The sequence below is a fragment of the Daphnia pulicaria genome, chromosome 6, assembly GCF_021234035.1.
Source record: "Daphnia pulicaria isolate SC F1-1A chromosome 6, SC_F0-13Bv2, whole genome shotgun sequence".
Taxonomy (NCBI): domain Eukaryota; kingdom Metazoa; phylum Arthropoda; class Branchiopoda; order Diplostraca; family Daphniidae; genus Daphnia; species Daphnia pulicaria.
In genome coordinates, this window is record NC_060918.1 from 15346728 (window position 1) to 15448424 (window position 101697).

Here is a 101697-nt window from a genome sequence, read left to right on the forward strand (position 1 = left end):
AAAAAAATAACAGAGAGTGTGGTTTTCATGGCGAATGCTCTTTAAAGAAACAAAAACTATCCCTAGTGGCACACGATGGCCTGTGGATATCCACCCATGGTCTTAGTTTGCGCCCAAATGATGTACTTTGGATGTGTTTTGGACATCTTAATTACCGTTCCATGCCAAGTCTCGAGGTTATCTGTGGCTGATCTAAAGTACATCCTGTGGTCATCCATAGGATGTCCTATGTATATCATATTACGATAATCACGCAAAGATTAAAGATTTTCATGTACACATATGCTTATATACATGGTACACTATTAGAGATGTACTCACATCATCACCATAGTCTTTCATCATACGTGTCTTATTTTATTTTTGATGAAATACTTTTGACTGACTCTGGGTTTGAACCATCGTCGTTAAGATTACTAGTCGAGTACTCTAACCACTAGACCATAGACAAATAGAAATTTATATTATGAAAACCTATAGGCTGCTTAGTGTTTGCGACCTCTGTGTGTTAACGAGACTCGCTGTGACACGCTGGGCGTTGATAATGATGTTCGGTGATGAGGGAAAAAAAAATAAAAAAATAAAAAATAAAAAAAAATAAAATAAAAAAATAATTAAAAAATTATAATAAAAACGATGACCTAACGGATGTCTCCTGGAGGTAACAAGGACAAAAAAAGGACATCTTTAGGCTATCATTGCTAGACATCCTATGGCTGTCTTGTCTCCATCAGAAATTTTCAATTTGGATGTAGATATGGCTGGGATGTACAGACGTGCCATGGACGTCCAAGGGAGGAAAAGTGCCACTAGGGTATAGTAATGATAGTTTGAATTGTAATTAAACACATATGTAAAGGTTGACCCAACACAATCATTGTGTCACCAATGCGAAGAGACTTAATAACTAAATAGGCGAATTTACTCACAATGTTAAGGCACAAATGATGAAGACAAACATGAACGATTTTGGTTTAACCCGTGTATTTTTACAAGTAAGACAGAACAATAGGCCTAATATAAATCAGACAAGAATAAACGATAGCGACAATTTACTTGAGTACAAATGGTAGGCGGCGGTCGAGCGTCAGGCTAGTTGATGAACTAGTAAAGGGTCGATACTAGTTTAAAGAAGATTTGACAACACTTAAATGGAATTTGAATTTAATACAAACAGTACGAAAAAGAGGAGCGAATGCCTCGGTAATATACGGGTAAAATGAGAGAGAGAAGTGCGGTACAGAATAGCTTTTACATCGGGTTTATATACTCATGCCGGCTGCATTTTTAACACGCAAGGCATAGAGAAAACAGATTTAGACAAGTTTAAAAGGTATAAAATCCTGCCCGACCTTGTCAAAAAGAGGCAAAACTAAGTTCAGACGAGACAGACAAAGTTTATACAACGACTATTTCTAGAGTTCCGAGAAGGGTAAAACGAGCCACAAAATATAATAAATGATAAAGATAAAGGGATAAGAGAAAAACATGAAGTAAAATGTAATGGAGTAAAAGATAAAAGTTAAGGGAATAAGAGAAAAATGTTATTAAAGTTGAATGCGCTCTTGTCGCCCGGTTGAGTCTTGCTTTTGCGTTTCTTGATAAATCGCTTCTGGTGGAATAAGCACGGCTGGCGCTGACATCTAGTAGTCAGAGTTGGCGATTGTTTTGCAGCAGAAAAAGGGAACAGATACGGGAGTGAGCCGAGCGTTCTGTTACATATAGCAGTAAGCAAACGCACAAAAAACGAAGCAGCAACTAGCAGAGGTATTCATCGTATGCAAGTAAGAAACACTACATGGAAAGTGTTTGTAAACTACACGTACGATTCACAGTTGTAGATATCAGCCAGGGCATCATGAGCATCGTTACAGCCATAATAGGTTGTGTTGAATATTCCATGGTGTTTTGGAAGCACCACTGTGGACTCAAACTCCAATAGCTTGTTTCTGAAGTCGAGTTTGTCTGAGTTTGTTTAATAAAACAGGATGTAAGACACTGCATGTGTAATAATTATATAATTGTCATGTTAGCATTGTATTATACTTACGGATAGCATTGCACACAATTATCTTAAAGTGAAGTATGTAGGACTTACAACTGGATGGAAGACACTGAATAAATGACAAACATTTTAAGACTTTGTATTGCACTCAAAACACAATTTTGCCAAACTGTACAAATTACTTGAAACAGAACGAATCAACGGAAAGTTCTGCAAACATGCCGTTTGCATGGAGTGATATGCACCATATAAGATGAAAGCACTAGAGTAACTAAGATTCGATTTTCCACAAGGTCACCAGAAGTTTATGATTATTCTTGTTTATTTTACTACTCTCGAACGAAACTTGGTGTGAGATGATGTTAAGAAAAGACTTTTTAAAAACTGTTCCAAAATATTGAAAAATGGGGAAAATTTCATCAATCATATCTTGCGTTTTTTGAAATCCATAAGTTATGAACCAACATGACGATTTTTTTCGTGACTTATATGAAATGTTTGAATTTTAACAAAAAATATATGAACGCACGGAGCCTTGAATCTTTGCTATCGAAATTGAAAAGATGACTTGCTGACCACTAGACAGAGAATGCCATATGCTTCTTGAATATTTTAAATACATTTTGCCGTTGTTAGGAATTGTGAATGCAAATACGAAATCTGAAAACCAATTAATACTAGCAGAAGACATAATACTTCATTCCTTGATGGAGTTACGATTTTACAAGTCTGAATCCTAATTATGACATCTATTAAGTAGAAAAGTTCCCTAAACCCTTGCCAGGCTCACACGATTGTTAACAAAATGTCCCAAGATCACAAGATTACTGCAGATGCATCTCCTGCCTCTCTGTACCAGCTGAATCCGGAATTCCAGACATACAATTTAAATGTATTTAGATTTAATCCTCGTAAAATTCTGATCTCATTTCCAAAAACAAACTAGTTTTTAACAGATTAAAACTAAATTTTTTAATTTATTAAATGATTTATATTGATGACGGTTAGCTATGCTATTAACTCTAGCAACATCACTGTTTTTTTCGAAACGTCTATTTATATTTAATTATTTATTTATAAATTTATCCCTGAGGGATTTAGTTTACTAAATTACCGAAGGTTTAGGGGCTCTTAACGCAGCACAAGTTGCAGTAGTCTGCTGAGAGAGGCACCCCGAAAGTCTTTATGGGGAGTTTTCTCGACCAATCAGAATCGAGGAAATCCGAAAAACACGATTTAGGGTATATTTAAGGTTTAGTTTTTAACTATAAGGCATGAAAAAGTTAGGTATAGAGCTTACTAGACGTTCCTGAAACTAATAAAAGAAACTATGTGATTCTTTTAACCTTTTCGATGCATTTAAAAAGTGAAGTATTGGTATTGGTAATTTTTAAGGTGCACGACTGCGATCCAGGATTTCGCAGTCATGGCTCTCTGAACAGAGGGCCTCACGCACCGGCAGGTTTGGTTCCATTATTTGCTGGGGTGGTCAGTGCGCCATGTAGTGGTGTTCTCACGGCCTGTACACTTCTCACTTAAGATTTTGGGGAAGGTGGTGGGAGGCATCTGGCGCCTCGTTTGACTTCTTTCAATTTTCGATCTTCATTTCCTTATTCACCTCGTTTGTTCAGCTCCCCTGCCTTCCTGTCCGTTGAGGCCCGTCCGTGACAGTGTATCCATGGTTTTTAGTGAGGCTGCTGTGATTGTTGTATAATTCTCTAATGATTGATTCCAATGGATACCGGAATGTTTGTTTTTGTTTGGACAGGATAAATTCAGGTTGAGTGTCTAAGGTTTAGATTTAGAATTAAATTTCCTAGTTCGATATGTAAACTTTTGATTTCGTGTGCTCATTCCAGGCGTATTGGTGGTGGAACAGTGGCTTCAACTGGCGTATTTCTCCCCAAGGTTTGATGTTGCGGGTCGTTTTCGATGATTCTAGCCGTGTGGTTTGATTACAGTGAATATTTTTCATCGTATTCCACCTTCTAATGATTTCTTGTGATTTCGAGTAGTTCCACAGGTGGGGAGGAGGTATGATAATAGACGATGAGATAGGAAAGTGGAGACTTCTGTATCTTCTTTTGGATTATTGACCCCTTCTAGATCTGTGGTATGGAGTTCTAACCGTGAGTATATGGGTTGAGAGACCTTTCACTAATTATACCATGTCGATGATTGAAGTGACAGACAGGAATTTGGCCAGCGTGTATCTTGAATTGTAGGGATGGGTTGAGGTTCGAGTTAAGGCCTAGTAGATTGTTTACGTTGAACTCCAGGTTGTTGTCACTGAACAAGTACCTCAGCTTATTTCGATGAGGTTCGTTTGCCTGGCAATCCACTAGTATTACATGTTTGGCATTTTCAATCTCTTCGCACCCTTTACGATAGCTTGGGTCCGCCCCCTGGTCAATTCTATTTGAGGAGGCATTTAGGTAGTTATGTCCCGATCTTAGTCTTTGCAGGCAAACCGTGACACATCTCTCCTTGTGATAGAGCCATCTGACTAATCCTGTGGTCTTCCTCGATTGGATACAGGGATTGTGGCAGTTCTTCAGATTAAGTAGGACCTTCTCCTTCCAGTCCGTCTTGACGATGGAATTTTTTTCTGATGGCGACAGGTAGATCTTGATCCGTGTACCTGTTGGGGATGAGCATTCCCGTGTAGCCAGTCTATCGGCCTCCTCATTTCCCCTTATTCCTACATGGCTGGGGATCCATAGTATGGTAGTGGGGGTTCCACTTGATTTAAGGCTAGTCATTGTCTCCCTTACTCCGTGGAGTGACTCAAGGTTCCCTGGTGCTGACGAGGCAATCGAGCTTACCACAGATTTCAGCTTATGACTTTTGCTTATGATTTGAGCTTAACTTTCTGAGTCACAGTAGATGGCCACTGCCGGCACGTGTTCGTCCAGTTTAAAAGTGTAGTCTAGAGCCTGGTAGATGGCTTGCAGCTCTGCTGTGAAGATACTGGCGTGCTCCGTGAGAGTCCAAGCTCTGGATACCTTTAGTGATGGGATGTGTATAGCGCATGTGGTACGGTTTGTTGTCTGCTGTTTAGCTCCGTCAGTGAAGATACGTAGCGTTCCTTCCGGGATCTGGTTATTCAGGGAACTGAATAGTTCCGCCACCGCTCTGTGATCTGCTACTGCTGATTTTTTCGAAAGGGGGAACCAGAGGGTTCTGCAGGGTGGCGGTCTGGATGGAGGGGGGTCGCTGTACGTGGAGAACTGTGCTGGCGTTCCCTCGAACGTGGCTATGCCCAGCTGGTCGATGTACCTCATTTCGTGTATCAGCGCAGGAGAGCTCCTTTTCGGGTAGTCTTTTTTGGTGGAGTATAGCAGTTTTGCGGTCTCGTACATTGGGGCTTGATGCTTAGCTGTATCAGGTACTTCCTTGCCAGCCAAGATCTCCTGAGAGAGGTAGGGACCGTGTCCGTGTCGGCGTATAGAATCTCCTTTGGTTTGAGACATTAGCCCCCAGTATGATCCTGAGTATAGATCGTGGCATCCTGTCTATGGAATCCAGGTTGTTCTTGCTGGAATGTCCGTAGGCAATCAGGCCATAATCGATCCTACTTTGATCTAGGCTTTTAAAGAGGCGTATTAGAATTGGTACTGTCGGCCCCGACTTTGTTTTGGCTAGGACTTTGAACAGATTTTTTACCGGCATGCAGCTCTTTATGAACTGTTTGATGTGTGGCACCCATAGCAGCTTGTAGTCTAATAGGACTACCAGTAATTTGGCCTTGGTCTTCGGTTGGATCCTGTGGCCGTATAGGAACAGGAGCGGGTCATCCCCTGGTTTACAGGCTCGAGTGAACATGATTGCTCCAGACTTGTCTGGGGCGAACTTGAATTTCCATTTCCTCCCCCAGCGGACTACATCGTCAATCACCTGTTGTAATGTAGTCTCCGCACTGATCGGTAGTTTAGTCCTGGTATATATGAGGATGTCGTCTGCGAAAAGTAGAGTCTTTGTCCTGGCCCAGTGGTTGGGAAAATCGGACATCATGATGTTGAACAGGATCGGGCTAATCACTGCCCCTTGAGGTACCCCGTTTTCAACACGTTTGGCCAGGGAGAGATGGTTGCCTATTCTAACGCACATAGATCGGTCTGACAGGAAATTTTTCGTCCATCCTAGAATCAATCCTGATATTCCTAGTCTTGCCATTTTGTAGAGCAACCCCTGTGTCCACACAGTGTCATACGCTTTGGATATATCCAAGTACACCGCTACCGTTGAGTGTCCCACGCTGAATCCCTGTTTGATGTCTGTCTCCAGTCTCATTATGTGATCCATTTTGCTGCATCCTTTTCTAAACCCGGCTTGATCTTTATGGACTTTCATTTTAGTTTCCAGGAACCAGTGAAGCCTGTTTACTATGATCCTCTCCATGGCCTTACAAAGACAAGAAGTCAGCGCCACCGGTCTATAAGAGTTTGGATCATCCTCTTGTTTCCCTGGCTTGAGTAGAGGCACTATGATTGATTCCTTCCACTGGGAGGGGACGAACGCCGAGGTGAGTAGTGTGTTCATTAGGTGTTTTAAAGCTATTTTGTTGGGCCCTGATAGGTTCCTCAGCATTCCGTTATGGATGAGGTCCATTCCTACTGCATTGCTCTTGGATGTTGGTAGACATTTCTCTATTTCTTCCATCGTAATCGGATCGTTCAACACACATGGGGTGTTCGGCGTTAAGCTGCTAGTGATCACGTCTTCATAGTACCGGTTTGTTTGTAAATTCGAAGGGTGGGCCGTGCTGAATTGATCCAGGAAAACTCTAGCTTTGTATCTGACATCCGTAATGGTCTGGCCATCCAGGATTATTGTTCTGCCGTTCGGGGTTGGCCACCGAGCCCTAACCTTGCATGGCTTTCACGAAGGACCACATCTTCGTTTGGTCCTTAGTTCCTAATTCTGAGACGAGATGAGCCCATGCCTGTCTTTTAGCTGCCATTATGACTTTCTTCTTCCGGGCTTCCGCCCTGCTCCATTCGATTCTTGCCGCCATGGATAAGGGGGAATTCCTCAAAGCTCTAAAAAGTTTCCGGGCATTCTTCACAGCGTCGGCGCGTCGGTCGTCCCACCAGGGTCTTCTAGGTTCCTCCTGGAGGCTACGTTCGGGATTGGATTTCTTAAAATGCTTCTGGTTTGCTCTCCCTAATCCTCTTGTAAAAGACTCCACTGCCACTTCTGGGTCCACTATTTGAAGAAACTCCTCCTCAGCCAGATAGGACTCCAGGGGCCCACTTCTTGTCGTTTAGGATCCAGGTCGTAGGTCGGCCACTAGAGCGGACTGGTTGAGCGTTAAGGTTTATCAATATCGGGATATGGTCACTTCCTAGGTGGGGTCCCTTTTTTATTGTTGAGTTTGCGGCGAGTAGAGGAGACGTGAAGACTAGATCGATCGTAGATTCCTTCCCTGTTGCTGGGTCTACTCATGTGCCGAAATCTGGTGGGGTGATAAGGCAGGCGTTCTGTTGTTGTAGTAGGGCATCCATTATCGAGCGACCTGCCTTATTCGCCCTGGCGTTTGATTCCCAGGCGCCGTGGTGGCTATTGAAATCCCCTCCTGTGACGAACATGTTACTAGAGTTGATGAGATTTACTATTTCGTCCGTGTCACAGTCTCCTTTTGGCACATATGCTGAGATGAAATTACAGGGCGTATTATTAGAACAAATAACTTGGACTCCGATTGCTTCAACGGAGTTTGTTTCTTTTAGGTTCAGGGGTAAGAACTGTAGGGATTTATGAATCAAGATGGCCACACCTCCTCCTATTCTATTTAGGCGGTTCTTCTTGGCGATGTGGTAAGCTTTAAACTTAACATTGAATGCGTCTGTCCAGTGGGTCTCGCTGAGCAGCACAATTTCTGGGTTGGTGGAAGAAATAAAGTTTCGAAATACTTCTAACTTAGATTTAGATAATCCTCTGGCATTCCATTGAATGCATCTCAGTCCTTCTGTGGTGTTGATTCTCAGGTGACTTAACATGCTGGGGATCGGTATGCTCAATGTCTAACGGCTCGAATAGGTCCGTAGGCGGCTCATGAGAGATCCAAGACGGCTCTTTTGCAGTTGAAATCATTCCAGTCGGAATTCGGGGGGAGCTTTCTAGGGAATCGGTCGGTTCTGCCCCCAAGATCATATTGCCTAATAGCGTTTCTATTCTGTTAAAACCTGCGGCTTGATCTGTGGCCAATTTTGCTTGTTGCCTCTCGATAGTATTGAACCTCTCCCCAAAGTCGGCAATCTTTTATTTGGTCTCCGTCAGGTCCGTCGATAGTGCCGATAGCTTTCCATCCATCTTGGGGATCGTGGAATCCCTCATCACCTTCACCTCTTCCTGGAGTAGCTTTAGCTGTTCTCTTAGTGCTGCCATCTCTTGCCATTCTGAGCCGGCTGTGGCTGCGCCGTAGTGGCTCTTCTCGCTAGGCCCATTGCTATGTTATGGAATCTGCCTTTCGCTTCCTCTTTGAAATACCTTCTAGATATGCCATCCTAATGATTTTGTTTCATTTCCTTGTAGGCTGGGCACTCGTTGTCTAAGGATGAGTGCGAGTCCCCATTACAGTTGATGCAGTGAAACGAGCACCTTTGGTCGGCCTGATGTTGTCTGCTGCACGTCTTTCACGCCTCTGAGCTGGCCCCACATCTAGCTGTTGTATGCCCTAGTCTGCCGCACTTGTTGCATCGGTAAGGGTTTGGAATAGAGACTTGTACCCTATAGCTCATGGCCGCTATCTTAACTCTCTCTGGTAGCTGGGACTCGAAGGTGAGAATCACGGTTTCTGAGGCGATCTCGGGGCGATTTTTCATCGGTAAGCGCTTTACATTCGTGACGCCCTGGTCTCTTAGGGCCTCTAGTAGTTCTAGCTCTCCATCTGCGATTGGCAGATGGATTGGCCCAAATATGACTCCATTCTTGTTGTTGGCTGAACTGTTTGGGAGGGAGCAGATGACAGGGCGATTCGCGATACTATCTAAGCTTAGCAGTTTTTTCTGTTGGTCCAGGTCGATAGGGGTGACTGACAGATCCCCGCCTCTAAGTACTATCGCATCTCTGGGGTTGCCTACGGTTCTCCCTATCTCTTCTTGGATAAATTTCCTTGAGGAAGTAGGCACATCCTTGAAGCTTAATTATTACGGGAGTGAAACGTGTCTCAAGGTTGCGTAGTCTTTTCGGGGGTGGATGGGGGTCTGTTGACATTTTCCTTTCTCTTGGGTGAAAAGGCGCTAGGGTGGAGAGAGTACCTTGATGTGGTCTTGCGCGCGCTTGGTTATTTATTATATTAGCACCAGCCCAACTAGTCGAAACCTAGGAATAATGTGACAGCAGATGGCTCTACATTAGGTGAATGGGTAAATGTAACCACACGAAAATAGAATGACAGTTGCACACTTCTGTGTAAAGCAATCTATGGTGAGACATGGTAAGAAAATATAGTAAAAAGTGGATGAGAGATAGAAACTGTTAATCATTAACTAAACTAAACCTAAATCCTAAAAACTTGAAGTCAATCCTTCGCCTAATAGGGAGCCAGTTTAGGTACTGAAGGTGACGCGTCACATTCCCTCGACGACGAACGCGAAGAGTGAGCCTTGCAGCATAGTTAAGGATCATCTAACGATCAAGCAGAGCAGAAGGTAGACCAGAAAAGGTGCTGTGCAATGGTCGAGACGAGAGAGAACGAAGGCATGGACGAGGAGATGGGAAGTCGATGTATCGAGGTAGCGACGTATTTTACCGATGCGATAAAGGTGAAAGTACTTACTGTGGCAAACATTCCTTATATGAGAAGAGAGGGACAGGTGGGAGTGGATGGTGACACCAAAACGTACAAAGAATCTCGTAAACTGAAGATGAAACTGAAACATCCAAAGGTCCTGGCGTGGAGTCCGAATTGAGAAACGGTAGTGGCATACGTGTGAAAAACGTCTCTGATATTAGGATAACCACAAAACCAACAAATACCCCCTGAAGTGAAAATACTCCCTCCCCTCCCTCAGATGACACCTCCAAGCCCATCGTAGCGTCGCTGGCCATAAAATAAAAAAAATAAAATTAATTTCGATCTTCTTAAATAGAGAAGATGGAATACCCTTAAAGCATATGAAAACTCCCAAAATTTACCAAATCATCCATGATCTTAAATCACAACTGTGTCTCTTTGAAAAAGGAGTCGTGTCAACTTGCTGTCGTGTTACTTTTCTTTGCTGGATCTCAGAGAGCTTGCATTTTCTTTACTTTATTATACTTACAGTACCCACCAAACGATTAACACCCCCCTCTTTTTGCGTGTATTCTTATGCTGGCTACGTGTATAATTGCAACTCGAATAACTTTTGAACGGATAGAGATAGATTTTTTTTCTTTTTTTCCTGAGCAGGAGAAAAGACGATCTACAAATCATACACACTTGACATTTTTCGTAGGACTTACCCCCACGCCTCTATAGCCTCGGTCACCAATTTAATACACCCACTTTTCCCCATAAGCGCAATGTTAAAACTGGCATTTTAAGAAATTAGACAAAATACTTATGAAATTTACAAAGATTTTTTTGCACCAAAGATGCATCATCATATGGTTGATAAAAATAAAATATTTCCATAATTTTGTAAATTTTTCCTAAACACCTTCCCTATCCTCGATGTTTTTTTCTTTAAAAACAGGTTCCCTCTCGCCACTTTAGCATGGGTCGATAGAACGACTCCCACATTTGATAGTGGTTCTGGCGAAAACTCTTATCATTCTGAAAGCTCGCATGAATTTGAAGATTTACAAGTCGAATCAAGTAACGAGGAAAGTGATACCAACACTAACGCAGATCCTTTAGCATCGACATTCATTGACCCATTTTGTTCGAGTCCACTATATGCAGACAACAATGTCTCCATATTGCTTGTTGTCATTATGATCCCTTCTTTCAAAACAACAACAGGATTAACCCGTCAAAGTTTGCAAAAACTACTGGATTTAATTCTCTTACTTATTATGCCTCACTGCAGCTGTGACAGCAGCTGTGACTGCAACCTTCCAAAAACATCATATTTTTTTGAAAAAGTTATTAAACTAGTTCAACTAATTCCGTAATATTTCTATCCGTATTGTTCGGAGCCCTTAACTAAGAGTGAAACAAAAACTTTCTTTTATTATTATTATTATTATTATTATATTTGTATTTGTATAGCGCACTTTCAATATTATAGATCAAATGACGCTTGGGTTTTGGGTACAGAATCACAGATAGTCAAATTAAAAGTTATGCATTGAGCGCGACATCGAGTAAATGTTTTCTGAGTCTAAATTTAAAAGTTCTGAGATCGGTGGAAATCTTGATGTTCTGGGGAAATCCGTTCCAGAGAACCGGTGCAGCATGAGGGAATGCACGAGAACCGTACGTTGTTCTAGCAGGGGGTTGAACTAGCCTACCCGATGTAGATGAACGGAGGTTTCTGGTCGGTATGGAACGTTCGATGCGTCGAGAGAGATAGGCAGGGGCCAGACCATTCAGGCAACGGAAAGTAAGGACACACAGCTTGAAATGGACTCGTAATTTAATAGGCAACCAGCGTAGGCGATGATCGGCTTAGCATGGTTGAATTTGCGGGCGCCGATTACCAGTTTAGCAGCAGCATTCTGTAGTCGTTGAAGACGAGCGATCAGCTTCTCTGGTAGATTGACGAGCAGGGAGTTGGCATAGTCGACATGCGATAAAACCAATGCATTCACGAGGCATTTCGCAGCTGAGGTGGTCAGGAACTTCCAAATTTTGCCAATCGTCCATAGTTGGAAGAAGCCGATCTTGCACACCCGACCAATTTGGGCAACCATGGAGAGGGAGCTATCAAAAATAACACCCAGGTTTTTAACTGAGTCGGACGGCGGGATGACGGTGTCACCGAGGGCGAGAGGAATAGGCGCTATCTTGGTCGCAGCGTGAGGAGAAGATGTGTAGAGAAGAAGGTTCTTACTTAAGTTTACTAGGCTTTACTTTATTCCTTGTGAACCAGTCAGTCATGGACGAAGCACAGCAGTTGGCCAGGACAGTAAGAGCATTCACTTGGCCAAGAAAGTCAGTCAGAATTGGAAAGCTTAGGTACTCTTGAGTATCGTCGGAGAACTGATGCATCTTCACACCAAAGGGAGTAGCCAACGTTCGTACCGGATTCACATAGGTGGTAAATAGGACTGGGCCAAACACTGAACCTTGCGGCACCCCCGTCGTAAGCACTACGTCAGGCGAGAAATTACCGTTGATCGCTACACACTGTTTTCTTCCGCTGAGGTAGGAACGAAACTAATTGAGAGCCATCCCACGAATACCGAAAGATACAGAGAGACGATGGACTAATGTCGCATGATCAATTGTGTCGTAAGCGGCACTGAGGTCAAGCAACAAAAGAGCGTTTCCACATCCACCGTCGATAGCTCGGAGATGGTCATCAAAAACCGACAGGAGGGCCGTCTCGGTCGAATGGTGTGCTCTATAGGCGGATTGGCAAGGAGAGATAAGGTCGAATGCAGCGATGTGGTCGTTGAGTTGGGAGAGGACAAGCCGCTCCAACTTCTTAGACAGGAACGATAAGCCAGAAACGGGTCGGTAGTTGGCTAAAACGTCACGATCGAGAGAGTCGTCCTTCAACAAAGGAGTTATCAAGCCCCGCTTCATGGTATCTGGGAATTGGCCGGATGAAATAGAAAGATTAGCAATTTTGGCAATCGAAGGAGCTAGGGCACTAAGCACTTTCTTCAGAGTCGATGTTGGAATCGGGTCGAGGGGACACGATTTTTCTGGGGACACGCGGATAATGTCGCACACCATAGCAGTAGTCACCGGCAAGAAACGCATTTGCCATTGCAAGAGCTGAAGAGCGTCATTTTTTTTACAATAAGGTGCTATTACCTGCATTTTTCAGGAAAGAAGGAACAAATTAGAATGTTTTTGGAAGATTACGAACTTGGAGAGAAATTTTTGAAACTAAAGGATGCAGAAAGAACTCATAACAAAATTAGGGACATTAACCGTAATGGAGTGCTACTGCTAGGTCGCTCTCTCTCTCATTTTTAACACTGATGGCGCTTCCGTTTTCAATTCTACTACAACGTCCGTGTGCTGGTCATGACCGTGTCTTATTGCGGAATCTAGACCATATCTGAGATAAAGTAATTTTGATTAATTTTTTATGGATTGGGCAAGGGAAACCAACCAAAATAGGTTGGTTTCAAAATTTGCGCATTAGTGTTGCAGAACCAAAGTTGGCTGTTCAATAGCAAGACAGGTTTTCTGTCCATATTGTGGAACTGCCTCAAAGTTGCTTGCACGAACCAATTAACAGAAAAAAGAATGCCACCTCTCACCGAGGGTTGTAAAATATTTCCTCTTTCCTGCAAAGTGCCGACACTAAGTAAAATTTCTCTCTTGTGTTTCGAATTGAAGACTACACAGACTTGAAGGAAAAATGTTTAATACCAATAAATTTAAAGGAAACTATTTTGTGTACAGACAAGTCTATTCAATATAACAACCAGCAAAATTGATGCCATACTCAAAGGAATGGTGGACGAACTTAAAAGACTTTCCTCACGTGGATTTCAATGGCTTTTAAATGGTGAATTGATCAAATATCTACTGTTGATCTCATTTGTGGACGTTTGATAGCAACGCCCGAGCTCCAATTCAGACATTTATCCAGTTTAATAGGCGTTACGGCTATCCATGGAGTTTGTATCCTGAAAAAGTCGTTAAATCAATATCAGAGAAATGAATAGTTAATACTTATTTCTACAAAAGAGATAGCATCCCTCTACGAACGATGTGATAACCATAAAAGATGCTAGTCTTGCAAAATTATCATCAAAGCCCATTTTTGGTGTGAAATTGTCTTCCATTCTGAACGAACTCTCATTTTTTGACATCATTACTGCATTCGTTGGGGATTCTCTCCAATGTATTGATGAAGGAGTAATGAAGCAGCTTGCCGATCTCAGGTTTTCTTCATCAAACTAAAAAAAAAACTATATTACATCGGAAAACCATCCTATATTTAACTGATGGATGGTATTTAACTGCTCATTGTTGAAACGAGTTTTCTTGAAAAGGTAGGGATGGCGGAATTTTCTTTTCTATTATGGCCCATTGGTATCGAAGGACATTCTTCCTGTCCAATTCTATGACAACTTTCTTATACTTTCTGAGACTGTATATGCTCTGAGCCAAAAAGAAATTTTTTTGGTACGATAGTTTTTTTTTTAAAAAGCTATCGGTTGGCTGCTTCGGTTGGAAGGGGGCAAGGTGATCCAAATTTATTACTACGTAGTGTTCGGAAAAAATATTACCACAATAGATGGAGGGGGTACAAAAACACCAAAAAAGCAACTAATTTATGAGCAGCCCCTTTCATGAAAATATTATAGGTCCAAAAGAATCGAATGAAAAAATTTAGATGAAGCCAGTTGAAAACTGTCTTACGACTATCCCTTCGGCGAGCTGATAAGTTTGCTTTTCTATCTTAATTTTATCATTCGATTCTGTTAGAACTATAATATTTTCATGAAAGGGCCAGCACCATTTCAAAAGGCCCCATTGGAACACGTAGCTATAGTAGTGTATTACTTACAAATCGTGGCCCAGTTAGGACAACTATTAGGAAGCCCCAGGAGACAGGCCCGATTGGTGCCGGGAAAATGCCAATTGCTCCAACTGTTTACGCTAATACATTCGAGAGGTTCCAGTTTCGATACCGGGTGTGGACATTAATTCTTTTCCCGCCCTCTCTGGGGGGGGGGGGGGTGGGCGAACGATGTTCCACCCGCCCAATCTCACCTGGAGTACCATTTATTCCATCCACGATAGATAAGATGGATAACGAGGTGGTTGAAGAGATGGATGCAACCGAGATGGTTTCGATTTCAAATCCAGAGGAAGACACTTCTTTTTCTGGTGGGAGTATTCAGCCAGGACAGCGCCCACTTGATAGCCAGGAGGCTAGTCATGTGAGTGAGACTCAGGAGTCCTTGGGCGTCCCCCTCGGCACTCCATCAACCCCCATAGAAGATAAAACTCTCAAAGCAATGGAGGCCGTTAGAAGAAAAAAAGCCCATGATAACAAGACCCAACCCTCTAAACCCAAATTTAAATATTAATCATGACTAACATCGCGACATATAATATCAACAGAATATCGTCACCTGACAAACTTCAAATAATACTCAATTTCTTTTTACGTCATAAACTTGATATTATATGTTTGCAAGAAGTAGTATTTCACTCTAGCACCGTATTTACTAAACATTACCAGATGTACATAAATCTCGGTCCTAGACAACATGGGACAGCCATCCTAGTACGACACGGGCTGAGCGCCAAAAACATTTTGTTTGAACCGGAGGGGAGGCTGATAGCCATGGAAGTAAAGGGTCTTGCTTTCGTGTGTATTTACGCCCCATCTGGTGACCAAAATAAAAGTTATAGAGATTCTTTCCTCCGGCAAACTATTCCGGCTTATGTTGCCCAGTATAAGGCACCAGCAATTATATTGGGAGATGTTAATGCCGTTGACGACATCGATGACCGTAAAAGTAGCAACACAACACCACCTAAAATTAAACTAGCTTTACTAGAACCCCCCCAAGATTTAGTAAAAGCCCTTTCATTAACAGATGTCTGGAGGGAAATTCGGAAAAATGAACCTTGCTGGACGTACAATTGTGCGACTTGCCAGGCTAGATTAGACCGAATTTATTGCCATCATCACGTACAATTTTCTGATATCCTTATGCACGACTTACCATTCGGGGATCACAGACCAATCGTAGGGTATATAAACAGCACCACCCCACCTAGTGAAGTGAGAAACAAGTAAAAGAAATTATAAAAACTTAACACATCAATTCTTAAGGAAGAAAATATATATTAACTTGGTGCATGTCTTAATTGAAGAAATGTCCCAACACCCATCCCGCATTGAAAACGTAGACCATTGGTGGGAGATTATTTTCAAACCTAGCCTCAGGCGATTATCAATTAACTATTGTAAAAAGAGAATCTGTGATCAGAGAGTCAAAAGGAAATTACTCCAACATCAACTAAAAGAAACCGTGAACAATGTAAATTTCAATCATGCGCGTTATATGGAGTTGAAACGTGAGTTTCTAGCCAGGGAGCGAGAAGCATTGAGGGGATTTGCAATACGTTCACGCGTTCAAAGTATAGCCGAAGAAGAGCCATCTACCTTTCATATGAACAAGTCAACGAGCAATTTTCAGAATTCTCGGATCACTCAGCTCAAAACTAATGATAACTGTAAAATTACCCAACCTGAGCAGATTAACCAAGAAATAATTGAATAATTTAGTAGAATTTTTCAGAACCAGCCCTCCCCCAATACCCAATTAGCTGGAAAATTTCTAGAAGGGATTAGAGGTGCACTTACCCGTACAAAACCCACTAAAAACGATTCGGGTGTATCAGTTGTAGCTCAGTCGTTAAACGCTCAAGCGTTGAATCGAGGAGTACTAGGTTCGATCCCGGAGAGTGACAACTTTCTTGTAGATCCGTTCACAGTAGATGAAATTAACAACGCCCTTAAGGCAACTAAAAAGAACAAGGCCCCGGGTACAGATGGCATTCCTTTTGAGTTTTATATAAAATTTTGGGATGTTATTGGTGTTCATTTTCTGGAAATGATGAATTGCGTCCTCGACAAAAGAAAACTCCAGCCGTCGCAGGGAAGGGCAGCTATAAGATTAGTCCCAAAAATCCCAACACCGAGTAAAATCACCGATTACCGACCAATCTCTTTGTTAAATACCGATTACAAGTTAATCGCGTCAGTATTGGCTTTTCGTCTGAGAAAATCTCTTCAAAACTCTCTAGACTCACATCAAAAAGGTGGTGTACCCGGCCGCTATATCTTTGACAGCTTGTGTTTAATCCGAGATGTCATTGATAATACAGGTCGTAAATCAAAAGAGGTATCTTCTCTCAAACCGGCCGCCATTATCGCGTACGATTTAGAGAAAGCATATGACCTTGTCAATCGAGACGTTCTGTGGGAAGTAATGACAGCCATGGGCTATCCCCCCCTCTTTGTTGATTGGTTGAAAACGCTGTACAGTATAACTGAACTATGCCCATTGAACGGTAATGACATAGTCGGTACTGTGGACAATGCACAATCCGTGCGACAGGGGTGCCCTCTGTCAGTCCATCTGTTTGCCCTCTATATTGAACCGCTTTTAGTTTGCTTGTCTAGGGGTATTGACGGAATTGAACACTACGGAAAACGCATCAAAGTTCGTGCATATGTAGATGATCTAGTAGTTTTTGTCTCATCAATGAAAGATGTACGTCGTGCATGCGAGATTATTCTAGAATTTTGTGCCTGGACAAATGCACGTATTAACAAGGGGAAGACAAAATTACTTGGTCTAGGCACTTGGACCTTAAATCAATGTCCACAGGCTGTAGTAGCGCAGACGGTAGCGACGTCGGCTGGGATTCCTGAGGTTAGGAGTTCGATCCCACGTAGAAGCAATTTCAATCAAACTCATCCTAAACTTACTTGGCCACATGATTGGATAACTCAAGTAGACAACTTGAAAATTCTTGGAATTACTTTTTCTTCTGAAATAAAAACAAAAGTAAGAGACAATTGGCAAAGACAGTTCAACATCATACAAAATATTCTTATCACAAACACACACCGTCATTTCACTTTTTATGGTCGCGTCCTATTAATCAAACATCATGTCTTATCACAACTTGTTCATATAGCTCATGTACTCCCTTGCAACAAAACCCAAGCCCTTCTCCTCCAACAAAAATGCAACAAATTTCTTTGGGCACAACGAAGAGAGCACCCACCCCTAAATGTTTTGATCCGCCCCCGACTCCAAGGTGGACTTGGAGTCACCTTACTTTTTCAATTCTTCCAATCCCTTTTCACCCGTCAAATCTTTAAATCTTTAATCCATCCCGAGGCTATTGAGAGAGCTGCAGCCGTTTATTGGTTGGGTCCACACCTCAAGAATCTCCTTCAACAAATCATCCAGCCCAGATTTAATGCAACCCATTCATCACATCCATACTTCACCACCGCACTTTCAACCATCACCGATCTACTTAAAGCTGGCATCTTCACATCGTCAACCGTATCCAATCACCGTGCCACTTACAATCACCTGATCGCTAACCTTGGGCAACCAGGGAGAACCGAAGTTGCGAAACCGGACCTCGACTGGGCTTCCATCTGGCGTTGGGTGGCTAAAATGAAAGGAAGAAACGCTGAACTGGTCTGGGATTTCAACCATAATCAGCTCCCTACCAAAATGCGCCTCACAAGCCTCAGACTTTCTAGAAATGACCAATGTCCTCTATGCAATGGCGGCCAAGAAACTGACGACCATCTTATGTTACTATGTTCTGAGAAAGTTCACATAAGTTTATGGCTCCGAATTCAACTAACGAAACTTGGATGTCAAAAACCACTCAAATCAACAATAAATGGAGACATTGGAAATGGCCCCAATAAAGAGAAAATATTGGCACTCATCCAATCCTACATCATCACCGTCTGGACCGCCCGCAGCCAAAACCTCACCCCAGCCATCAATGAAATACAGTCTCTCTGGTCAAGCCTCCTTCATTCAAAAAATTCTCCCCAGATGTCACCTTCTAATCCATAAATATTCCCTCTCAAAATTCTCAACAGATTTCTTCTTATCTTTATACAAAATTGTTCTCTCATTACAATTAATATTTCTTGGATCCCCCCCAGATGTCGTATTGTTAAATTTCACGTTTTTCACCAAAATCATTTGTCCTCTCTCATTTCCGTCTAAAAATGTTTCTTTTTCTTTGTTATGTTTCTCCTTGGCCACAGCAAGTCACTTATGTCACAAATCTCGTAAATGCCCCAAGTATCTGTAAAGCAATTTAAATTTTAATCGTGACAATAAATCGTTTAAATATAAAAAAAAACAAAAAACGGAAGGCTGGTGGTTCGATCCCACCCAGGGGCGCATGGTGATTGAAATCTCTTGCTCTATTTTAAACTCTTCTTCTCATGACTTTATACCGGACTAAAGCTTGCATTGTAGAGTGCACACTCACGATATGGCTTCTTTAGCTGATGACTGTTGAATCTACTGAACATTTGCAGCGTAGGGTGCACACGCATCATGTTCATTCTCTCTGTGGAGCTACTGTTCCAGGTTCAGGTGTAATCTATCATAGATTCCCCTCTGCTGGTGTTTATGGACTTCTTCCCCATCCAGCGCAAGTCATTTCCCACATTCCTAAAACCAAAGGGCATTGTCGATTGGCTAAAGAAGAAAGTATCTTAAGGGTTATAGCACCTGCACAACAAAAGCAGTCGCCATTGATCTTCCCCTGTCTGTTGACTTCTTCCGGATACAGCATTGCGAATATTTTCAGATTGTCAGATTGTAGATTTCATTCACAAAGAATATGGCCTTTGCATAAATTCCAAATATGCATCTGATTGATAGTCTTTCTAAAAAATACTTCCCTGTTTCCACCCAGGATCGAACTGAGGATCTTCAGCGTGTTAGGCCGACGTGATAACCACTACACTATGGAAACTTCATGCCAACTTTGAATTTTTCTGAAATGACTACAAAATACTAACGATGTTCTCCCAAAATCTAAATTAAATCTACAATATTTGCAAATATGTAACGCCCAACGGGGGGGCTCGAACCCCCGACCCTGAGATTAAGAGTCTCATGCTCTACCGACTGAGCTAGCCAAGCTTGAATTTGTGCTCTATTCCAATGTCGTCAACCAAGTTTTATTGGAGACATTTTGTCCTGTCCGCTAGCCGTGAACGAACGTTTATTATGATTGTTTGGTTTTGTGGTTAGTTCACAGTTGCCTAATACTTCTAATCGTCTAGATGAGATACACTACTATTACTCATTTTTTTTTTTACTTTTCTTCGGATATTATTTGTTCCCATAGCTTTTCTGATGCTTCCACCTAGGAACAAACTGAGGATCTTCAGCTTGCGAAGACGATGTGATAACCTCTCCCGTACGAAACTTTTAGCTTAAATTTTAACTGTTAGCTAATAACAGCTCGCGCGGTGCTAGGCTAAAAAATCAAACCAGCTATGATGCTTGCAATAACCTCGAAATTTTTTACCTCAACATAATTCCCCTTTTTTTTAGCAGAAATCAGCTTTTTTTTCAAACTAGTGCGTTTTCTTATTTTGCTTGAAAAAATTAACCTGAAAACCAGCTTGAATTTTTCTCCCTAAATATATTTCCTAACTGTAAGCTAATTCCAGTATGGAAGTTTTGATCTAGGGTTTCGCTCCACTTTTTTTAGCAGAAATCAGCTTTTATTTTCCTAGCTAGGACGTTTTATGATCTGGCTTGAAATAATTGACCTTAAAATCAGCTCGAATTTTTCCCCCCTAATATATTCCCTTTTATATTTTCTAGGGTTTCGCTTTTGAATTTGATCGCGAAATAAATCGTGATATAAAAAACGCTGCATATGGGGTAGTCCTAAACACAAAATAGGCCTACAGATTTTTCTATGTATAACCTACGCATAGTATAATAGCTTAATAGGTATGGGCAATAGGTAAAATGTTGAAAATATATAATTTTTAATTCTTTATTTTTATATAAGTTTTTACTTGATTCTATTTGATTAGTTTTATAATTTGAAGTCTAAGTGAAGAATTATCGACATAGCTATAATAGGATCAAATATTTATAGAACAAGAAACATCAGCAGCTGCCAGATCCGGACAACCAGCGACCATAGGTAAATAAGCGCAGCAAATAATTCTAAAACAGTAACTGGATGGTTGACCAGGCTAATAAAGGAAGCGCGCTCGGAAAATCCCTTTTTCGTCAATTGGTATGGTAGCGAGAAAATTTCAAGCTACCTTCAATCTAAGATTTCTAGCTAGAAAAAACAGCTAAAACTACCCTAAAATTCCAAATGTGGAATTTAAATATTTTAGTCTGAATATTTCTAGCTAAATACTCCTAACTTCGTAGCTATTTCTAGTGCGGAACTAGCTAAAAGTTTCGTACGGGCTACACTATGGCATACCGGAAGTCAACTGCAAGATTTTATTCGTGTTGGCCTTAGTAAAAATGTAATGTTTGCTTTCCTTATGGGTGTCGTTAGCCAATCAGCATGCCTCTGTGGCGCAATTGGCTAGCGCGTTCGGCTGCTATCATAGATTCCCTTCTGGTGTTTATGGACTTCTTCCCTCTGCCAGTGCAGCGAGCCAGTGCAGCGAGCAAGTGCAGAAAAGAGTTTCAATGCCACATAACTAAGGGAAAAGGTATATATGATGTGGTCAGGATGGCCGAGCGGTCTAAGGCGCCAGACTCAAGGACATATTCCTTACTTCAATAAGAGGAGTTAAAGTATTCTGGTCTTCAATGAAGGCGTGGGTTCAAATCCCACTCCTGACAAACTTATGGTTTTCTGAATTCACATGATCATCGCATTGCAACATAATTAGAGAGGTTGCTTTGATATAGTGATAGAGAATGCTTAATGTACCAAGATACAAGGTCACCAAGTGGTAATACTTGTCGATTTTCTGTAATTTAAAAAGATGTGACAATACAATACGAAAATGATGACGCTTAATCACATCAGGCGTTGGTGATTTAGTGGTTAGCATAGTTGCCTTCCAAGCAATTGACCCGAGTTCAATTCTCGGCTATTGCAATTTAGCTATTATTGATAGTTCTTAGCAGACTAGTCAACCTACGGAATTGAAGTCAATTTTCAACAATGATACTTTTTAGGTAAAAATATGGATGTTCATTTCTTTTTCGTTCACACATGAATAATTGACATGATAACTCCTTATAAGTCATATCTTGCATTGGCGTTGAAGAAAAATCAAAAATACTGCTTTGACGAGCTGGCAAACACCACTTCAATGAATTTCAATTTGATATATTTACTGTTTCGCTTATTCAAAGCGATTTATTCTTACAGGATATGTAAATAGATGCCCAATACACCATTTAAAGTTAATTGAATCAATGAATTTATAAAAACATCCATGATGTTTATGAAATAGAAACAAGAAGAAATTCTTCCAGGCACAGCACAGCACAGCACAGCACAGCTGCACAAAAATGTATTGTTTGCTTTCCTAATGGGTGTCGTTAGCTAATTAACATGCCTCTGTGGCGCAATTGGCTAGCGCGTTCGGCTGTGACTAGACGTGTCTAACTGAGCTCCCAAGTGTGACATCTTGCTGTGAGTCAAAAAACTATTTGTTCTTTTTTTTGTTTCTCTTTTGCTGTTTTGTTGCTTGTGTGTCCTGTTTCCCTTGTTGTTTGTTGAGCGCCATTAAGGTTTTGTTCCCTCTTTTTGCATTTTTTCCCCCGTCCTTTTGCCCCTGTTATTGTGGGTAAAATGGGATCGGAATCCCCAGACGTCTGGCCACGTACTGCCGAAATCTCTTTTGGTAATACTGAAGTGACCAGGCATGAGTGTTACGAATGTTTCGAACACGATAGTAATGAATCTGATAGCATCTTTGATGCAGTTTCTCGCCTACCAGGACGAGCTATTTGCGTTTTCCGAATTGGGTTCAAGACCGTCAATGACCATATTGAATTCTTGAATAAATTTAGTGCTAAAGAATCAGTAGTCATTAGTGGCAAGGAGGTCAAAATTAGAGTGAGAGATAGGTGAGTTAACCTTGTACGCGTTAGAATTCAACATTTCAAATTTGATGATGACCTTAGCCTGCTAAACAAGAGATTGCGTGAGTATGGAGTGATTTCTCGGATTTTTTGGGACACGTATCAGGATAGGTCGCTCCCAAGGTGGAACGGGATAAAGACTGGAATTGTCAACGTGGATATGGAAATCCACAAGGGCATTCCGTCTTATATCACCTTTCTAAGCTACAAGGATCCACTTATGGTGTCTTATGCAGGGCAAATGCAGACATGCCGCATGTGTGATTCTCCCACCCATATTTTAGCTAATTGCCCCAAGCAACCCCGTAGTTTAACCACTCCCAGCACCATTTCAAAAGGCCCCATTGGAACACGTAGCTATAGTAGTGTACTTACAAATCGTGGGCCAGTTAGGACAACTGTTAGGAAGCCCCAGGAGACAGACCCGATTGATGGCGGGAAAATGCCAATTGCTCCAACTGTTGACGCTGATTCATTCCCTGAGTTAGCCCAGAGGCCAACGACGTCGACTGTTGTCGTTCTTGATGGAGCTCCAGAAGATCCAATTTCGAAACCCGATGGAACTGAATCTTCTTCTGACACCGATTCTGACGCTGAAGACACCAACTGTGTAGGTTCGTCTATTGCGTCCAAATCGGTCAAGAAAAAGAAAATTAAACATACGAGAGAATTCCGTGACCAACAAAAACAATCAAAAAAGAGGAGTCGTACTGCCTCTTCCTCTGGCTCGGGCGAGGTAGCTGAGGGAATTGTATCTGGTGTAGCTCAGTTGGTTGAACTCGGGTCTCCGACTCGAGAGGTTCCAGTTTCGATACCGGGTGTGGACAATAATTCTATTCCCGCCCTCTCTGGGGGCAACGATGATCCACCCGCTCCAATCTCACCTGAAGTACCATCTACTCCATCCACGATAGATAAGATGGATAACGAGGTGGTTGAAAAGATGGATGCAACCGAGGTGGTTTCGATTTCAAATCCTGATGAAGACATATCTTTTTCTGGTGGGAGTATTCAGCCAGGACAGCGCCCACTTGATAGCCAGGAGGCTAGTCATGTGAGTGAGACTCAGGAGTCCTTGGGCGTCCCCCTCGGCACTCCATCAACCCCCATAGAAGATAAAACTCTCAAAGCAATGGAGGCCGTTAGAAGGAAAAAAGCCCATGATAACAAAACCCAACCCTCTAAACCCAAATTTAAATATTAATCATGACTAACATCGCGACATATAATATCAACAGAATATCGTCACCTGACAAACTTCAAATAATACTCAATTTCTTTTTACATCATAAACTTGATATTATATGTTTGCAAGAAGTAGTATTTCACTCTAGCACTGTATTTACTAAACATTACCAGATGCACACAAATCTCGGTCCTAGACAACATGGGACAGCCATCCTAGTACGACACGGGCTGAGCGCCAAAAACATTTTGTTTGAACCGGAGCGGAGGCTGATAGCCATGGAAGTAAAGGGTCTTACTTTCGTGTGTATTTACGCCCCATCTGGTGACCAAAATAAAAGTTATAGAGATTCTTTCCTCCGGCAAACTATTCCGGCTTATGTTGCCCAGTATAAGGCACCAGCAATTATATTGGGAGATTTTAATGCCGTTGACGAGATCGATGACCGTAAAAGTAGCAAGACAACACCACCTAAAATTAGACTAGCTTTACTAGAACCCCTCCGAGATTTAGTAAAAGCACTTTCATTAACAGATGTCTGGAGAGAAATTCGGAAAAATGAACCTTGTTTGACGTAAAATTGTGCGGCTAGCCAGGCTAGATTAGACCGAATTTATTGACACCATCACGTAAAATTTTCCGATATCCATTTGCACGACTTACCACTCGGGGATCACAGACCAATCGTAGGGTATATAAACAGCACCACCCCTCCTAGTGTAGTGAGAAACAAGTCAAGGAATTTATGGAAACTTAACTCATCAATTCTTGAGAAAGAAGAATATATAAGCTTGGTGCATGTCTTTATTGAAGAAATGTCTCAACATCCATCCCGTATTGAAAACGTAGAGCATTGGTGGGAGGTTATTTTCAAACCTAGCCTCAGGCGATTATCAATGAACTATTGAAAAAAGAGAATCTGTGATCAGAGAGTCAAAAGGAAATTACTCCAACATCAACTAAAAGAAACCGTGAACAATGTAAATTTCAATCATGCGCGTTATATGGAGTTGAAACGTGAGTTTCTAGCCTGGGAGCGAGAAGCATTGAGGGGATTTGCAATACGTTCACGCGTTCAAAGTATAGCCGAAGAAGAGCCATCTACCTTTCATATGAACAAGTCAACGAGCAATTTCCAGAAGTCTCTGATCACTCAGCTCAAAACTAATGATAACTGTAAAATTACCCAACCTGTGCAGATTAACCAAGAAATAATTGAACACTTTAGTAGAATTTTTCAGAACCAGCCCTCCCCCAATACCCAATTAGCTGGAAAATTTCTAGAAGGGATTAGAGGTGCACTTACCCGTACAAAACCCACTAAAAACGATTCGGGTGTATCAGTGGTAGCTCAGTCGTTAAACGCTCAAGCGTTGAATCGAGGAGTACTAGGTTCGATCCCGGAGAGTGACAACTTTCTTGTAGATCCGTTCACAGTAGATGAAGTTAACAACGCCTTTAAGGCAACTAAAAAGAACAAGGCCCCGGGTACAGATGGCATTCCTTTTGAGTTTTATATAAAATTTTCGGATGTTATCGGTGTTCATTTTCTGGAAATGATGAATTGCGTCCTCGACAAAAGAAAACTCCTGCCGTCGCAGGGAAGGGCAGCTATAAGATTAGTCCCAAAAATCCCAACACCGAGTAAAATCACCGATTACCGACCAATCTCTTTGTTAAATACCGATTACAAGTTAATCGCGTCAGTATTGGCTTTTCGTCTGAGAAAATCTCTTCAAAACTCTCTAGACTCACATCAAAAAGGTGGTGTACCCGGCCGCTATATCTTTGACAGCTTGTGTTTAATTCGAGATGTCATTGATAATACAGGTCGTAAATCAAAAGAGGTATCGTCTCTCAAACCGGCCGCCATTATCGCGTATCGATTTAGAGAAAGCATATGACCTTGTCAATCGAGACGTTCTGTGGGAAGTGATGACAGCCATGGGCTATCCCCCCCCCCCTGTTTGTTGATTGGTTGAAAACGCTGTACAGTATAACTGAACTATGCCCATTGAACGGTAATGACATAGTCGGTACTGTGGACAATGCACAATCCGTGCGACAGGGGTGCCCTCTGTCAGTCCATCTGTTTGCCCTCTATATAGAACCGCTTTTAGTTTGCTTGTCTAGGGGTATTGACGGAATTGAACACTACGGAAAACGCATCAAAGTTCGTGCATATGTAGATGATCTAGTAGTTTTTGTCTCATCAATGAAAGATGTACGTCGTGCATGCGAGATTATTCTAGAATTTTGTGCCTGGACAAATGCACGTATTAACAAGGGGAAGACAAAATTACTTGGTCTATGCACTTGGACCTAAAATCAATATCTATAGGCCGTAGTAGCGCAGACGGTAGCGGCGTCGGCTGGGATTCCTGAGGTTAGGAGTTCGATCCCACGTAGAAGCATTTTCAATCAATCTCATCCTTGACGTACTTGGCCACTTGATTGGATAACTCAAGTAGACAATTTGAAAATTCTTGGAATTACTTTTTCTTCTGAAATAAAAACAAAAGTAAGAGACAATTGGCAAAGACAGTTCAACATCATACAAAATATTCTTATCACAAACACACACCGTCATTTCACTTTTTATGGTCGCGTCCTATTAATCAAACATCATGTCTTATCACAACTTGTTCATATAGCTCATGTACTCCCTTGCAACAAAACCCAAGCCCTTCTCCTCCAACAAAAATGCAACAAATTTCTTTGGGCACAACGAAGAGAGCACCCACCCCTAAATGTTTTGATCCGCCCCCGACTCCAAGGTGGACTTGGAGTCACCTTACTTTTTCAATTCTTCCAATCCCTTTTCACCCGTCAAATCTTTAAATCTTTAATCCATCCCGAGGCTATTGAGAGAGCTGCAGCCGTTTATTGGTTGGGTCCACACCTCAAGAATCTCCTTCAACAAATCATCCAGCCCAGATTTAATGCAACCCATTCATCACATCCATACTTCACCACCGCACTTTCAACCATCACCGATCTACTTAAAGCTGGCATCTTCACATCGTCATCCGTATCCAATCACCGCGCCACCTACAATCACCTGATCGCTAACCTTGGGCAACCAGGGAGAACCGAGGTTGCGAAACCGGACCTTGACTGGGCTTCCATCTGGCGTTGGGTGGCCAAAATGAAAGGAAGAAACGCTGAACTGGTCTGGGATTTCAACCATAATCATCTCCCTACCAAAATGCGCCTCACAAGCCTCAGACTGTCTAGAAATGACCAATGTCCTCTATGCAATAGCGGCCAAGAAACTGACGACCATCTTATGTTACTCTCTTCTGAGAAAGTCCACATCAGTTTATGGCTTCGAATTCAACTAACGAAACTTTGATGTCAAAAACCACTCAAATCAACAATAAATGGAGACATTGGAAATATCCCCAGATGTCACCTTCTAATCCATAAATATTCCCTCTAAAAATTCTCAACAGATTTCTTTATACAACATTGTTCTCTCATTACAATTATTATTTCTTTGACCCCCCCCCAGATGTCGTATTGTTAAATTTCACAATTTTTACCAAAATCATTTGTCCTCTTTCATTTCCGTCTCGAAATGTTTTTTTCTTTGTAATGTTTCTCCTTAGCCACAGCAAGTCACTTATGTCACAAATCTCGTAAATGCCCCAAGTATCTGTAAAGCAATTTAAATTTTAATTGTGACAATAAATCGTTTAAATATTTAAAAAAAAACGGAAGGCTGGTGGTTCGATCCCACCCAGGGGCGCATGGTGATTGAAATCTCTTGCTCTATTTTAAACTCTTCTTCTCATGACTTTATACCCGACTAAAGCTTTGAATCTACTGAACATTTGCAGCGTAGGGTGCACACGCATCATGTTCATTCTCTCTGTGGAGCTACTGTTCTAGGTTCAGGTGTAATCTATCATAGATTCCCCTCTGCTGGTGTTTATGGACTTCTTCCCTATCCAGCACAAGTCATTTTCCACATTCCTAAAACAAAAGGGCATTGTCGATTGGCTAAAGAAGAAAGTCTCTTAAGGGTTATAGCACCTGCACAACAAAAGCAGTCGCCATTGATCTTCCCCTGTCTGTTGACTTCTTCCGGATACAGCATTGCGAATATTTTCAGATTGTCAGATTGTAGATTTCATTCACAAAGAATATGGCCTTTGCATAAATTCCAAATATGCATCTGATTGATAGTCTTTCTAAAAAATACTTCCCTGTTTCCACCCAGGATCGAACTGAGGACCTTCAGCGTGTTAGGCCGACGTGTTATCCACTACCCTATGGAATCTTCATCCGAACATTGATTTTTTCTGAAATGACTACAAAATACTAACAATGGTATTTCAACATCAAAATTTAATCTAAAATATTTGCAAATATGTAACGGGGGGCTCGAACCCCCGACCCTGAGATTAAGAGTCTCATGCTCTACCGACTGAGCTAGCCAGGCTTGAATTTTTTCTTTATTCCAATGTCATCAACCAAGTTTTATTGAAGACATTTTGTCCTGTCCGCTAGCCGTGAACGAACTTTTATGATGACTGTTTGGTTGTTTGTGGGTAGTTCACAAACACGTGGGTAGTTCACACGCCGCTGAGCCAATTGTCGAAATCACTTCCTCGTTCCATTCAACAATTGGCTCAGCGGCTTCCTTTGATTTAGAAGATTTTGTGGCTTTTTCTATATTTTTATAAGTGAAAAAGCTTACAATAACTTGTAGTTTCATGACTGCACTTTTGATGGTGTCAGCTACACTTGGACTTAGCGTCATGTCTGTACCATCGCTGTGATGACGCAATCTTTGATGAGGCAACAACCAGATTTTCATCAACACCAGATGTCTATAGCATCTCCGTGATGACGCAATCTTCAAGCAAGGTAGGGAATCGACTGACTGGGCAGATTTCCCACTATAAAGTTTATTATGGGCACATGATCAACCTGCTTTTAAGCTACAGAAAAGCGGCTAGAAAAAGAGTCCGACTTTATGCTAGACCAAAGTTCCCCGGATTTGACCGGGGCTCAAGTTACTCGTATTTTTACCTAAAGAATAACATTTTTGTAAAGTATTGAAGATTTGTGAAGTATTGGCCAAATTGGTTGTAAAAGGAGGCAAAAATCTTCCATTATCTAAAGGCGACCCGAAATCGGACGACAAATGGTCGACGACACATGCGGTATGAAATCTAAATATGCTACTTTTTCTGTTGAAGTGTGTAAAAGATTGCATGCCACTTGTCCATTTTTGAATTTGTATTGGCCCGTTTCCCAGAGGCTGAACGGAAGAAGAAGTTCTTTATAACACCCTTACCCACTAATTACGAGACATAAAGTGGAAAGCTATCGCATTGGAGAAAACAGCAGTTGATGAAAACAACAGTAGATGATTAAAATATTCTATATGCTTTTTTCCTATTCGTAACCATTTCATAATCAAACGAATATAAACATAATTAAACATTATCAAGAAATCCAAATGCAATATGTCTGTAAATCGAAAATCATTTTGAATATATTTATTGCAAATCACCAATTAAATGAATAAATGACACGCTGCGAAGTTTACTTGTATGATGTATGAGTGATTGATGAATATTGATGCAGTACACAAAACTATGAATGGGAACTTGACACTTGATAAATCTAATGGAATAATGAGAGGGTGATAATACAATGAGAGTGAACGAAAGTGAACGAACAAAAGGGGGGTTAAAACACTTGACATTTGACACTTGTTTCGCACAGAGTGGTTATCGAGTTGTTGTTTCTGAGACAGATGTTGGTTTTAATATGATTTTGCTCTGAATGGAAAATAATTAGGTCGACGGATCGTCGCTAGTAGCGCCACTCGACTCGGCTCCACTTCTCCCGCTCAGAGGTCCAGTGTCTTTCTAAGGCGCACCTTCCGGCCGGCTCTCGTAACGACGGGATTTTCTACACTCCCCCTTTCTGGACGTCTTGAGGGACGTCTTGCAATAATTCCGGTTGATTTTCTTCCGGTTGTGGGGGCTCAATAATGTTCTCGTGTTGTGGGATCGCGTCGGCAGATGACGCCGACGGATGAATCTCCTCTGCTTCGGCAAATGACACGGACGGATGAATCTCCTCCTCTTCGGCGTCATTCTGAACAATCGGTGGAAGCTCCTTCTCCCATGGATTGTTTTCGTTGATTTCCAGCGCACAAAGCCGTTGCACAGGTCGGCGCAATTGGCCGGAAGCAGTTCGAAGAAGAACTTGTCGGACGACACCGTCAGATGACGGAATGGTCTCCTTGATGACTCCAATGTCCCATTGCTGACGCTTCTTATTGTTTTCTTGAATCAGGACAACTTCTCCTATGCGAATAGGTTCAACTCGATGCTGGTGCTTAAAGTGAAGAGCTCGTTCTTGCAGACATTCCGTGTGCCATCTTTTCTTGAAATCAGCTGTGAGCTTCCCATAGTATTCAACTCGCTCAACCAACTCTCTTCGAGTTGCATTAGTTTCCGTGGCGGATTGAGGGATGGGAGGTAGAGTCGTCAATCGCCGTCCAGCAAAAAAATGACTGGGACACAATGACTGCGCTTCTTCATGGTCGTTGTAGACATAAGTGAGAGGGCGCGAATTCACTACAGCTTCGATTTTACAAAGTGTAGTTCGGAGCTCCTCTTCGGTTAAATGGGCCGTTCCGGTTCTTGATTAGGGCTTGTTTTGTAGTTTTCACCATTCGCTCCCAGAAGCCACCCCACCAGGGCGCGCCTTCTGGGATAAATTTCCACGTGATTCCGCGGTTGGCAAGATCGATCAAGATTTCTGGTTCGGCTCCTTTCCAAATTTCGGCCAAATCCTTGTTGGCTCGGTGAAATGTCTTCGCATTGTCTGAATAGACTATTTGACAAATCCCAAATCTGGATACGAAACGGTCGAACGCCATCAGGAAACCGACGGCTGTCAGCGTTTGAACCAACTCCAAATGAAGAGCGCGGGTCACTGCGCATGTGAAGAGACAAATCCAAGATTTTGCGTTAGATCTACGTAAGTAAACTGGCACAGCTAAATCGACGCCGGTGACGTCGAACGGTTGCGACATCGTGCATCGATCGACTTGCAAAGGTCCAGTCGGCTGGTCATACGGCTTTCTGTTGACTCGATTGCATGTCAAACATCTTGCCAAAATCTTCTTCGCCACTTGCCTGCCCTTTAGAATCCAGCTCGTTTGGCGTAGTTCTGTCAACGTATCTCGAACACCAGCATGCAAAAGACGCCGATGCACATCACGAACAAGCAGGGTGATGAAATGCGGCTCCCTCTTTTCATTCGGGAGTCGATTCGGTAGAATAGGAACCTCAGGCTGTTCCGGAAGCGATCTAGAAAGCTTAGTTCGATACTTCAATGTAATGAGTCCATTTTTATTAAGATAAGGATGAAAATTCGATAGCTTTGAGTCACGATGAACGAATTTGTTCTTGCCGAGCCGCTTAAATTCCGCAACAAACGCTTGTTGCTGCAGATGCCTCATCCAGTAGAACCTGGCTCATTGCATTTCTTCTGATGTAATCAATCCTTGTCGAAGAGCGTTTTGTCGGTCTAGTCGATCGGCAATCACATTACCATAAGCTCTAAGGATATATCCAGTGTACCTTAAGAGAGTTGTCAACGTTCCGTATCTGGTTTCGTCGAACAAAGCTGCAGGCACGGCAACATTAGTTAAAACGATCGTTGACTTCTTCTTCTCCTTGTTGATTTCGTCGCAGTTTGAATCGGGATCTTCCTTTACAGATGGCCACTCCGAACTTGATTTTGACAACCAAGACGGCCCAGTCCACCAAACATTCCTTGGGTCGGCTAAGATTGACGGTTGGACTCCTCTTGAACATAAATCTGCTGGATTATTATCACTGCCGGGCACAAAACACTATTCTGCTGGATTCGATCGCTCTTGTATGAGCCGCACTCGATTCGAGACGTACTGCTGCCATCTACTTGGATCGCCTTTAATCCAGGCGAGAGAAGCTTGCGAGTCCGTCCAGTAGAATGTTTCGATTTGTTCAATTTCCAATGCGACTTTGATGGCAGAGGCCACCTTCACTGCAACATGACCTCCTAAAAGCTCCAATCTCGGCAAAGTAATTTGTTTTACTGGTGCAACGCGTACCTTGCTGAGTACGATGGAAATGATAACGTTTCCATCTTCGTCTTCACTTCGCAGATATCCAACCGCTCCATAAGCCTTGGTGCTGGAGTCGCAGAACAAATGTAGCTGTTGATTGGCGATCTTGTTGGGCAATCCGTGATGATACCATCTTGGAATCTTGATTGTTGACAGCAAATTGAGTTGATCGACCCAACTCCAGAACTCCTTTTTCACTGGATCGGTCACCTCTTCTTCCCAGCTTAGCTTCAACTTCCATAAATTCTGCATCAGAATGCGGATTGTGATTATCACGGGGGATATTAATCCAAGAATATCATAGACTCTGGCAGCAATTGATAAGATGGTTCTTAGGCATGATAGATGACAAACAGTAGCGAAATATTCAATTAAAGTTGCTGTTGAGAAGGTAAGACAGTCGCTTGCCCGATGCCAGCCTGTTCCGAGAACCTTCATCTGGTCGTTGTTGAATTCCATGGTCTCTTCTACTCGTTCGTCTTGATTCAGTTTAGCCAAACTCTCTTGTAGTTCAGCATCATTGGTTCGCCAGCGACGGAGGGGCATTCCGGCCTTCGCGGCTATCTCGGTGGCTTCTTCTGCGATTTTCAGACCCATGACGCAATTTTCGGTGCCAATTATGACGTCATCTACGAGGCAGTTCCACTTGAGCATTCTCACAACTTCCGGGTGTTCACTATCCTGTAAGGATAGATGATGTTGGATGACTGCAGCAAGATGGAACGGGCTGCTTGTCACTCCAAACACGGCTCGTTTCCAGTGAAAAATATTAAATTTTAATAAATTTGCTGTAGGATCCTCCACCCAAATAAATCGCAAGACATCGCGATCGCCTTCATCCACTTCAATTTGTAAGAATGCCTTCTCAATATCGGCAACGAGTGCCACTCGCCGACTGCGGAATCTGATGACAATATCCTGCATGGGTGGGACTAGATTTGGCCCCGAATTTAGTTGATCGTTTAGAAATGGGCTCCCGAAGGAAGCGTTGAACACTTGACGAATCTTTGTGCTGACCTTATCCATCCAAATAACAGCGTGATGAGGGACGTAATGGAGAATTCTATTCCAACTTTTCGGGTCTTCTTCACGAACTTCTTCGATGAATCCTCTTTTGAGATGATCCAAAATGAGCTCGTGATAGCTTTTTAGAGTTTCCGAAGATCGTTTCAGTCGTTGGATGAGACTCTGCGCTTGCTGTATAGCCGGACCTACATTTGAAGGCAGCTCCTCTTGATGCTCTTTCCATGGTAATTTGACACAGTAGCGATCTCCTCGTTTGGTGACTGTCGATTTGAAGTGCATCTTGACCGGATCTGCTTCCAGCTGAGCCTGCGCGTCGTCTTCTTGTTCATGAACGCCATCCAAATCAAATAGACGACTAAGCATTGTTTCTGGTCTCTCACTTTCTTCTTCTTGTGCTCGGATGAGAAGAGCGATCGTTTGGTCTTGTTGCTCATCGGAGGTGCACACAGCTCCATGTACAAACCAACCGAATATAGATTCAACGGCCATCAGATCTTGTGTGAGTCGAATTTGCGCACCGGTTATTACTCTATAATAGTGCTCTTCCAATGAGCAGATAAATTTCTCCTTTCCATGTGGCTCCCCCTTGGATTGGGAAGGATCTTCTGCCAGATTCAGATGTCTGGCCTTCATGCTCTCTGTCCAGGGCCCATTCGGAACGAAGGGGATGGGATCACATATGCGATTTGTTTCAAGACAGCTAAGAATGATGTACGGCTGGCCTCCAATCTCGCTTCTCAATCCAACATTCACGAGCGGTAGATTTCTAGTAGACGATCGACCTACAAATCCACTAATTTTCAGCCGTTCTTGGTCGATTTTGCTAAGTCCGAGCGCCGTGCTGGCCTTAGATGTGATGTATGAACGGTGACTTCCAGCATCCAGCAAGCACCGAAAATTTTCTGATCCTTTAGGTCCTGTCAGAGCTAACGTGATTGTTTTCAAAAAAATGTCTTTGGCCGCACTGCTGGAATGAGCGCTTGTAGTCTCGCCTACTTTCTTCGCCGATTTTGCGTGTGGGACATCGCAGATGAATACATGATGAGATCCACTGCAATTTGCGCATGATCGCTTTGAATCACATTCCGAGTGTCGATGACCTTTTTTCGTGCAGATAAAACACCTGCCCTTTTTCTTCATGGCTTCCTTCCTTTCCTTTACCCCAAGATGGCATTTGTAACTCCGATGGGTTGTGGCGAAACAGAACATGCAAGGTGGAGCAGTGCTGTTGGATCCAGTGTCTGCTCTTGATTCCGTTTGTCGCTGGCTTCCAGTAGTGGGAGCGGATGTGGTTGGCCGGTCTTGATTGTGTCGTTGGTGCTCTGCCCTACTAGCACAGAGATATCCATAGGATATACCATGGATGTCAGAGCCGATCCAGTTGGATGTCCCAGTTGGACGTCCTATGGATGTTTAAAGGATATACTAATGTCCTCTCCTGTGGACGTCCAACTTGGGATATCCATGGACGTCCCAAAAACGGACGTCTTTGGTATCAGTTAAAAATTTGGGAAAAATTAAAAATCTAACTTTTTCGGGGATCGAACCCGGGACTTCTGAATGACATGCCAGTGTTGTGCATCCATGCTATACTTGTTCTTGTTGAATTGAAACAAAGTGGATATTGGAGCTCGCCTACTAGCACACAATGTCCCTAGGACGTTCTATGGATATACTGTGAACGAAAACCGTCCGTCCGTTTAGCGTCAGCTACGGATATCCTATGGATGGAATGTTTGGATCAAGAAAACATTGTCCATACTGGGATGTTCTATGGATGCCCATCGGTACCAATCTGGGATGTGAAATTAATCGTTCGTTTCAGATCCTTATTCTGATATCCATACGATGTCCAATACTCATCACGAATGTACGGCTGACTTCACATCCGAGATTGGTACCAGATGGACATTCATAGGACATCCCAGTATGACCATCCGCGACCAACCGTTATCTGGATCAAAATATACCATCCATAGGATATCCGTAGCTAACGCTAAACGGACAAACGGAAAATGGACCGTCGGATATCCAATGGACGTCCTATGGACAATGTGTGCTAGTAGGGTGGTCTAGTTGTTGTCTGTTGAGCCGGCTCAACACTATTCGTCAACTTTTTACATCTATCCCGAGCGGCAAATTCGTCACGGATGGACGTTAACATGGCCTCGAGATCGGTGGCACTTCTTTTCTTCTCTCGGTTCCAGATGAGAATCAATTCGTCGGGCAGCTTGTGGAGCATTATCGTGACGATTAATCCTCCGAATGCCTTGATATTTTCGCTGAGTGTTTCGAGAGAACGAACATGAGTGTTCACCTCGGTGTATAATCGTTCCAATGAGGCGGTGTCCGTTGCTTGCTTGGTATTTTGCAAATTGTACAGACGACTCATATGAGCTTGCACTGCAATATCCTTGTTACCAAACAATTCTTTTAAAGTTTTGACGGCCTTCGGGTAAGAGTCGTCGGTCACTTCGAAACCTTCCACAGCACGCAGCGCCTTTCCAGTAAGATATTCGCGCAGGTAGGAATACTTCTGCACGTCCGAAAGATCAGAATTCTGATCAAAGTTGATTTTGAAGATGTCCCAAAAACTTCTCCATTTAAAAACGTCTCCATCAAATTGCTTTATCTTCAGGTCCGGTAGCTTGACCCTTTTTGTTGTAGTCGGAATGCTCCTTGACGCCGCTGCTGCTCTACTCGTTGACTCAAGCTTTTCCGTGAGCTCCGTTTCGACTCGAATCCAGGCGTCCCGCATTTCTTCGCGTTCATCCATCTCTTTGTCGAGAATCGACAGGCTTGCAGCATCTCCGTTTGTGTCGGCCACCAGTTTCTGAATTTCTGTGTAGGCCTTTTCCATCGTCTCCCATTTTTGCTTGATATGTGCGTGTAGAGTCTTGAGTCGCACTTCCGATGTGTCTTCATCTGCTAACGCAGTGTCGATTTCTCGAATCTTCGTGACAAAATGCCGCTTGTCTTGAGCCTTTTATCTTGGAAGAGTGTCCATGTCCCTTGAAGTTGATTGCGTTTGAGCACAATTGAAATTGGACCAGGCTTGCGCGAAACCCGTATCTTCGGTTGGACCAGGCCTTTCACCGGACCAGAATTGATCAAACGGACCAGGAATTACTCCGGACCAGAAATGTTCAATAGGACCAGGCTCGAAACCGGACCGGCGTTGAAATCGGACCAAATAAGTATCGGACCGTCGTTGAAAATTTTTATCTGAAAATAGCTTGAAGAAGAATTAATACAAAATATGTTTGTTGAAAATGCTTTACTCTTCGTCAAATTCTTGTCCCAGAATTTTCAAAACTTCTTCTTCAGTTTGCTCTTGAATTGGCTCTGGAATTGGCTCTGGGTCGGCCTCTTTCTCTTTAATGATCTCAATCTTCTCAATTTTTTCTTCTTCGGGATTGAAAGCCTTCGGTAAAATTACAACTTGGCGTTGATCTTCAGCTTGTAAGGGAGCAACTTCCAGAATTAAAACTCTTCGCCTCGGCTCTTGATTTTCTTGTGGCGACCGGCGAGAATTGCTGACTCGGCCTCCAGTGGCCCGTCGCAAACGCGACTCGGGACTGTTTCGCTTGCGAGGCAGTTTCAAGCAGTTCAATTGCACACAAGTGTTCAACACAAATGAATGGGACCGGGAAAAAAATTAGAAAGAGATAATGAGTAGGGGAATCGACAGCCCAGTGACCAATGTTACAAAAGAAAATTATTTTGGAAAACTCAAATCAAATTGTTCGCTTCTAATCTGTGATAAACTCAATACTAAATTAAATTCAAGTGATACTATCAAAATTCAATCAAAGATGGAATGGATTCCGTTGGATAAAGTTTCAACCAGCGTGACTTAAATATTTAATGGCGTCTAGAGTGGTTTTAAATTAATCAAAGGAAAAATGAAAAATTATCTCCGGTTCGAATGACCATATTGCAAATCACCAATTAAATGAATAAATGACACAATGGGAAGTTTACTTGTATGATGTATGAGTGATTGATGAATATTGATGCAGTACACAAAACATCTAACTGTCACCGAAAAATCGTACCGAAAAATCAATATAAAGGAATCCTTCAAAAGTTTTTTGGAAATCCTTTGAAAAAACAATAAATTATCTATCGAATGTCAATTAAAAAAAAATAATCGTAATCCAAATTTAAAAAACAAATATGGTTTATAAATTGACTGAAAGTCTATGAGAAGTCGGGGCAAAATCACAAAAATTATGAAATATAATTGAAAAGTAAATCATTGGAAAAACAAGGTCTGATTCGGTTCTGTTACTCAGGAATTGAGGATTGTCTGGATTTGTATATTTTACATATTTTGGTAAAAGGATGTTTTACAGACTATAGGAACCGATCTTTTTTCATCTCTGTAAAACAGATTTTTTATTTTAAATTATATTACAAACCTGTTCCAGATCTTTTATGATCCTGTTAAATTGAACCCTGGTTTGATTCTGTATCTCAGCTTTGTCACAAGGATATTCACGCTGTAAAAATATATGCTGTTTTGTCTCTGTATCCTCACATTGGCACAGTTTTTTTGTTTTCATCTGGTAAAATTGAATGCTGGTTTGGCTCAATTCCAAGTCTAGAACATGTTTCTTTTTACTCTTTTTCCCACGATGATGTAACTTTAATTTTTTCCAGATAAAAAAGTTCTGAAGCAGGTCTGGGACAAGTTTGTGATACGGCCGAAATCTCTTTCTCAAAGGAAATAAGTTTGCAGGATGCCTGCTCTTCAGGAAATCAGGAAAACGTCGTGGATTTCGAATCTCATCCTTAACATTTTTTATGCTACGATTTTGACAACCAAAAATTTTCCCAATGGAGTTTTACATCTGAAGAGGTTGGTCAAGAAATCATTTATCTTCAGTCATGGATAAGCTCAAGTGGAAAGTGTATTTTCAATTAACGAAACCCTTCTCTCACCAAAAAAGAGTCCCTTGTATGAGCCACGAATTAGGAATTTGTCTTTTTTAGTCTAGCTTGCATTGCAGCTGGCGTCTGTGTTGCCCAGTTTAGTTTTTTCTGACATCCAAAAAGGGACGCAACGCAAGTTTAGTTTGAACTTATTCGATTTTTTTTTGAGCAATTCTTGTCATTAAAGGCAACTTACATTTTTATCAATATGAAGTTGTATTGCCATTTTATTTGTGAATTGTTTCTTTATGGAAAAGGATTCAACCTATTGCATGAGATGTTTGGCTCCATTAGCAGAATTTTTCTGTATTGATTTCGGGAATAAGTTGCACGTTGAGCACATTGAGAGTGCGATGAATTTCGTTTTGTAACGTTAGTCGATATCCTCAACTCATTCAGTGTATGTCTCAATCTATTATTTTAAAATGGCTGAGTTATGCGATCATTGAAAGACTTGCTATCGAGCTTCAGCTGACGAATCAATTGACGTATGGGGAGTTGAAATTGAACATCGAAAGATCAACGATTCAGACGATTGTTGACGGCAAGAGAACCTACATAACAGAACTCGTATGCGATCGCTGGCGAGCAGCAACAAATGGTAGGACTATGAGATTCGTCAACCACCACTGCAGGTGCCCAACAAATTTCAGCAGCAGCATAAAAGGAACGCTTGGACTTGGAGTGACCGGTGGCCAAGGGGAAAATAGGAATGGACCAGCCAGATCAAGTAAAGGAATGGAAGATAAGAATTGACGGCCGAATGATCTTGATTTCTACAAGTGTAAGGTTGTTCATCGACTTGAAGATTATAGCTTTTTTAAAGATCTCCAAATTTTTGAAAGAATGAGCTTCTCCCATTGACGTGGACCGTGCTTCAGCTTTATTTGGAGTGCGCCATGGCGCTCTGAATTGTACTTCAAAGAAGGCCTGCGCATTCCATGGATCTAAACTGACCCACATCGACTCCTACACAAGGAAAGCGGCTTCGAATAAATAATTGTCTGGCGACATGCAGCCCGTTCGAAACAACGACAGATCGCATTCAAAATGCTTGGATTGGACGAGTGTACGGCCCACGGAGAATTAGTGCCGGTGAATATCTTTTTTAGAGAGAGCAGAGACTCAACATTTTGTATAGCGCTCATCCACCGCCTTCAACTCGCTGTCCGGTGACATACCTTGATCGTGGAGGTTGTTGGTGTCTCCAAAACATTAGAACTCGGAGTAATATTTTTGAGATTAAACTGAAGACTGCCTCCGGTGAAATTATGACACTTCATGGGTCTAAAATTTGGTCGATCGCCAAGCCAGTAGCAGTATCAACTGGGTGAAACTGAGAGATTGCTGGACTCATCTGACGGACTTTGTCGCCGATCAATATGTGCGGTGGTAGGATTAATATTTTTATCGTTCTAGACCACGCAACGCACGTCACACCGATCGAGCCCAAACGTGATGACGAGCCGACAGCTTTCAAACCAAGAAGTGGGTTGGCCCTACAAGGAGCTATGAGAATTTGAAATGAGGAAAACGCAAACGCAGCCACAGTCCATCGAGTATTTACGTCGACGGATGCTGGACAACTGGTGGAACAATTTTGGCGATTCTGTTACACGGAATCGTTGGGTACGGAGTTTCAGGCAAATGGAATGTTAAGTACAAACAGAAGAGCAGTTGTGAGACTGGAAGCGGAAATGGAGAAGCTACCACTTGGAAATGCAGCCCATGTTCAATGGAAAAAAGAAATTCCGCCAGATATTTCGGAGATTCGGATGGTGGACACCAGATTGCGCAGCTTGAATAATTGGTTTCCGGGATCTGGAATACGAGAGTTAAAATCCCGCTGCAATGCAAAAATATTTTAATGAAGGATATGCCCGTCGTTTTTCGCTCGAGGAGGTCGCTGACATGCCCGCGAGATATTTCCTGCCTAACTTTGGAGTCCCGAAGGTTGCTAAACAGCTGGAATTGCATTTGGTCTTCGACGTGGCTGCCAAGTCTAGAGGGAAGTGTTTGAATGATTTTATTTCTTGTGGCCCCGCTTTACAGAAGCCACTTTCAGCCGTCGTCATCCGGTTTTGCGAAGGAATTATAGCGTGGTCTTCCGACATCAGCGATGCTAAGCCAGATTCGAATAAAAGATATCGATGGGCCATATCATCGATTTCTCTGTATCTATATCTCTTTATCGGTTGCGGAAAACGGAGCTACCATCAAAACCACATTTCGCAGGCTTGGTGAAGACCCACGACTGATTATTGAAATTGTGTGGAATCCCTCAACGGACAACCTAGGATTTTGGGTGAAAGTATTCAGTGTAAATTACATTAGAGTGGAGTTTCTGTCCCAGGTAGCTTGATTGTTTGATCTCTTAGGTGTTGAAAATACAAAATATTCAGAATGCTAAGCAGGGTGTTACTAAAACGCGAAGAGAAACGGCGGAACGTGAAACTCCTTAAACGCGAAACAGTGGTGCGAAACGGTCCCAAAAGTTGGAGACCGTTTCGCAGGTCCAATGGCGTAAGGGAATCTTAAAGTGAGAAACCATTTGCGAAACCTTTGATTTTTGAATAATAAAAAATTTCCTGTTTTTAAATTTCTGAACGCCCAAGGGCATCCTAAATTGCGAAACTACTTGCGAAATATTTTACTTTTGAAATTTAAAAATGCCACTATGATTAATTTAAATAAATAATATGAACATCTTGAATTCCACCGTTTATTGTAGTTTGAACAGATTAAAAGAGTAATTGAATAACAAAGATGGGCTTGGTAACAAGTACTGTTGGTTTTATACATATTTTCGTACAAAGTCAATAATTACAGACTCAGACATAAATAGGTTATAGTTTCTGATATTAAACTGGCCGGTATAGCTATTTGGGCATAAATTCTACACAAGATATTTCGCCGTTTATTGATTTTGATAATGAGTAAGGAAATGAATGCATGTATGCCGCTTTTCGCTTTCTCACCCTGGCCATATGGCCGGCAGGTTTTACCTTCTTGCTATAAATACCGACTGTCTTCGAGTCCACTGTCATCAGTTGTTTGTACCAGCAAATCAACAGTAACATCCCAAGCTCTCTCTATGTCTCTTGCAAGAAATCAAGTTGTTCAACATGTACATGTTGTTTACTACAACATGGCAAAATTCGCTGTAAGTTTTCACTTAAATTCATTTTTTGAAGATCTTGGACAGCCTCAGATTTGACTCCCTAATTAAAATATAATAATAAAATCAGGATGTTTCAGTGAAATTTAATAATAAATAAAGATTACCTGAAGGATTGCAGTTTGAACAGCGGCACCGTAGGCAACGGCCTCATCGTGATTGATGTATTTCTTAACCTCTTTTTCGTTGAAGAAATGTTGCAAGAGCTTTTCCACCTCCGGAATACGGGTTGATCCACCAACGAGAACGATATCTTGAATCTGGGCTTTGTGCTCTGTCCATCTTGGTGTCACAGAACACGGATGGCTTTCTCGACAGGTTCCATGGTAGAGCGGAAAAGATCGGCATTTAACTCTTCGAATCGAGTCCTCGTAATGCTATTGCATTGTAAAAAGTTAGAAAATATTACAAAAAACGGAAAAATATGTTACCTAGGGTTTAAGTCAATTCCATCAAACAAAGAATCAATTTCAATGCTAAGCATAGGGGTTGGTTTTCAGCTGTTAAATATGAACAACACAATTAATTTAAATCCAAGCAGGCAGTTTATAGAAACATTTAAAACTAATGGACAAAATAGTCACATTTTTCCATTCCCATCTTCCCGCAGGCTATCTCGGTTCCCATCCTCCACGTTCCCACGACTGTCGATGCAGTGCTGAGCGCAAAAAAAGGGGAACGGTAAGAAAATGTTACTGCTACCTTACAGTGTTACACTCAACTCGCAGCTCTGTGTTAATTTAGTCCTGATTTAGTCACTGAACAGAACACAATGGCTCGTAGAGATAGATTATTAAAACCACTAGTAACTGAAGTGAGCAATGAGATTTTTGAAGATTCCAAAATTATTTCTTCTAACCAGTGTTTCCAACCAAAATGAGGATTTATCTACGTGTTCGAATGGAAAGAGGAGTGCCAAAAATGTAGAAATTAACTTTCCTCTATTTCTTTAGAAAAGTAACCACATATTTCACTGAATTACAGGATTGGAGGGCTGACGGTTTTTTTTGGCGTCAAGGGGGTTCTGCTAAATATTTAATGCTGGGATCAGATAATTCAATCGGCATAAAACGCTATTTTCAATCGATAGAAGGCAAAGATGACGACGGTAATGATTTGCTTTCTGTACAATTCACTAGAACGACATTCCATCACCCAACGCTGCAGAAAGTACTAGTAGTGTATAAGGGGGACGAAACTGTTTCGTCCAAATTACCGCATGGAAATTCAAAGTCCGACGAAATAAAAAAAATGCCCTTTGTCGCTACAATGCCTTCTTTATTGTGCAAAATGGAGAAGGAGATGGGAGAAAAGCCTTCCGAAATCTACCGTAAAATAAACGAAACTATTCCCCGTGACTTAAAAGTTCAAGCAGCCCAAGGGCCCCGAAATTTGAAACAAGTTCTAAATACCATTCTAAATGCCAAACAAAAGTTGCAGTTGACCCGGGACACCCTTTACAACCTTCACGTAAGAGCGGTTGACGGGACTCTGTTAAACGTATCATTACTTTTCCCGACTTGATCGTCATTGGATGGGACGACAATCTGGCCGATGTTTTCTCTTCGCTTCTAGGGAGAGATGAACCTATCGGTCTATTTTATGATACCATGTTCAAATTAGGAGATTTTTATGTCTCAATTTTGTCTTATGAAGAAACAGAATTTGTGAAAAAGCCAACAATTCCTTTGATGTTTATGCTTCACGAGAGAAAAAATTTGGAAACACACAATACATTTTGGAGAGAGGTGGCAAATAGATTTCCGGGACTTGCAAAGGCAAAAAATGCATTCATAGTAACCGACGAAGAAGCGGCCATTATTTCAGGGAGCTGCGGTAAAATGAGAGAAATTCGAATAGGTACGAATATTAGGGTTTGTGACTGTCAGTTTATTTGTTTTAACAAAAACATAAACAAAAACGACTAGAAGTCTAGAAATCTTCAAAATCACATTTAAATTCAGGTTTGATTGCTGTATATGATCTGTGGAATGCACATAAATCAGCCATTAATACTATTACGCCATCTGTTTCTTTAGCTAACGTATAGTTTACAGTGTTTGGATCCGTTTTGACAGGAATAAGTAGAGAGATCTCCATAGAGCCTCGCGGTTTTTTATCTATGTGTTGTCTATTTTTCTCTAGTTCCAATTTAAGGGCTATGATCTTGGGATGTTCGACTGTCATAGTTTTTTTTTTAAATAGCAGATGCAAATAAACCTTCAATGTCGAACATAACTTTAGGCCAGGTGTACGTGATGGTAGCAAACGTCGTTGAAGGCCCAGTGCCATCAAGAGTGAAGTGGATATCAGTGACACCACTAGGAAGCGTAACACAGATAGAGACTATCTCGGCTAATGAGTGATCCTTATAAACTGCCATCAGGACCGGCTCGTTCTGGTGAATTACCCTGCTATCCAAATCTTCTATTTCCTCGTTTAAGTCAGACTCTTGATCGTCATGGATGCGTTTGCGAGAAACGAAAAGAGAGCTGGTACTACTAGAGTTGGCCGAGTCCTCCAAACAACTCAGAGCAGACGATGAGCTTTTTTCTGATTTTTTTACTATAAAAAATATCTGAAAATATAATAATTGCTAAACGAATAGAGAATAATAAAATGTACATACATTCGAGGCCATGCAATTGCTTAAGCTGCTTGAAGTTGTTGTAAAAGACCGGTTTGTTAAACTTGGAAAATTCTGGGTGAAACTTGAAAGCGGCTTTTGCAGTGGTTGTTGGATCAATTTTTCCGTTTTCAAACATTTGACTAAGAATAGTGTGGGCTTTACACGGAGGATTGTGTGTCCACTTCGGCATTTTTTGCTCATATTAAGCTTGAAATTTGCTATTGAAGAAATTAACATTGAGTGTGGCAAAAGACGTGACTTTCTTAAGCAAAAATTATCGTCTGCTTTGTCGTGACAAGGTTGAACGATTTGTATTATTTGGAAATTTTAAATAGTTTTAAAACGGCTTTATTAATTAATAATGGTTGTCGAAATTTTTTAAAATTCAATATGTAATAAGACTTCGTGAAATTAGCTTTAAAATAAGTGTTCGTATGGAATATTTGTGAAAAAAAAAGTAAGTTATGCGGAATATTTGAGCTTTTCTTCAAATATTTGAACATAGATTCGACTATTTTTTTCCCCCCCAAAGAAGGTTTATAGTTTTTTCATGGCACATAGCCGCAGAATCAGGTCTAGAACAGCTTTAAGAAGAAATTTCTACTCATTTAACACTATTGAGGACAAATTGGCATCTTAAAGATCCCGAAAATATCAACTTTTTAAATCTTTTAAACTTTTCAAATGTTCCACATAACTTACTTTTTTCACAAATATTCCCAAATATTCACAAATATTTCACAAATATTTAACGCTTCATTTAAGGCAAAACTCGTCAAGGCAATTTAATCATTCCTAAAAGAATTTCTTGACACCTGATTTTAAATATTTTACAAATTCTCTAATTACACAAGTAGTTCAAGCCTGTCAAGCAGAAGAAAATCTATTGGACTAAGTGATTTACTGGGTTTTCGGTCTTGTTTTTTTTAACTTTTGCATACTTTGAAAAACGATGGCATCAGTTGAAACTTTCTGGCGGCTTGGCCATAATATTACCAAACATGACGTTGACGGTAGTATTGCTTTAGGCTATCGGAAATTCAGATCCTTTTTTGGGACTTCCCCGAGTGTGTGTGCTGCTGCTTATGAAAATTTGTCTCATGTCCGTCCCATTAAATCGTGCCCAGAGCATCTTTTATGGACATTATTGCATTTAAAGCATTATGCTACTGAACACATAAGTTCTTCTCTAGTTGGAGTGTCGGAAAAAACATTTCGGAAGTGGTGCCATATTTTCATTCGCCTTCTCGCAAAAATGCCAGTGGTAGGAAACAACATTAATTTATTTGGGGTTTATAGATGCTAATTTATTTCATTCATAGATTGAATGGGAGAATCGGTTCCATAGAGCCCTTAGAGGTTCAAATATTCTGGTCTCTATTGATGGAGCAGATTTCAGAATCATGGAGCCATCGCCATTCAACCCCAAATGGTACTCCCATAAATTTCATGGTCCCGGTCTTAGATACGAACTAGCCATTTGTATCCGAATTGGAGACATTTTTTGGGCTTACGGCGGCCTTCCCTGTGGTGAATGGTCAGATCTTAGGCTAGCCCGAGATGTCTTTATTTTCAGTCTTAGGGAAGGAGAGAAAGCCATTGCCGATCGCGGTTACAAAGACCCAAACTTTTTTGATTTCCCTAACGGAAACAATGATGGGAAGAAAAAACAGGTTTTAGCAAGGCACGAAACATTGAACCGACGATTAAAGCAATTTGACTGCTTACAACAAAGATTCCGCCATGATCTGTATTTGCATCCCCTTTATTTCCATTCTGTAGTAAATCTAACGCAAATGATGATTGATTATGGTGAAACATTGTACTCGGTTGACTTTTAAATTTCGATAAGTAAATAAATCTCAATCTCAATTCGATAAAAGTGTACTTCTGTGCATTCTTTGTGTGTACATTTAAGAATTAATCAAAGTTAAACTAAAACTAGGTACATCTTGTAAAACTCACATATTACCGCAGCTCCCAGCAATGACTCAAAATCTACCCCTAATTGAAATCTATCGATGCTGGATTCATGTGTTACAGAATGCCAAGATGCAACTGAGAAAATTTGGCTTTAGATCAAACGTTGAAGTAAGTGAGTATCTCGATGACATAAGACAGCTATTTTCTCAGTCGGACAATCAAAAATACAACGATCTTCTACTGGAATTTTGTACCTCATAGAATAAGGTATACATAAAAGTTTCTAACCTGTAAATATTTACTCTTATTATTATTATTTTAGGAATTTGCCAACTATTTCCGGAAATTTATACATAAAGATGTACAACGCATAGGATTGTGGGTTATAAAAAAAACATGGACTAACTAGCGCCACGAATAATAGGGCTGAATACGTGAATGCGCTATTAAAGCGATTTGTTGATTGGAAGGAATCTCCAGTGGATACAATGATTTTAGCTTTAGAGGAAATTCCCGCTTCTTTCTACTCCGAAATTCTAAGAGGTAGATACGGCCGTGGGAATTGCCACTTGCATCAGGACTTCACATCTCTATACGACTTGGAAAAGGATTGCCCATTCCTACCGGAAGTAAGACACGAGGAAGAAATTTTCAAAAGCTTAAAGGACGTGCTGTTGGAAAAGCAACCGAGATGGTAATTTCTAAATTTTCATTTGAATCTACAGAAAACGATCTTTTTTTTTAAATAAATTACAAGGGAGCAGACGACACCCCAGTCATTAAATTGGAAGAAGGATCAGACTTTAGCTTGTCATGCGCGTACGAACAGGCTTTAAGGGTTATTGAAAAAAAACACATTGACATTAATTTCAACAGAATCGGAACTTTCATCGTTACCGGATCAACAGCCACACGCGATGTAAGGATATTTCCGTATCCTTCATGTTCGTGCCCAGAAAAAAAAATTTGCTACCATGTTATGGTGGCCCGTCTAGCTTGTGGCCTTGCAAACACTACTACAAAAAAAAACTAAATGTAACCCAGCTTAGAAGAAATGCTAGAAAAAAGGCGGATAGGAAATCTGGGAGAAAAAGGCCTAGGCCAAATGATGTTACCAACCCGCAATCTATTTGGGAGGATTCAAATGGAGACCGATGATGATCGGGTGGGTAAGATCCGTTCTACGCTAATGTCACATCACCCCCAAGAAAGAAAAGTACAAGTAAATCTACAATAAAAAAAGACTTTCAAAAAGATGTTCCGAAAATTGTACCTGTTAAGTGGACTCCTAAATCACCAGCCAGGCCAATCACATCACTACCAAAACTTGTCACCTTACCGCCAGGAAATTCAAAAGCTACCTTAGCGCCGGATTGCTTTTCTTCATCCATTAAGTCGACAGCCAATTCATCGGCCACCAAGACGCAAGCGAATTCAACAGCAAGTCTGACTTCAGCCACCAAATCATTGGCCATATTGTCTTCAGTCACTAAATCACCGGGCAGATTGTCGTCAGCAAATTCGTCCCCCGCCAAATCGCCAACATTGCCACCACCAAAATCATCGGCCAACTCGGCTTCCAATTCGCCGACCACAAAATTACCAGCCACATCGGCTAGTTTGTCGCCAACCAAATCACCGGCCAGCTCGTGTTCCAATTCTTCTGCAAATTCGCCGACCAAAAAATTACCAGCCAAATCGGCTAGTTTGTCGCCACCACCGGCCAGCTCGGCTTCCAATTCGCCAACCACAAAATTACCAGCCAAATCGAGTAGCTTGTCGCCAACCAATTCTTCCGTCACCAGCTCGCCAGCCAATTACTTCGGCCAACAAGTCGCAGGCTAATTCACCGAATGATGTTCAACATCTAAAAACGGCAATTTATTTAAAATACTGTAATATATATTTTATATTAAACATGTACCTAATTATCTATTTACATTTTAAGACTCCGGTCTGTCACTTTCAGACCCGTGGGTCGCAGAGATCAAACCAACAGGTGAATTTGTCAAAAGCCGAAATCGAAGATATTACCGTTCCGGGGTATTGGCTTGAATCAAGCCATATCAATGCAGCTATAAACCTGATCAAACATCAGTTTCCAAATATTGGTGGATTTTATGATACGACTCTCGGCTGGGATCTGGAATTTCCCGATGCTCCTAGTGAAAAATGGATACAAATAATCCACGATGGCAAGGGGCATTGGGTTGTGGCATCCAAATCGAAAGGAGAAGATTCGGTTTCCATTTATGATAGTTTGGGAGGATCTGCTGTCAATGAGCATATAATAGGATGTATTTCATCCCTTCTACGAACCAACAGAAAAACTTTTAAATACCAAAGTGTTAGATGTCAGCAGCAATTGCCGAATGATTGTGGCCTTCATGCGATTGCAAATGCCATAACTCTAGCATGGGGCGAAGATCCATCACAGTCCCTCTATAACAGGGGCTTCATGAGGCAACATTTGAAAAAATGCCTGTTAAGTAAAGTTATGTCAGCATTCCCTAAATCAGATTTGAAGAGAGAAAAGATTATGTCAGTTTCAAAACAAGTCAAGAAGGTCAGGGTTTACTGCAGTTGTCAAAGAATAGATTATCAGCCACTGAATTCCACAAGAACACAGGCTTGGCACACCATAGAGTGTACGGGATGTAAAGAGTGGTTTCACAGAATGTGTGAAAGCTGGCCTCCAAAAAGTACTCGTGGGGCTTGGCTATGCAAACAATGCAAAGGTGTGTATTAGTAAAATTTTTAGTATGCATGAAATATTTTAACTTACTTTGTGCTTTAACAGGACCATGAATGACCTCTACATGCAACTACACACATTGGCAGTGTGCCATTACTGTAAGCTGAGAAGTGATAACCTAGAAGGCTAGAATCATAATTGTCATAATCCATAATAAGAATCATAATGAAAAATTGTTGTGCAGAACAGTAATATGCACTTCTCTAAACGAAGAACTTGAAATACACGTAAATTTTTGAATTATATTCTCGCCTTTAAATAAATAAATTCAAAAAATAACTTACTATCAATTTTTTATTAGCTTCTAGTTCAACACTTTGACGACTACTTTTAACAATGCACTTACGTCGACTGTTTCGCGTCTACGGTTTCGCATTTTAGTAAGACCTCTAGCGCCTAAACTGCGAAACGGTCCCGAAAATTTTTGGGACCGTTTCGTACCACTGTTTCGCGTTTTAGGAGTTTCGCGTTCCGCCATTTCGCTTCGCGTTTTAGTAACACCCTGCTAAGCAAGGCATTAAACAGGGAACATGACACTTTCCAACATATGTAGATATTTAGAAAGGCATCTGTGTGACATTGGTTTGTATGGAATCATTCCATGCACGTGGCACCTTATCGACTGTGTTAGTGCTCACTTGTGACAGTAGCGTTCGTACATTATTGCTGCGTGTACATTATGCTATTTTGTTCAAACACTTGATAGCAATCTGCACACATATGATTCCAGAAAGACACACACAATATATATAATTCAATAAGAATAATTACTATGTATCGTGTGTAGAGAAATGGGGCACATAATAAAGGGAACAAACGTTTCGCTTAGGCTTCTTCTAAAAGAAAGAAGGCAGACAGGAAGTGTAAAAAATGGCAGTCACTACGCGTGATGAAACAAACAGGTGAGAAAGGGCTAGACTAAGAGGCCGTGAACATTTTCATAAGGAAGAACGTTGGAGCGACATTTGTCGCAGCCATTTAGCGGTCACTCAGGGAAAGCTTGTGTTTTCGAATTTCAACATTTGGGAGAGCCGCCCCAATAACCGTGAAGGTTAAAATCAAACTGCGGGAGGTAGGCGTGAAAGGACTCAATTGAGACGATCCGGTCGTTAGTAAAAAGAAATGTCTTTTGGAAGCAGAATTTTTGGAGGATCACGGTCGGTTAAAGGAAATCGAGTTTGCCCGTTGTCTCTTCCCAGTCACGGACGGAATTGCACACATTTGCAGATGCGTCGGTAGAGGCAGTGTGCAGCGACCTGTTATACCCATATAGTCAATCGAAATGGTCGAGTGCTGGTCCGGCATATCAAGACGGTTACCAAACTGGCTTTATTAAAAAACGGTCTCCGTCTGTATATTGGAACTCCATGCTGGGCTCATGGGTGCACGGCTTACCAAATTTATGTTGACTTTGCCCTTAAAAGAGAATTGGATGGACGATTCTTCTAGACTGACAGCACCACGGTCCAGAATTAGGTCCGGGCGGTGTCCTTTCACTTTTAAGTCTATGTCAGCCGCCGGATTGGAGAAATCTAGACGCTCACTAAACTTCATGAATGACGTTTTATTCCTAGGCGTTTGAATTTGCATACACTGCTACTCAATCAAAAAAAAAAAAGAAGTGGATATTCCAAGTTGTAGGCTAGATGGTTCATCTTTCCTTTATGAAGATGATCCGGCTTAACCATAAGATTTGCCATGGATGACAGCGAAGGAGGAGCTCCGGTCTATCCACGTTCATTAAAATTCAACAGCCGTGGAGCAGTCGACGTTGGCTGATTGGAAAGACGTCGGGATATCATCTCAAGACCATCTGGCGTTGATCCGGTTGTATGTAGATTTCCTTGGACACCTGAAACGGAGTCAACGAAAGCCTACAATGAAGAGTTGAAACGATTGTACCAGAAGAAGCCGCTCTAAGCGACATCGCAATTGCTGCCGGTTGAGCTTGGAGTGTAGCGAATAGGAGGAAGGCTTAGTCGAGCCAAATTGCCGTATGATATCTTGCACCAACCGATATTATCCGGAAAGCACCAACTCCCATGGAAGATGCAAGACTTTGGAACATATTTTGTGCCGTCTCATATGCGACAGCACTTCTGGGTGACTGCCGGCCGACACGTAGTCAAACGAAGTCAGTGCTGCAAATGATCGATGACCGATTTCAATCGAGCACGGCTGGGCGCCGGTCAACCCCCTTTCACCTACACGTTGGTGGACTATTTTGGCTCCAAAAATGTGACACGAGACAAGAGCCCTCTTCACTTGTATGGTGTTGGTGACTAGGTTCGTTTATGTGGACGTTGCGATTTCTCACTCCGCAACTGTGCTGCGTCGTTTTGCGTCAGTGTATCGGAAGCCTGAGCCGCATGTTCTCGGCCAATAGAACAAAATTGACTGAAACCGAGCGTCCTATGATGACTTCTGGGGGCCCATCTTACATGTCCCACCACTACTCTTGCAGAAGTCATTTCTTATATGCGCCCCCATTGGTCGAAAAAGAAAACAATAGCCGTTCAACTATGATAAGTTTTCTATGTAACGCAAAAATAAAATTTGGTAGTAGAAATAAACTAAATTTAGGGAATAAATGTAGGATAAACAAATATTTGATAACGCAAGAATAAAATTTAGCTGATGCTCGTAACGGGGAAAAATGGGAAATTCGTGCGACTAATTATTGTTTAGAAGTTTTACAGGAAAGAAAAAAGGGACATTATAGGAAGGTACACTAACAAAAAAATAACAGTGCGAAGCTGGGAAAAGGGATACATTTTTGTAACCCTCAACGCACATATACCATTCAAGATATACACGTTCATAGATACGCCATACATCAAACGATAGCAAACTCATCGATGAGTATGCTGATTTTTTTCGGTAACTTTTATGGCTGATCCGTAAAGTTAAAAAAGGGGGGGGGGGGCGTAGTGCCATAAGAGGCCATGCAGAAAGGGCCGAAAAACAACCAAGTGTACATTTTTTTGTGTGGGTACTGTAGATCAACAGGGGAAACCTGATATATACAACGTTGATTTTGCTTGAAAATTATCACATACTTTTTTTGTTGTTAGCTGCATTTACTCATCATTTTCATTGTATCAGTGCCTGTAAAGTTGATAGGAAGTGACGAAGAAAAAGTTTCTCTTTAATCTATGGTGTTTCACCGTACAATATTGCATTAGTTTGAAATGTTCACGGATTTTCTATAATGTGTATCTCTTCAATTTTGCAGGCTCTTTCTTTACACACATCCAGTTTGTTGGGACAGATCTAACTGACTTAGTACATGTTTTGTGGTAAATTTAATCAAACACAATTCACTTGAACAGAAAAACCGATTCACCAGTTTTATTCTTATCTTTGCAGAAAAAAAATAACTGATTTAAAGTTAGATTTGTCCCACGTGTAGTCGAAGATTGTTCTTTGCAATCAGTTTTGCAGAACTCAATCTTTAAGAAATCAACACAAGCAATATGTATGTAAGAACAAAAAAACAATTTTCCTTTGGAAATCATATTTATGAATCAATTCTTCATCATGTTTGATAGTTGAGTACTCGAATTCTTGGTAACCGTAAAAAACCACAAGTAGGCTACTGTCTGAAATTGTATCTAATAATATTCGTGACTTGCCTCTAGATAAACATTTTATGTAGAGATATTTAATTTTAGGCAAACCTTGCCACGGTCAAATTCCCGAATTAAATTTAATAATATTCCATCTCTTTATCATTCTTTTGTTTCTAACAGACCGAGTAACCTATATAAGAATGACGGCAAAACCAATTTATCCCTACTGCCCCAAACACAACCAGCATCAAACACTGCTGCATTGTTCATGCCTGATAGTTGGTTGCAGAAAAAAGGGTTTCGGACAGGACAAAAGCACAAAAAAACTAAAATTTTAGCAGCATAAGAAACTGCGAGAAACATAAGAATGAAAAAGAACAGGATTCAGTTCGAATTTTCGTAAGTCAACCCATTATGTTTATATTTTTCAGTATTGTATTCAATTTTTTCTTTGTAAAATAAACCTTCCGTTTTTTCGGTATCCACCCATTTCGGCATCGAAAACGCTGAAACTCAATTGTAACCGTTTCGGCACCCTATGTAAAACTCCTATCTCGGAATAGGCACAATCTACCTGTTTCGGCACCCATAGTTCGGCACCCATTAATCTATCTCACAATTAAAATATAACCTCGAGTCTCAATATATCAATGTATTACTGTACAATCTATTCAGCCTCCAGTTCGAACTCTCTATCATCATCAATATTATTTGTATACCGAGTTGCGTTCATTTTAGTATACATAACAGCGCATTCAGTTAAGAGCTTGGCCGTGTCAATCAATGATTTAGCATGTGCATGCCATAGTGTTTGAAGCTTACGGTTCAGAATTTTGTACGTTTTTCTTTCTCTTCTTATTCCTTTCTGACCTTGCATAAGCTTTCTTGAATTCTTTTCAACTTGCAGTGCCTCACAGCATAGAACGTCTAAGAATAGGTACATATTAAGTCCGTTATAGGAGTATTTCTGTACGGCATGGTTGTGTAGGTTGTTGTGCCACCCTTCTACGTCATTAGTTGTTCTTACCTAGGAAAAAAGATAATGTTATTTTCATTTAATATTTATATAAATGTAAATGTCACCTCTTGCATATGAACAGACCAAGCTTCAGGCGACCACGGGTCGCTGGGGATCCAAGTTTCCTCAACGTAATGAAAAAGTTTTCGTACCAACGTTCGTTCAATACGATCATTAATGTCTCTAGAAGCAATTCGTAAATCATCAAACACTTTTTCTATCTTCCCATGGGGTAGTAAGTGCAAGCACATCATTTTTCTGTACATAAATGTTATGTTATTCAAAAGAAACTATAATACCAAAGTTCAAAATTTTAACCTGCAAATGGATCGTACAAGTGTTTCTGTTTTACTTCTACAGGCGGTTAATAGGCCTAGCTTTTTTAGTCGACGAAAGATGCATTGGGTCCAATGAAACCCGCACCCAAAAACTTTAACACTGTCGCCGAAAACGTCTTTCAGTGCCAGCCAAACAGCTTTTTCGAAGTCCACTACAAATTGGGTAACTTCGTGTTTGTTTTAAGAACATTCTCTAAAATAAACTTGAAAATTATTTTGTAGTCCCTCCTTCTTCTCCGTGACATCAGCACGTACAAAAGGGGTGCCATTTTTTTCTTATTCCCAACCCGAATGAAAGAATGAATAGTATAAAGTTGCACGAATGGCTTCTTTACTATTTTAAAGGTGCTATCCATGTACAGTCGTTGTCTGGTGCCTAAAAGTCTGGCCTGTTCGTCCGTGTAGCATACCAAGTGGCGTCGCTTATTGTTCTTTCCGATAAAAATATCACAAACGTTTAGATCAGGTGGAACTCCACCTTCTGCTAATTCAAAGTTTAAGTCTTTCGGATTCGGGGGCCTTTCCTTGGACCTTGCGCGGTTGATGGCCTTAATAAGATTTTCGTCGTTTACCATTTTCATTTTCTTGTTTGCTTTGAAGTGAGCGTCAGTTAATGATTGGGCAATAACGCGACCAGACAAACCCTTGCTTTTCAAACCACTTTTCTTAGCATCTCTGTATATTACGATCTTTTCATACAAATTAGGTTCTTTCGGACAAGACGGCAGGTGTTGACCCCTCTGATTTACTGAATTCCCTATTTTAAAATGAAAAAAATGTACTTAATGTTACCAATATAGAAAAATTGGCATCAGAATACCTGCGACTACAATGGTGAATTTACAACTTATTGTCTTTTGTCTGTAATTGCAGCGGTATAGGATTGAGTCGTCTTTTAAAATTTTCAAAATTCCAAATTTTCGCCCATCCTTACGATCAATAAGCAGCGTGGACAACCTAGTATTATTAAACGGATAATAAAAAAGAGATCGTAAAAACGTTTGTAAATATATTGAATTTGTTGTTACTTTTTCCCAGATTTATAAGCTATCTTCCAGCGCCGTGGTCTCGCTCGATGACGCCGCTTTCTCGCTTGTTTGCCCCCTCTTTCGTGTCGTGGTGATACTGCAACTACATCAAGTATTTCACTACCCAGAGACAAATCCTCTTTCGTGCGCGAAGAATTCGATGTAGTAGATGAATTTGCTGACCTATGTCGTTTCCGACCACGCGTTTCCTCTTCTTCACTTTCACTTCTGTCGTCCGCTTCTTCACTTTCACTTCCGTCGTTCTCCTCTTTAGTTTCATTTTCTTCGTCCTCCTCTTTAGTTTCATTTTCTTCGTCCTCATTTTCTTCTTCTACTTGCTTTTCTTCTTCATATTCACACGACTCATTGTCTTCGACGCTCGATTCAGTTTCGGCTCTTCCATTTATTGAAGTTTGACCGGAGGGAAGGGGGCCATCCGTATCTGGAGTAGGTACAAGACTACGGATGTGTGACGTTCAGGTCAGTGACGTTCAGGCCAGCGACATTCAGGCCACTGGCCTGAACGGGAGACATTCAGGCCAGTGCCAGGGAACTTTCAGGCCAGTAAGATATAGCCAACCCCTTTGCCATAATAACTCTAGCCTTAAATGAATCACCCTCCTACACTAAAGAAAAAAGGCAGCGAAATTTATTGAAATAGTCTGTGATTTCAAATTTTAGTTGAATAGCAAGTTAGGAAGTGTATCATGAACTTTTTAAACCATTACCTCCATTACTATAAAATACTTGAACTTTACCATACACACGACGGTTCTGTAATGTAAATCTTTCATCAAATTTACGTTCAATTTCGCATGTCAGTGAGAAATTTTAACTCGGGAAAACTTTCAGAGATAAGATGTCGTCTCAGATAAAATTTAAAAGCTTCATGTGAATTGAAGAGCTCGCTTACTACCTATTCTTCCAATCAACAACCCCATCATTACTTTGTATCTATTTTTTGTTTTGTTTTTGTAACAATTTTCTTTTGTTTTTGGTATTTTCTGCTCAAAATTGTTTTGTTGGGACTTGTAAAGAAAAACTTCCCTAAATGCTAAAACTGACTTAAACTGCCTTGGCAGAAAAAAAATACCCTTTCCCAACTTCTAAAAATATTTCTAAAAACGCCAAAACAGGGTATGTAAAGACTCAAGACTTTGAAAATGAAAATGTACCTACTGCCGCCACTGGCCTGAAAGGATTTGGACATTCAGGCCAGTGGCGGGGACTTTCAGGCCACTGGCCTGAATGTCGCTGGCCTGAATGTCACTGGCCTGAATGTCCGGGACCCGTATTTTTCATATCTACTTTCCGATAAAAGATGCTGTTAAACACGGTAATGTTGGAAATAAAGAACAGCTACAAATGCTCATTTCGTAAGCTTAATGCCTAAAGGTAAAATGCATCACTGAAAGAAAAAAGAATGAATTTCCTTTAACGGGAAGATTATGAATGGTTAAAATCTGGAAACATTTTTGGGGCGTGGTCGGTGCACTTATGATCCAAAACCCACAAGAAATCACCCCTTTGACTGCCAAACGGAGAATAAATATCTCCGTTTCCATTTGATTTCAGACAACAAATGACAAAATGTCTAAAACCAAAGGAGATGAAGTGGCTTTGAAAGTTAAAAACATACGGTTTAAAACTTGTGTGGATAAGTTTTTTACTTCCGCAATCGACTACTACATGCATTAGCTATTTTAAAACGGAACAGATTTCTACATCTCAAAGTTAAAGACACTGACTTTAAAGTACTCCAAGAAAGTTATGTTTTAACTGTTTGAGGATGCATAGAGGGAAGAAGATGATGTTTCCAACAACAAAATTAGGGGTTGTTTCGAAAGAACAAAGGTTGCCCAGGTTTTGCAAATGGCAAAAAAAAATTTTAATAAATTTGTTACAATGTCTTCCAGATGCTACAATAATGGTCATTCATTAAATCCGTCGTGATACTGATAACGATTGAAAGACGAAATAAAATAAAAGCCATTGGTATACAGACAGTTAAATATGAATAACTAAAAATATGTTATTGTGATGATTCACAATAGTCTAAGTAACAAAACAACGAGGAGATTCTTGCAATGCAGTTTATTAACAGATGTGTTGGAATACAATGCCGGGTACGACTCTGCTGGATGAACAGAGCGTCGGGCTTTTATAAGCGGTTGTCAAGGTTGTTGGGATTGCACCATCACTGCAGAGTGTGGCGCAATCCCGGATGTAGTTGCATAGGCAACAGGTGAGATGGTGCAATAGAGAAAGCCATCAAGGTACTGCGTAGTACAGCGACCTTGAGATACGGCGTAGTAGGTTGACCTTGGGATACTGCGTAGTAGATTGCTCTATACTACAAGCAGTAGGCCAGGTCTTCACACAAGTCATTACACTCCTCCCCCTTCCGCAGAAGTTTGGTCGGGGAAGGAAACCATTTTTGTTTCGAATAGTTCGGTAGTAAGTTTCAATACATGCAAGAGAAAATTTTTTGTATGCTGCTAATACTACTTTTAAGTGTATATGTATGATTAAATTGAATACAGTGGGAAACATAATACCATCACCTATTGATAAATGTGAAATAACGCAATAACAAAACATTGCATAATAATGTGAATAGCTAAAATATAAGTATAAAAATAGAAGCATAGTACAGGAATAACATAAGAACTACAATGCGGTATTTAATGGAATGTCGATAAGTAATGTAATGGAACGCTTCACGAACCGTCAGTACTAAAAAAAAATTAATTGAATAGTTTCTCAGTACTTACGGTTGGTGAGTACATCCCGAGCCCTTTTCAGTTTGAGAGCCTGGAATTCATACTTGTAGTATAAATCCAAGCTGTCTCTCAGGTACTGCTGGATCAGTACCTCCCGCTGGGCGTAGTACTCCCCTTCACTTCGCAACATAATGGGTGGGGCGTACATATTTTGGAAATGTTGGGGTGGATGATAACACGGAGGGGATGGTGATGGGATCCTCTCCTTCTGGGCCGAATCTGGATGTTCCATTGTCGGCGGCTGTTGTGTCGGATGATTTATAGGCGGAGCGGCTAACGGGACTGCACTGGGGATGTCTGGGTTTACCTCCGTGGTGTCGCTTAGTATGCTGTCTTTGTCGTCCTCGTCGTCCTCGCTGTCGCTGAGTGTGAGGTCGATGATGAGGGTCTGGTGGTTGGTCTGCTCGTTATGTTGATCTGTCGCGACGTTTTCTTTGGCTTCTTCTTCTTCCTGATCATCTTCGGCTTCCGCAACGTCCTCCGGTTGTTGGACAGGCACGTCGTCAACCGTCGCCTCTCCCCGTTCTTCTTCACTGTCAGCGGCCTCCTCTTTTATTTGTTCAATCACAAACCCTACCGATTGCTCGATGCCCGGTAGATAGCGGGGGTCTGTGGTGATTTCCACTTTTTCTTCGGTGTCGGAGATGATTTTTTTTTTTTTGCCGGAATTCTCCTGATTTTTGCTTGCACGTCTAGGATCACAATTGTTCCTTTCCGGCGTTGAGCCGTAAGGGCAAAAGTCTTCTTTAGCACAGTTGCGTCTTCACACATTGTAAACTAAATTGCGAGTGTGGTATAGTGCGGTTGTTGCTGTTTTTAAAAACCACGGCTATCTTTGTCTTGCAAAAATAGGTCAAAAGATGATGCGCAATAACCGCGCAAACATAACACAATTTTGTAGTGAAAACATATACAGGATTTATGTGAATTATGAGATGTCATATGAAAAAGAAAATGGTTGAATGCTATTATATGTACTTTGAACTTCGACTCGAAACACATAGCGTATAGAGTTTTTTTTTTACGGATGATATACTGGTACGGGACATGCTAAAGGATGTATATGTAGGATAGCGGTAAATTATTACACGGGTCAAAAGAGAAAGTTTCATGTGGTGTGGTTTAGTGTTTACAGGTAACATGTGATAGTTGAAGACTGGTGTATAACAGAGAAAGTATTTGTTTTCAAACGGTAAATCAGAATTGAAAGTTTAATTAATGCGATTGAATTGAAGTTGGAATTTTTTAAGAAAGGGAAAACTACTTAGAGCAAAGGATATGGAAATTATTTGTTTTTGTTTTTGTTTTTGTTTTTTTTTTTTTATTTGTTTTCCTTTGTTCTGTTTTGTTTTGTTTTGTTTTGTTTTGTTTTTCTTGTTTTTTTTTAAAGAGTTTTAAAGAGTTTGTGGTCGGGGTTTTTTGTCGATGGCCATAGAACTTTGACAACTGAATTTGTGATGAATAAGGAATGATCGAACCTTAGGTCTTTAGGCTTAGGATGTACAATTTATAGAATGAAAGAATTGAGACATTGACAGAATTGACAATACACAAAAGTTTTTTGTTTCAAAAAAATTTTTTTTTTCTAGTTTTAACAGAAGGTTTGGTGGAAGATTGCTTTTTGGTGGGGTTTGTGGAATTTTAGGTGGCCGGCCTCTACGTTTATGGAATGTTTACGAAAATATGCTTGTATTGCGGGGGAATTTGTAGAATGGAGGTTTTTTTTTACTTTACTCGACTGAAGAAAATGGAGGGTATTATGATAAATTTAGGTTAACTTTTACTTTTAATATGATTGAATTTTATATGGGAAAGGTTTAGTTTATATATATTTGCTCGTGCTGGTTATTTACGGAAGGAGAGAAAATTGACAATAACTGCTATATGGGCGGGGTGGTTCTTACTTTTAATGCTAGATGGCGTATGCGTTCACTTTCTTTTGAAAATTCGGTTTCGAATGTTTTCACTTTCGTTAAGGTATGCATATTGCCAGCGGGGTCATTGACTCATTTTGTTTATTTACTTTCTTAAATTGTATAGAGTTTGTAAAAATGATGTTGAAGAATATTTTACTTTTACTTTTCTAATCAGATATGCTTTTGTAAGGTAAGTTGGAGATTTCTAGGAAGAATTTCACTAATTGACTCCCTTGATCATAAGATTGCTTTTGCGTTACTTGCGCTTTTTCTAATTTTTCTTTTGAATATTCTAGAGTTTTTCTCCAAAGTCTCTCGTGGTCATCGTCGTCTTCAAAGACTTGAACGTCTTGCGTCATCGCAATGTCATTCGGTATAAATGGATTACGTTTAAAGAATAGATTAAATGGACAATTATCGATGCTTGAGTGTTGCGAAGTGTTATAAGCGAATGTCACAAAGTCGAGATACATATCCCAAGATTCTGGTTCTTCGTTAACATAGCAAGCAAGCATAATGATAGTGTGCGATTAAATCTTTCTACAAGACCATCTGTTTGTGGGTGGTAACTAGTGGTCTTGATCTGCTTGATTTTAAATAACACACAGATATGAGAGATAAGTTTTGAAAGAAAATTGGTACCTTGATCGGTTAGTACTCTTTCTGGTGGACCATATTTAGTATAAACTTCCTTTACTAAGTGTTCAGCTATCTTATAAGCTTTTTGATTCTCCATTGGAATTGTCATAACAAATCGACTTTCATAATGACAGAACTAATATATATTTGTTTCCATTACTACTCTCCGTGACCGGTCCAACTATATCCATTGCGATCTGTTCCCATACTTTGGTTACAGGTGGCAAAGGTTTAAGTGGTGCTTTAATTGAGCCGTAGGCTTTGCGTTTAGCACATGTGATACAATTGCTCACATATGCTTTAACGTCGTTGCCTAGTCCGGGTCAAAGGTATTGGCGTTTAATTCTCGCTAAGCTCTTTGCTACTCCTAAATGCCCTGCTAACATGTGGCCATGATTCATCTTAAGTATGTCTTCTACCTTTTCTTTTGGTACTACAATTTTTCCGTCATAGGTTACGAGTAAACCTGCATTATCAAATTGAAATTCTTGTTTGTCCTTTTCGCATTTACTAATTATTCGAATTATTTCTTTGCAATATTCGTCGTTACGTTGCGCTGTTATCCAATCGTTTTGCATTATTTCGAGTTTTAATATAGCGCCTATTACTGGGAGTGGTTGTCTACTTAAACCATCTGCATTTTGATTCTCCTGGCCAGGACGGTGTATAAGAGTCATATTATTGCTTGCATTTCGTATGCCCAACGTGCTAATCTTCCGTGTGGGTCCTTTTCTCCATCAACGTTTCTAACGGTTTATGATCTGTAAATACTCTAAAAGTTCTACCATAAAGATATGGTCTGAAATGCTCTAATGCATGTACAATGGCTAAACATTCTTTTTCTGAAATATTCCAAATTCGTTCTCGTTCGTCTAAATGTCGCGAAGTGTATGCTATTACTACTTCGTGTTCTCCGTGTAAGGCTTCTGGATCCGTTTCTGAGGGCGGTATATACTGTATCTGCGCTAATACTGCACCAATCCCGTATTCTGAGGCGTCCGCGTAGACTAGAAATTCCCATGGTAAAATCTGGATACCTCAGAAGTGGATTGCTGGTTAGGCAATGTTTGATACGTTGAAAGGCGTCCCTTTCTTTCTCGCCCCATACCCATGTACTATCTTTTTTTCGTTAGTTCTGTCAAGAAATGAGCTATTTTTGCGTACTCGCGTACGAATTTGCGATAATAATTAGCCAAACCTAAAAAGGACGATAATTGCTTAACGTTCAACGGTTCAGGGTAGTTTAGTATGCAACGTGTTTTCCCGTCGTCGGGATGAAATCCACTAGCTGTAATAATACGTCCTAGGTATTTTTATCTTCGTCTTAAAGAAGTCACATTTACTTAACTTTAGTGTAAGGTTCTCTTTTGTTAGCAGGTCGAATACTATCCGCCAGTGTCGAATATGTTCATCCATCGTTTTACTAAAAACGATGATGTCGTCCAAATAAACAAGTACAAATTCATATAAGACATCTTTAAACAAGGTGTCCATTTCCCTCTGGAAAGTACTCGGAGCATTGCACAAACCAAAAGGCATGCAGTTGAACTCGTAAAGTCCATACTCGCATATGAAAGCAGTTTTGTATTTATGCTTTTCTTCTATTTCGATCTGCCAATATCCACTGAGCAAATCCAAAGTTGAAAAATATTCCGCGCCGTGAAGGCTATCGATAATCAACTGAATATTGGAAATTGGATATCTGTCTTTAACTGTTACATTGTTTAGCGGGCGATAGTCGACACAAAACCTCATTTGACCTTCTTCCTTCTTCGCTACGAGCAAGATAGGACAGGCAAATGGGCTGGTACTTGGTCTAATGATGTTATTTCTTAACATATCCTCAATCTGTTTTTTCACTACTTATCTCAATCTCTCTGGAGTGCGCCTCATGGGCATAACATCTGGTAATCGCGTGGTATGAATTGAATGTTTAATCGATTTCGCTTTACCCAACTCATTAATATTTTCGGTGAACAGGGAAAAATAGCTAAGCAACAGGTTTTTCAAATTTTCTTTCTGCTCCACTGGGACTCCTGCTAAATCGAGCTGTGGAGGTGTGGCTATACTAATTGAACATATTGATAAAGGGGGTATGATCAAGTTTCTTAATTCATTCTCATGTGTATAACTAATACTACGTTCACTGGGGTTAATAACAATCTTGTTTGCTGCGAGGAAATCGTAGCCTAAAATACAACCTTCATCTAGATCTGTTATAACATAAAATTGGTGAATAAATGGGTGTCTACGAGCTAATCTAATGCTTAATTCATATTTACCAATAGGTTTAACTACTTCACCTGAAACTGTTCTAAATAACTGTACGTTTGGGTCAGAAACTTTTAATTCTTTAATATCAGTATACGGAATACATATTAACAAACGGTGTGCTAAGAAGCTTGCAGCTGCACTGGTATCTACTAATGCTTGTGTCTTAAGGTTACTAAATGTTACTGGTATTCTCATTAGTTGAGCTACATTAGCTATAATTGGTAATTTATGTACACTGGTGTGGTTAAAAGTCCTATGGTCTCTGTTCGATATTTAGACCTGCTAGTTGTTTTTCAAGTTTGGAAAGCTTATTTTTCTGTCTCTGAAGCTCTACGTCTTGCTCGTCTTCGTGAGCCGAAATACCTGCAATTGTTGCTTTTAGACTTTTCTCTTCATTCTGCTCCATTCTATTTACTATAGTTTCTGCTGCATAAACTATCTCGCAAACCTCTTCATAAGAGCTATTTACGTCAATTCTGGTCCACACGACCTGTACTATTTTTGGTAACAAGCCTTTTAGCAATATCTTTTGTTTTGCTTCTCCTCTAATTTTCCTAAGGGATCTAGCCAGAACTACGGCTTCAGGGGGTGCAACTGTTTCATCAAGAACGATTTCTTTTCCATGAATAATGTCATACAAATGATTAAGTCTTGAAACATATGTTTGGGTACTCTGATCAGGCATCTGTTTTAGTTCATTTAATTGTTTCTTAAGATTCTCGATCTCTGTTTCCGTTAAAAATCTGCTAATGAGAGCTTTCTCCCACGCATCGTAATCTTCTTTATCCGCAGCGTGATCTATGTAGTCACTGTGCCAATCCGCGGCATCACCTTTTAATCGGTCTGAAAAATATTTAATTTTATCTGTGGCGCTCCATCCTGCGCTTTGCGCTACTCTTTCGGCGTCTTTTAACCAATTATTTATAAGTTGATCTCCTCTTTTCCCTTTGTAAACTGGAATTGATTTTCGTTCATCCCGTGAGTATAGTTCGATGAGATGACTTTTAGTCAATGGAACATTGTTTGGATCGGGGGAAGGCGCTCTAGGACCTTGCTGTTGGTTTAAAGGAATTTGTATAGGAGCGGTCGGCGGTGTTGGAGGAGTTGAAGTCATGTTTGGAGGTTGAGTGATTTGTGCTGTTTGCTGTGCTAACTGTTGTTGTAACGTAGCTATATCTCAAGTCTATATAATCAAGTTTAACCCTTTGTTCGTTTTCCTTAAAGAATCTAATGATAATTCTTTAGTGGCGACGTCTTGTTGTAATTAACTCGTTCCACTGCGATAAAAAAAAAATCTTTTTCTAATGGGTAAAATATTTTGTGGAAGGGATCTGATGTAACTTTCTTCTTCTAAGTCTATCTCCCCTATCAGGGACTCGTTTAAAGCAGCATAAGATGTATTTTTAGAAGGTAACGTAGGAGTCGTCATTCACTTACCGCTTTGGTGTTTCTCTCCTTCCTCCATGATTGTTGAAAAAGTCGGATGTTCGAAGCCATACTGGCACGTTCACCAATTTGTGATGATTCACAATAGTCTAAGTAACAAAACAACGAGGAGATTCTTGCAATGCAGTTTATTAACAGATGTGTTGGAATACAATGCCGGGTACGACTCTGCTGGATGAACAGAGCGTCGGGCTTTTATAAGCGGTTGTCAAGGTTGTTGGGATTGCACCATCACTGCAGAGTGTGGCGCAATCCCGGATGTAGTTGCATAGGCAACAGGTGAGATGGTGCAATAGAGAAAGCCATCAAGGTACTGCGTAGTACAGCGACCTTGAGATACGGCGTAGTAGGTTGACCTTGGGATACTGCGTAGTAGATTGCTCTATACTACAAGCAGTAGGCCAGGTCTTCACACAAGTCATTACATTATTATTTGTACTTTGTACAAAAACATAACTTGAAGAAGATCTTAAATCTATTCATTTGGTTTGAATAAATACTTCAAAATAAATATTGAAAATATATGTGCTATTTTTAGCTAACGACACACTTCATATATATCTCTTTTCTTTATGTTTGCAATGTGTAATAAATTATTATACAAACGGTAGGTATTTGGGGTGTTACTAAACTATGGACTTGGACTATGGACTATGGACTTACGATAGACGGAAACTATGGACCCCAAATGTTGTTGTTTCTGTTTGTTGTTGTTTGTTGTTTCTATCTGAAAAGATATTTTGGTACTTGAAGATTGACTATGGACATTTGGCAAAATCAATTGACTTCGTGATGGCTTTCGGGAGACAAAATTAAAATACAAATTATTTTTATGTCATAATTTCATTATTGTTTTAATTTTTTATTTTAATATTGAGTTAACAAATGTTACATTGATTGAAAGAACAACTCTGTTTTTTTCTTGTCGAGGGCATTCTTCATACTTTGTTGGAAACAGAGTAGGCCTACAGTAGTTTTCGTGGCTGTGATGTTTTAAATAGGTCACAGTTTTCTCTTTTCTCTTTGGTGAGTTCAAGTCTAATGTGTGGTCTTCTTTGTTTCTCTGAACAGATTATTGGTGATGATGGCTTTGTGACCTATCAAAATCTAATTGATGCCTGGGAACTAAAGGATGCTGAAGCTGGAGTGATTATCCACTGCAGAACCGATTTGCAGGTTCTGATTAAATGATGTCCGTGCACAGCAAATATGAGGGAAAGATTGTTACTACAGTTTGCACAGGCTGCCCCCGCCTACGCAAATCGTCTTGTGGCTAAATTTTAGGATTATAAATACAACAAAGTTACAGCAAACAAATTTTACACGTTCCTGAGAGTATTTTTAAACTGCGGCTTTAATTATGTCAGATCACAAAGTACTGAGCCATATTACAACTATGTCTGGTATGGCTGAACCTTCGTAATCTTGGCTCTCCAGCAACTAAGCAAAAGCTAATTATGAAAATGCTGTATACTCTACCACCCAGCTTTAGATCTTGTCAATCCTCATGGCTGAGTGTACTTGATGTTGATCAGACGATGGTAAATCTCAAAAACAGGCTGATTGCTGAAGAAGTCCTAGTCAAGACTTTCAATATTGGTGGAATGGCACCCCATTGATGTCGCATTCTTTGCCCGTAACATTCTATTGCCTCTTGAGGCGGTGGTTGCCTCAAGTTACCAAGGCAATTGAAGAAGAGGAAAAGGATATTGTTGGGGAAAGGTGGAAGTCATTGAGGTCATTACAAGCACGACTACAGGAATAATACTACGTCTGAAATAATAATTCCACAATCACGTGCTATTCTTGTGATCAGACAGGACGCAAGGCGTACAACTATCCACAAAAGCGGAATGAAGAAAGAAAACAACAACGGACCGATACTGATAACAAGAAACGTTCGTTCGGCTGTGTCTTCACGGCGCACTGTCTCGTTGTAACTCAACCGAATAAACTCCTTGCAGATTTGGCCGCTTATAATCATATGACGGAAAAACGAGATTTCTCCAAAATTTAATTCCGGCTGGTGTGTGGAAAGTCAACGGCATTGGTGGGTTGGAACTGGACGCACGCGGAAGAGGAAACGTCGGTGTAGTCTCGTTGGTGGATGGAAAAGAAGTGAAAGGAACCTTTCAAGATGTCTTTTATGTCCCTGAATTTGAGGTGAACCTTTACTCGATCGGAGTGGCTACCAAGACTGGTCTTGAAGTCCATTTTAAAGCGACTTAGTTCAAAACATCTGTCTGCTTATGTATTAGATACAATACTCTCACTCAATTTGTTAGGCTCTCTTTGAGTTTTCGTTGAGTGATTCCATTGTTATGGTGGGCGAAAGAGTTGGCGACTCTATCTATAAACATCATGTCACACCTGTGAACTGCGTACAACGTGAGAGTTTCGCTGTGGTTGCCGTCTGGGTCTCAATCAGCAGTATTACTGTTGCACCAGCAAAGATTTGGATACGACTATTGCAGAGAGTTACGCAGAACGATGAAGTTGGAGGCTGTGAAAGGTGTGGGAATTGGTCCCGGCTCTCACTGACTCTCCTGAACCCTTCTATGGAAAAAATGCATCCGCTTCCTTTTCCAAGTGAAGGAAGGGGGAGAGCTGAAAATGTTGATGATATTCTCCATGGCGATGTGGGCATGGTCAGATTTTGTACGTATGATGGTTGCAACTATTACTCACTGTTGAAGGATGAAGCTAGTGGAATTGAATGTGAAGATAAGAATAAAAGTGAGGCATCAGTCCGCGCCATCAAGTTCTGTGAAAAAAATCAAAACACAAACCGACCGACTAGTGAAAGTCTTACGAATGGACCAAGGAAACGAATATGAAGGAGATAAATTCCTCATCTGGAAGCTTGAGGCCGTAATTATCCATCAGACAACGTGCCGCTATACACCACAGCAAGTGGACGCGGAAACAGGACACCGATTGAAGGTGTAAGAAGCCCACTCTACGTCAAGGACAACAATACTTCAACACGAGCAAATCTGTCAGGGAGCTCTGGGGAGAGTTTCTTTGTGCAACAGTCTACATTAGGAATCGCATCGGCTAAGAACGAAATAACTCCATTTAAAAAATTCTTTGGTAAGAAGCCGTTCGTTGGTCACCTAAGAGTTTTTGGGAAAATAGGCTAAAACGTTGATTCCTCAAGAAGTCCGCCCGAAGATTGACCCCACGTACACTCTTGGTTGGTTGGTTAGATACCCTGACAATGTCCAGGGTTGGTGCATTTGGCTCCCTAGTCAAAGAAAAGTTGTGGTTTCGTGGGTTCTTCTATTCAATGAGACGAGTTTTATTGGAGACTATGGCTCATTTTCAACCGCTGAAGTAAAAAAAAAACCGTGAGAACCGTTTAGTGTTTTGATCAATACGATTGCTCTGTTTCTACAGCCTTAAGGAGAAGTGGTGCCTCACTTGAAGATAATACATTTATTTATTTTCTCTTCTTTGATATTGTTGTACGGAGCAGCTGATAATAATAATAATAATATAATAATAATAATGTAATACATATTTAACGTGCACTTTTACAAATTATATGGACAAAGGCACGGCAATGACTTGGGGAAGAGGAAGCATATAAATTTCAGTTTTCAAAAGCAACACGACAGAGATGGGTTTTCAAGGAGGAGCGGAACTGTGCCAACGTTGTAAAAGATCTCACGGAAAAGGGTAATGCGTTCCAGATTGCTGGGCCAGCATATGAGAAGGAGGTGGAGCCATACTTCTTTGTTTTGATTCTTGGTACAACAAGCTCAGGACGGGAGGACAAACGACGAAGAGAACTGGGTGGCTCGTAGCGCGCGACAAGGGAAGTCAAATAGCTTGGTGCAGTACCATTTAGGCAATTAAACATAAGCAACGATATCTTGAAATCAATGCGTTGGCGGACGGGAAGCCAATGAAGGGATTTAAGACACGGAGTGATGTGGTCACGTCTATTGCAGCCAGTCGCGAGTCGAGCAGCCCAATTTTGGACCTTTTGAAGCACACATAGCTTTGATTCAGGACATCCGACCAGAAGAGAGTTGTTGCAGTCAAGAGTAGAGAGAACGAATGCATGGAGCAGTTGAGCCAGGGCAGGTTTCGACAGAAATCTCTTCATCCGGGAAATACGGCTGAGGTGAAATAGAGCCTTCTTCCGGGTGGCCAAAATTTGGGCTTCCATAGATAGCTGAGAGTCAAGCCCAGCACCAAGGTAGTGGACCAAAGTAGACGGGAGAACTGGAGAAGAACCTACCATTAGCGGCATGCTAATAGGCTTTACACGCGATGAATCGGAGAAAACGACAGATGTTTGATTATTTTATAGACATGGAAGTTGCTGAAACTGTTCATGAAGACGCTCCTGAAGCCGCCCAAGAAGTCCCTATTTAAACTCGAAATGAAGTTGTTTAAATTTATAGTGAAAACACAGTTTAACCGGGCCAACCCAATATATACAACGAAGGATCTTCTCAAAGTTGGTCTGGAGGTTCAGCAGGTAGTTGGGTTACTCAGTGTGATCCTAGCTGGTGTATATTTAGTTAAAAAATTATATTTTATGTACAGTGGGCACCTAAAGTGTCCGGACACCCGAGAAAACCTTATGGGAAACCGCTGTTTTCGCAAGGCGAAAAAGTGGTCAAATTTTCAATCGAATTGAATGAAAATTTTTTCGTAGGTTCTCTCGGATGCTAGGAACAACGCTAATTTTTGTCACAGTCACAATCGGAACTCGAAGTAAGCCCATTTACATATGGGCCTCTCTACTGTCCGGACACTTTTACCTCGGACAAAAACCTACCCTTCCCATTATTTTAAAATTAAAAAAAAATTAGAGTTGTTTCTGGCATTCCAGAAAACCTACGAAAATATTTTCATTCAAATCGAATTAAAATTTGACCACTTTTTCGCCTTGCGAAAACAGCGTTTTCCCATAAGGTTCTCTCGGGTGTCCGGACACTTTAGGTTCCACTGTATGTTGATGTCTGGACCGTAGTTGCTCATCCAAAAAATTACAGGTGCTCTGGGAGAGTGATCAAGTAGGCCTATAGTGAGAAGAACATTGAATATCGAAAGTCGTTTGGTCATCCAGTGGTTTCGGAATTGGATGTTGACGAACCTCAGAGTTACAACGAGGCCATGTGATCCAAGTATGCTCACTTCTGGAGGCCAGCCTCCAAGGAAGAGTTTCTTTCCCAACGTGCCATTAAGTAATGGCACCCTCTGAAGTTCCACCCGGGATGAAACCAATTCCACACAATTGGATAGGAAAATTCAAACCAGAATTTGGCGAGGTTCAAAGGCCGTCTCGCAGCGATTGGATGCAGCCAAAGGCCAGGGATCGATTATGGAGAGATTTCCGCACCGGTAACTCGTCTGGAGTCATCCGCATTTTCTTTTCGATCGTTGCCACTGAAAATTGTAGGTGGTCCAAATTGACATCAAGACTGCTTTCCTAACCGTTGATCTCGACTACCCTATCTACATGACTCAACCTAATAAAGGTTTGTGGAACCAGGGAGAGAAGATCACCTTTGTCTGATGCTAAAAACAATTCTCGATTAAAAAAATCTAGATTATAAGAAATAAAAGAACGAGACCTTAACGGTGTGGAACCAATTTATTGGCTCCTTCAAAGACAAAAATAACCTCGAAACACATGATTGTATACACATGACTGACTTTGAAAATGAGATATTCTGTGTGCGGAACGCGAACTAAATCTTAAGGATACGCTAATAGCCAAGCCGTTCTTGGAGTTAACGAAGCGTTTACTATTGTAAAAGAAAAAAAAAAGAATATGAATTTTTAAAATATGGAGATGAGGGAGGATTAACGAGACCGTTAAAGTCTCGTTCTTTCATTTCTATTAATCTAGAATACTATCCAGGACGCTACCGCAAGTAATCGACAATTATTATCATTCAGCCACTTCGACCTTAACGGTGATGATTTTAAAGATAATGCCAATCTGTTTGTTATAAGATGGAACTCGCAACATATGCGGAAGTCAAAACGCGATTGTAAAACCGATTGAAAGTGAACTCGTAGTCCAACTAGCGGCTTTCAAAATTTGTTAAATGAGAATGTTAATTTTGTCTGGTTTAGATGCACTGGAGCATCTCGTGGAATGGGCAGAAAACAAATGATCGATTCCAGCGTTTGATCCATCTGGTGATAGTGGAAGAGCCCACCGGTCAATCAGGTTTGTTAACCGAAATAAAAAGAGAATCTGATGATGGACATAATGTTTTAGAGCGTCCCCGATAATTTTCAAGGCAATAAACTGGACAATTTCGCCCGGAGAGGCCACACAGAGAAAAAGCTTGTAACGGCCCATCATGAATGTGACTAATTAAGGGAGAAGTCGTTCACGGCAATCGCATTCGGTTGGGGAGCCAGGAGACAAACTTCGGCAATTTTTGTTCCACACCAACAAAAAAAAAAGATCCGCTTCCGTGTGCCACACCTCTTGCACTTTTGAATGCCCCTGTGAAAAAAATCTAATCACTTGGGTCTAAATTAGACCGTGACTCTCGGTCTACAATGGAATTGAACATTCCAGGTAAATGGGAAGCTGACAAGGATTTGTTAAATGTTTCACACCAAGAAATCATTCCACTGAATATAAAATCGCGCTTCTTTCGTGAAGGTAACTAGTTTGTTCAAATCCCTAAAATCTCCGACAGACTGAATATAAAATCTCTGTAGGAACCTGTAGTGACTACGGACGTAAGTAAACGACCAAGAGAAATTCCCGAGAACGGCGGCCGGCAAGGGTACATTCGCCCGACATAACTTAACTCCGACAAGACCTCGAAACAACTCCGACAGCGGTCGATTTTACTCCGACACGTCGCGAATTAACTTCGACACGTTTAGATTTTACTCCGACAAAACAAGATTTTCCCCCGAATCGACAGCGATGGACGTGGAAGATCTCTATCTGGCTCAAAAAAGTTACACGCCAGATCTAAGAACTGTGAAATGTTGATGACTCCTTCGCGAGCTCCTTCGTCAAATTTTGTCCAAAGATCATTAATTTTTCGGTCAACGATTCTGGCTTTGACGGTTTGACCGGCTTACTCTTCCCTAAGCTGAAGGCGTGTTTCACAGCTTGTAAATCCAGTTCAGTATCCGCGTTTGATTTCAAAAGGACTTCTAAATTTTACAGATCAAAAAATTATGACTAAATGCGCGAACGAAAAAAATATTTATAAAAATTTTTTTGCAATTACTAACTCATAAAATTGAAGAAATTAGGATGAGCCACCATCACCTTTCTGTTAAAATACCGATTCCAACATTCAATTAAATTGTTGCCTCCTCACCCGCCTCTTTACTTTTCATTACCGCGGGAACAGTTATTGAAACACCCCCGCATATGTATACACCCCCTATATAAAAAAAATATAGACGAGCCTAAATGATAGCACAACGAAAGAGTGACAATGACGTTGGTGGGGGATTCATCTAACGAGCTTGAGGGATGAAACTAGTGCTGCCGCCTCTTTACTTTTCATTACCGCGGGAACCGTTATTGAAACACTGCCGCATATGTATACACCCCCTATGTAAACATTTAAACAGCCTTAGCAACACATCGTAAAGGTATTTTAACTTTGTCTTTACTTAAAATATAAGTTTGCTGAATCGCTGTCGATTCGGGGGAAAATCTTGTTTTGTCGGAGTAAAATCTAAACGTGTCGAAGTTAATTCGCGACGTGTCGGAGTAAAATCGACCGCTGTCGGAGTTGTTTCGAGGTCTTGTCGGAGTTAAGTTTTGTCGGGTGAAACTCCGCTTCCCCGGCGGCCTGCTCGCGAAGCCTTACTCGATCTTTTTACAAAATAAATTGGCAGAGGGAGACAATGTTATCAACTTTCCTTTTGGGAAGAGAGAATGTCAACATGCACGAGTCAATTTTGAGACCTAGAAATTCGATAGACTGAGACGGGATAACGACTGAATTTTCCAAACTGATAAGGAAGCCAAGGAATAAGAGTAAATTCAATACTTAGTGCAAATGTTCTAAAACTTCTATGGGAAAACTGTCCAGGATTCACATATATATCATCAAGATAAATCAGCAAACGAATTCCAGGTTTAAGCAAATGAGCAATTATTGGTTTCATGGGCTTAGTAAATATCTGAGATGCGCTTCTCAAAGCGATCGGCAAGCATACGTATTGGTATAAAACACCATTCCATATAAAACGCAAAAATCTGTGGTGTTGACTAGCCACAGGAACTACAAAATATGCATCTTGTAAATCGAGTTTGACAAGCCGATCATTTTTGCAAATCAAATATTTGACATTATCTAAACATTCTATTTTGAAGTGCTCAAAGCGAATAAATTGGTTGAGCGCTTCGAGATTAAAAATTTGGGCGATACTTCCCGGTTACTTTCTTTGGGACGACAAATTGGTTACTGATAAAACTATTCTCAATCGGAGAGGGCCATTAACGATGACTCCTTTCTTTATAAGAAACTCGACTCCCGAGTTGGAAATTGTCGTTATTTCTTTGTCCATAATTGTGTGGAAATGACTTGATCGAGATTCGAACCTGGGTGTTTTTGGATGACAGCCCGGGCCATTAATTGATGACAGCCCAGACACATGTCACAAACATTATTAACTTGTTCAATGAAACAATCGACCGCAAAACTGGCAAAACAGTATCATCCACTGTAATGACATGCGGTTCGATATTAACGGTTGCACAATGGTTAGCAGCCGTGGCTACCATTTCAATTACTCTAGGTTCCAATCGCAACGCTTTTCGTTTCAACTCAGGTGGCAAAGCTCATGAAAAGTAATGGTGTTACTGTCACTGGTGAACGCTGCTCTGTTAAATGGAAATCGATGAAGGAACGGTACAATGAAATCAGTGACAAGCTTAAGAAAGTTAAAGAAGGGACTCAGACGTCTGGACGGCAATCCCAATGGCCATTCTTTGCTGTGATGGATGAAATTTTAGGCCAATCAGATACAACTGCTCTTCCATACGTATTTGAAGTTGGGGCAGGAGGAAAGGTGAAAAAAGCCAACACAAATGAGCCATGTCCCGCCGCAAAAAGATCCCGTCAAAAGATTACTAATAGCGAATCCCTTGACCGTTTGATTGATCTAGAGGATGATCGCAGGGAGAGGGACAATGAGTTGATTGAATCGATCAAAAGTCAAAATCAATCGTCAAAGGATAAAAACAACGCTATTATTGCTGCAGCAAAGGCAATGGAACAAGCTTCCATGGCAATATTTCGCAAATTCAGTGAGAAATAATTTTTTTAAAACTACAGAATTCCAGATCAGGTCGATCAAGTATATTTTTAAATTTTGATCTGCCGGTTAGCCGTCAAAGACAATTTGAAATTCTGTTTATGTTGATAATTTCCGCTCAGAATCTTGTCACTTTCATTTACCATTGAACTTTTTTTCTTTACACTTTGTTTTGATTGTGTAGCTGTTCTGAAGAAGTAACGTTTTGTTATGAAATACAGTCGTGAAAAAGAACATTAGATTTCTATACTTTAGATTATACATTAGATTTACGTAGCCAATCTAATTTGAATCGGAGGTGCACAGCAGATGCCAACTATAACACAAGACTTCTTTCAACAAAATTCCACATCTGGTGAATTGCAAAATGTGCAAAAAATATTTCCACCAAATATTCGAAAATTCTCTGCGGTCAGCGCAAACGCGTAAACGCAATTCTCTTTTATTATCTAGGCAACCTTTTTCAAATTTTGTTTGTGTCGAAAACGACAAATCCTCCCCCTCCCCCCCAAAAAAAAATAATGAAAGAAACATCTGACACTCAAATTTAAACGCTGAATCCAAATATGAAATCAAATATCGCCTTTTTTATACGCATCTACCGTTATTTCACGCCGAACGTTTTCTCACGCTCACGTAAAGCAGGCTTCCACAAATAATAAAAAAATGATTGTTTTTACTCAACTTTGGACGCATAATCAGAATATGTGTTTAAAAAAGCTCAATATTATATGCATCTACTCGTAGTTCACGCTGGACGGTTTTTACGCCGACGCTCATCATGCTATGCAGATTACCATCTAAAATAATTAAAAATTACACTACACTAAATTTGTCACGCGGAATCCAAATTTGAAATAAAGAACCGCCGATTTTGTGTACATAGCAAACTAACTAATGAAAATCAATTTGTTATAATTTATATCTTTTATGTTGCCGTCTTTCTTTATGTATTATATGTATTATATTGAAAACTAGTTGTACACTAAAGCATGTATAGTGTTTTAACGAATTTGTATTTCTCATTTAAAATGTTTCTTGAGCATGCCACACCACGGAACTACAGAAGCGACTTTCATTATTTTGGCGGAGACACTTGCGCTGCATGTCGAGATATTTTTCGCGCAATCTCTAAATTTACTTGGACATGCCCTGCGATGACAGGTTATGAGCATCTTAAACATTAATTGGATTCATCTTCCTTCGTGTCTTTGAGTGAGTTGCGATCTTCGCCGGTGGTTTTCTATCATCCCTGAGATCCCGATTTCAAATCTCGCCGTCCCAAAAAAAGGGCACTTGTTTAATTGACAGTCGGCATGTCGATGTTAGACCTCCCTACTCTATCCCCCAGCTCACCCCGGATAGTAGCCACCCCGAGATAATGTCCCCCCAGATATGAGTCCCCCCTTGATTGTATCCCCCCCTAAGATGTCCCCCCCCATGAAATGTGGAGGGGGGGTTACTATCGTGTGGAAGTCACGATAGTAGCCCCCCACCCCATAGTTCGTTCACGCAAAGGGGGGGACAGAATCCGAGCCGTAAAAGACACTAGCCCCCCCCCCCCCCAAAAAAAAAAATCGTCTTGTGATTCGTGTTCCACGGCCTAGCCTGCTATAAATAATCATTCGGCGACTTCCCGTTTTTTAACTGTGCCTGCTGCCCCACCTCTACTCCATCACACGCTCTGGACTGTACAAGAAAAGTTAAAGTGATAATTAAACGGAAATGTTTCCCAAATCGCCTAGTTTTTCATCGATATTTCAGCTGTTTGTTTACAATTGTTCCATGTAAGGAAAAGTAAACATGTTAATGTAAATTGAGGTAGGGTTATACACGTCATGTAGCCGCGAATATGTCCCCATCGTAATCGATGTGGACGCAAATGGTGTTTACTTTTCCTTACATGGAACAATTGTAAACAAACAGCTGAAATATCGATGAAAAACTAGGCGATTTGGGAAACATTTCCGTTTAATTATCACTTTAACTTTTCTTGTACAGTCCAGAGCGTGTGATGGAGTAGAGGTGGGGCAGCAGGCACAGTTAAAAAACGGGAAGTCGCCGAATGATTATTTATAGCGGGCTAGGCCGTGGAACACGAATCACAAGACGATTTTTTTTTTTTGGGGGGGGGGGGCTAGTGTCCTTTACGGCTCAGATTCTGTCCCCCCCTTTGCGTGAACGAACTATGGGGGGGGGCTACTATCGTGACTTCCACACGATAGTAACCCCCCCTCCACATTTCATGGGGGGGACATCTTAGGGGGGGATACAATCAAGGGGGGACTCATATCTGGGGGGACATTATCTCGGGGTGGCTACTATCCGGGGTGAGCTGGGGGATAGAGTAGGGAGGTCTAACATCGCATTACCTTGACAGTCAAATCGTCGTTTTTCGTTACTTCTTTAATTAAATGATAGGAAAATGATAGGAAATGATTAATAATCACCAACGAAATGATTTCATCGACGTCACGACATTAGGTCAAAATTGACTTGCATGAAAAGTGATTCAAAGCAACATTACGATAACATTGAATTTTTCCCGCTTCATGGTGCAGGATTTGGACAGATTTTTCCTTTTCTCGTCACTTGTCGATAGATTGATGGTGAGCCTAAGGCTATTGCAATGCGGTTTTTCGTTTTTACCCACAAAGTAAATTCCAGGCAGCCTGTCTGGTTTCATTCATAATTTTTTTTTTGGGGGGGGAAGACATGACCATTGGCTAAATGAGCCAATTACTCCTTTTTCTTTCTTCCTACCTTTCGCTTTGTTCCTAGCCCCACAAAATTAGGACCAAAAAACCTAACATAGTTCCCGCATGACTGATAGGTGGCTTTTAGGTTGTTCGGATTTTTTGGGACCATACTGTACATTGGAAAATCACAAATACTTTAAGAATTTTTATTGCACTCAAAATATAGCTTGCTAAACTACACACAATTACTTGAAATAAACGAATCACCGAAAAAATATCCAATCACCGTTTGCCTAGAGGGTTATGCATCGTATTAGATGAAAGCCCTAGAATCGTTAAGTTTCAATTTTCCCCATAACTTGTGCTGACCAAATGTTTGTGATTACTCTTATTTATTTTAATACTCTCAAACGAAACTTGGTGTAAGATGATCTAGATAATAGGCTTTCACAAAAATCTGCCAAAATATTGAATAATAATGAGGAAAATTTTGCGTCTTGCGTCTTCTGAAAACCATAAGCCACATGGCGATTTTAACGCGACTTTCGACAAGAAATGTTTGAATTTAAACAACAAATCTATGATCTGGATGCCGGATCTGGAGCCTTGAATTATTAATATCCAGTTTGAAAAGATGACTTGCTGACCACTAGACAAACGATGCCACATGTTTAGTAAATATTTTAAGTCATTTATAATTTTATATTCACTGTTCAAAAGAGTTTTGGCTGGACTAGTAGAAGTATTAGACCATTAGCTTGGTTTTTTTTATTAGTTCTTTTATATTTTTGGAATATTCTTAAGTGATCTACACCTATTAAGTGTAGTGTTCGAACCTACCCGAAAGAATCGTTTTTAGAATCAAATTCTACAAACGGCATGCTGTTTTCTATGTATTCTTAGTTAAATAAATCGTGTGTAGTGGTTATGGAGTCTTCGTACGAGGATAAAAGTGGTAGGTTTGATCCTGGTAAAATTAACATTTCCTTTAAAAAACAAGCGACTTTTTAACATAAAAAATTTATTTTCTATTTGTTAAATCGTAGTAAAGAATAAAAAAAACAGTTAATGGTGGTAGCTGTGCTAGTAACTCTGGCAACAGCACTTTTTTTCCGAAACTTCCAAAGATCTCGTAAACCGCAGATAAAACTGACACATCCAAGGGTTCTGGCGTAGAGTCAGAATTGAAAAACCGCGTCAAGCCGCAAAACCTACAAATACCTCTTTCAATTGAATCACAACTGGGAATCTTTAAAAAAGGAGGCGTGTCAATCGTGACAGGAGGAGATCTTCATAAGGCCAACATCCAATTTCCAACAAGAAACACTTCTCAAGAAAATTGTGGTTTAAACGGCACAATAATGGCCACCTACACCAAAGCAGGTTCCTAGTCAACATGCACCAAGTCCCCACAGGAAAAATCAAAATATATATCCTTGAAAATCTTAAATAAAGCCTAAATCTTAAAGAGAAAAGTAGAATCAATGCAAACGGACCTGGTACAAATCTGGGAAGAATTCTCGAAATTTCACCGCCAGGAACAAAAGGTAGAATACCTGGATGACAATCAACAACGTTCAAAGAACTCTCACGATGCTTGAAGCAGTACAGATAACTTCCAACTCCATCCTCGACAAGCTATGCGATATCCTAGCAAAGCTCTACCTAAATCTAGAAACTGATGAGATGGGCGTGAGTCAACCGGAAAAGAAGAAGAAGCTAGAAACGCCCAGTGAGCATAGTGTAAGCAGCAAAGGGAAAATATCCACCGCTGTGAGAACAGTTGCATTCAGAAACGCTAGGAATCAGGGCCTTGAACCAGCAACCAAGACTCTGCCCATGGCCCCAAACAAAAAAAAATATTATTAAAATAATTTAATACAATAATAGAAGCTTCACAAAGGAAAAATTACTATAGTTCAAAGGACACTTCCACATTTACAAACCACGCCTAGAAATATTATCAGACACATTCTGGAAGGACAAATTCAGTGTCAAATTCAATCAATACTATGTTGTAAATCAAAACTGCCCCAACAAATGGGAGGAGTAGCAATCCACATAAAAAAATCCCCCAAATTCACCGCGATTGAGCTGCCAGACCTTTTTTTTTAAATGAGGTGTGTATTCGCCGAAGGCGAATGTTTCCAATTTATTGTCATAGGCATGGTAAAATACAAGAGTCAAATTATTATGAAGTAGGAATAAAATAAGGATAAGAGAGGAGGATGGGAGAAGAGAGAGGGAACCGAGAAGAAAGATTAGGCCTGCCAGACCTTCAAACAATAGAAGCACCAGGTGTCTTGATTGTAACTTTAAAATTACAGAAGAAAGATTAAAATTGAAAAAGAATGAAACGAAAAATTAAGAAATAGAATTACTCACTGTCTTTATTCAAAACGTACACCAACTTGATTAGGACGATCTGAATCATCTACTCGAAAAAAGAATCAGGCACGTCATCACCAGTGGAGACTTCAACGCCAGAAACAGCTTATGGGAGACTGGTTTTGCCCAGCCAAATCGGAGTGGATGGGCCTTCTACTGCTCGAAAAATAAGATCCTAGGCGAAATGTTAGTAACACCGTGAAACCTAGAAACAAGACAAAGCCCCAACACCTGCAAATATTCAACAATTGATCTTGCAAAAAAATGTCAACGTATCTTAATGCCACAGCTAAAATCAAAAATGGCCCCAACATCGTAGGCAACCACTTCGCAATCCACTTAGAGATACGACCCAGACCAATCCAATCCTAAAATCAGGCCCTAAGTTGGAACTTCAAAAATCCATCTGGGAAGAATGGGACGATTTCGTAGAGGACGCCGTCGAAAAATCAGCCGTCTATGAATCAGAAGACCAATTCTCAAATATCGGCCCATTCAAAACGCCCTGATGAAATCCAATCAAAGCTGCATCATTAAACAAACCCAGCTGAAAAGGAACTGAAGTGTTTTACTGCAGTTTAATATCAATATCCATATACTTTATTGTAGTTCACTCTTGGAAAACTTTAGTTTAAACTAGTTGTTTTTTTTTAAATAAGAAAATAAAAACATATTTTTTTTCATAGACAGTAGTTCACTGTTGAAAAACTGTCAAAATCTGTTGAAATCCCTGCCCCCCCCCAAAAAAAAACAATAAATGAAAATAAAGAACATCTTAGCCACCTGTTGATTTCCATGCTGCCAACAGCCTTTGTCCCACTTGATTGGAAAAAAAACATTTATAATCCAAATCGAGAAGCAGGATAAACCTCTTTAACACCCAGTATCCTACCAACCAATGCTCCATGAACGTCATGCTTTGGAAAATTCATGGAGGAATCATAAATAGAAGAATCTCATGGCTATTGAAGATAATGGAGATAGACCTAACATCGAATCCCTTGTAATCATGTACAAAACACTATTGTGCAGTCGAATCGACTATGGTATCATGGTAATTGGATCCTCAAGCGAAAACCGACCAAAGAAACTAGAAGCTATCTTAAACAGCTGAATCAGGACCATACTAGGAGCTCCACAGTCCATGCCTTTCAAAGACATGTTACTAGAAATACATCAACTTCAACCTTTCACAACGAGAAAAAAGCTGGTAGTCAGTTTAGATATATCACATTTGTAGCAATACTTCCCCCATGAAATATCGAAGAGGTCAGGAAGTTAACCGAAGGCACATCAATATTCAAAGAAAATCCGTACGGAATCCTAAAAGCCATGGAGCTAGCCTACCACGAAATTCAAGAACTAATCGTCTTTACTAACTCAATGTGAGTACTGAAAGCATTATAGATGACCATGGATATAATATGCACTACTTAGTACAAGACATAATTTGAGCAACACAAATTTAGGAAAGAGGCAGGTACACCCGAGTCCATAAATATCTACCCCCCCCCCCCCAAAAAAAAAGGCGCGAAAAAGTGGAAAAACCATTATTTGCCTACAGAGGGTCCAAAATGCTGCCGCCCGGCTCATCCTGCGCAGACGCAAGCGTGACGGTGCCACTCCACTCCTCAAGGAACTAATATGGCTACCCGTCAAGCTTCGCATCAATTTCAAAGCCACAAATCTCACCTTCCGCTGTCGTCTCTCTCCCCTACTAGCAACCGTCTATCTCTCTTCTCTTCTTTCCGCTTACACCCCAGCACGATCCTTAAGGTCCTCTAGCACTACCTCCCTACTGGTCCCCCGCGCCCGTAGTGCATCATACGGCGAAAGACCCTTCTCTTTTCTTGGTCCTACACTTCTCAATTCTCTCCCACCCACCATCAGTAGCTCGACAACCCTCTGCTATTTCAAATCGAAACTAAAGACCCACCTCATTCTTATCGCATTTTCCCAATGAAATTGTTTGTTCCAATAACCGATGACTGTACTTCAGCGTCATTTGTAGCATGCTTGCATGATAATTGCGCTACATAAATTAATTTTACATACATACATACATACTAGGGCTGCTGAAGTGTTAAATTAATTACAGGAAAAATTTTATTACTTTTATATTAAATGTTATTATTTGGTGTTTGGGAGATGTCAAGTGAGTGATCACTCTTTGAATATTCCACAGTAACTTTATATGTATGTTTGGCAGTACTGTATCGATTTCCCGCAAATCGCTTTCGAATTTATTGTCTATTTCGATGTTCCAACGCCTTATCATACATTTTCCACATGTGAAGATAGTGTTGCATACTTTTCTCACAATCAATCTTGAATTTGATTTTAACCTCTAATGTAATGATTCTATTGTGAATTTGGTTGATCTTAGACTGTACACTTGGCAAAAGAATACATTATCATCATGTTTCCCAGTAACTACTTTCATGGAAGAAAAGGAGGTTGGATAATATAAAAAATCCTTCGAACTGGAGTTGAACCAGTACTATGGATATCAATTCCCATACAGCCTATAGTCCACCGCTCCACCAACTGAGCTTTGGAAAGGTTATCAAACCAGGTTTTTATTTCTGCCACATCTGTCATGCAGAGAATGATGTGTCAAAGCGCAGAAGGTAGGATTCAAACCCACGCTCCCAGAGGGAAACTGATTTCTAGTCAGTCGCCTTAACCACTCGGCCACATCTGCTGTTGAAATGTCCAAAAAAGGTTAAATATTTTCTTCTTGGTGGATTAGTTCATAGCAGACTTGTGACAAAAGTGCTTTATGAGTGTCAGAAGAGGGAATCGAACCCTCGCCCAGGGTGCTGGACTGCGAGCTGAACGCAGCGCATTAGTTCGCTCGGCCATTCTGACATTAGACTTTTTCGTTTCATCTACCTACCAATCGAGACCACCATTAAAACTATTCACGCATAGTTGTTTTTCTACATATATAAGTTTCCGATTAGCCTCCTATGAGAATTAAACTCATGACTGCTTGTTGACACCGCTTCAGACTTACAAGACTAGTGCTCTGCCACTGAGCTAAGAAAGCTGGTACATTTTCGACTAAAACTTATGGTAAAGCTTATTTTATCAACATCCATGAAGGTTGGGGGAGGGATGTGGAACGCTTCACTATTTTACGTGTCATCTTTGCGCAGAGGCCATGCTAATCTTCTCTGTATTGTTCCAATTTTAGTATTTGTATTCCGTATGTAATACCTTTCAATGTACCACAGGCGATTACTTTATACCTGGTCGATTTACAACATATATTCATGTTGCGTCTTTTGTTTGCCAGAAAGCCCTTGTTGCTGTTGCTGCGAATTTTCTCGTCTTAGATTATTTCAGATTCAAAGTCTTTGAAAATTTGCCGTTTGACCCACGTTCTGTGACTTCCTTCGTCGAGGAAGAGGATGGCTCGGATCTGCTTTCATTTGGGCCTAGAATATAAACGATTGCTGTTTTAAGAATTTTCTCATCGCTGTTTTTGAGCTGCTCCCAGTAGCCGTTTTATTAGCCATTGTTTTTGAGGATCAAAATCTCGTTTCCTTTTCGGCACATAAGGCGGTGTGGTCTTTTGCTCCACATCACTGGCATATGTGTGGATTGAAGCAGTCAATTGTTTCGTGGTGATTGAAAATTGGAACATTTTATTTGTGATGATTGCTTATTGTTCTCTTAGCTCCATTGGGCAGTTTGTAACCGATGGATATACTTTCTTGCAAAACACGCAGGGCAGCATTGGCTTTCTTGGAAATGAAGCTGCTGCTTCTCTCCTTGGAGAAGGGCTGGTATTTTTCCTGGGTCTGCTGGTAAATTTGGACCGAATTTGGATTGAGGAGTCGGCTTGCTGCTGACTCCGAGATGAGAAGCTGTTGGTGTTGTTGCTGATGCTGCTTTAGTCGGTTGTTGAGAATTTTGGACCGACTTTGGAGGTTAAGCCCTCAAATGACTGAGTCACTCTGCAGCTTCTACTTGTTCTTCAATAAACTTTAGAACTTGATCAATATCTGTCACCTTATTTGCTGCTGATTTTGTCCATTCAGCTTGAAGTTTGAGGGGGATTTGAGCGAGAATTCCCGATCCTAAAAGACCTCCTTGTCTTGTTTTTGCTACTCCAAGCGTTTTCAAAGCATTGGTACACAACTGGATAGGCTAGTCACCTGGGAGCATCTTAGCGTGCGGTGTCGGCCATATATGTCTTTCACCGGCTGGAGTGTGTCCAGTTTGTGAGTGCTGTGAGCTTCGATCATGACGTCTGGTTTTCCATACATCGCTTTTAGGAGTTTACTGCTATGGTGTAGTTGGCCTCCATCACCTTCAGATTTTCCACACACAGCTGTGTTCCGACTTTTAAACAATCTTTTTAATAGCCAAATTTTTTTACCAAAAGAATCGTAGAATTATGGACAGCGGCGTTGTATCATTTCCAGACGGGTGTCCATTCAAATACATCCCCTTTGAATGGCTTGATTTGGCGTTTTTCGGCAGTTTTGTTGAAGAAGCTGGGGTTGGAGATGGGTTGCCAGCTCCTGCTGCAGCTACTGTTGGAATGGCGGCGATTATCTGTTGGAATAAGTCTTTTTGATTTTGCATTTTTGTTTTCGATCGATTCGATCTTGGGCTCTTGCTGCATCTTGGTCAATTCTTGGCCTCGTGTTGCCTCTTGTGCTTATGGTTGGGCTTCAAGCATCAACAGAAAGGTTTTGTCTCTCATTTCCCTCTCTTGTCTGCTGCGATTGCTTGTTGTTTTCTTTCCCCTCTGTCCACGATGGTTTTGTCCTCTTTATACTTGTTGTTTTCTGATGAGGATTGCTGTTCTGAATTCGTCTTCTATCTGATATTATTATGTTTCTTCTTCGAATTGTTCCTGCGTGGATCTGGCAGCTTTCTGATCCCTAAGTACTTCATCAGTCTTGTGAAATTGTTGAACTTATCTCTAAGAGCTTCTTCGGCTGCTTTCAGGGTATTTTAAATTTCGCTAGTCATTGTTTCATCTTCGTTTTCTTTTATCTTGTTGGCCCAAGGAGTAGCGTGGTCTCCAAGTTTCCAAGAAGTCTCGTTGGTTGGTAGAGTCATCTTGATTTGTTAGAGGAAAGGAGAAGTGAGTGGTGGTTGTAGTCAAAAATATTCTCCACCTTTTGATTCATTTCTACTTAATTTTAACTCGGTTGTTTTCAGCCCCCTCTTTTCCGTCTTACTCACCCCATCTTTGCTCTTCAACACCCTCTAGCTATTACATATTCGCCTGTCTTTTGTTTCTCTGCTAATCTTTGTGACCCCTTGTCTGAACTCGTCAGTCTGGCTCATGATGTTCTACGAACGTTCTAATCTATCTCATCTGCTTTTTCCCCTCAAGTCTGAATCTAGAATGTTCGGCACAACAAGCAGCCTACAGTTTGTCCCCTCAATATCACACCGAGTGATATCTCTCAAACTCTATTTCTCTCCGTGTTTTAACATCTATCTCTCTTTTGCGCGTTAGTCATCTTTCTTTTCACACCAAAAATACAACACAACGTAGGGTCCAACTCAATTCTCTCTCTTTTTATTTGGCAGGGGCCTAGAGTAGCATGGAATTTCCAATCTAATCAACTTAACACCATTCGAGAGAGCTTGTCAAGCCGATTCGAATGGTATAAAAGAAAGTTTGTGCAAACGAACACATCCCCCAGTAAATCACCTTTAAAGTTTTTGGTTTACCCCTTCGTCGGTATAGCGTCTTTGGCCGATCCCGATCGGAATCTTCTTGCCAACTGGGCCACTATTATTTTTATTGCAAGAACATCGTTCATGCAAAAACATTCAAACTTTGCAATATGATAAACAAAAGTCTAAAGAACGTTTTTTAGCTTTCAAAATAAATTGATTTACGTAAATTAATTACATAAACTTATTTTTTCCAAATTTTACATTTTTGTTTGAATTTTTTAACTTTAAAAATCAATATTCTCGAGGAGGGTTGTTAATACATCTAAACATTACTACATCGAACAAAGTTCATGAAAAAAAATTCTTTTTGCAATTTGTTCCCGGTTGAAAATTATCTTGACTCCACTAAAAGGAGGACAAACGTGTCGAGAACGGTCGAGAAAAAAGTGAAGAGAAAAAACAAGATCAAGAGAAATAAGAGAGTTAATTGCACTGTAAACATTTGGATTAGTAGAATGTATCGCATTGTGTGCGTGTAATGTAATTAAGGTTGACCGTTCGGACTTAATAAGAAAATAAGGAAAAAATCAGAAAAATCGGGAAAAAATGAGAGTTTCCCATTTTTTGCAAAGTTCACTTGCCTAAAGAGTGGACAACCACTCGATCAAGATGGAGCTGAATAAATGAAAACGTTAATCTGTTAGAGCACATTGGAAAACGTGTATTTTAAACACAACCAAAATATTACAAAAATTACAGCCATGCAAATCAATAGCCTACTATTTTTTATTATTATTCGTTATTCATAGGTTTAGTTAGCCCTGGCCTCACCATTAATGCTAGAATCGTTGTTGCAAGAGAAAACAAAACTAAAGAAAATTGACAAAAACATCGTCGTCATAAACAAACACGCATTTTGATGAAAACAACAATGAATTATTCAACGCTCGCTGCGTTATCGAATTAGTATAGGCAGTCTGAAAATGTTATTTCATCGCCGGTCGGGCGTTGTTGACTGCATTGTTGGAACCGAGGCCCGCACCGCTACTACCGCCGCCACCGGTGACGGCCCCACTGATGGCAGTGGAATTTGACGTCTGTGATTCTTTGGCTCGTTGGGCGGCGATGGTGCGCGACAAGACTAGAGAAAGAATTTTGTCGAGTGGGTCCATAGCGCCACGCTGAACCCATTTCGGGATGGTTGTACGGGCTTGCGAGAACCCCAGTTTGTTTAGGATGTACTCTACTCCGTAAGGTTCGATTCGTTTCCCGGCCCACGACAGCAATCTGGTAGTCATCGTAACGCAGGTGGAGCAAATTAGATCATGAGATTCATGGCGAGTGGAAACAGAAATTCAGGGAAAGAAAAACATACCGAACAGTTGGTTCTAGATGCCATGTTTTGCATTCATAATTGCGCCAGTCGATCTGTTCCAAAAGGCGACGTTTCTTCTCATCTTCGTTGGTGAGTTGCAGTGAAAGCGGGGCATTATTGATAGCTGGACTTCCTTGGCCGGAGCTCGGTTCAGACAAACTAGAACTGCCAGCCGTGCCACTCACAGCCGCTTTTTGAAGTTCAGGACTTTGGGTACGTTGATTGCTAGCGACTGAAGCAAGAATCTAAAAGACACAATCAGATTTTGAATATTACAAATGGGTAACGTGTGGTTCAAAACGAAGTGGATGGAACGTACCACTCGCTCCTTCTCGCGGACGTACGACGATATCAGATCGTGCAGAAAAAAGAATGCGTCGGCATCGACCGTGACGAAAATATGATCTTCGAAATCCGTGATGAAACTGCAGTCTACACTTGGTTTTTCTTCTGTCAAATAAAATACGAATTTTTTAAAATATAATTAAAACAGATTTTTTTTTATTGTTATTTTTAATTCGTGAATTTACCGGTCAGTGATGGAGTGACACCAGTTTGCAAGTGCTCTGATTTCAGATGAAGCTGTAGACTGGGGAAAGCGAAAATGATTTCGGCCGCATGGTGATAATCGGGCGTCTTCACAAACAGCTGAGGAGCACCAGAGTTGGAACGTTCTCGTTCCCGCTCCAAACTAGGAAATCTCTCCATGGCTAGATTGACAAGCACAAAGGTGATTTGATTATGGCATAACACCGAAACAGTCGGAAAAAAAATATCGACAAATATCGACATTTTTATTGTTACCGTCTATTCGGCTGTTGGCGAAAGCGTAGAGGAACCAATCCTGGATCGTTTTGAATTGTGGAGGGTATAGTTGTGTCCGCGATATGCGACATACCGTTGCCATGGATGCTGGACTATTTTGCTGCTGTTGTTGCTCGATAACGCGATAACCAATGCCAACAGGTGTGTGAGCACCAGGACCACTCAGTCCAAGGCTAAAGGACAGGTTCTGAACGACATGAATATCCTTGGGATCGGCTGCAAATTAAAAACAATTTTAAAAAAAGCAGACGTAAATACGTACAATTGTAGTCTGAAAAAATCCAGAAATTTAACATACCGTCCCCCGGAATCTCTTGGGCTTCAGTGGCGAACGACACACAAGGATCTTTTAGGCTAAACAGCGCCCACGATTTTGATTTGAAGTTGACACCGTGGAAACAAGCTAGGGAGATATGACCGCCATGGAGTTCCATTGTGCCACCCAGAATGGTGCCCGTCATCGGCAAAGGCGTAGGTAAAGTGGCTATTTCCAGACCAGCAACACGCCTTAAGACGCCTTGCCAGTGTCGATGGTGCTGAGCTTCGATGGACGGGCCGGCCGGTTCAGCGCTTCCGGGTATTTTGGTGGCAACATTTTTAGCCGCTCCTTTGCGGCGAATAGAATGGCCGCCTCCGGTAGCCGACAACGTGGAAAAGATGCGTCTGCTGCTACGGAATTGCTGCTGGAAGAATTCGTCCAGCTTGAGGTACATTTTGATTAAGTCGGCTGTTGTGGATTTGGAAATCATGAGCTGGAGTTGATCCCATCCCAGATCGCCATGAATGAATATCATGGCCGGTCTTTTGGTTGGAGAGGAGGCAATCGATGTCCGTCTGGCGGGAACTTTGTCCGGGTTCTTGATCAGATTGCCGATCCGCCACTCATCTCGCAAATCAACGGCCAGTACGCTCACACGCCCCATCAAAACGCTCGTGCCCATGTAGTCGAGACGGCATTCCAGGACTTGAAGTTTGACGGACATCCGATGATCCGGTTCCGTCCCTGGATCTTCTCGGATGGATAAAGAAGTGTGGATGCCACTCAGCTCAATTGTCCCACCGACGATTCCACCCTTGGCGTCCAACCCGGATCCTTCCAGCCCGATTCCAATATGCATGTTCTTGTGACCGGTGCTGCCAATCGATAAACGGCCTTCCGCTTTAAAATCTTTAGTCAACCACGAGACATTGCCCATCACGTTGCCCATGTTCATGTGAACGTTTAATTTCGTGAAGTTGACAGCAAATACAACCAACGTTTCCCAAGCTGAGGCTGGCGACAATCCAGTCTGATCGGGTTGCAACTCGGCCCACAGATCACGACTGGCTGGTGGAACAAGATCCGGTGCTGAAGAATCCGTTTTGCTTAAATCGCCCAGGAACAGATGGCGAACAATTGCTCGTCGATACCAGGCTTTAGGAAAAGCTAAAATTTCTGGCAGACGACGCATGTCGTATTTGAAACTCGCTGATCCTATGTCGATGAGCGTCGAGAAACGAACGACGGCTTTAGCTGGATCACCGGCACTGTCTCGGCCGTTTCGCGATTCTCTGCTTCCAGCCTCTCCGCCGGCAGTTCTGGGACTGAAATTGACTTTTCTGGAACGTGATAAATTGAACTTGACGAATTCTACGTTGACGCTTAGCGAGTCTTTGCGTTCGCTCTCGGCATCAGAGGCCTCGCGTTTCGAGGACGTTGCGCCCGTTTTCTTGCCCCCACCATACGGATGGAAGATGTAGAGAGAGAAATCCGACAAGCATCCAGTGACGCTTAATCCACCACCGGTGAGTGCTTGGTTCTCGGAGCGTTTAGACGAGAAGACGAGATGGAGCGAAGGTAATCGGAGGAGGCACTCGACACGAGAAACTGGTAGACAAGAGAACCGGAATGTGGACGGCTGGACGTGGCAGTAAACGACCACGTCGACTGGGAACGACGACGTTGTGGTAGAGCCACCTGGGGCACCCGTCGATGTCGGTCCATCGAAAATGAACAGACCTGAATTCTCCGTTGCGGATGTTGAAGTTGGTTTCGATTCGGTGGTCGTGATCGGAATCGGTTCCAACGCTTGTTCCAGAAATTCCAAAATGTGTGGACTAATGATCGTCTCCTCTGGAATGCTGTGCAATGTCATCCAGGCAAAGAGACTCCCCTTCTTGTTTGACATTTTACCCCTGTGGACACACAGATAGAAATGAAATGATTGTCGATTGATTGGAGTTGAAAACGGAAATAGACTTACTTGTTGGCCGCTGAGGACGCGGGAGATGCCGAAGTGCTGGCTGATGTAGGAATGTGAAGCGGCTCTTCGTGGACTGTTTTGGATTCGTAATAAACTTTAACGTCTAATCCGGGAATGTGGAAGATTGTCAAGTCGACAGCCATTTGAGCTGTATTATTTGCCAAGACTCGCAAACGAGACGTCGAAGCGTTGTGGCGCATATCGGGTCGACCGGGCTTGCGGGCCGGCGCTGGACTGGGCTGATGTGGATTAGCAGTAGTGTCCAGAATGGTGCTGGAAAATGAGCGTTCCTTCTTCATCCGACGGAGCATTTCATCACTTCGAGTGTCACGTGTGTGCAGTACGCACTTGCCGCTGTTGATGAAGACTTTGAAGTCCAGTTCCAAGTCGACGCTGGGCTCGCTCGAGTTCTTATTGCCACCACCAGCGCCACTGGGATTTTCGGCCGCCGAGGTCGCTCCACTTCGATCCCGTTCTTGTTCCAAAAAAACCGTGCCACCTCCGGTCTGAGGAGCTGTCGGTGTTTTCGGCCTTCGAAGGTTAGTGCCGCCACTACGATAGGCGTCGCTGGTGGGCGTGGGAAGGCAACTCATAGGCGGACTTCCCTCGATAGGAGGAAGAAGGAAACGCTGGGCGTCGCGCACGTCATCCGTCGAAGCGTGGCCGCTTGTTTCAAGATCCAAAACGACCGGTGGCACCACTACAGACCTGGATCTTTGGTGATGGCTGTGACCGTGTGGAGGCGCCCTCTGGGACTGAGTGTGATGCAATGAGGATAGACGCTGATTGGTAGCACTAGTGGACACAGAAGAAAGCGATGTCGAGCTTGTCGGATGATCAGTGATGATGGATGAAGCTTTGACGCTTTGCCTTTTTAGCCGCTGGAGCATAACCCGGCGGAAATCCTTCGAGGCCAGAGCTTCTAACTCCTGAAGTCGCCGCATTTCCTGTTCGACAGTGGCCGAGCTTGCGCCCAGTAATTTCAAATCCTGGATGATTCGCGCCTGTTCGCTCATCTCTTTTTCAATGAGTCTGGAACGATGACGGCCACCGCGTGGCATGGTCGCAACGGTCTCACTCATTGTGACAGCACGTTCACTGCGACCGCGACGGCGGCGCAATTCCACAGCTTCGCTGATATCCATAGAATCGAGAATGTTTTCATCTTCGTCCGTACTGACAGAAACGGCCAAACCTTCGCCATTCTCGTCTGGGCCAGATACGGGGGAAGTTCTTTCGTCTCCGTCTGTTGCATCGCCATCGTAATCACCGGCGAATTCCCCGTCTTCTTCTTCTTCTTCCTCGCTGCCCGTCAGGCCGGTTAAGGTGTGGCCGAGGGCAGAAAATTGCCGACCAATCGACGTGTCAAAATGAGTGTCCACACCTTCCATTTGCCATCCGACATGAAGAATCCATTTGGCGTTTTCGCCGTGTTGATGTTGGGCCGGCGTTACTGTCCGGCTGCATACCTCGTAGGTGCCTTCCGAAACAACGCACAAATTCATGATGGCAGGATCGTCCATGTCAGGTTTCCAGTCATCCAGCCCGGTCTCAAAGTCATCTGCGAATCGTAAGCAAAGGCCGGTGAATTTGCCTTTGCTGACCAACGAACCGGAACTGCACGCTGAAATGCTCGAGTTCTCCAGCGTCACAACGACGGCACTACAGATTTCCGGCTCAGAAGAATGACCCTGACGATTGGACTCTGATCTTCCAGCTCCGCTTCCCGCCCACAAGACGGACGGAGCCGTGTTAAGTGGCATGCAAATTCCCATGTCGTCGACAGTCAGCTGAAGGAAGAGTGTGCCCAAACTAGGAGCCCCAACACCCAATTGACTAGTCAGTTGGCCAAGTTTATCCAACTTGTCGGCAACAAGCGAAGCATCTTTAATCCAGCCACCACGTTGCTCTGCCCAGTATTCGTATGCGTTCTTGTAATTGAGCCAGACGAGAATGGCTTTGTCGACGGCCACTGGCTGCAAGTAAATGAGAGGGCGAGTTAGAGTAATGAGCACGACTTCTTTGTCAGCCGCTGGATCAACTCCGCCAGTCTCGTTTGGTGTTAGTTCGTCCTGGAAGGCATTGCGCAAACTGATGCGCGTCTTGAAAAAGGCCACTTGCTGGAACTCAGCTTCGGCTTCTTCGAATAGCGGATTACGGATGAGTTGACCCAAGCTCAAATTCAGGTCCACTTTTGCTCTGCCAAACAATTTAGCTGGACGAGAGGCCTGTGCAGAAGCTCCTTGCGCGGAAGGAGGTGAAAATGTTCCCGCACTGCGCTGGGCATTACTTTGAGAAAAGACGTTTTGGACTCTGTTGGAGAGTTGCAATTCAACCAGGCCCGTTTCTAATCTGACGGCTGTGTTTGTTGGAGTAGTCGCGGTTATCTGAATGCCCTTCAAACGAACAATTAGATGATAGAGAAGCATCCGCATTGCTGACGAGTCCTGCTGCTGTTGATCCGCCGGCTGTTCCTCCCAGAGCGGAACAGGCTTGTCGCCACCGGAAACTTTATTGAGAACGTCATTCACTTCAGCCATGAAAACCTTCTGTACAAAAACCAAGTGATTGAGAAGATCGGTGGTCAAACTGTGTTCAAAGATTCCGATTTCCGCCACGGCACTTAAATAATTGCCCCGACACAAGACCACTCCGTCGACAAATCCTTCCGTCTTGACGCTATCCTGCAGGTATTCAGCCCCGACGTGGACCTGAGGCAATTCGATTGACGCCGATGGCGGTAGGTTTTCGGTTATCTGAAGTTTTGTTGTAAAGCTTAATGAATGGCGGGGTAAATCTATATCGAATTTGGCCTTGCCACCCGTTATACCGGCGCTGACCACCTGTTCCATCTGATACTGGGCTTGAAGTGAAGGTAGAAGAGCGGCCGTTATGCTCAGTCTTTGTAAAACGACTGAAAACTGCATGACCAACGGCTGGAGAAGATTGGTAGTGGTTTCTCGTTCCACTTTACCTCCGATGGAACGATGTTCCATGGTGGGGGCGGGAATTTCCATGGGTGGCGACTGAAGCAAAGGACCCAATCCGTTCGTGTTTGCCCCCAAGACACCACTACCTCCACCACCGAGTCCTCCTCCGGCGATCAGGTCCAGCTCATCAGGAATAGTACTGGTATTTCTACCAGTATTGCGGCTGGCTAAGCGAGGCACTCTGAATTCTTGTAAAGTAGACGAAAGCTGTTTAGAGCCACGAGTCATCATGCCGTGCAAAACGCCTGGATGCTGAGGGATATCCACATGAACGGCCCCGATCGATAGTAGACCCGAGTTTTTGTCTTTGCCGTGATGAGATAGCCGAGAGTACAAGGCCTGCGACTTGCCCACGGTGATTTTGACCACCGTCTGTTGACTGGGCGCGACGCCCTGAAATAGAAAAAAAAAATTAAAAAAAAAAAAATAAAAAAATAAAGAAGAATTTCGTTAGAATGAATTAAATTACGAATTATATGATTTATTGTGCGTACCTCAAGTAGGACAATCATGGCACGACCAAGATGGCCCGTCAGTGAGCACTCCATACGTGGGAAGTTGGGTTGGATTGCCACCATTTGGGCCCGATTAGACAAACCGCCAATGCGCACCTTTTCTTTATATGTCAAACTGGTGTGGAGGGAAACGATTTCCGATTCAAGACGAAGTCCGCTAAGCATGGCCAGCAGCCGGACACGGTTGATTTTCATTATCCCGAATACGACTATTCGGGTTCGTTCCGATCGAGATCCCACTACGGCTGTGCATCCGGAATTGAGTACACGATGATTCGGCCGAGTAGACGGTGGCAATATGCCTAGCTCGATATCACCCGTCTGGCAAGCAGGGGGCTCGTTGATACTGTGTTGTTTATTCACTGTACTGGCTGCCGTCATCGACGAGTATAAATCCAAAAGATGATAGATGGTGCGCCAGCAACTGGGCAAACCTACGGCGGCAGCAGTGCCAGCAAGAGTCGGGGACGGACCAGCGCCGCCTTCCACGTGTTTGGTTGTATTTTCAGCTGAAGTAGTTGGAACAACAACCGGATCTTCAGCATCGTACGCTTTGACAAATCGTGAGCTGGAACGAAGTCGATTGGCTAAAAAACTCGGTGGACGGAATGATCGGTTAGCGAATTGAATTGATTCCGACTGGATGGAAGGTGATGGTTCTGGGCCCGACTGGATGGGACACTGAGGTAGTGGAGGAGACGGAGTCGGTTCTGGAGAATCGAAAATCACCGTCAAAGCTCGAAGCGGATCCGGTCCACGTTTCAACGGCCTTTGTTCTCTAAGTTGGACCTGCATAAAAGTAAAATGAATAATCGTAAATCTATAATAAATAATATCTAATAATCGTAACAGTAAAAAAAAAAACTGTCTGTGTTCGACTTTGACGAACCTGCGTGGCCTTGGCGTTGCCGTAGACGCTGCTTAGTTGGTGAAGGAGCCGCAGCAGTGGCATGTTGACCTGTTGGGCCAAATAACCCACAGAGACACTGAAATTCAAAGCCGTGGTCCGTTGAGGTTTCCAGAGGCCGATTTGGCCTAAGAATCCGGTTCCGGCTCCACCAGCTCCAGTTGATGACGAAGCCGTTGGAACTTCAACTTCCGCTGAGCCTCCTCGACCGGGAATACCACCGACTCCTTCATCGCAGCAAGTGCCTCCTGTTCCCAGTAGACCGCCATCCGGCACCTGATTCACTTGAATTTCAATCGACATGCGTTCGCAGAGAAAAGCAGGAACTTCCGGGGGAATGTAAACACTAAATTTGTGACCGCCGGGGGCGTTTTTCCCTCTTCCGCTGCTGTTCCCTGTCGTTTTGCCCATTTTCGAACGTCTTGAAGAAGATCCTGTCTGATTCCATTCGCTCTCAAAGATTTCGACGCGCAACTCTTCGACTCCACCCAGTACCGAGGCGCTTCCACTGAGAGACAGAACGTCTGACAACGTCCGTTTGTTTTCCAACCCTACGCTGGCGAAAAGCGACACGAAAATAGCCCGTGTATCCACCAACAAGTTGAATTGATGATGAGGATGTTGTTGTTGCTGGTCAGATTGTTGTTGCGATTGTTGCTGCTGTGGCTGAAGTTCCGTTGGTGTTGGTCTGGTTTGGTCTATTTTGATAGTGTTTTTCTGTTGCCTAGCCAGCCAACTGTACAGGTCAAATTCTTCTTTTGATTCTTTCTTATCAGTATTTCTCAATGGGGCTGCTGCGTCTTCTTCCTCATTCTCTTCTTCAACACTAGACGCCGAAATAGTTTTTAATTCGTAACTCCCACCGAAACCAGATGGATGTCTTCCGCCAATCAATTTACGACGAAGGGCAGATATTCTTGGGGGAGATGATGGTTGAGAAGTCGAAGTCCGGCCCAGAAGGGGCAGGCACGATTCATTCAAATCAGCGGGACTTAGAACAAGACTAGATTCATCTGAGGATACCCAAGAGCTGTCCACTTCATTGTGACCCGTTAACAGTCTTTCATCTTCTTCACCAGCTTCGGTTGACGATGGACCACTTCTCATGGACGACAAATGAAGACGAGTCGCGTCTCTTCCAGTCGCCATGATATGGCTATTGACTGGAACACTCAGATTTGCTGGAGTCTTTTGTGCACTATTCTTATGTAGCGAATACGTCAACATAAATGGAGTGTAAATAGCGTTCTTCCACTGACGACCAAGAACGACAACGCCTTGCTTTAAAGTTGATAGTGGTGGTACGACACTGGGAGCTAGACGGGCTTCTAAGGTGGCCCACTCATTCCTCAACATCAAAACATAACGGTGCAGCACCAAATTGAGTTGACACGATGGGTCCTGAAAAAAAGAAACAAATAGAAAACACAGAATATTTAAAAGTTGACTGCGTAACATTCTAATTCAAATAAACCTACCTCTTGCAATGTTCGCGACATGAGTGATAAACAGTTGTATTTGCTTCTGACTGGCAAATGAATTTGCTGGACGTCTAAAGCTTCAGCCATGAGCCCGGCAAGGACGCTTAGAGATCGTGTTTCGGCGGCACGAATGAGTTGCATTAAAGTAATGGCTAGTCTATCACCGGAATTCATCCAGGCGTTAATTGCCGGCGATGCTGTCGATAATAAGTTACGATCCAGAAGGGCAAGCTCGGACTTCTTTGCAGGAGCCGTACGAGGTGGAGCAGCAAAACTTAGCCAAACGGCTTGAATTTGAAGCGAACACGAAGAAAGGTCTTTCTCAACCTGTGGTCGAATCGGTCCAGCATTTGGCTGTTGGTGAGTATCTGGTGGTTCTGTCGAAGTCGGCGTCCCTTTATCCGATCGCTGTTTGAACGACATGTGACTGGAGTGGCTCGGCACGGAACCAGTGGGTTGGTCATCTAAGTTGGGAGGATCGCCAGACAAAGGTATCGTCTCCATTTCAACAGTGGTAACGACTGATCCTATCGGATCGATGTTGTTGCTATTGCTACTACTTTCAGTGACATTGGACACTCGCTTGACGGCCCGAAGATTCAAGCCTTGAAGTCCGCACTCAAACATAACACTACCGTAACGGTCCTCGTCTGAAGAAACGGGAAATGATTGAGCCGCAAGGTCGTGGTCACTAGCATAACTAAAAAGAACTCTGGAACATCCGGTGGGAATCACTGTAGCCGTAACGTTGTCCGGTGGTAGTCCAGGAGTTTGTGAAGGACTATCGTTGTTAAGGCGCCGTAGTTGAAGATGAATTTTCCCTAGCGTCCCGCTTGCCATAAGTTGCTCACTTTCCGTCTCTGTCCATTCGACAAAGACAATTTCAGGAGCTCCAGTCGATTTGCCCGGCCTGCTTTTGGGTTTCTGAACGCTAGCAAAGAAACTTTTATTTCCTCCGCTTTGCCTTTGCTCGACGGGGCGACTGACGGCCTGCACCCATCGGCATTCTCGTACATTTTGGGAGAAATGGAGTGAAAGGGCGTCAATGCAAACGGCAGCCGAAGAGACACAGACGAGATCACGAGGGTTGTCCAGCATCGATAGAGAAATAATCTGCTCTACGATGCCAGCTTGCAACAAGCAAAGATTTACACGAGGAATTTGAATGGAACCTCTTAGTTGGCAGAGAGTCAAGTCACGGTACAACGCTGGACGCGCTTTTTGCTCTAGAAGAGCCATCCTTTGTTTTTTCAACGGATTTTGAGACTCGACGTGACCGATGCATCGGCCATAAATTCGCGTCATCAATGTCATTGGGTGGAGGTGTTCAAGTGTGGGCACCAAGGTTTCGACAAAACGTTGGGCGGACTCCAAGCTTAGAGGGCAACACATGATGTGAATAGGCCGGCCAACTTTTACTAGTACAGTAGTGGCATCACACCTTTCGCTCTTAATTCCGCCTGTGCCTGAAGGCCTTTCTTCTTCACCGGCATCCCAGATCCATGGCTGGCCAGCTTTTTCGGTCGGCTCGTTCGAATGTGGGGCAAAAAATCCAAAACCAGCTCCATGGTGACCAGGGGTGTTAAGAGGGCGATCGACTAGCCGGAAGGATGAAAATCCAGATTTTACAACAGTAAATCGAAGTTTTGCTGTTCCTGATTGGCGAATTTCAGTCGGAAACTTTGGTGCTGACTGAGACCAATTCGGGCAATCAACCTCTCCTAGATGTGTGACGTAACTGGTCAAAAGGAGGGGCGAGTCTACAACAGGCCGGGCAGACTGCAGATGAAGATCGACTAACGAGAAATCATCAGCAGATGAAACAGCAGAATTGAACGAGATGTTAGATGTTCTCGACGTTCGACTACTACTTCTTCGAGAGCTGCTAGAAGGAGAAGTCCTGGTTGAGGACGAGGGCGATGATGTTGAGCAAGATTTGCTTTTATTTCTGGTAACATTTGGAATGCCGATGTTCGCATCCTCACTTGGCAGATTAGCAGAGAAAGAGACAAGTTCGTCAGATGGACTGCTGTCTGTCAAATCGTTGTCGTCATCTTCTTCAGCCGAATAGTAAAGTTCTGATTGCGATTCGCTCCTACTAGCTTTCGATGAAACTGTGGAGCGTTTACGAGTCATAACTGGATGGCCGCAATCAACAGTTGCTTGATCAGCAAGGGCTGGTAGTGAAATTTGTCCAGTCATACGTTTCCCGGCGAAGATTTTCCTTTTAGTTCCAGGACTTGTCAACGGAAGCGATGGCGTAGAATTGGCTGTTCCGAGTTCACGCTGAAGAGATCCGGTTTTTTTAATCGATTGTTTTTCAAAGTCTTGGAATGACATCCGATTGCCAGGCTGGGTTTTGAAGGATGCCAAATTATTAGATTCTTCATCCCCTTCTACAGCTTCTTCTAATGTTCCTTTCATGGTGTAGTCCGAATTCGACACTCCTTCAGATGGAATGAGTAATCCAGAAACATTTTTCATGGTGCTCGTATTGCTGGTATCAGACTGAGGTCCTTCTTTCGTCAATGAAGCCAACGGAGATAAATTGCAATCCGCTCTAATTGTTGGATCGAAATCAATTAAAAAGGTATTCTCCTTTAGGATGCTTTGACTAAAGACGGGATCTGTTCCACGGGAGAGCAATGGGTTAGCTAGTGCAACATAAGAGTCAGAGTTTCCCAGGGGATCGTTATCATGACGATTAAAGAAGCTGATTCCGTTGAAATTTCGACCGAAAAATGCGCAACCACCTCTACAACCGCATTTTGTCAAGTTATTACTATTTGACTGGGTAGAATCTGTTGGACCAGGTAAGTCGATCAAATCCACAAGAGTATCCCAAAGAAACCACAGTCGCCGTGTACGAGTATCATGAAGACGTAGGAAAGCTCCTTGAAGGGCGGGTAAGTCGACACGACAGTGGTCTGCTGATGACCCGACATCAATGTAAATAGGTCCGACCTCAACCAAGCCAACTTCCAGCCACTCCTGGCTAGTGAACCCAGTTGCAATGGGAGCTGCTAATTCAAATTCAATCCGATGGCTACCGACTGGACTGTGAGGTTTCTCCCCTCCCATGTACAATTCTTCAACATTGGAACGTGAATAGCCACTAGCTTGGGTGCGATTCCAGGTACTATTGCTGCTGCTCATTGTGACACCTTCTGGTTTGCAGCGGTCAGTTGCATTCAATGCTGTGAAAGAGCCTCCGAGTACAGGTCCGCGGGATGTGCTCAAATATTGACGCAGGTGGACTTTGGGCACCAAGATACTCACCCCTGCGTGGGTCCGACGAGAATGCAAGTTGCAAGTTGCCAGTCGTACTGGATAGACCTAAAAAAATGCAATCAAATTGATTATAGTTAGATTTATTGAAAGATAAAGATAAAAATAAATAATAATTAAAAAAGGGTATCATTTCGTTGTAAGCTGTTCTCTATATTCGTAAATGAACTGACCTGCAATGTAATTGCCGTGCCCGACTCAACTAGGGTAAAGTCGATAAGATCGATCGAAAAACGGGTCATGCGATACTTGATCTCCTCCGAAGATGGGCATAATGAGCCTAAACTCGTCGGCTGATTATCTGTTGATTGGTTAGGTGTGGTTGAGAAAGGACAAATTGGCTGGATTGATCCGTGGTGACATTGTGTCTGGCTTTTGGGTGAACGACTCATCTGATTTTCCTCATCCAGTGCTAAACGTAGAAAGATTTCTAGTCCAGAAATGACGTGCTGTAATTGTGGCATTGTCATTCTCCCCGTCAACTGGCCTAAAATAGCCTCAATCATCCATGCATATTCGATGGTTTCTTCATCAATGGCTCGTCCAGTTGGACTAAACATTGCGTGACCACGCACTTGCAACGCAGACAATACTAAAAAACCCTGCTGAAGGTGACGACTTTCCGATGGCCGTAAAACTGTATCAGTTGAGTATAAAACTGCTGGTGAGACAAGCAGCTGAAGCTTAGTCTCTAGAAATGTCTTGTGCATTTCAAAGTTCAGTTTTTCCAGAAAAACAGTTGGACATGGAGGATCATCTTTACTGCAATGCTGGTAGAAAAAAAAAAATCGATTAAAACAGAAAAAAAAAAACAGAAAAAATTTATACAAAAATACCTTCATTAAGTGGGCCTTAATGTTATGCATGGTGACTGCAACGTTAACGTGTAGTGGTCGACCGATTCGCACATCAATGGTGCTATCTTCTGCCGAGGCGTTAGTCTCAGGAATAGGGTCAACGCTTCTGTTGAGTGACTCATTTTTACCAGCTCTCTCCATGTCAAGCAGTGCAGCTGATGGATCCATGTCCGCCATTCTTTGATCTTCACCAAAAATGTTTTCCTGTAGAAACGTATGGAGATGAATCTTGTAAAATGCAGAAATAAAGTAAAATTCAAAAGTAAATACCTTAAGATTGAGGAAAACCCGGAGAACAGTCCCGTAAACGAACAATTCGGAAGGACCTAATTCTATGTCAACGTTAACCTGATCAGGGTTTAAGGACGTAGGATCGAATTCCACTGCGGATTGTCGAGCAGATTTGAGTGGAACATGAAGAGAAGACGCGGTCGGGACCGGAAAACGGACTGGAGTCAGAAGTAATTCTTCCCTCTCCGGCGTAGGTACATTAGCTTGCGGAGCCGGTCCAGCCGGAGTCATTGGATGGTAAATGTATTGGATACCAAGTGTGATAACTGGCACTGTCCAACATTGAACCCAACCCTCGAAACGTTTGACAAAGTTACGCCAACGTTGTTTATCGCAGTCGATTGGCGATTCATTTCCTGTCAACTACACGAATAATGTGTTTTGGTAAAAATATATTTATGAATTTAACATGAAAACTTATTTACTTCTGCGGATCGATTAGCTGGCCGAGCATGTGCTGCAAGCGCTAAAAGGACAGGCCGACTGGTGGACATCTCTGGTAACTGTATATTCATGTCAAGAGACTCGCCCTGTAAAATGAAAAACATAAATAATAAATAAATAAAAAATAACACTATATATATATAGTGATGAAATTCAAAATAAATTACGAAAAGTAATATAAAAATTTAAATGTGTACTTGAATGCGAAATTTTAGTTCCATTGACGGAGAGAGGAAATCAGTAAACGGAAGGGCAAAGGCAAGCTCTAAAAAATCTCCGCTAAATGCCGCGTAAGCTATTTGGATTTAAAATATAAGTATAGAATTGGAAAAAATAATGGCAAGAAAAATGTACCATTTTCTTGGCGCTGCGAGGAGCAATCTACCCAGTTGTACTGATTGGCAATAGTCACTAGCTCGAATTCTTTAAGGCAAAAGTTGAGAAACCAAGTATAGGGGATATGATGCAGTACATCGGCTGGATTTCTGGATGACCAATCGTTGATCAGATCTAGAGGAGAAAAATTATCAGTCATAGTTACAAAGTTTCCACATTATAGGATTCGCAACACGAACCCTGAAAGAAATAGCGGTGCTCATAGATGAGGTGTAGTGTAGCTTTAGTCCCCGTCAATGATAAATTCCAACTTTGATGTGAATTCCAAGTCACGGGATATTGCATTAAAACTGAGAATTTCAATGTCTCAGCTTCCATTAAACTTCGATACTAAACCAACAAAAAAAATTAGAGTACTGCATAACCAAGATTACCCTAATACTTCAAGTTATAATTTATACCTGCAAACTTGTAGAAGCATCGACGTGGAGTAGTTGGCCGGAAATCTTGGTCGCGCAACCATCAGGTTTTACTGTCCAAGGTATGGTGATTTCCAAGTATGATCCGGCACCAATTGTCATGTGAATAGCATTTGTTTCCTTCATTGATGATTAGGCGGATATTTAGTTTTTTTAACTTTTGTATGGAAAGAGGAAAACGGTTCGACTTGCCTTGCATTTTGTAAATAGAACGTCCACAGTGGCTTCACTTAAAGTACTAAAACGGATGTCAAAAGACTGTACAGCTCGTTTTTCGCCCGGTAGTGGAAGGGATGTAACCTATTAGAACAGAAATATCTTTAAATTACATTACTAAACATTATAAATTTCAGACTAACCTTCATCGGTTGATAGTTTGGAGGATAGAAAAATTTGAAAAGCTGTTCCCGTTTTCTATCAGCCCAAGGACCGTAACTGAAATCGGTCCCTTTACCACAGCGGATGTCTAGACCCCAGACAGGTGCATGGCATTCGACCACATCACCATTAGCCAGTTCAATCATAAGAGGCACTTCAGGCACGATGCCCGGCTCATCCATGTAATAATAAAAGTCAATGGTGTTGGAAGAAAGAACAACAAAACCTTCGCCCATGAGTCGTGGTGGTTCATCACTTAAACCCGTATATTTTAAACTTGGTGCTAGAGTTACCTGGAAATAAATTAATAATTAGTAGGTATTTAAATGATTAAGAAAAAAAATGGTAACTTTAAAATTCTCCGCTCTACATGTAACCACATGAACGAAATGATCCAGTTTGGACATGGCAGGCTTAGTTGAGTAGACCATGTGACCTTCCTCCATTGAGAGACATAATGTAGTTGGTACCAGACGATTTCCAAACACCGCTCGACCCTAATTATAAAAAACGACCAGGAATGAAGAAACGATTTATATTTTCAAGACACGAAAAATCTTACGCAGCAAATTTCAACTTTAATAACGGGAATCAGGTCCCTCCATGAACGGCCAAGTATCCTTGAACCCCAACTGCTCGACTCTTCCTCTGTTATTTTGCTCGTAGTTGATATTTTACTGGAAATGTTGTTGACAGATCTGTTACTCAGGTTTTTACTGCCCTCATCTGGAATAATTAGTGACTCCAGTCCAAATAGGTGTTCCAATTCATTATACAAGTGAGAACGATTATAGACATGCAATTCCAGGCCATTAAGCAGCAGTGACAGTCGAGTGTCAGAATGTGACAAGTCTGCAATTTGAAATTGAATTACCCATAAAACATTTTATGTAAATAAGAATAAAAAGAAATCAATACCTTCTGAAATATCTTTAGGAACATAGGATCTCCACCATCGGAAAACAAGCCAACCATCCTGAATTCTAACACTGAAGTCTTCATTGGTGTACACAATGTCACGAAACATTATCTTTCCGGCTAATGCATCCCAGGTCAATGAACCTTTAAAAAAATAAAATAAGGAATAAAATAAGGAAACAAATTACAAAAAAAAATATTACCTATTCTTAGATTTCCATTTCCGATAACGAACCGGTTCAACAAACGTGTGAGAATTTGGCCAATCACTCGAGAACTATAATGTGTAATGTAAGTGAACCATATCAAAGCAATGAGTAGAGAGAATATCAACCAAGCAAAATTGGCATCAATTTTAATGTCCTCTAAAGTAGTCAAGGTTTTGGTGAAATTCCACTGGGATGCCTGTCCATTGTCACTATCAACTTCCCAATTGGAGCCATTTTGAATGTGATCAGTCATTTTAAATTGCCCAATTTCATGAGGGGATAATTGCACCGATTGAACTATATCGATCTTCTAGATTTGTAAGGATTCGCTATTTAGCTACATCATTCATAATTGGTTCAAGATCAATGTAAGAGAAAAGAAACTGAAAGCTTCTTATGTAATGTAAACACAGAAATAACATCACGTCAAAAGCTGTAATGAAAATCAACCATAAAAATGAGGAACACAATATTTTCCTTGTAAAAATTTCTGATTTCGTCTGCTGATACGGGTGTATCATTGACAAAATCCATGGTGGTCGAACTCGAACCTCTTGCAACCCCCATCTAGCGACGGCTGGTAATATCTATGGAATGATTCGTG

The 101697-nt window shown here is 41.6% G+C and overlaps 6 protein-coding genes, 2 long non-coding RNA genes and 5 other non-coding genes across 14 annotated transcripts; 2 read left to right on the forward strand and 11 right to left on the reverse strand.

The window, feature by feature from the left end:
* Positions 1–488: 488 nt before the first annotated feature.
* On the forward strand, positions 489–18362 carry LOC124341821. Its single transcript, XR_006918620.1, has 2 exons — positions 489–814; positions 18297–18362. It is a non-coding gene; the product is annotated as an uncharacterized LOC124341821 (long non-coding RNA).
* Positions 18363–19552: 1190 nt separating this feature from the next.
* Trnav-aac lies at positions 19553–19625 on the reverse strand. The gene has a single exon. It is a non-coding gene; the product is annotated as a tRNA-Val (tRNA).
* Positions 19626–19721: 96 nt separating this feature from the next.
* On the reverse strand, positions 19722–19795 carry Trnak-cuu. The gene has a single exon. It is a non-coding gene; the product is annotated as a tRNA-Lys (tRNA).
* A 1570-nt stretch (positions 19796–21365) lies between these two features.
* On the forward strand, positions 21366–21484 carry Trnal-caa. The gene is made up of 2 exons: positions 21366–21403; positions 21440–21484. It is a non-coding gene; the product is annotated as a tRNA-Leu (tRNA).
* Positions 21485–29858: 8374 nt separating this feature from the next.
* Positions 29859–31422, reverse strand: LOC124342106. Its single transcript, XM_046795076.1, has 3 exons — positions 30939–31422; positions 30683–30893; positions 29859–30597 (listed from the first exon to the last, which is right to left on the reverse strand). Exons 1-3 carry the CDS (start codon positions 31420–31422, stop codon positions 29859–29861), a joined length of 1434 nt encoding a protein of 477 aa, XP_046651032.1.
* Positions 31423–31818: 396 nt separating this feature from the next.
* On the reverse strand, positions 31819–34239 carry LOC124342107. The gene has a single exon (XM_046795077.1). It carries the CDS (start codon positions 34237–34239, stop codon positions 31819–31821), a length of 2421 nt encoding a protein of 806 aa, XP_046651033.1.
* A 919-nt stretch (positions 34240–35158) lies between these two features.
* LOC124342108 lies at positions 35159–35959 on the reverse strand. The gene has a single exon (XM_046795078.1). The coding sequence runs from the start codon at positions 35957–35959 to the stop codon at positions 35159–35161; it is 801 nt and encodes a 266-aa protein (XP_046651034.1).
* Positions 35960–41129: 5170 nt separating this feature from the next.
* Positions 41130–41699, reverse strand: LOC124342109 (heat shock 70 kDa protein-like). The gene is given in 4 exon segments (XM_046795079.1): positions 41130–41258; positions 41323–41489; positions 41492–41592; positions 41647–41699. Coding segments are annotated over 4 exon segments (450 nt in total).
* Positions 41700–43334: 1635 nt separating this feature from the next.
* On the reverse strand, positions 43335–44253 carry LOC124341922. The gene is made up of 2 exons (XM_046794878.1): positions 43845–44253; positions 43335–43780 (listed from the first exon to the last, which is right to left on the reverse strand). Exons 1-2 carry the CDS (start codon positions 44032–44034, stop codon positions 43413–43415), a joined length of 558 nt encoding a protein of 185 aa, XP_046650834.1. The 5' UTR covers positions 44035–44253; the 3' UTR covers positions 43335–43412.
* Positions 44254–48114: 3861 nt separating this feature from the next.
* Positions 48115–48864, reverse strand: LOC124341958. The gene is made up of 4 exons (XR_006918684.1): positions 48807–48864; positions 48553–48648; positions 48346–48486; positions 48115–48277 (listed from the first exon to the last, which is right to left on the reverse strand). It is a non-coding gene; the product is annotated as an uncharacterized LOC124341958 (long non-coding RNA).
* Positions 48865–80524: 31660 nt separating this feature from the next.
* Trnas-aga lies at positions 80525–80606 on the reverse strand. Its single transcript has one exon. It is a non-coding gene; the product is annotated as a tRNA-Ser (tRNA).
* Positions 80607–81018: 412 nt separating this feature from the next.
* On the reverse strand, positions 81019–81124 carry LOC124346351. Its single transcript, XR_006919904.1, has one exon. It is a non-coding gene; the product is annotated as a U6 spliceosomal RNA (small nuclear RNA).
* A 3139-nt stretch (positions 81125–84263) lies between these two features.
* On the reverse strand, positions 84264–101622 carry LOC124342322 (transmembrane protein KIAA1109 homolog). 2 transcript variants are annotated; one of them, XM_046795287.1, is made up of 24 exons: positions 101088–101622; positions 100885–101028; positions 100529–100818; positions 100317–100463; positions 99948–100259; positions 99781–99888; positions 99571–99708; positions 99349–99499; positions 99128–99283; positions 98971–99068; positions 98755–98859; positions 98309–98692; positions 98018–98242; positions 97355–97951; positions 93891–97229; positions 92395–93813; positions 91485–92294; positions 88001–91383; positions 86056–87932; positions 85737–85973; positions 85463–85642; positions 85252–85379; positions 84933–85177; positions 84264–84844 (listed from the first exon to the last, which is right to left on the reverse strand). In XM_046795287.1, exons 1-24 carry the CDS (start codon positions 101344–101346, stop codon positions 84544–84546), a joined length of 15033 nt encoding a protein of 5010 aa, XP_046651243.1. In that variant the 5' UTR covers positions 101347–101622; the 3' UTR covers positions 84264–84543. The 2 variants fall into 2 exon arrangements, with proteins under 2 accessions (XP_046651243.1, XP_046651242.1); XM_046795286.1 differs by having other exon boundaries at positions 85252–85382; positions 101088–101621.
* Between the last annotated feature and the right edge of the window lie 75 nt (positions 101623–101697).

Excerpts from the sequence above, each read along its gene's own strand:
- LOC124342108 (XM_046795078.1), bottom strand. The coding sequence starts at position 35,959 with ATGGAAAAGGCCTACACAGAAATTCAGAAACTGGTGGCCGACACAAAC.
- LOC124342106 (XM_046795076.1), bottom strand. The coding sequence starts at position 31,422 with ATGAGGCATCTGCAGCAACAAGCGTTTGTTGCGGAATTTAAGCGGCTC. Across the intron at positions 30,894-30,938 it reads AGCTGTGCCAGTTTACTTAC|TGACCCGCGCTCTTCATTTG; the intron begins GTAGATCTAACG and ends TCACATGCGCAG. Across the intron at positions 30,598-30,682 it reads CTTGCCAACCGCGGAATCAC|AACCGGAACGGCCCATTTAA; the intron begins GTGGAAATTTAT and ends GCCCTAATCAAG.
- LOC124342107 (XM_046795077.1), bottom strand. The coding sequence starts at position 34,239 with ATGAAGAAAAAGGGCAGGTGTTTTATCTGCACGAAAAAAGGTCATCGA.
- LOC124342322 (XM_046795286.1), bottom strand. The coding sequence starts at position 101,346 with ATGACTGATCACATTCAAAATGGCTCCAATTGGGAAGTTGATAGTGAC. Across the intron at positions 99,709-99,780 it reads TTCTATTTACAAAATGCAAG|GAAACAAATGCTATTCACAT; the intron begins GCAAGTCGAACC and ends TCATCAATGAAG. Across the intron at positions 98,243-98,308 it reads GGGTTTTCCTCAATCTTAAG|GAAAACATTTTTGGTGAAGA; the intron begins GTATTTACTTTT and ends ACGTTTCTACAG.
- LOC124341922 (XM_046794878.1), bottom strand. The coding sequence starts at position 44,034 with ATGCCGAAGTGGACACACAATCCTCCGTGTAAAGCCCACACTATTCTT. Across the intron at positions 43,781-43,844 it reads GCAATTGCATGGCCTCGAAT|TAAAAAAATCAGAAAAAAGC; the intron begins GTATGTACATTT and ends TATTTTTTATAG.